Source organism: Triplophysa rosa, linkage group LG16, assembly GCF_024868665.1.
Source record: "Triplophysa rosa linkage group LG16, Trosa_1v2, whole genome shotgun sequence".
Taxonomy (NCBI): domain Eukaryota; kingdom Metazoa; phylum Chordata; class Actinopteri; order Cypriniformes; family Nemacheilidae; genus Triplophysa; species Triplophysa rosa.
Window position 1 is genome coordinate 14,831,128 of NC_079905.1, and position 123,111 is coordinate 14,954,238.

General features: G+C 38.7%; 7 protein-coding genes across 9 annotated transcripts; 3 read left to right on the forward strand and 4 right to left on the reverse strand.

The window, feature by feature from the left end:
• Positions 1-10,778: 10,778 nt before the first annotated feature.
• Positions 10,779-22,618, reverse strand: meox2b (mesenchyme homeobox 2b). Its single transcript, XM_057355210.1, has 3 exons — positions 21,785-22,618; positions 18,667-18,839; positions 10,779-11,924 (listed from the first exon to the last, which is right to left on the reverse strand). Exons 1-3 carry the CDS (start codon positions 22,488-22,490, stop codon positions 11,703-11,705), a joined length of 1,101 nt encoding a protein of 366 aa, XP_057211193.1. The 5' UTR covers positions 22,491-22,618; the 3' UTR covers positions 10,779-11,702.
• Positions 22,619-46,539: 23,921 nt separating this feature from the next.
• On the reverse strand, positions 46,540-48,034 carry sostdc1b (sclerostin domain containing 1b). Its single transcript, XM_057355223.1, has 2 exons — positions 47,780-48,034; positions 46,540-47,351 (listed from the first exon to the last, which is right to left on the reverse strand). The coding sequence occupies exons 1-2, from the start codon at positions 47,973-47,975 to the stop codon at positions 46,945-46,947; spliced, it is 603 nt and encodes a 200-aa protein (XP_057211206.1). The 5' UTR covers positions 47,976-48,034; the 3' UTR covers positions 46,540-46,944.
• Positions 48,035-52,894: 4,860 nt separating this feature from the next.
• On the reverse strand, positions 52,895-63,243 carry LOC130567128 (ankyrin repeat and MYND domain-containing protein 2-like). Its single transcript, XM_057355050.1, has 10 exons — positions 63,089-63,243; positions 62,614-62,678; positions 61,594-61,732; positions 57,359-57,457; positions 57,109-57,269; positions 56,302-56,516; positions 56,081-56,216; positions 55,849-55,977; positions 55,136-55,256; positions 52,895-54,871 (listed from the first exon to the last, which is right to left on the reverse strand). The coding sequence occupies exons 1-10, from the start codon at positions 63,186-63,188 to the stop codon at positions 54,756-54,758; spliced, it is 1,281 nt and encodes a 426-aa protein (XP_057211033.1). The 5' UTR covers positions 63,189-63,243; the 3' UTR covers positions 52,895-54,755.
• A 324-nt stretch (positions 63,244-63,567) lies between these two features.
• LOC130566940 (eIF5-mimic protein 1-like) lies at positions 63,568-74,386 on the forward strand. The gene is made up of 4 exons (XM_057354768.1): positions 63,568-63,642; positions 67,706-67,776; positions 70,190-70,366; positions 74,253-74,386. Exons 2-4 carry the CDS (start codon positions 67,713-67,715, stop codon positions 74,384-74,386), a joined length of 375 nt encoding a protein of 124 aa, XP_057210751.1. The 5' UTR covers positions 63,568-63,642; positions 67,706-67,712.
• A 335-nt stretch (positions 74,387-74,721) lies between these two features.
• bzw2 (basic leucine zipper and W2 domains 2) lies at positions 74,722-100,943 on the forward strand. Of its 2 annotated transcripts, none has more exons than XM_057354938.1 (12): positions 74,722-74,796; positions 78,860-78,930; positions 81,344-81,520; positions 87,532-87,635; positions 88,381-88,446; positions 88,649-88,784; positions 89,975-90,084; positions 90,696-90,866; positions 91,578-91,724; positions 98,752-98,890; positions 98,986-99,108; positions 99,286-100,943. In XM_057354938.1, the coding sequence occupies exons 2-12, from the start codon at positions 78,867-78,869 to the stop codon at positions 99,312-99,314; spliced, it is 1,266 nt and encodes a 421-aa protein (XP_057210921.1). In that variant the 5' UTR covers positions 74,722-74,796; positions 78,860-78,866; the 3' UTR covers positions 99,315-100,943. The 2 variants fall into 2 exon arrangements, with proteins under 2 accessions (XP_057210921.1, XP_057210920.1); XM_057354937.1 differs by lacking the exon at positions 74,722-74,796 and adding an exon at positions 78,555-78,692.
• A 360-nt stretch (positions 100,944-101,303) lies between these two features.
• Positions 101,304-104,709, forward strand: rbbp4 (retinoblastoma binding protein 4). 2 transcript variants are annotated; one of them, XM_057355515.1, is made up of 12 exons: positions 101,304-101,480; positions 102,130-102,277; positions 102,543-102,688; positions 102,765-102,938; positions 103,089-103,204; positions 103,360-103,520; positions 103,613-103,739; positions 103,852-103,929; positions 104,018-104,094; positions 104,175-104,232; positions 104,354-104,464; positions 104,607-104,709. In XM_057355515.1, the coding sequence occupies exons 1-12, from the start codon at positions 101,465-101,467 to the stop codon at positions 104,667-104,669; spliced, it is 1,275 nt and encodes a 424-aa protein (XP_057211498.1). In that variant the 5' UTR covers positions 101,304-101,464; the 3' UTR covers positions 104,670-104,709. The 2 variants fall into 2 exon arrangements, with proteins under 2 accessions (XP_057211498.1, XP_057211499.1); XM_057355516.1 differs by having other exon boundaries at positions 101,305-101,480; positions 102,543-102,685.
• Positions 104,710-105,643: 934 nt separating this feature from the next.
• sync (syncoilin, intermediate filament protein) lies at positions 105,644-110,256 on the reverse strand. Its single transcript, XM_057355514.1, has 5 exons — positions 110,126-110,256; positions 108,514-109,277; positions 106,946-107,368; positions 106,741-106,865; positions 105,644-106,376 (listed from the first exon to the last, which is right to left on the reverse strand). The coding sequence occupies exons 2-5, from the start codon at positions 109,264-109,266 to the stop codon at positions 106,319-106,321; spliced, it is 1,359 nt and encodes a 452-aa protein (XP_057211497.1). The 5' UTR covers positions 109,267-109,277; positions 110,126-110,256; the 3' UTR covers positions 105,644-106,318.
• Between the last annotated feature and the right edge of the window lie 12,855 nt (positions 110,257-123,111).

Below are 123,111 nucleotides of genomic sequence, written 5' to 3' on the forward strand. Positions count from 1 at the left end.
ATGTTATTTCATGGCCCCTCGGGCTTGACCGCAGTGTAGACTCTCTGCATGCTGAGTGCTCGGCTACTTTTGTCCTTCCTCCAACCTGAACAGCTAGGGACCTCCATTCAGGGCTTCAGATTTATGAGGTCTCTCTCTACTGGGGACTCACCCCAATGCACCCGCAACAGGCATGTTCTTTAAACAATAACATCCAACTGCGCGGGAAGGCGCGCTCACTTTCCCTTTCTCTCTCTGCCTTCACTTTTTCTTTCGCATTCACATTATGTCGCACATTTATGATAAAAGCGTAGTGACCCGTTTCATCCTAAAGGAAGAGTTTAGCCAAAAATACTGATATCTTTAAATACGGTGTCATTTAGACAAAAGCCACTACAAAGGTCCACAAAAGTCACCATGAACGTAATTAATAACTGCATATATCCTTTTTGAAGGCATGACTGACAGTGATACCTAAAATAAACCTATTAAGACACCCAGTCATTTTGTATGTAATAAAATTAGACATCCCGGCCCCTTAAATATTCATCACACATCTGTCAGATCTTATTATGACAGAGAGCGAGGTGACTTCAGTTAGATTTGATCCAATCCGTTTTTATGAACGCAGCGACTAACGCTGGTTTTCTTCTTTCTCACTCGGACTCTCGTCCCACCTCCCACTCTTCCTGGCCTGTGGTTATTCTCTTTCTCCCACTTTCTCTCTCTCATGTTCCGGACAGTTTAACGCATGCCAGACCTCGGCAGAAACGTGCGGGGGACGCGGGGGTGATGAAAGACCAGTCAAAACGTGTGTGAGGAACTGCCATTAGCACATGTGGCTTTCTCGTGAATCTAATAACACGAGCGGACTCCAGCCTTCGCATCTTTGAGGGCAATAAAGGTGGATGAGTTGTATTCACGGGTGTGATTATTTACTAGGAAATAGATCAACGCTTAAAGGGGACCCAGGTGTGAGGGCCCGGGTCCCCACATGGCTTGTGAACTGAAAGCGGCAGAGGTTTTGACGGTATGATTTGTTTCCACAAACTTGGGGTTAAGGGTCACTTGTCCTTTCTTATGGGAAGAGATGTTACAGGATTATTACAAGAGTGAATGAGAGCATTGGATGAGACTGTTTGACCCTACGCTTAAGGGGCCAAATCACTCTCTTGTTTTCTTTATCGCCGCTTTTCAGGGACAAAGTGCCAAGTGTTCTCATCAGAGGAGAGATGTGAATCGCCTTTGTGTGAACTTTGTAGAGGGCAATTGCTTTGGTTTGATTAGTCTGAACAGGTCATTTGTTTCTCAAAACAATTTATTAAACAAAACACCAAAAAAAGATAAATAGTTCATTGTTTGTTTATATATGCGAATGTCAAGATCTTCTAGTCTCCTGCTGTCTTTCTCTCTGGTGGGCAATTCTGATGTGCAGGTGAGAGAGCCTGAGGAAAAAGCTGGCCACTCAAGTTATATCTGCCATGGACTTTGTTTAAAGCTGCTGTTTATTTTGATGTTCGAGACTTTAATCAATGGCAACTCAACGGGATGTCTCAGTGGGCAAAAAAGGACATTTAGTGTTGAGGGCTGAACTATCAATCAGCATTTTTTTGTTATTCTGTAATTAACATAAACCATGTAGACTTTGTGTGGTATGTAGTTTACGTGAAATTTTATACCACTGTATACTGTAAGTTATTATATATCATGGTAGCAGTATTATTCATCATAGTTAGTTTTCCTGGAAATTCAATCCAAAAATGTTTTATAAACAGTATTACATAACAGTAATGCCAATAATATTTTTTTCAGTTTATATTATTTTTGATTTCATTTTTCACGATAAGTCTGTCAACAGTGCAAAACCATTGTTTGCACATCATTATCCACGCTTTATGTAATGGTGCATTCATTTCTTTGGGTTTGCTAAAGAGTCCGTTTACATAAGTCGTGCCACTAGGCGGACGTGTTTGCAACACCTCTGGGCAGCTTTCAGTCATAGAAAGACCATAGTCCTATCTAGTTGAATAGGGGAAGACAGATATTTCCAAAAATTTACAACCAACAATAAAAACTTACATCAACTGTCATTACCTGTCATGGTCCTGCCTCATTGTCCTTGATTTCCATGTCGAGTGGCAGGATCTTGACAGATCCCTTATGTTTAGTGTGAGAAAGTCATGGTTTGTTTACCATTGACATGCCATGTGCTTTCTCGTGTCTCGTCATTGGCCCCGCCCCTCTCGTTTCCCGTATTGCTTTCCTGCTGTGTCTCATGTTCCTCACCTGCCCCTCGTTATCTTCCTTTGTCTGTCTCCTTATTTAATGCCCGTGTGTTTGCTGTCTTGTGCGGATTCGTTGTTATATGTGACGGCCTGAGAGTCTTGTTCTAGTTTACGGCCTGAGTTTTATGTACTACGTGTACGTCCCAAGTTTCATGTGCCACGTGAGTTTGTTGTGTCTAGTGTGCTTCGTGTGCTCCCCTTGCCTTGTCTGTTTATTTGGTTTACCTTACCCTGCCCTGGACGTTGTGTCGTGTTTTGTTTAGTTCATTTTTGCCCCATCGCGGGAAGTGTTTTATTTTAAGTGTTTTGTATTTTAGTTCGTTCCTGTCTGACACCCCCTCGTGGGTATTTCCTTTGTTATTTGTAATAAAGTCCTTGTGTTTAACCCCTTATCCCGCCTGCCTGCACTTGGGTTCTTCCGCCACGCCAGACGTGACATTACCATAACTTTTGTTTTCTTAGCTTAAAATGTGATATAAAAATCTTTTCGAGGTTGCGCATGTGCACAGGTTGGCAAGCACCTCACAAGACTGTTTGTAAAGCCCCACCCCAGAGCATCATTAATCTTTATCGCTTGATTGAGGTAGAAAATTTTGCATTCAGCATTTTTTAATCATTGAATCTGAAGAGGAGCACATTTTCTCCCCATCACACATAAACACTGCACTAAGTGTGCAAAAATACTGTCTATTTAGTAATGCAGTGTTCACACCAAACGTGAACAATCCATTCCTCGCTCTTTATTACTCATGGGAAGAGTTTACGTGAGTGACGCAAAAAACATCATGAGACGGAATGTCTCTTCACGCGTCCAGACCCGTCAAACAGTAGGTGTCAATGAGCTCTTCACGTGAATTGTTCACTCGAGTTGAAAAATTTCGCCAATTCGCATCATTCGCATCGCCTGGCGCAAGTTTGCGTCTATTCGCGTCTTTGGATTGACTTTGTATGTAATTTACTTAGCTAAATCGCTTAATTCGTTTTTGGTGTGAACACAGCATAAGAATTGTGTAAACATCCCTAATGTACATATAATTTAATGTGCATGATGTGAATAAAGTTTTTTAATTGTGGAAATGGCTTTTCAGAGATTTTCTTTTGCTCGCTCGCTCATTCAGTTACTCACTCACTCATTTACAATAAAATAAAGTTAAACTGGAAGGAAAAACAAAGACTGTCAAATAGAAAAATAACCCGAAAAGTCCATAATTTGATCCGTTGAACTCAAATGCAGTGTTTTCAAATACCATTTGACATTTATATAAAATAAAAACTTAAGTAATGGAATATATCTCATGATACCTAATAGAAGTCAGTGTTTGGTCTCACAATGTAAGGACACTTTCTAGGCTATCTAAACAACGTTACAAACATATTTCTTTATTCAATCATCCTTGGTCCTCCCATACTGTGGCGGTGCTGAGAACTTCATTAAAGGACACAAGCTGTCCACACGGCGTATAAATAAGCTGTCACATTAGGTCATTTATATTTTACTTTAAATTCCACTGTAACACAGTAGAGATGATGCATGGCCCAAAATCTCTGATCTGGAAGATTCAATTTATCCTTAAAGTGGAGCATTTCTGACCCACACTACAATAGATCAAAGAGGATATACTGTATGTCTGTCTCTCTTGCTGTTACTGCCAGATGCTTGTAAGGATAGAGGGAAATGGATCTTACACGAAAGCCTTATTAAGGAGCACATCACAGCACTGCTCTCTCTCCAAACCTCAGATGTTATCTCCCTATTTTCTACTGCAGGTGTTCTGCTCGGCACCGAGCCCAGGACCGAAGCACGTACCTACTGATCCTTCCGGACACAGAGCTTTATGGGACAGCATTGTTCTTACAGCATTTCTGTGACGTTTCTTGATTCATATCCATTGTAATATCTGGCCACTCCCATAACCCTTGGACCTAGAAGGAGTTTTATTGCCTAGTTGATTTCCAATTTGGAAAATTTGCAACCGTGGGTCTTATTACCGCATCGGTCCAGCCAGCGTGTGGATGTTTTTGTCTTTTGGGAAATGGGGGAGTGTTTTGGATTGATGACCGTCCACGCACAACTTAAACCAAATCTTCCCTATCCTCACAAATTTCCTCGCCTGCCGAGCGTTGGGAGTCGGGCCTGTTGTTTTTTCTCATTGCATGGTAACTTATCTTTGCTGTAGTGTTCACAGTAGCCACAGCTGTTTGACTTGGACCCGGACGGCAGGTTAAATGAGCGTGGTCTAAGAAGCAAAGATGTATCAGGTTCCCCAGCGCCGGTCTGATGCGAGAAAATGTGGGGCGGACCGACCCATCATCCCTGTTCATAGGATCGTCTCACTGTAACTAAGATCCAAATTCTGAATACTGACCTTAGGTATAACCTTTCATTAGATCATGAATAAAACACATATTAACTGAGAACTGTTAAAAGGTGTAAACATTTTATTTTATTTAGATACAGTGAAGGATCTTAGAGACCTTGGCTCTTAGAGTTGGAGGTAAACAGATAATTTTTCCATCATGACTGTGTAACCATTTACATTGACAAATCTCACGGACTACTCCAAGCAAGTGTCACCAAAGTCAACTGGAAATAATAATGACCAAAATTAGACTTCCCGAACATTGCAATCTGACTGGCTCAGATACTAAACAAACATTGAGAATAGCTTTTTTTAAAGCGTAACAAGTCTCTGTTCTCTCTTTTTTCCTAAGTAGGAACAGTATGAAGTATTTAATCATGAAAAAAATGACCTTCAATGTATGCAGAAAATGTCAGAAAAATCTGTCAGAAACTGCAGGCCCAATAAATCCCAACATTAGCTTATACTGTAGATCTTTTCCAGAAATAACGTCTCAGTTGCAAATGTGCCGGTATTCTGTAATAATACACTGTAAAAAATCAACTTGAAAAGTTTAGTTCATATGCTGCTTAACTCCCGTTTCACACCGCACGCGTAAGCAGTGCGTAGGCGGAGCAGGAGCAGCATGTAGGGAAAGTAGATGAATGCTCTCATCTGTTAAAATGTGCGCCAAAAAAATACCCGCTGCTAACACACTGCTTACGCGTGCGGTGTGAAACGGTAGTTACATTTTTAATTTAAATCAAACTGGTTTAAGTCACTTAAATGTTATGGTATATCAAATAAAGTTGAAATTGGTCAGATAAGAAATTAGATTAGAAATTATTTAGATTAGATTTTCCAAGTTATAAGAAATTTTACTCGATTTTTTGAAGTCAGTTTAACATCATTTAAATTATTGAAGTTACGTTTTTAAGTTTGAAATAGGTGTTTTTTATAATGGATGCTGTGATAATGAACATGCACAATACTTAGTGTATATTGTGGACACCTCAAAATACTGTGAATAGTAAGAATGACATTATTTGTTTGTTGAAACGGAGGTAACATGCTACTTCATGCATTCTGACTTCTTTGCACTGTTAAACGTGCTTGCTTCTCATGCTTCACAAGGTCAACTTGTCATAAAATGAGTTGAACGTATGACATAGTATTTCTGTGCTCGATTCAATCCGCCAGGGTTCGTACAGGTTTCGTAAAGTTTTTTTCGAACATGGATTCCCGTCTCATAACAAAGGTTCTTAGTCCCTTATTGGACAATTCTCCCGGAAAAGCGCGCCCACGTGTCAACCAGCCAGCGTGAGAAATAGCACGCCCATCAATGCAACTTTAATCGGCTGACGGAAGTTTAGCGGTGTTTTTTTGTTCACTGCATTTCGGTGATGAATGTTATGTAAACGGGGGATGTAACGCTGGATTTGAAGATCACTTGAAACTGATAGATGGAACGGTCCCAGCGCTAGAAGATGCCAGACATGAACCGCACGTGGTAAGTCAAACTAAGTCATATCTTTGTGTTTTGTCGGCAATCGGCATGTACGTGCATAATGTAAACCACAGGAACTTATAGTGCATCAATGCGATGACGTATTGTGTGCCGTTCTGTAGTTCCACCCAGGGGTTAAATTGGGTTGGGGCTTTCGGATCTATGTGCAACCCATTAAATAATTACACAAAGTACTTTTTTTACAATCATATCTCGGATATTGTGGGCCTTTGTGTCTATTCATTTTGTTGACAGATTTCTTTAAGACAATCCCCCATTCTCTCTTACCAGCAGTAAGAGTAACAAAAGTAACAGAAGAATGAAATACGGAACAAGTGGTGAATGCTTTAAAGCCAGAAATTTTACATCCAATCACATGAATGATGTTAACACGTAAATCACACCGGTCTTGAAATAAAATCCTGAGTCTGAGACCAAGACAAGACCGAGACCAAAGACAGTCGAGACTGAGACAAGACCAAGACCATCAAAAAATGGTCTTGAGACCGGTCTCGAGACCAAGACCGATCTCGAGTACTACAACCTCACCTTACCCTAAACCTTAACTTTATGAATAAAAATACTTAAAATTGTACTCAGTGTAAATAGACACTCCGATAAAAAAGCAAACATGGCATAATGTAAATAAATTGTCACAGAATAAGAATATGTGAGTAACATATAATCTAAGGCGACAAATTAACATTCCACAATTAGCTATATAAAATATTCAAAGTAAAACAGAGGTCGAATATTATGTATTTTTATCTAAGAGAAATAATGGTTGCAAATGTTGTTATTTATTATTATTGTTCTTTACAGTTGTGTTCTTTTGTATTTACAATATCTTTGAAACATTATTTATCTCCTTTGTTTGGTTTTTATTACAAACAATGTACATTACAACAGTGAAGTTTAAGTACAGATGTTTATATTATAATATTGAGCCTCACCTTAAACTTAGTTTTATATACAACAAAAATAAAACAAAAGGCCTGTTTGCCATACTATAATACCTCAATCATTAACCCACATTTTCGTAGAAAAATCCAGACAACCACAGCTGCTATTAACTGTGAATTTAACAGCATTTTTACAGTGTGCTATCTATGCTATGCATGAGTCACCTGTTTTTACAAAGCCAAGAAAGTCCTCTAATGAAATGAGTTGCAGATAAGCTGCAGAGTTTGGAGTAGTGCAGGTGGTCCTCCATTGGAGGCAGGGAGTGTTTGGGAATGACAGGAATGCCATGGCGTGTGTATACAGGTGGGCTGGGATACAAAGCAATAGTTGATCGGACAGCTAATTGGGAAACCGGGTCACCGACAGTAAACCAACAGCTGTAGTTTGCATTCCTTCATGAAACCTCAATCACTGAGAACAGGCAGTGGAAGAGGTTCTGGAAATAATCTTCCCGGATCTGTGTATCGCAATCATTTGAACAAGCTTGATAACAATCATTTACCCTGTTCAGCGTTGTACTGCGAACCTGCTGCCAAGAAACATTTCTGGAGGTTGCTTTGTCTACTTCAAAAGATTAATGAGCATGCTTCACCACAAACACATACTGTAGTTCTCTCAAGATAAATCAATGAGATTATGATAAGCCATTGCCTTGAATTGCAAACGTTAAACACTCGGCTGGTGCCAGATGGTTAAAACTAATGTGCTTCTCACTTGCATGGACACTGACAGCATTTGTGGTGCAGATGTGTGTTTTCAATCAAATGGACATTTCTGGAAAGAGCTGTGAGACGTGCTGTTATGAGAAATATAAAAATAAGATTTAGATCAGATAAGATAAATAAGATTATTTTTGTAAAATGCATTTGTTTTCATTTCAATCACTGGAGCCTCATGTCATTGTTTACAAGTTTACTAATTAAATTTGTATGGATTTTTATATATTTATTTTATTGGCCAAAACATCTTAAATGGTTATCAGAAAGTGTACTGTGAATATTTTGAAGAAATTGAAGATCAATATTTTTGGTTCATGTTTAAGTGGTGGTTCATTAGACGTTAACCTATATTTGCTTCGCCACTCATGCGTGCCGTTTCGTCAGCATTTTACATTTGCGTATAGTCTGTGTTACAGCTGTTAATAAAAGGGGAAAATAAAATATATCTAATTGGAGTTCTTCTGCTGTCCTGTGGCTTAGGCTTATTTTCGTGACTTGTGGTTTTAATGCTCCAGGTGTGAAGTCACATTTTGTGCTCGTAGTTTCAGTCCCTGGCCCGGGTCTTCTGTAGTAAAAGTGACTGTTATGCCAATAAATGCGATTCTAAATGGCTAAAACAGCTGTCAGTCATGGTCCCCCGCCAGTTTATTGGAGGGTTTGTGGTTTCCTGCATTTCGTCATCCAGTATCATCCGGCCATAATCTTAAAAATCGGAACAGTTTCCTAAACCCTGTAGCTGAATACTGAATATGTGATATTATGATGAAACCACATCCTTGGATTCGTCCGAGCTGGCGTTATTAAATCTGTCTTGCTGCATAATACTCTATGCATAATTCAAAACTACACGCAGTGGAATGTGTCGAACTGGAATATACAAATATCAAAGCAACCTTGAATATACAGACTGAATTTGAAAGTGTGCAATCTGAATAGATTGTCTTGAAGATTATGTAAACCGAATACAATGGGCCTTTATGCAACCTTAGTGTAGTTTAGTTACTTATAAAACAAGTAACAGTTGTAGATTTTTTAAAGGTGGCATTTTTTTAAAGGTGCTGTGTGTCATTATTTGGACGATCTGTTGACAGAATTGCAATATATAATATACATAACTATGTGTTCAGAGGTGTATATCAGAGGTGTATAAAGACCTTACATAGTGAGCTATTTCTATCTACATACACCGCGGGTCCCCTCACATGGAATCACCATGTTGTTTCTACAGTAGCCCTAAATGGACAAGCTGCTCTACAGAGTGCGTTTTGTAAATACGTTATCTCCTTCAGCAAAGAAGGGAAAACGTGATGACATCTTTGTGCTGTGTCAGCCACCGTAGTGCTTCGAAAGGGAGGGGTGGAGTGAGCCGTTTGTTTGTAGTTCGCAATATGACCCTAGCAATGACCTATTTACAGAAATGGACAACTTCAGTGCAGGCATATCCGTAGTCATTTTATTCCCTAGACATGTTTTATCTGACACGTAGAGTCTTTATAAAAGCGACAAGATCTCAGTGACAGAAAAAAAGATCTCCTAAACGTCAGCGCTCACACACAAATTTGCTCGGGCACACTCAGCCATCATAAGGAAAAAAATAACAGTCGCATGGTATGTGGGGTATTGTACCTCAGTGAACATCATCCATCAACACCTACAGTTGCAGCGAAAATTATCCTAAATCATTTTTTGGAAGGAGGCTGAACAGACGCTCGGGCCCTATGTGGAAAACCGCTTCAGTTGGCTGTGTTGTTTTTGGCATGGCAAAGAGAAATGACAACATAACCCTTCCTGCTAAAGGAAAGTTGTTCCCTGTGGGGTCAAGGTAGAAGGTTCACTCTGGATCAAAAAGTAACACGGGCCAGAGGTATTCCAAAACAACTCCGTTTTTGCGTCGCACGCAATGGCTAAATTCAGAGAAGTTACTAGATGCTTGGGAGAACAATATAAAGCTGTACAATTGCTTGAAATAAGAAAAAATGGGATTATCTTGCACTGCATGCCAATAAAACTCATGCATAAAGCTTATTGCTTCTAGACGAATGCTCTGGGTAACATTTTCAAGAAGAGTGAAATTTTTGTGCATTCACATTCACCTTGTTGTAATATTTCAGAAACAAAACAAAAAAACTCATGCCCAACACCAAATCAACACACAACTGCTTGGAGCTTTCAATATGAGAAACAAAAGGCAAACATTATGGATGTTTACTTGTTTGTATGTGTGCTCATCTTTGTTACTGCTCTGCGGTGTATTTTTCATGCCTAAGTCATGTTTGCTTTGATTTGTGTTTATTCGCTTGTGTTTTTATTGATTTGTCTGTTTGAGGCTGCTTCTGACCGGCCATATTCATCATGCTTTGTTTTGACGTGGCTATGATCAGTGCAGCTGGGCGCTTGGCAGACTTGGAGGGGTCATAAATACATTTCGCATTTGTTTCTCGAAGCCACGAATTGTTTCCCCAAGGGGATCGCTCCTCGTCTCACTTTGATCACAGTATATCATACACAAACATCTAAATCGGAGGGCTAATCAAAAACGTCTTCCACGCAGGGAAAATCCATGGTTGGCTTTGACCACAAATGAAAACAAATCCACTTAACCGGGTCTCGCCTGTGTGTCGGGGGGAACGGCGAAGCCACAAATCAAATGAGTCCAAACTTCTGCAGCTATCGAATCACCAGCTGCTCTCCAATGAGCAGAGACGTTTGAGAAGTTGGCTCACTCTATGAAGTGCCACTCCAGAAATGAGAATGCTCACATGAGCTACACTGAAACCAAAACATAATGTTCATTTTTACCATAAGTTTCCATAATATTTACATGACATTATCCTCTTCAGTGTTTGATAACAGTTTTGTTAAAAGAAGCTTTTAAATGAGTTGTGAAATGTAATCTTTCAGTGAAATGTATTAAGCAAGTTTGTCATGAACAAGTTAGAACTGCAATATTGTTTGTTTATTTACAAGGTAAATAAAGGATATGAACCACACTATAAACTGAACTTGAAAGATCAGAAATGTCATAATGCCGTTTGGTGTTTTGCACTCATAAATAGGCCATTCATTTGTAGTTACAATGGTATTACATTGTTATACATGAGTAATTACATATAAATAGCCAAATAGATGCTATTACTACTGTAATCCCCTCATTGATCATTCAGCAATTATTTGCAGTCCTTGGGTACACTAGAGAACACAAAAAACAATGACATCAAAATTATATTGTCTCCCCCACAATTAAAACGTGTATCAAAAGTCTATTTTTAACCTCTTTGAGTAACTACCAGAAAGTATCTGTTCAAGCAGATTATCCTGATAAATGTACAAAAAGGATGTTTGTCACTATCTATCTACACATAACTAAAAATTGAGTAAAACAAGTGTGCTAGAAATTTGTCCTTAATGGGGTTTTCTTTTAAATAAATGAAAAATATACATATTCTGTGCTATCACAGATTCAGTTCAGTGTTCAGTGAAATTGTTTTCAAAATCTGTATAAATACAGTAGCAATCAGTTCTGGCAAAAATAAAACAGTGCAAAAATCCTCTTCAAGGCACTCATGTGGAATGTTTACAACATTCTTACTTACATTTATTTACACGTTTCAAAATTAAAGTCACACATGAGCGAAATGCATACTGTAGTTTTCTTTCTCCAGTTTTTTTACAAATTGTCAAGTGCGTTCACCTTTAACTCACTTCTGTTAGGTGCCGATAAGGGCTGAGCTCTGGTTTGTAACCCCTTCGAGAATCTGTTACACAGACCAGGAACAAACCCCAAGCACTCCGAATGAAATAACAAAATAACAATACATGGCCGGTTTAGAAGTTGTTAATGGCGTTTAGAGTACCAACGTTGTTGATTCCTGAGGAATTTGGCAGGCAGTGACTGGGTGGGCCCCGGGCATCATAAATGCGTATGCTCAGAGCTCTGGTCACTTTCGTGGCTGTCTTCCTCGTTGCTTGGAGAGCCGATTGGATGGTGAAGCCCCACTAAAGGGGAAAACTCTGAGGGTGAGAGAGTTCCTTTCTTTACGTTCACGAGTTCTTTCTCTCGCGCGGCGGCCCCCTGCTGCCCACCCTTTACCCGTTTCCACTTCATTCTTCTGTTCTGGAACCACACTTTTACCTGTATAAGACAAATACTGTTAATAGGGAGTCACGTAAGTTAGGAATATGTACATTAAGGTGGCCATTATTGCAAAACAAATCCAGACATGATGGAATCACAGGATAGAAGTTCATTAAATTTAGGTAGAATAGGTTTTACATTATACAGCTTAAAAAATTGTCACTCTTGATAACATTGTAACAATATTGTGTTGTGTCACAATACTTTGTGATGCAAAATGTTACAATATTTATTATAATGCAATGGCTTTTTATTTAATGACACTGTCTGTTTAATTCTATTAGTTGAGCTGCAACATGGGACCTGCATCAACATAACGTGTAAGTTTTATTTTTTTGTGCTTTAGCGGCTTTATAAAGTTCTCCCTTAAGGTATAGTGTTTACTTTTTATTTTAATTGTTAAAATGAATTCTATAAAATTCTACAAAATGCTTTTGGATATAAATCGGTTGTTTTGTAAAAAATTTACTGATACTATCGTATCGTGATTTCAGTACTGTGTTGCATTGAATTGTTTAGTCAAGTTTATTTTTATAGCGCTTTTACCATTTTCATTGTATCAAATAAGCTGTACAGGAAGAAAGAACACATTAAACAAAGATAGAATAAACAAAGGTATAGCCATGAAAAGTAATATGGGTAACGCTTTAGATTACGACCCGCAATGTACTGCATAGTTAAACAGAATTTACAGTGTAACTAATTGTAACAATAATGTACGTCTACAGTACATATCTGTAGGTAAAGGGGAACAATATGCAAAGTTTGGGGAAGAAGTCAGAAAATTCAAAAAAACTTTTATACTTTAAGTATTTTAAAACTAAGGGGTAACTATTTTAATATTACATGGTATGCATGACCTGCAGTTTGCTATACATCAATCTTAGCGTGAACACACACTACATTTTTGTAATCGCAATGTACCCATAAATAAGCTACTTTGGATATTAATTAAGTACGAGGTTCTTATTTTATTATTATAGCAAACACGAAATAAGGGAAAATTATGTGTTCAGTTTTTGTGCAAGCAAAACAGCAAGAATGAAGCACGCTGTCTGTCAACTGTAAATTTGACTTTTGAGTTTTGACTTTAGGATTAATTTGAATTTGATTGATTTTAGGACTGTTGGTCACAAATCATTTCTTTTAATTATGAGTTATTATGAGTTATTTTAATGAGTTTTAATGTGTAACGTACAAAATCTATTTTGATATTTTAAGTTAATATGGCATGCAGTTCCCTCATAAATATTTTTTTAATTTTCCCAACTCTTACCCTTTTATTCTCCAAATTTTACATATTGTTCCCCTTTATCTACAGATATGTACTGTAGAGGTACATTATTGTTACAATTACTTACGCTGTAAATCCTGTTTAATTATGTGGTACATTGCGGGCCGTAATCTAAAGCGTTACCGTAATATGAAATAGAGAAAAAAAAGAAACTTAAATCTAAACATATACAGACACATACTGTACATACAGCCGCGGAAAAAATTAAGAGACCATTTCAGAGACCGTTTTTCGGATTTTAAAATGTACTTTTCATAGGTATGTGTTTAGGTAAAATTATAATTTTTCTTTTATTCTGTGAACTACTAACAATATTTCTACCAAATTTCAAATAAACATTTTGTTTCTATTTGCATTTATTTGCAGAAAATTAAACTGGCGAAACAGATCAAAATAACAGAAAAAAATGCTGTTTATTTCTTTAGACCTCAAATACTGCAAAGAAAACAAGTTCATATTTACTCTTAAGCAATACAGCAGTAATATTTGTACATGTATTACACATACAGCCTTTTACATTGCTGTTGGGTGACTTTATGTCACTCCAGAGATTTGGTTTTGTTGAAATTCAACAGACACTGGACAGGAATGGCCATAATACATCTAGAAATGCTGATTTGAAATAAAAATTTGGAATGGTCTCTTCATTTTTTCCACGGCTCCACATATGTACATAAATAGAGGCACTATATTTTATGTTAAATATTACAAAGCACTGGTATTATTGCAAAAAGACGAGATTGAGATGCCTTTGGATACATTATCAACATTACCAAGTCAATAGAGAGTTTGCAATAATATCATGGATTTTGTGATTTGTGAGTGTTTTGTTACACTACTTGATTGTTTTGACAGTTAAGGATCTTAAAATGTATTTTTTCTAAAGTTTTGTATTGTGTGCAATGGATGTCCTTGGTCATCAGTTGTCTGGATGACTGTGGATGCAGTGTGCATCAGAAGGCCATCCACGACCATCTAATGATAAATAAGTAAACAAATAATACAATTTTGATTCATGGTAAAAATGATAATTATCTGAAAAGAAAGAGAATGTGCAGTGATATGAGAGACTTAAAAGCAGAATGGAAGGGACATCTATACGGTTTAAAGTCATGATCAAAAATTTCTGCCCACATTATATAATGCAATTGAATCATGTAAAATATGATTCAAATATAAAATATAATATTGTCATATTAAGTATAATTTTAAACTCTTATCGTACCAATAAAAATACAAATAAATGATGTTGCAAATATCATTCAAAGTAAATGTGTAAAGAGTTGTTTGCTCATTAAGAGATTACATTTTGGCAAAGCTATAAATAGCATACAGTAGCCAACTACGCACAATGTTTATGGCACTTTTTTGGTCTCTTAGCAACACAGACGTCCAAGATCTGCATCAGGGAAACTCAACACCACTTTGTGGGAATGTGTGTTAGGGTGTGTGTTATGGCACTCTCCAGAAAGAGTTGTTCTGGCACGTACATGTAGACCCCCACTCTGAATCCGCCATTGCGCCTTCTGTATCCGAACAAACTCTCTATCAGATTGGATGAGTTTTCCATAACAGACCTCGTCCAGCACAGCACTCAGTCTGACATACAGTATGCACACCACATTCGCAAACCAAGCAAAACACCTCATGTGCACTGCAGGTAAGAGGGCTTGAAGGGTCGTATCTTTAAATTATCTTTAAACTTCCTGAAAGTCACAGCGGATGTGTGCACTTGTGTCCAGGATTTGTGTGTTTTTCATGTGGAGCGTGGGAAGTTTGGTGGAATGATTGGCTCTAGGGGCTCTCTAGGCTATTTCCACCTGGTCGGTAATGTGCTGATTCAAAACTCCTGGCTGCCCGTTGGCCCACGGTCACACCTCCGATCCCTGACTCAACATATTTGCGTCTCTACTGTGTTGTGCCTAAAACGGGGTCGATCAGATCTGGACCGTGTGTCGGCAGCCTACCCCCTTACCCATAACTGATAGGGACACTGTCTCAAATAGTTATTTTGGGAAGTTCAACGCAGGTATTGCAGATTACATTACGTGACAAAAAATTGGCAGATGAAGTGTGTGAACTGGGAACTTTCCTGCATGTTTTTGAAGTAAAAATGCAATAAGGGTTTTATGAAAACGTCTTTTCTTAATGTTCAATTCTTTTTTTTATAATATTGTTATGATATTTTACATTAACATTTATTAATTTAGCACATTGTTATCTTAAGCCACTTACAAAAAAGAGCATATATACATGTATCTATAGTTTTCTTTTCAAATCTCAATGATGTTTAGTAATTTTTTTTAATAAAAAGGGTCATAAAATATTTTTTAGCATTAGGCCCTTTTTTGTTAGTAAATATCGTGACGCGGAGCATAGGCGGAGGCAGAACGATTCCCATGGCCGCATGTTTTGTTAGCTTGCTTTTTGACAATGACTGGAGAAAATTCAATTTAATTTGAATGTGTAAAGTCAGTAACTGCCTAGGACTGTGACTGACGGAAGGAACCATTGGCCCACCTGTACACGCTCACACAATAGATGGACATACTGTCAGGATTAATTTACCTCGAGTTAAGTTAAGTGGTCTGACATTAACACATACCAGATAAAGAAACGAAGCGTGAATAGTCAAGAGAAACTGAGAGCGTATACATCTCTAGATGCTTATATGAAGCAGTGGCAAACGGTGGCAAATGCTACTACTTAAAGGGATAGTTCACCCAGATGTCAGTAACCGAGCAGATCCCCCCATTGACTCCCATAGTATTTATTTTCCCTACTATGACAGTAAATGGGGGGCGAGATCTGCTTGGTTACTGACATTCTTCCAAATATCTTCCTCTGTGTTCAGCAGAACAAAGACATTTATACAGGTTTGGAACAATCTGAGGGGGAGTAAATGATGACAGAATTTTCATTTTTCGGTGAACTATCACTTTAACACACCTAAAACATAGCATGAACCATCTCACTCTTTTCTCTCCCCATTTCTACTACTGCACTTATGAAAACTGTGGAAACAGCAATGGCAACAGTAACAGTTTCCTTTATGTTTAGTCTCCGGTCGTTGGCTAACTGCTAGCAAAGTTAGCTTATATATGCGCTAATATGTCAAAAATAATTTGACTTGGGTTGTGATTACGTGGGCAAACATGAGGGGGTGGTTTCCCGGACAGGGATTATTTTAAACCAGGACTAGGACCAATAATTAATTAGTTAAATTAGAATATTTAAGTTGTTTTTAAAAACTTACGTTACAAAAAAACATGACTGGTGGGCATCTTGAGACAAACAATCACACTGATATATTTTAAGATATGTCAGTGCAAGTTGTTTTCGATGAAGTCACCTCTAACATTTAAGTTAGTCTAGGCTTAAACCCTGTCCGGGAAACCGACCCGAGAAATTTTTACACACATACCCAAGCCGTAATCCATACCAACAAAAGACAGAAGTTTATTTCACTTGAAGTGATGTAGTGTATGCATTTTTTAAGATCATTTCTACTGGTCCGCTAGTTTTATTGTGTTTAAGGCAAGAACCTTTTCTCACAGGTTCCCCATTGTGGTTGATAAGCGCAATTGTCTGTTACCAGTGTTGTAAATAATGTCGATGTATAAGCTTCCCCGTGGGCACCGCAATACACGTGAATTTGTTTATTAAGCTGATGGAATAATAACGCACTCTTCCGCATGCAGGGGATGGGCTGGGCTGTGTGTACACAAAATTGAAAAAATTGAATTGAAAATTGAAAAAAAAACCACAAAATTTACAGAGTCTGGTTAGCCTCTATGAAGCAGCTCAACTGTGGCAGTAGAATTCTTCCGGTTAAGATTTGTCCAATCATTGAAACAATTTTTGAGACATTATTTTAAGGTCGAAAAACTACAAAGTCTACAACTGTCGTCGTTTTTTCTGGCAATTTCAGCAGGTATGTGTTAAAATATCAGATTAGAGCCTGTAATCTGTCGATTCTGGCACTCAACAACACAGCAAGATGATATGTTAAATTAATTTTGAAGCCGACTCTGTCCTGGTTTGTATTGGCCGCCTCCAGTTTTCCCCTTGTTTTGCCTCCTGCTAATGCTGTGATGTAATCGTGACGTTTGCCCAAAAGGGGTCTATACACTATACACAGCAAAATCGGCAGTGTTAAAAAAGGTCAAATTAACTCCCACAGTGTATATATAATCCACACTTCGATAGTGCGGGTTATATATACGTTTTGAGTGTTAATTTGTCCTTTTTTAACACTTGCGATTTTGCTGTGTAGATATTATGTGCACATGACAAAACACTAATTGAAATTGCTATCCTGTTATCCTGATCAAAAATGTACATACAGTACCATTGGTTCTTTTCGTTTTGTGAACAGTGACTAATTTTTCATGATTGTTCAACATTTGATGGATGTCTCATATCTCCATATTTCGTGATTGTTTTTCCATAATTCGTTATTATTAGTCGTCCTTTATGTTTGTCACTGGGTTTTGCAAATATCTAACCAATAAAAAGTATTAAACAGCGAATTTGGACATACAAGGTTTCGGAAGGACAGTGCCGGTATATATAAATGCGAAAAATATAAATAATATGCGTCTTGCAAATTTTGAATTAAGAAGAAACTTTTTAGCACCACTGCATGTGGCATGTATGTGGATTCTCCTAAACACTATATGTGGGATAATTACAAACAGCTTTAGAGAAACAATGTGCAGATGTTCAGAATTTGCTGTTTAAGATCCGAGATCAACCCACGTCCACAGATTTATTGGATCTGCGCTGACAGTCATTAGAAAGCAATTGTGAGTAGGAAGGGAAAAGCGATTCAAACAGAACGATTCAATTCCTAGGTGAGTTACTGAGGGATTCATTTCAGGTCAAGACACTGACACTGGAATGATCCCATGAATGGGTGTGAGATGAGCTGGCCATTTTAAATAAAGTATTACAATCAGTGGCTAGATTTCTACCGAAATAGACAGGCAGAACTGACTTAAAGGGCATATTCTTTTTCAACTTCAACAGGGCATAGAAATATCATTGAAAGTCATTGAAATTATTTTGTTTTGTCATTGTAAGCAATTAAAACATACGAGACATCTATAATAAATCTACAGTAAGTGTAAAGCATGAAAAGAGTAAAAAAATGAATTGCAGCATGGCAGCAAAGACCCTCGAACCTTTAATCCATCATTTTGGCATAGCTTTTGCTCAAAGTCTTAAGTCAAAAAAAGTATTTTTGCTTATAGTCCCTAAGAATAGGCTATAGGCTACCATAAAGAAGCTCAGTTCACCTTTGTATGACTTTATCTTTTTGGCGTAGTCAGCTTTCATGCAAAAGTTCTTTCTACCCATCAAAATGAATGTTTTCAAAACCAATAAACATGTCAATGTTAGGTTTCCCAGAAACATGTAAAAACAGACTGAGCGTCAACATACTTGTCTCTCTGTAAGGTCAAGGTTGACAGCGATTTCGTAGCGTCTGAGCCGTGTCAGATAGTTGTGGTGAGCGAACTCCGATTCCAGTTCTCGAATCTGCTCCTTGGTGAACGCCGTGCGCTCCTTCCTGGGTTTACTGCTCACGTCTGACTTATAGCTCCCATCCTGCGAATCTGAAATGAAAAACAGATCACTCTCCAGCCGCTGCGTATGCACAGAAAAAAGAATGTGAGGAAAAAAAGGGTGAAATAATAAGATGGTGTGATAAACTGCAGGACTCGGAAATAAAATAAACGAACAAAAATAAAAATGAAAGCAGAACAATTTGGACTGCCAATCACCGTTTATTATGACGATATGGCCCTGGTGTTTTGAGCAGGCGGAGACGGGCCAGGGAAAGAAGTGTGTGCACTTAAATCTGGCCTGAATCAACAGGCTTTCTTTCCCACTGTCCAACAATCAGATCAATTTTCTTTTCATTTTCCACATGTTGCTCCGTTCACAGAATATATAAAGCTAAAAAAACGTTTTATTTAATTCAACCAGAAGTGTGCTGTTTACACTGCAAGGATCTAGTAATATACTTCAAAGTTATAACGTTATATTTTTTACTATTGAGGCCAAATTGATGTGTAAAAAAACTCAAAATGCAAAATAGAAAAATCAACCAAATGTGCTACATATTTTTTTCTTTTTTTGTTGTTTAAAAGCACCAATTGAAGAAATAACTGGATTAAAAAGTGAGCAATGAAAAGCAAAGAATAAAATGGATTTTATTTACAATAAGGTTAAATTACAATTACAAAGAAAGAAAGAAAGAAAGAAAGAAAGAAAGAAAGAAAGAAAGAAAGAAAGAAAGAAAGAAAGAAAGAAAGAAAAATAATGTTTTCAATGAATTTCTTTCGGCTTGCCATTCAGTTACGGGTGTGATTTAGATGTTGAATTTTTGGCTCCTTTGAAAGCAGCATAGAAATACAACTGCTCTAGAAATCTGTTTTTTACAATACACAAGATTATAAGCCTTGAAGCTCATATTTTATCTCCAACATCACTTTTCTGAATAATCTATAATCTGAAGCCCCTGTCATTGCAACATCTCGACGCATGACGTGGCTCTAAATGGAAACCACACAGCCTTTAATAACTGCCAACAGAGTGAAGAACAAAATTAGATTTGGTATAAAGGCACGCTGAGTGCCAACAGGACCCTTCTGGAAATGTGCACCAGCTTTGGGTATTTCCATCAATCTGCTATCATGCCATATATTACAGGCACCTGGATGAACAGCTTCAACATATAGGCTCCATGTATGAGATCGCTAAATTGACAAAAGCAGCCGAACTACTGTAAAGTTGAGTCAAGCTTGTTATTTTAACAATAATAAAACCTTTCTAGAGTATGAACGCAAATTCATTTTAAGCACAACCTGAACAACAACCAGTTCAATCTTTTGCCTATAATAATGATTTATAAGATCGTAGGTCAATGTCACACTACTTAATTTACCAGGTGTGATATTTCTATTGTTCTTGAAATTTGAGGACCAGGTTTGGTATAAAAAGTCCCCATCTGCAACTGTTTTCCCCAGCCATAAATAGCACGCCTGTGTTTGGGGGGTATCAAACGCACAGCTGTGGGCAGTGGGAGCGTTTAACGGCAGGCTTCACCTGTGGGCTATTAAAGACCTGAGGGTAAGTGCCACAGTGACTTACACCAGTGAGAATGATGAGAGAAAGACACACGGCAGCCGCACCGCACCACACCCGCCTTCATCATTACACTCTAAATGCTCTGTGCTGATCAGTCATGATGTGCTTTAAATTTCATTTTTATTGAATTAACCCAACATTCATTCGCATTTAGAAAAGAACTGAAATAAAGGAATTACTATTTTCTTTGAACTTAGTCTAGGACTTGAGTTTGAACTTGAGTCTCAGTCTGTGGGGATCTTGAATTGATTAACGCCAAGTGTGTGTGTGTGTGTGTGTGTGTGTGTGTGTGTGTGTGTGTGTGTGTGTGCGTGTGTGTGCGTGCGTGTGTGTGTGTGTGTGTGTGTGCGTGCGTGCGTGCGTGCGTGTGTGCGTGTGTGTGTGTGTGTGCATGTAAATCTGAATGTCAACTGTCTTAAAACAATTATAAATCACACAAATCCTAATGTATTAATTTCATTGTTTATATGTCCATCGTAACGTCAGGTATAATGATGGACATTAATATTATAATGTGGATACAAATTTACTATACACAAGATATTTTTATTTCTGAATATGAATTTAGATTGAATAAACTCTCAAACAATAATGTTGTATTTCTGCTTAGTATTTCATTTAAAAAAAATTATTGAATCAAAGCGAATATAAACAAATAAATTCAATCTAAATATTGAAAAAATATCAGATTGTCACAATTTACTAAACATATGATTTAACTTAAGAAAGTAATTTCCCGTCATATTTATCAGACTAAATTAATTAATTAATTCAATTAAATAATTTCTTTGACACAAACTTTGACTAACAACTAAAAATAAAATGACACTTTTATTTCTAAGGCCAGATTGGGCAAAGATTGCACAAACAAAAAACACAAAAAAGTCAATTTTGATTACAAACAGATCTATGCTTACAATTCTGTATTACTGACATAATAATATATTTAATTAAATAATGTTTATGATATAATCTGTTCTGAAAAAGAAAAATAGTAAGAAACAAGTAACTTTCAGGGAACCAGTTCAAATGAATTTTATTTTCCCATCTTTAGTATGATGCGCTGTAAAATTTGTTGTTTTTTGTTGGTTCAACTTTTAAGAATTTCAAAAATAACCTAGTTGCATTAAAATTTTGACAATATTCGACTTAAAAATATTAGTTTACTCAATTAATTTCTTTAATATTTTTAAGTTGAATTAACTAAAACTTTTAAGGCAAGCAGGGTTTTTTTTACTTATTTTTTCAAGTTGAACCAACTATTTTTTACTGTGTGGAATTATTTGTATTTAACTATATGAATTTTAACATACTTGAACTATTCAAGATTGTTCAATTGTTCAATTAAAAGTGATACAATTACAGATCACAAATTCACAGACCGAACGCGAAAAACAGGTGAACGTACCTGAACTGTCGTTCTTTCCTTTGCTATTCCGTCGCTCAGGTTCAACACTAGTCATGGTCTGTCTCCCAAATTCTCCTGACACACATGACACCCTAGAGGGGTCACTACCAGCAAGCGTTGGGTTACCAGTGCACAGGCCCTGAGAACCTGCTCCCCCTGAGTTGCACAGTTCTGCTGCAGCAGCTTCGGGGTGCGGCAGGCAGAGGCCATGACGGTCACCACCGATCGCGGGCATCTGCGGAACGTGCCAGGCGGGGTGATGCTGTGAGTGATGTGGATGCTGCGGAGTAGGGTGAACTCTGTGATGAGGTCCTCCGAAGCTGGCCTCGTCCCCCGCGTAGCTGCAGGGCAGCGAGGGTCCCGGCAGGTCGGGGTAGGAGATGTGGTCGGAGCGTCCGTGCAAAGTCAGCGAGGACTGCGTGAACGCCGGGTGGAGGGCTTGGGCCGGGGCATGCGGGCTCCGCAGACATCCGAACAGAGAGTGATCCATTTCCACTTTGTTTCTACAGATCCACACAACTGGTCTCCTCGGTGTGCACGCAGGGAGCACACGTGAGTTGGAAACGGGGGAAGACAGGACCCCCAAAATCACTAGGCTCTTCCTCAAGCGCCTCGCACCCGTGGCTACCGTAGTCCAGGAGTCAGCAGCGAGAGGAAGAGGGAGCGGGTGGCGATGAAAGAAAAGGCCTCTGGTAATCCTGAGCATGCAGCCCTGTTGCCAGGTGGAGAAAGAGGGTAAACACACACAGCCTGCAAGAGGAAGCTCGGGTGACAGACGGGAGAGAGAGAGAGGACAGGGAGAGAGAAAGACAGAGCGCTCTGGGCCCGACTGGATACTGTGCTTGTGAAGAAATGTGGTTGGAGAGAGGGAAGGAGGGAGGGAGGGGGGCAAACGGAGGTAGTGGAGAAATGGATGTTATATATAGGGCGTAACATGAGAGGGAGGTTGGGTCGCAGGCTCCTCGCTACTGACCACATGCATGCGATATTCCTCCAGAAAACCGAGGTACAATAAATCTGAGGCCGGCCAAGTAGTTGCGGGCTCACGAAAACAGGGGGATGATATTTTGGACCTGGGCAATCTGACCCCACTGAGTGTTTTGCTAAGAATTGAATTGCGTAAGCAGGAGAAGTGTCAGCGTGGAGTGTGGGTGTCTTAAGGGGTGGGGCAAAGGTTGGGGTGCAGGGTTTTGGGGCGACGGCAGCTCAAATTGCTAAGTGTGCCTATCTGTCTGTGTGTTTACTGAAGTGCATGAACTAAGGTGGCCTAAAATTATCTACGTTTTCAGCATCCTCTTTTTAAATTGGAATTAACTTCGAATTTGATTTTGAATTGTAACATTATCCAACCAAATGTATTCAATACTGTAAGAAAATACAGTAAAAAAAACTGCAACATGGCTTTACCAGAAAAATATGTAAAATATTTTTTGCAAAGTACAGTAGAATTATATGTTTACAAAATAAATGTTTTTCATGCTATTTTACACCCAACTTGTAACTTTTGCAGTGTATTTCTGTCATTTTACATTTTGTTACCGTATTTCAAAAATACATTAAAAAATTGTGTAAAAATACAGATTTCGTAAAATCACAGTTTTTTTACAATGCATATAGACGGCTTTAGCGGTATCAACATAAGCAAACATTATGTGGCCCGAACTTAATTTCAGGTAGACCTCTGCAAAGTATCAATAACTGTTGAGTAGGTTTAATTTAATTTAACACAATTCATATACAATAAAATATTGATACAAATTAAACTAAATTAAATAGAAAATAAGACCAGACTGATAAACAAACTTAACTTCTGTTCAGTGTAGACTCTATACAAAAGAATATAACTGTGTTTGGAAATTATCTGCATGAGACAGATCAACATACATAGCATTACTAAAAAATTTGCTTGTATTTTGGATAAAATCTATTAAAATGACCAAAACAGAAAAGATGGTTGTTGAAAGCATTTGATATCTTTGTTGTTCGTTGTATTTTAACAAAAAAAATGCATTTAAAAAAAACTCACAAAAGTTTGATACTGACAGCTATTAAAGTCCCTCTATACCCTGCAATAACTCAGAATGTGTCTGACAAAATCTAGAACTAATCCAAATGACATACTGGACCGTCTGTTGCAAGCATAAAGTGACATGCAGATTTCTATAAATCTGTCTAACTTTAGATACACTGGAGTGTAATTCATAGCTTGAGCAGTTGCATGAAAATAGTTTTGAGGAGACACATGCTGTTCATTCTCGTGCATATTTTTCAGAAGGAAAATCATATTTCTCTTCCAGAAAGCTCAATGAAACAGAAAACATTTGGAAGGGCCTTTTTGATTGTCACAAAATAAGGTCCTGACCGTGGCATGAAAACTCATTTAATGATCTAAGTGCACAGCTCTGAGGGAAAAGTATATATTTGATTAAATATGTTACTGACACCAAAAACAATTTTATTGACATTTGCTCGGTTTTCATACTGCAGTATGAAGCAATTCAAAGGTTGGGGTAGAAATCCATTTAGTTCTGCATTTTACTTTATAGTTTTTTGGCAACCACAAGGAATTAATCACTCTGTGCAATGCAGAAAATAAAAATGATCTCTTTTTTATTGTGGCAAAACTGTTGCTCATGAAAAGACTACCGTACATTATATTCCAAAACGCTTCAAATCCTGTTTCAGTGTTTGGTAAGTTAAAGTTTAAATTAAAAGTTTATTGTTTTTCAAAACATTTTACAACTCTCTAAAATTGTTTTTCATTTAATTCAGAAAGAAATACATTGAAATTTAGCTCAGGATAAAAATGACTGGTAAAAAACACTGCATTTGTTTTTCCATTAGTTTATTTCCAAAGCTACCCTGTTTAACACTCACAATTCTTCTGCACAAAACTTTGTCGCAAAGAGCTCGGCAATATTCCTGACCACTGTCAAATAATTCTTGCACACTGTCCTTCACATTCACAACAACCTCTCCATATAGATGACTGTGGCGAGCCAAACACGCACATAAGCTTTAACCCGGAGAGGAAATTAGGTTCATTCGAAAAGGAAATGACTTTAGCAGACCACCAAAATCCGATGTGGGTGTTACAATTTTCTGCCTCCGTTTAGACCGACTGCTATGTCCAGCAGTTCTGTATTAAGCTTCATAAGAAAATATAGTGTTTATTTAACAAATTAGGCCAATTAGTCGTTATGTAAAGTAATCTCTGAGCGAGGCCCCTGGGTGCGTATTAATGTTCATATGGTTTCAGTTTTAAACTCAGAGCCTGAGTCATGTCATTGCCCCAGGCCTCCGAGCGGTTACGTGAGCCTCCAGTTCTTTCCTCTTTTGACCTCTTTCCTCTCTCGTCTCGGTGGGTCCGAAGACCTAAGCCTCTGTAATAGCTGACTGCTAATTTGACAGATCCCCGGGAAGAAGAGATTTTCTGCAGGTGAGTCCTCTTACCTGGTGGCCAGTGATTTAATGTGTGTGTGACACACGGTGACGCTTGTCTAACACGATATGCTTATTAGATTTTGTTGGATTTGAGGGGGTCTCTCTCACTCGTGTCAATCAGATTCACAGGAGCCTAAAACCAGGCAGATGAATATTAAAATGTGAGAATGGTGTTTTATCATTTGTTTCCTTTTATAATTTACTTTTTTTAGGGTACTTGGGCATTTCGAATAGTCACCTTTAGTGATTTTTGTGTAGATGCGTGTGTTTCACGTGTGTATTTATAATTTTTTAAATGTAGCAAATTTTTTACATTGTGCAGTCACCTTTTTTTTACGGCTGAGTGAAAAGAAGCATAGATTGTTATTAAACCACTAAGTCTGTTAACTGTTAATGTCAGATCTCAGGGACATATTTCTAATTGGTAGGATGCTTAAGTTTATTGTAATTTGGGATGCTTTGTAATGAAAGAGTGAAAGAAAGGAGAGAAGGAGAGAGCATAATGCATTTTATATAAACAGACACAGCCTGAGAAAATACAGGGCTTTCAGAAATCTCTGTTACGGTTGAGTCACTTTACTAGGTAGCTGTGTAACTCTGTGCGGGAACTATATAAAGCTATTAAACATCAAAAACAACGTCCATTCTTAAACACTCTGATATTCGTTCAATAAGCCTCAATAAAAGTACACTTTTAAAAAAGGAGAGATTGAGAAAATTCAAAAGTTTGGCGCAACAAACTTCAGGACATTCTTAAGTTTGCTCAACTTTTGGGCCAAAAAGGACCACGTAACTTTACACGTAGTTTACTGAGTAATGTCACGTGTCTCTTAGCTTCACTAAGCAAAACAATCAGTTGAACCGATGTAAAATAAATAGACAACTTAATACAAGTATTTCTGTGTTTACTCAACTAAGGACATAAAGGTCACCCAGCTCATAAAAAATGAAAAGTTAATTATTTTTATTATACTTAAGAGAAACCAAAACATTGGTTTAGTAAATGAAACAGATTGTGTTGAATGCATTTTGACTACAGTATATAGAAGAAACATGGCATCATATATTCAGACCTCAACACTAAACACACAAACCTCAATTATGGTTACAATTAACAAACATCATTCATTAGAAAAACAACAACTCTGCACACAACAGACAACTAACAGTGACCACAACAGCAGCACAAATAAAGCCTGATGCAAACACTCAAACAGTAAGCACTTTTAATACTACTGACCACATAATTGTACGTGCTGCAATGCATGCTGGGAACTTTCAAACATAAAATTGTTTGGACAAACATGTAAATAAGTCCAGTCAACAGAATAATCTTTATTAGCAACATGAGGACTAATCTTATTCACACAAAATAATATTTTTTTGTTCATCCTAAAAAAATCTTTGTTCAAGTTACTTTATTACCATTGTTTGTTTATGTGCGCAAGTCTGAAAGCGCATTAGTAAAAGTCCCAAACGGAAGTAATAGTAAATAACGCGTAAAAGTCCGCTCTCGAGTCATGCAGTTGATGTAGAAACGTCAAAATGAAAAACTATTGTTGGATATGCAGGTACTGCGGACATGAGAAGAGATATAAAGATACAGCTTCTGGCCGTTTTCCTGCTGCATTTTTAATTACTAAACAGACTATCGACGGTGACGTCACTGCACGCGAGAAAAAGTCTCAAACTTACATGTAAACGCGGTTTTATGCGTAGCCGGTTTATTACTTTGCATGTAAACACATGAAAACAGGTTTCTTGTATAAGCTGATTTTTGATAGATATCCGTTTATTTTGTGCATGTAAACGCACTCAATGTCTGGGAAGCTAGGAAATGTACAAGTAGCCTAATCTGAACAATGTAGCCAGATGTCTTTGACTTGTATGATGCAGTATGTTCAACATTGTTTTAAATTTGTATCATAACCAAAATTGCTTTGTTTTTATCTTAAACTTTCTAATTAGTTTAAAGTTTAAAAAGATTTTGCATTCCAGTTTTAAAACGGACCTCCCTTTATATACTGTTTTTATATTATTGAAAGTGTAATTATTCTATAAAAACGCAACAAAGAAAAACAAGAAAAGAAAAGAAAAGCAATACTTAAAAAAAGTCTTTACAATTCTTTTTTACTTTTTTTTTTTTTTGCATGACTTCGAATCTGATGAATGTCACATTTGTTGTTTTAATTTATATCTGTTCAGTTAAACAGAAGTCTGTGTTTTGCATTGGTCATTGTTCTGCCATAATTCAATGATAATCTGAAATTAAAATGAAGCATGAAGACCTCTGTGTATCGAAGAAAATTTCCAGTCAAAGTTGATGTGACACTCGTGTTCTGAAGAGCCTGAAAAAGTACAGAGGCTATATACTTGAGCCAAGCTTTCTGATTGAGTTTACAGTTACAGAGTCAATCCGTTTGCTCTCATCTCATGACATGAGCTGAGACTAATGCGTTCCATGCCATGCCTACACTGTGTCAATGCCTTTTACTGTAAAACTGAATTTACTTCTAGTAGCCACAAAAAAAAAACGAAAATGAAGACAGTTTCCTATACCTTTCCAACTTCACTTTACCTTCACATATTTTAATGTTTGAAATAAGTTGTTCATGCAATGGGCAAGATGATAAAGCAGGCTATATTTTATTTAGGATTATTATTGGTTTTATTTGACTAATTTCTTTCTTTTTTCATTTCCAAACTTTTTTTGCCACAGAACTAAGGCTTCTGATTTTCATACGCACGGTTTTAGCAGATACACACTCGCTGAATATTCCTTACCGGGTATGTGCCGCATGTCACGCTGCCACAGCATCAATAAAAAGTTCATGTGCCTTGATCATTTGTGTTCATTATTGAAACACACAGACCATGTAGTCATAGCCACCAGAACTCACACTGCAAACAACGGAGGACACGTGACCTCATTGCTCTTCACTGTTCTTCTAAAGGAAGAAGGGTGGGAGTATTCCTTAGAGATTTACAGATCTACAGACTGAGGGGAGATGTCATGATTTGGTTGAGATTATGCAAATGAAAGCAGGATCATTCTGTGTATGCTAATATTGCTTGTTATTAATAGTGCATGTTCCCGTAGCTCAGTTTAGTGCATTATCAATAGTACATTAAGTTAGCGGCACAAATTTAGTCAATTCCGATGGAATACTTATTAAAATGTATATGTTTTAAGGCTTATTCACAGTGATCCGCACTGTTGTCAATAAGAATTTAGAAAGTTGTTGTTTGTATTTAAAATGCCCGTTTAAATATAAAATCTAAATTCTTTTTTAAATTCAGGTGTTTACACCTGCAAATCAGGCCTCTTTAAACAGCCTACCAACACAGTCTAAACGCCTCATTCGTCCAGCTAATGACTGCTTACGTTTTATATCTCCTTCAGCTTTTGTTGTTCTGTAATCAGGACGTAATTGACTATAGCTCTCTGCGCACTAATTCTATTTGAGGATGAAGTGTAAACATCATGTGCGGCTGGCACCATCCTGCTGTACCAATGCCGGGCTCTTACACAAAAACCACAATCACGTTGCGCTGAACACACCATTTTCTTTATTAATGAGCCGTGTCGCACCACCATGCCGTGTTTACGTGGAAAACGGTTCACCTCTCGTGGGCTCTGATTAATCTGGATGAGGAAAAGGGGAAAGAGCAAACCACATGCGTAACACACACCATCTCTCTCTGTCTTGTTTAAGCTGTATACAAACAGTCTCCTTCTGCCAGCATCTTCTCTCTGCAAGCAGAATCAGTTACACACATACATACACAGAGGATAAAACTGGATAAAGCTGATGATGTGTTTATATGGCATAAAGCTGAATCGTTTAGTAAGAGATAATCTTCTGCTTTGGGCTCAATGTGCTTTAAATCATTATTATGACTGTAATTCATTCAAACAGAGAGTTATGAATACTAGAAGAAGCTCTGTGATGCATAAAGCTATCTGTGAGCATTTATATTCATGGCAGTTGCTCGGAAAGCACAGTGCATGTTTTGAAATCTGTCATTTTTGCTAATGGTATAGCCACTTTTATGAGCTGCGACATCACACATTATTGATATATACTTACTAAACCGTATATACTTCCATGAAATTTTTCACGGACAAAACATCTATTGCTATAATAAAATACTTAAAATGTATGTTTTGATTGCAAAAAAAAAGCATCCCAGGCACAACCAGTTAGAATGTATCAAAAGCATTAAACGGAGCAATGTGGAGATTTTAGCGGCATCTAGTGGTGAGGTTGCAAAGTGCAACCAACGGCTCACTCCACCTCTCCCTTTCAAAGCACTACGGCAGCTCTCACAGGACAAAGATGTTGTCACTTTTTCTTTGCTGAAGGAGATAACATATTTACAAATTGCGCTCTGTAGAGCAGTTTGTCCATTTAGGGCTACTGTAGAAACAACATGGTGAATTCTATGTAAGCTGACCCATGGTGTATGTAGATAGAAATAGCTCATTCTAAGGTAATAACGCTTTATTATGTACGTTCTTTATACACCGCATTATATTGCATTTCTGTCAGTAGATCCTCCAGAAATTACACACAGCACCTTTAAACAGACCAGTTGGCTTTCATGATGTTGGTGATGTCATGATTTTTTTGCACAGTGAAAAAGAAAACAGCCATGAACATCTTAAAGGAACATTTGTAATACATAAACGAATATCGCAATGATCCAAAAACCTCCATCGGGCCCCTGCATGTCAAAGCATGTTTTTCATGCAGAGACTAAGGGCTAGATTTTATTACACATTTAATGAGACATTTGATTCATATATGATGAGCAAAGTACAGTTGTTTTTTACTGAAAAGCTGTTTATAATTATGAATGAGATGTCATTTAATATTATAATCCAAAAAAACATAAAGTTCACTCTACTTCTAAAATTCTACCCACACTCTACGCCACGGCCAAACCCTTTCATCTACCTCAAGAGCAGGTAAGTGAATGTATTAAATTCATGAATGACATGATGTCTGATCTAGTCTGTCCCAGCCACGATACAACCATGTGTTTACCACGTATTACCATCTGACACGACAATAGTATAAGGTAAACAAAACAGCAACATGCAACCACGTGTTTATATATTGGCAAACCTTCCAGTTTTGATTTTGACAGTCAGGGCAGTATTTGTTGAGCAGTAACTTTATGAACGTTTAAATGCAGGACCAACATATAATTTGTTGAGTAAATACTATTCGACTCCAGAGAGATATAATCAAAGCCATGAGGATGGAAAACACTCAAACAATTCTGGGATTTGAATAAATTCTAAACAAGCAGCCCTGACATTAACAGCTGGAGCAGATACTGAAAAAAAACAAGAATTTATGACAAAATCTAGCCCCTAAATGTGATAATTCCCCGGCTGAATTCATCTACTTCAGTCCTTTATTCACATTTTTAGCAACAATGAAAATCTTCTGTCTGTGTAAAACAAGACTTACATAAGCAATAGCCCAAAAACTCTGACAGAAGAAAGTAGTGGCTGGACTTACTTTGTTATTTGTCCCAGTAACAACTTTCTATTTGATTTCACCAATTAAACAAACAATCAGTCAATTTTTGCACTAGATATTTTAAGCATTCAGATTTGATGCTATTTAATCCTTTGGCTTCATCAGAATGCAGCATATACATATTCACACATAGACATGCGCACACATGATACACTGTCTTTCCGCAAGCACTTCCTAAATTTCCTCAACGTTTCCACTCTTAGATTCTCTCTCTCTCTCTCTCTCTCTATTTGTCACTTGCATATGGGAGACCTTGCTAGAAGCTTTTGCTGCTTGATGTCCCTCAACGGGCCTCTTTACCGAGTCTGTAATTAGAACTGGCCATATACGCACAAAAAACACAGCCAACTTCATATATCCAAATGTACCTCAAACCAGGATATGACATCAGTGTTGGTCAGAAAAAATGCTCCTACCAAACAAAGCCATAGGCTGGTGTTTCTGTAATGTAGGCAAGAACTAATTTTGAGCGTATATATTTATTTCACGCTTTCCATCACAGTCATCTGTGGTGAAACACAGAAGCTTGACCCATTGCCCACGGGCACCACAAGGTCAGTTTGCTATTAGTCAACACTGCGGAACGGCAGTTAGACATCCATTATCAGTAATGTGGATTATAATCTATCAGATTATAGTCAAGGTCATGTTAGCGGGTATAATTAGAGGTATGATTAACTGTGAAATGGTTAGGAAAGTTGAGACTGGTAAATGTGATTATATAACATTAAAAAAGGTGTTTTGGAATAGATGCATGTAAATTATAATGTACAATGACAGTAAAATATCCCAATGTAATGTGCTTTTGGAATGCCATTTATTTCTATTATTTTCAGAGCCATGATTTTGTAAATACATTTTTGAAGTTACTACTGTATGTGGGCTTACAATATATATGCGTCTGATGCACGTTGTCTATGTTCTTTAGTTACTTTTTATTAACAAATAAATGAACTTATATAAACCTAAAAACACTGTTGCACTATTTGACAAATAAACGTGTCTGCCAGATGCTAATATGACCGATATTTATAAAAACTACGATGACCCGGATTCCTGCAGTCTGAAAAATCAATTGTGTGTGTTTAGATTGCCACCTGCTGTTGGAATAGAGCACTGCAGCTGATTAAAACAAGTTGCTGTAACTAAGTAAACACGCTAGGTGTCGTCGTTATGACATGGATTAATACACATTGTGGCCAACAGGACAAAACTGTTCAATTATATAAATGATATAGGCTACAAAAATAAATAAACATTCAAATATTGGTTCATATTATCACATGTACTTATAAAAGAATAGAGATGCATGCAAAAACAAAAAGAGCCAGTAAGTAAAAGGTTAAATTGCCTCATAACAAGCTGTCTTTTCATTTGATGCGGCAACAACATAAACAAACGTTATGTGGACCAAACTTAACTTCAGGGAAACCTCCACAAAGAATCAATAGCTGTTGAGCTGTTTTAATTTAATACTGTTAATATACAATAAAATATTAATATAAAGTTATATTAATATAAATGAAATTTATAACCAAACACAGACCGGACGTTAACTTGGGGTCACTTTCCATCAAACTATGGAAAGTTTCTGAAGTACCAATTTCTCCAGAGCAGTTATGTTCCGGCCTGGGAAAGCCCAACACATTTAATTACTGATGTAAGAATGATTTAAAATAATATTTTTGATAGTTATGATCAAGTTCTAATTATTTGCGAGATGTAAACTGGTCCAGAAGCACTTCCGTTTTTACTACATATATATATGTTCGAACAAAATACAACCAAAACATTTAGAACTCAGTCGAAATGTAAAGCGAACAAGACTGAATCAGTTCTGACCTGTTTAAATCCACAAATCTTTTTATCAATGTATCTCATTGTGCAACACATCACTGCACTGGTTGATTTATGTAAATGACAAATGAAGCCAAGTTCACCTGCATCTTATAATCACCTGTCCTGTAGATGTTTCGTTTTTAAATCCTTTGATGTTCACTAATGAATTGCAGTGCGCTATTTACTTGTCCTTAGATCATCACTTGTACGGCTCATTATACAAACCCATACTGATATAGTTCCAGGGAATTAAAACGGCTCTGGTTAGCAGTAGAAACACCCAAGTCGCTCACCTGTCACTGCTCGCACCAGTGGAATTATTCCAGATGTTTGTGCAAAATGGTTTTTAGTTGCTAGGAGACATGTATTCCTAATGACGTTAATTGCATAGCAACACAATCTTTCCACAGTTCTGCTTTGATATGAGTGATGGTGCATGTGAAAATATCACTACAGAACAGAGCTATCAAACATATCACTTGTAGGGCAATTAGGTTTCGGGATCAGTTTTATGTGCAAATTTCCTTTTGATGGTTTGTCTTGTTTGAAAAGATAATATTTCATGTAATTATTTGCTAATTGAATTGGAGAAATTATTTCTTTTGATCCTTCTTTAGAACTTTCGAGATCAAATCAGTTTAAAGTCATATTTAGTAATATTGTGACCATATGGAGACAGATCAGTCTCAATACGACCACTATTGCTAATAACAAGAATTGTAATATTGGCCCAAAAAATGTAAAATAATATTGTTGTTGATATGTGTTGCTTCAAATTGTTAAGAGATGCATCAAAACACACATAATGTGAATTTTTCATGGGAAGCAATGGAAACTATCATTTAAACATTTGTTAACATACAGGAGGAGTAAAATACAAGTACATCCTCATCTCATCTGCGGGGATAGTTAGGACCGCTCAACACATTTATGCTCCTGGAAACGTGATGAATTCCTTATTAAATATCTTCTGCACGCTTGAGGTGTTGATAGTCTCCATGATGATGTAAAAAACAAAACAAACAGTCTGAAAATGACAACCCTGCTCTATTCGGATTTGGAAGTGGATGGATGATGGAGGAACAAACAAAACAGGACAAACAAATAGATGTCATTTACTTTGCTGGAACATTTTATCAGTTTATTTTGTATGCATTTCTGTTTATTAAAACAATGGAAAAACAACCAACAAAAACCAGATGATTGACTTGCGTAAACAGAATAATCCTTAAATAAAATACTCCACGTTATGAAAACGGAAATATTTGCAAGGGACCTCACAAAAAAGCATCTCTGGCCAAATCGAGATTAACAAACAACACAGATCAGTTTTATCCCGGCAGCAGTGTTGAGAAATGCTCAGAAAGAAACCTCTCCTAGAGGAAATGACTTTGAACTTTAAAAAACATTTTGAAGATCTAAGAGATGGATAATTATCACATGCATCATGCCTTGAGAGGTTTTTAATGTCAAAGACTTATATCTTTTCCACTAACTATAGCTGAAAAAACACAGACATGTTTTTTACTACACACACAGTGAGGTTTTATTGAAGTCAATTTGATTGGTTGCTCTGAGCAAAAAACATGAATTGCATTTGAAAGATTGATTTGAGTTTAAAGAGCTACACCAATTATTGTCTTAAATATCAGTCAGTATATTAGATAAATAGCTATGAAAAAACTATTAGACGTGAAAAAACACTGTCTGTGCTCCTTTCGTTCGAGTTGTCTCAGTGAACAGTATTGCTTCCACATGGTTGCCAAACTTCATTATGCGCTTCTAGGATAAATTCTCTCTGACGTGAACATTTGAAAATGATCAATATGATTTACATGTCTTTTGGTGCGAAGTGATTTAATGTTCTCAAAGAGACAAAAGTCATCAATGAGATCATTGACACGTCGAAAAGAGAAATGAAAAACGATCGGCCAAAGTGTCCTCACCTCAAACTCTTCTCATCTCTTTCCAGGAGAGCGGTGGACCAAGACTTGGAAACCCTATCCGTGACCTCTGTGGGTGGCCGCGGCACTCGACAAGCCGAGATACACCCAGGTGATATCAGAGCGGTCAGAGAGTGTATTGCAAACACGCACACATAAACACAATCCCCATGAAACCTCATAGATATTTCAGTCAAAGGTTTGTTTGTTTTGTAAATGATTTTAAACGCTTTCTCATGATTTCCCAATTGTAAAGCAAATGATTCACCTCTCGGTCCATGATAAGTGTATCAGGAAGAGATTGAAAAGCACAATTTAGCTTAAAGAGTTCACCCTAAAATGAACATTCTATCATTCACTCATCCTATTGTCATTTCTTGTGCAGAACACAAAAGAAGATATTTTGAAGAAAATGTTGGACCTTTGGTCCCCATTCACTTCTATTGTATGGACACAAAAACCAATACAAGTCAATGGGGACCAATGGTTTTCTGTTACCAACATTCTCTCAACTCAACTCTCAACTCAAGTTTTTTAGTCAACTCAAAAGTTTATATTGCGCTTTTTACGATTTTCATTGTTACACATGAAACATAATGTCATGCAAAACATTACATTTATAAAAGGAAGGATTGTATCTTCAAGAAAGAAAGACATACCGGTTTAAATCTACATGAGGGTGAGTAAAAGATGACAGAAGTTTTATTTTGGGCCGAACTATTACGCACCCTCATGCTGTTCCAAACAAGATATTTTGATGAATGTGGGAAACCAAACATTTCTGGGTCACCATTGACTATTATAGTAGTAGCTTTATCCTACTATGGTAGTCAATAGTGCCCCAGAACTGTTTGGTTACAAACATTCTTCCAAATATCTTTAGAATTTATACGGGTTTGGAACAACTGGAGCGTGAGTAAATGATGACAGATTTTTTATTTTTGGGTGAACTATCCCTTTATAAATACATTTAAAAAAGTAAGTAAGGCTCCTATGAGTCCATATAGATACAATTGCAGGAAAATGTGGATTGGATTTCTTCACAAATTGGTCATAAAATTTGATCTGATCCTCATCTAAGCCGCAACAATAGACAAACACGGTGTGCTTAAATAACACACAAACAATGAAAGGTTTTTGTGTAAATATTCATAGTGAGGGGTAGAACAAGTATGTGAATCTCTCGAAAAGCAGCAGTTAGAAGTCAGCTGGCCTGAACCTGAAAAACATATTTACCAATATCCAATCTTATTATTTTCTTTTTTTAATACACTTTTTTCTATTGTTGTCACAAATATATCCAAGTAAAGGTTTACAAGTTTACAGTATATGAATTCATATCGCTGCTGTCCGTCTGAAACCTTGTATCTCCATATTTTGTGTTTTTGTTTTTTGCCATAAATCATTATTATTAGTCACCCTTTATGTTTGTCACTGGGTTGTGCAAATATCTAATTAATGAAACGTATTAAAAAAGTATTTGCAACTTTGACCACACAGTGTGTAATCGTTAAAAAGTACAGTGTTTTTCCCATTTCCTGAAAATTTGGACATACAAGGTTTCAGAAGGACAACGAAGATATACATTTACTCACTGTGAATCTGTGAATACACTCTCAACAGGGTTCACTGTTATGTAAACTTTCGCAAATGACAGCCAGCAGGTCACTGAGGGCAGCTTTAGTCTAGTGGCCTGGCTGAGTGAGATGACCTCTGATCTGTTTGTAACCAGAGACTCTTCTAACGGCTCAGGTTTAAGGTGCTTTATCTCAAGCTGTTTGACCAGATGGAAGTGTCGGGCATGTAAACATCACAGCTTTTCACTCTATGGTTCAACAAGTTTCAATAAACCTTCTAAAAGAGACCGAATGCCTGCCAAAATCCACGAACGGGCCGTGCCAGGTGTCACTTCCTGTCGTTATGACAACCATAAGGTGTTTCTAGCCTTTAGAGTAAATGTATTTACACAACAACAATGCACAAAAATGGAAGAGGCTTTTCTTCCTGCGTTTTAAAATCTTTGGCATATATGATGACGTTTTTAAAACAGTCTGCATTTGATGTAATGATGTCAGATTTTCACTACAGTTATTGTAACCTAAACTGTATACAACATCACTGTATCTATTGAAATGTCTTAAATTTTGTAATTATTTTGGCCAAATTTTAAACTAATTTACCGTGGTTTTATTTATTATTATTTTATCGCTGTTAATATCAACAGCTGTATATTGTGACAATATAGGCAAATGACTAAACATGTAATACATGTGCATGACGTCATCATTTTCACAAATTTGTGTTTTTGTATGGCCTACACACAAGTTTGCTTGTTTACAGTTTGGAAGTCTTTTATAACGAATTAAAAGCATCAAACATGTTTCATTGTTGTTTAAAAAATGACCCCTGAGGAGCAGGCTTCTCATCACATAACAAAATGTACCCTTATTTTCTAGATTCAATCCCTCCATGAGAATTTTTTCGTAGAAACCATTGCAGTCAATTACAGAGATGTTCGGGGTCATGTTTTACTTACTCTTGAATATACTCTGTTGCATGAAGGTAAGTACGGGCTACAGATGATATGTGCATCCCCGATCACAACTGTCAAGCTACGGGGTGTCTTCACGGGCATAAGTGTAAACACAAAAGTTTTCCCACATCTCTATACAGCGAGAGTGACAAAACATTTTATGCACATATACCCTTAAAAAAAGAGAAAAGAATCCATTGTGGTTTGATCCCATTCAGGCAGGTTTCAGAGTGTGATGCAATACAGATAACCGGAGAAAGGCATCGCTCCAAACATGAGGTCACAGGGAGAGGAACAGTGGTATCATGTGCTTCCATACACACAGCGGTGACACATGATATGTGACGAGGAACAAATAGTGCTGTTTTGTTAACTGCATTTCCTCTCTTGCCAGATCAAATGTCTCCACCAACAAAAACAGTCTCGTGTATGGGATACGCAGTCGCCGTGATGAGCGGTCTCATCATTACTCGGGACACAGAGGAGCGGGGGGTTCGCAACACTTGAAAGCTGCCTATAGACTCGAGCCATGACCGTGGGGCACTGTGAATATGGGAACTGAGTATTTTTCAAACATATGTGCTACGTAATGCTTATATTTGAGCTTTCCTTTGTGATCTGTGAGTCTTACTAAACGAGTATCCTTATAGCTTCAATAGTATTGATCACTGTCTCTGTGTGATGATAGACGCAGGATTTAAGGTTTGGAGATTTTGACCAGTCAGCGTTGCCAAGTTTGAGAGAAAATCATCAGAATATGATGTTACAATCTCAAACAAACTATAATTCCATCTAGTCACAGGTTCTCAGTCATGATTGGTACATTTAGAGTTTGACTTAGAGGAAATCTCATAGTGTGTGATGCATGAAGATTTTATGAATGAAATGTATGGAATTATTTCGAAATGTGATCAGAAATCTTTTTTTCAGACCTCAAATACTGCAAAGAAAAAGTTCATATTTGGAAAAGTTACCAAAAAAGCTAATGTGATAACCTTGATTTTTTTTACAGTTTTCATGTGTTTTGTCATGCTGTCAGTCTTACACATTGCTGTTGGTTGACTTTATGTCACTCATGAGGTTTGATTTTGTTAAAATTCAACAAAGACTGGACTGAAATGGCCACAATGGACCTAGAAATAATGATTTGAAATGAAAATTTGGAACAGTCTCTTCATTTTTGTTCCGTGGCTGTATTTTTAAAGATGATGTAAAAAATGTTGTACTCCAGTTGCGTGCATGTACTTGTAGTATAAACTGAGGCTTATAGCTTTGAGAAGAATTTAATGAGGATTGACAAAAAATGACACCTAACATATGTACAAAGCTTACTCAAAATATTATTACAAGAGAGGATCAAGAAAATCTTACAGTAATAACAGATAAACTTGTGGGCATTGTATGCTTTATTTTCAGTGAGCTTTTTTGTTTTTCTATGCATTATTTTGTAAAAAATCATTTTGTTGAATACTTAAAAAGTTGAGTGTTTTGTTCCTTTTGTAGAACATTTTGTTGGTTCAACTTCATCAGTGCATTTTATTATAAAAGCATGCTCAGAAGGGACCATCATTTATTCACCCGCATGTAATTTTAAACCTGTGTGACTTTCTTACTTCGGCTGAACACAAAAGAAGATATTTTGAAGAACGTTGGTAACCGAACAGTGGCGGTTCCCATTCACTTCTATAATATGGACACAAAGACAATGCAAGTGAATAGGTAATGGCGTTGTTTGTAGTTTTTGCCTAATTGAAGAACAGAACAAACCTTAAAATGTAAGTTTGCAGATCAAGATCGTTCATTAAAGAACGAAATGAAACAAGACAAAATAAGGTAGGAGAAAGCGAGATATGAGAGTGAATAGCACAGAAAGAAGAAAAAGTCCTGGAAGCTCTCTGCCTGCAGATGTTGGCCTATAGTCCAGCCCACCCACGTTGGCCCCAGTGATCTCTGATGGCGATGAATGATGATGTCACAATAGCTTAGGCCAGAAGACAAGAGGAAAAAACGTATCATCACTGATGCAAGAAATCGTAAATGGCGTGCACACAGACACACAAACTGTATATCTCCGGTTGTATATGCAAATGCACACATATGCAGTTGCTGCATATTAAGGAGGGTTGCCTTTTGATCTGTAATATCCAGTCATCTGAACTATAAATTAGATCTAAAGCAGTGCAGGTTAAGTATTTCAATAAATTTATATTTTTATTTACATTTTTATTTATCTGCATGGCATTATTGCGCGCAAATCCTTTGTTTGTAATCTATGCTGATTTTTAAATGTTTTTTTTTTGTTGTTTTGTTAAATGTGTAGCATATAGATAGTTAAGTGCAGTACAAATATGAAAGAAATCGCTGACACTTGCTAAATATCTGATTTGAAAACACTTGGGTTCGAGGGGATGAGTGCTCTAGGAGGATGAGGCGACTTGCTGTTGCTTGTTCAATTGCTTTATTATCAGAATAATTCCCCGGGCTGTTTTCAATATTAACATGGGTGGTCCAGTTTATTTATCCCTTTTAATCCATTCTAGTAAAAAAAACATCTGGATTTCCTCTATTCTCGTTCTATTGCAGATTTTTTGATATACAAAATATAGCAACTATTTTAATTCTGCTCTCTGGTGGAAATTACTGGTGGAATGATGAAAGCATCCCAGTTATGCAAACAAATGTGGCACAAATATTGTAAATGAGTTTACCTCGTTGAAAGATCTCACTTTGTTTAGATCTACTCTCATGTTGAATATTTTTGGACAAACAAACATATTCTTCCCCGTCAAGGTTTACTTGTTGAAGGAAGAAGTCCATTCAATAATATACTGACCTATGATGCAGGGTTATTATGTTCAATAAATTCTGTGACCGCAGCAAAGTTTCGTGTTCAGCTGTTAACGGCTTCGGGCAGTTTATAAATTCAGTCCTTGTGCCTTACTTGGATCTCCATGAAGATTCCAAGGACAGCGCTTTCACTGCCAGTTGAAAGATATACGCAGCAACTCAAAATACTCTCAAAGGAAACCAATATATTAATATGACAGTTTCTTTTTTCCCTAAATACCACTGCCAACTGCCATACAGCCCTGCATGCGGTAATTCCTTCAATACTCCAGCCAGCTGCCAACTTGTATTTTCAAATGAAGTGACAGACGCAACACGTCTTCTAACGATGGAAAATACATTGTGCCAGAAGACCCTAAATCTATGTATCTGAGGAACTGATCATCACCTGCTGCATTAATAACAAGGAGTAAGCGTGTCAGCAGTCTGCATAAAATGCATTTGGTAAGACGGTAATTGTAGTGCCCAGTGGTACCTTCATTATAACCTTCATTTACAGGTTCAGAAATTATGGAGAACTTCCCTCATGGTACAGACAAAAAACTAGGAGAATATTTTATTTTGAGCCGAAAACTCTCTTATTTAAAAGACTTCCATGCACTGTTGAATTCAGGACTCAATTCAAAATTTCACAGTGATTCTTGCCCATGTTTGTGCTGTTTTCGGACCAAAATTGATGTATCTTCCTGGAGGGTAGAACCTGGCTTTAAAGATATTACCATTAAACCAATATTTCCAAAACAATTAAAGACATTTCAAATACCGTACTTTTGATAAATTGACAATTGACAAAGAAAAACAACTTATAGGACTTACTTAATTTTTAGTGTTAGTAAACTTTGCTTTAAAATCCGTGTGCAAAAACTTGACACTAAAAAATTAAGTTACATTTATTTTTAAAAACAGTATGCAAAAACTTGACCAAAATTTTTAAAGTAAAATTTACTTTAAAAAACTTGCTCAAAGTAACACAAAAAATAAGTAAATCTTATTAGTTGTTTTTTGTCAAAAGCTGAAAAAAACAGAGTTTATTATTATTTAATATTTTATTATTATTTAATATTTTATCATTTTTTAACACCATGTTAAATAACATTGATCTAAAAAATATTTTTATATGCAGTATCTAAAGACATGATGATTCTTTTAGCACATCACATTAAGTATATGATCCAGAATTAAACAGAGTTACAGTAGATGTAGAACTAATGACGCATGACTGCATATACTGCAGAAAATGATCAAAAGGTCCAGCATTTTTCTTAAAGTAATATGAAATACCGTTACACTCTATGAAGTAATCTTCCTGTCTTACTGGTAGTACCTACATTAAAGAGACCATTTTGATGAGGAATCATTTACTTCAAGAGACAACAGAGGTAAAATGACTAAACTGTAGTTTTGTCTTAATACTGTAAAAGAAGCTGTATTACACCAGTCACCTATTCTCTAAAGACAATTTCTGTTTCATTTTTACAGCCTAATACCCTGAGGGACTGAAACATTACATAAACACCCCTAGTTGGATTAGGGAATATGGTACTGGTAATTTAAGGCAGTTATGCAATCTGTTTATTTTATGGCTTAAATGTCATCATAGACATGGATCAAGTGCATTTGTGAAGATAAACTACATGTTACAGACATTAATGCTTAACATGTCTCTACCTATCCTCTACAACACAGTTGTGACACGTCTATGAAAATATAAACATATTAATGTCAATAACATGATCAAGAAGACAGGAAAAACACTAGTGGAATGTGTGGCACTGTTCCATGCCATTGTAAATACAGTATAAAACCAACGTACACTCAACAAAATATTTCTCCATGATTCTAAACACAAGATTTCCTTGTCATATACACATTATACAAAACAACACATAGTTTTCCAGTCACTTGACAATGCTTCTGCACTAACATTCCATGTTTTATTTGACTTCATTTTGTTTCCGCCTCTGTGAGGTCCAAACTGAAGTAACAGTAAGTTTCATAATTGGATGTATTAAAGTAGAAACCAGGGGCCCCTGAAACACTGAGGGTCTTTGTTTTTGCACAAGATGGACTTTAGCTTGAGGATGAAGCCATCTCTCAAGAGCATCTTTGTCGAATGAGAAACAGGTGTGGCTGCATTCAGACCCATTTCTGTCATGTTGGAGGAGTTGAGCTGCATCAGCCAGATGCCTTCAACACCCATCTAAAGGCCTTTTCACATGACTCCAGTCAGGACCTCAATGCACCATTCAATGTTAGGAAAACACTGGTGGTAGCATCATGTCACGGACGGCGTGGAAGAACCCAAATGCAGGCAGGCGTGAAGGGGTTAACACAACAGTCTATAATATAAAGGGCGATACAAAGAAAAAACCCACGAGGGGGGACAAACACAATAACCAAAGACTTTACAAAGGACAAAAGAAAAACTTCCCGCAATGGGGCAAAACAGAACTAAGGTAAAACTAAACTCACTTTAGGGGAACAGACATCAAGACGAGGACGCAAACACGAGGCTATACAAAACACAGGCACATAAGCACAAGGTACAGGTACATACACAGACAAGAACCATATACAATACACGAGCACAGGACAAAGAAACATGAGGACATTTATAGGAGAAACAAACGAGGGATAATTACACAGGGCAGGTGGTAAACATTAGACACGGCAGGGAAGCAATACATGAAACGAGAGGGGCGGGGCCAATGACAAGACACTAGAAAGCACATGAGATGTCAAAACATAAACAACTCATGGCTTTCTCACATAAAACCTTAGGGCTCCGTCCCGATCCTGCCACACGACTAGAAATACAGAACCAAGAAGGCAGGACCGTGACACATCACCGCACAGTGATTTACAATGTTGGTATAGTGGCAACAAGGCTTGAAGTGTAACTCATTTAACTTGTTAAACTCTGAAATCCAATCCTTCATATGCGTTTGGTGACAGGACTGGTAGGTTTATCATGCTTTTGGCCTATACTTCACACTGCATGAGTCAAAATAATAGAACAGTTGGTTTGGAACAGATAAAAAATAATGTGTTTTGTTTTTATTTTGTTTTTATTGTTATAGTCCCATTGAGATGTAAATCTCTTCTTCCTGGGAGTCCTGGCCAAAATGGCAGCACAAAAAGTGACACATAAAACAACCTCAGACTCAAACAATTAGTGCATACAAGAGATCAAAGAAGTTAATTAAAACATTAACGTTTCCTTTAACTTAGTCCATAAAATATATATTTTAATATTCAGCGAAGGGAGTTGTTCCATCCAACATTAAGATGCTCTGCCGTTCCTACCACAAAAAAAGGTGCATTACAAGAAAAGGCAGTTTTACCAAACTCTATAAATACTCTTGGGATTTTTAAAAACAATTTAGTAGCAGATAGTCATATAATTACAAGTGTGATAAGATAAAAGACTTCAGATATAATTATGTGATTTTCCTAACAGCACCTTGGCAACATGTGTATTTTTCTCCATTGAGACAAGGAGGACCAGCCCACTAATTCATACAAGGAACAGTGATGAGTGCGAAAAGAAGCACCAGTCACAAATCATAGGGCAGCATGGTATACACAGTCCAGTAGAGCATATATACTTGCATGCATATATTGCACATCCCCATAATCGAAGACTGAAAGGATTCAACTTTGTATAACTCGTTTTCTTGCTTCATAAGGAAGACAACTCTTGATTCGATATAGAAAACCCAATTTAGGTCTAAGCTTTTTCAGAAGATTTTCAATATTTACATGAAAGTCCAGCTTTTCATCCAGCCACAAGCCCAAGTATTTATAACAATTTTCTCTTTCTATACATATACTCTCCTTGTAATGTTAAAATAGGGTAGTCTGATTTGAAACTATACGAGAAAAAATCATATATTTCGAATTTTTTTTGCTTAAACCATTTTTAAGTTTATCAATGACAATTGCAATGACTGAAAAGATTCCTGCAAAAGCTCTAAGTCTTGGTTTAAAAGAGTGCGCTACTGTAAAAATTACAGTGTCATTGGCATAGAGATGAATTTCAGCTGGGGTAATCCCACGGCCTAAATCATTAATATAAATTGAAAATAAAATCGGTCCTAAAATAGATCCTTGAGGGACTCCATTTGTCATTTTTTGCTCTATAGAAATATAATTCTCAACTGAGACACACTGAACTCTATCTGATAAATAGTTATGAAACCAACTTATAGCCATTTCATTAAAACCAGCATACTTTAGCCTCTGCAACAAACGTTTATGATCCACAGAGTCAAACGCTTTACAGATATCTACAAATAGTGCTGCACAGTGTTGTTTTCTATTCAGACAATTTATAACATCATTAGTGACCAACATTGCTGCTGTGGTAGTATTATGACCTGATCTGAAACCTGATTGAGATTCGTTAAAATGTCATTTTTTATTAAAACTGTTTAACTTGATCATTCACAAGAGATTCAAGCACGTTTGCCATTACCGATAACCTTGAAATTGAGGTTTGAAGTTAAGCTTAAGTTAAAAATAGAGGTAATAGGCTCTGTTATCAGAGCTGCAGCAATTAAACAAAAAATAAGGCTCTGTTTTATCAGTACCTGCTTATTTATCACAAAAATACAAAAATTTAGCAGAGCTTCATAAACCTGTGCCTCTAAAACTCAAGTAAAAGAAAATGGATGAGTAAAACAACATGAAGCAGCTTCCACAACCTTCTATGTTATTTTCCTTAACTAATATAACTAAAATGACTATTAAAAGCTTTTTTTTAATAATTGCTTGTTTTATTCAATTTGTTTGGCAGATCCATAATTGCACGTCCCATAAATAAACATAGTGTTGGAACTCTTGTCTAAGGCTTAGGGAGCTTGTTAAAGGAAATTTTGGTGCTGTAGCTGAATTTTCCCTCTTTTAGATCCGTCTGGCTCTTTGCCTGACCTTCTATAACCTATATATAGACCTAGACCTTCTATAAGTATACTGTATCATGATTAATTTTGCATCACTGTGTGAATTGTTACCACATGCATAGACCCAAACCCACCATTTGCACAGTTACAGTTACAGTTACAGCCCTATACAAAAATATATGACAGGGATGCTTTGCTGTTTTTTATAGCTTAGATATTAAAAGTGATACTTGAGGCCAGCTTAGTGAAACTATTCATTGATATAACTAATCTTCTGACAAAACTGCAGGCACATTTTCTGCTTCTGCTTAGTTTGAAATTAATTGTACTGCATTGATTTGTATATTGCTCACTGCGAGAATGAGCTGGTTATAAGTTACTAAAGTTTGTTGAGAGCTGATCATTGTTGTGAAATGATGCCTCGTGTTGTGAGAAGAAAAATTGAAATGTCAACGGTGTGCCAAACTGGTTGTTCCATCTCAAATGTAATGGTTGTGCAGCCCAACTTACTGTAAATATTTTCAACCTGATCCCAAGATGACAATTTTGTATGAATCTGTATGATGTGAATCGTACAAAATACTATTAGTAAACTAGTAAAATGCAAGAATGCTCTAAACCAAACCACCACTGGACCAAAACAGATCCTACTTAAATGTACAAAACAGATTCATAAAAAACTTGTGTTTATACTTCTGCACAGTTCAATGTCATTCTGTTTTTAAAAAAGAGTTTCTGAATGATGCCTTTGTGAAATGAAAAATGTCAGACACATATACAATTATAGAGTTATGGCCTGCATTAAACCATTAAACATAGGAAATGTTTGGGTTATGCCGGTTTATTTCTCTGTGTTTTTCAGTCTGGAAAGTCCGAAATAGATCAAGTAAATAAACAAACCATTACCAAGCAAGAACCTGTGTCTAAAATGCAGATCTCTTTAGGGTATGTATTCAGTAATCAAGCTTATAAATAACAGCAGGTGGTCTTTGCGTATCAAGCTCTCTGGGGGCAAATCTGTCGTCAGGGATAATTAAAAAGAATCAGACTGCACTCAATGTGACAAAAGCTTCCATGATCGTACCTATCAACACACCATAGACACTAAACATTCTTTAAAGACCGCTGACTCATGATCTTACCTGCCTCCTTCTGTAAGTCTTATTTACACTCCTTTAGTCAGCCTGAATATGACCTCAGGAGGTAAAGGTGCATGATACAAAAGGCATGCAATTGCTCTTTTTATCACTTTGGTTTCCAAATTCTGTTTCTACAGGATCCACATGTGATCTTAAAAAGCAGCAGCAGTGTAACCTCTGCAGTGTCATCTGGATCCCAGGATTCATAACGTGAGGAATCTGACTCATAACCTGGAAATATAACCCGAGGCACAGCGACATGACTTTCAGAATGGCAGAATGAAAAGATACGGGATACAATAAAGTAGCTTTAACATGTCGCCGCCAAAAAGTGCCTGCAGGTGAGCGCAGCCTTTCACAACAATGCAGCATTGAGTTACGCACGCAGTCCGAAAGGATTCGCCTCTTCAACTAATTCCTCATTTGTTACATGGTTACCCTCTGTCCAGGTTATTCTACAATTACTGTACATGGACACAATTACATGCCTTTAACATCTGTGGTCTCCACCTTATAAACATTGATCTCAACCAGCATGTAAACATGTTGATTTATTGTACTCTATACATGCAATAAATTTGAACTCAAAAATATTCATTATAGCTATTGTATAAAAATATATAAAACTAGTAAATATGAAATGTATATATAGCTGTAGTAATGCTTCTATTTCCAAACCAGTTCCCAAATTTTGCTGATGTAATTGTTTTACATAATTTGGTTATGTTTGTACAAATATTAATCATCCTATAAAGCACACACATATAAACATAAAAACATACAACACAGGGATGATAAAGAGTCTATGTGGAAAAAAGTGAAAACAGCTCTTGTTGCAATCCAAGTCAGTGTAATTGTAGTTCAGATTCGGTTTCCTTCAAGGATCAGGGATGCGCTTGTAAAGTCTACAACAGTATCAGTTCATTGTGACGTTATGCACGCTACACGTGTGAGGTTCATTTAAGGTTAGGCTTTGCGTTTTTATTTCTGCTCTTTTTCTTCTTTGGATTCTGCAGAGGATGATCCTTCAATGGACTTTTAGATGCATGAGAGGAGTCGTTTAGCTGGCGCGAGTATCTCTTGCACGTGCAGGATGTGACAGCGGTGATCTTGTAGGTGCGCGTGCTGCCGTCCTGGCACTGCAGTTTGATGCGCTGGGTGCGCGTGCGGTCAGTGACGCAACGCCACTCTTGTGCGTCCCGTCGGTTCCAGTAGTGACCGCCACCAATCCAGTTGGGCAGAAGGTGTGTGGGGAGACACTCCCCGGCACATACTAACTCTTTCACGGGGTTCACACTGGTACATTGGCCGTCAGATATGTATTTAGTGGATCTTAGCTCCCTGCAACCGACCTGGTGCTGTTCTGCAAAGGAAAGAAAACGAGCAAAATTTAAAACAAAGATGAGTGATTACAGCAAGAGCGCTTATGCATGAATTATTAACTATAATAACAGTTTTACTACGTTAGTAAAACCATAACCACCGCTTTAGCAGAAACTTCAGTTTAACCATAATATTTGTAGCAAAACTATACTATGCAATGGAAATATCATTGTTACTATTTTACTATAATACAATCATGGTTCATTTTCATAAGGTTGTCTAAGACATTCCTAAGTCATATAGTAACGCAACAGTTGAGTAATAGCCTAATTACAGCTTCACAATATAATTTACACACATTCACACACAGTTATGTAAAAAGATGAGCATTAATAGCAACTATATGTTTTTGAAAAGCAACACCCGCAAGCATATGGAAACTTGAAACATAACAAGTAAAATACCCACCGGTTTGGTCTCTAGGGTCCGCGCGTCTCCCTCCGTTGCGTGCTCGATTTAAAGAGGCATTATTTGGAGTCTCGTGGGAGTCTGAAAGCACGCGCCCGTGAAACGCTTCAGTGGCGTCGTTTTTGAAAGCATGACAGCTTTTCATCAGAAAGCAGAGCAGAAACAGCAGCTGATATTCGCATGTGTTCAGGGGCATTGCAGTGGTGTTTGGGTCACAGTCTCTTTGAAAGTTTAGGGAATAATAATATATTACCTGTTACTCATGTATGTTTATATACCCGCCCACTCTTTTAACATCAGCAGCTCGCGGGATGGATATGGGCGCGTCCTCGCCCTTCACCACGCCCACCTAACATTATTCTGCACGTGAGGTAATCTTTCTGTAAATATGATTTTTTTTTCTGTAAAAGCGATTTATTTGCGATTTAGTCAGATTAAATAAATATTGTAACTTGACAAAGATGATTCGTTTTATGTTTTATATTTATTGTTATTATGAAGCACATATTTAAAGCAAATTTGCATTACTTCCACTCATAAAACAAATAGTTTACAGGGATCATTTGCAACCAAATATAGTTAAGTTGAATCAGTCTAATTGAATAATTAATTAATAAGTAGAATACGTTTTTATACTTAAAAAATGTTGGTTCAACTTTAAAAAATAGTTACCTGGTTGCCTTAATATTTTGAGTTAATTCAACTTAAAAATATAAGTCAATTCAACTAGAAATTCATTGAGTTAACTAATATTTTTATTTTAAAGCAACCATTTAAAGTTGAACCAACAAAAAACAGCAATAAATATTTTTTACAGTGACAAACCCTTTTTACATTAAGCAATTCACTCCACAAAAACCAACATAGACTGCCATTTTTCTAAATAAATACCATTTCTATATAATAATTCTGGGGAAATCTTATATTTTTATTTCTTGATTTACATTTCTTGGCAGGTCATTCTATTTCACTCTTTTGTTGAGTTTCTACAATCATCAGATGTTATCAAGTTATTAACAAGTTATTTCTGCAATTTTATATACTGTAGATGCTTTTAGATGCTTTTGAAGTGCAAATTATCTTTGACATTTGTGTTATAGTGCAAGTCTTGAAAAACATCATTTTTTGTCTTTCATGCAAATGAGTGCAAACTTAACAGAACACCTTTCACAGAATAAAGATGCTTCAGTCTTCAAAGAAGAATCGTGAATGACTTTCTGTGCAGAATAAGGAGTTTTCAAGGACATTAAGATCCACTAAAAGTGTGCGTTATGCATGCAGCTCCAGTCAGTGCTGTAAAGTACAGGCATGCATGACAAAACCCATGAAACGGGATAGCCCTGGATTATTTTACCCCAAAATTATCCAAACAGGTGCCTCAGATGAGCTCACCAAATGAATGTGCATAACACAAATGACACGGAGGAAAACACAAAAGCCCAATGCTCACTTTCTTCCACCGAAAATGTGCGGCTCCCCCAAAAGTGTCCAGTTTCAAGCTCTCCTCGGGCATTTACGATTAATTCATTGCGCTTGTCCACAGGTACACTCAAAAAAATGATTTTACGATACTGTTCACTTTATTTAAACAATTAATTTTGTTTTAACACCATTGTATTAGGTTTTATGTTCAAACACAATTGCATTGTGTTAAACGGATTAAAAACAGTAATGCTTTGGCTTAACTAAATGTTTACATTTTAAATTAACATGTTTCAATCAAGTAGGTCAAAATCATATTTGATGCTTGTTCAATTTACTAAAATAAATCAAGTTAACACAACATAAATTAATTTAGTTGTATTAAAGTAGCGTTGCTAACTAGGAACAGGATTTCCACTTCCCATCATGCTTTGCACGGGGCTGAATAGGGAGAGCAAAAGTTGCAATAAAATGTTATTTTATACATATTTTATCAAAATGATGAAACAGGGATATTTGTTCGTGTTTAATACTCTTTTATGTTTGTATTTAAAAGAGTTTCTGGTATGTTAATGTTTTGGGGGGGTTACCATTGTGGTAAAGTGTAGAGCATGTGCTTGGGTTGAGGACCTGCTAAACATATTTAAAATTGCTTTAATAATAAAAGCAGGTACTTGGAGTATGCCGAAAGTTTAACAAAACCTACTTCTGGGTAACTCCGAAAAATATAGTGATGGGAAATATGATTCATTTGAGTGATTCGTTCACCAGAAAGATTCGTTCAGATTCATTCACTGATTCGTTCAGTGACCATTTCTATAATACGCCAGCAGGTGGCGAAAAAGAGTTGCGTTATGTCAACGAACAAACGTATTACTGAACGTATAAACTGATTACAGGCTTTATTAAAATGTGTGTCTCTAATCTACTCATTAACTAAATAAAATATGTGGTTCAGATGACCAACGTTCATTTCGTTAATGAACGACATGTACCAGTTCGTTCAATTCGTTCACGAACGAGATCTCTCTCGTTCAGACTCGACAGCGACCAGGGGCATATTCAAGCTCAAACCGGTGCGCACCGTTTTGCTACGGTTTCCGGGTTAAATGACACGTTTCCTGGAAACGGTTTGCAACGTTTTGTGGGGGCTGAACGCAGCCCAGCCCCGACAAAACGTTGCAAAACGTTTTTTAAACGGAAACGGTGGTGCGGTTGAACACCCTGTTGTGATGAGGCAAGAGTTGAACTATGGCAGCTGAGAAGGCCATTCTTTGTGTTCTTTTTGAAGAATTTTTGGAGCCTGGTGAAATCGGAATAAATACGTGTTTAATACTGCAAAATACATCTCTTCTAATATCTTCAATTGTTGCGTATACTGAGCTGCAGCGAACACATTGAAACGACTTTACTTGGACCCATTGTGCGAGCTGTCTCTTTAATACCGCCTATATACATGTTGCTGCTGATTGGGCCGACATTCTTGACACGCCCACCAAACAAGAGAAAACGCATCTCAAACCCTGTTGCACACCGTTGCAAACCGTTTCCAGGAAACGTGTCGTTCAACCCGGAAACCGTAGTAAAACGGTGCGCACCGGTTTGAGCTTGAACATGGCCTTGTCCCAAATGGCGCACTTGCGGTCTCGTGGACTAAAATCGCGCGTTCTCTGTAGAGTGTCCCATTTGTCTTTTTAGCGCTTAGAAGTCTGCTCGCGAGCGCCTCCTTTGTGCCCTCGATGCGGTCTTCGGCAAAGCCCGCATTGATGCAGACTCCACTGAAGTCCCCTACCCAGGAATCCTTGCGAACGCCCAATCACAGAACAGATGGGAGGAGTGTCGTGGATGTCAGACATATACGTAAACATGACGGATACATTTCTAAATGTATGTTTTGATAAAATTCTAAATTAATTTATTAATTAGTTACTTATTCATATTATTGCTTATTTATTTTCTATTAAGCCAGTTATTCAAGAATAAAAACTTTTAATGCAGTGCACTTTCTTACTTAAGGTAATAAGCCATGTTTCGTTGTAGATCTACGTATATATAGTTGTCTCTGGGCTCTGTAAAGCTGAACAACACAGCTTGTGTATTATAGAGAAATATTAAATAACAACATATATGCATATTAAGAACACATTATGCGCATTAAGTAGGCTATAGTGTAAACAAATTAATAAATATACATTCATGACGTCATGACAAATGAATGCATTACAAACATAAGTATCTATTGCATAATGCTCGGGTGGCATATCAACATATGAAATACAGAACAATAAAAACCGGCAGCTCCAGTCCCAAATAACAACAATGGGACAACAAGTGGTCGACTTCACGCGGCGCTGCGCAGACTGATCAGCGAATGACAACTAAGTACCGCGAGAGTAATTAGAAAGCACCGCATGCTCTTTCCGGCGCGATGTCCTCAAGTCTGTCCCAAAAAGCACTCCTATGTACCCTTATGGACTCGTGCCTAGTGCCCTATAGGTCTGCACTTCCTGACGTCACCAAGTGTGGACTCGGAGGAGGTCCACAAGACCGGAGTGCGCCATTTGGGGCAGGGCCCATGCCCCTGGTCAGTGTGGGCGTGTTCGTTCAGTGGAAGATTCAACCAATTACATGTCCCTTCACAGCCGGAACTAGAATGCTATTTGCTGACGTGACGCGAATGAGAGCTAACCAATACTGTCACTTTTTTTTTGTTGTTTTACAGTTTTTAGAGAAGTGCATGACATGAATTAAACGTAATGAAGTCGTTTTTATTTGAAAGAAGAAAAATATTCAAACATAAAGCACCAACAACAATAATTAAAATAAATGATACAAAATGCACACAAAACACATGTGCTTGCAGTACAATAACTGAGTAAACAGTAGAATAAGTATTTGTACTGTACGGTATTGTGTTGAAAGTCAAGTAAATTTTTCATAGTGCAAAATATACAACAAAACACAGTGGTGCAAAAATACAAAATAAGGGCAATATTTAAAGAATAGGCTATAAAATAGAAGAGAAACAGGTAAAGAATAATGTTAAAACAAGTAACAGTCAAGCAAAGAATGTATAACGTATACACAAATACAATAAAAGTAAGACTAAAACACAGTGGTGTAAAAAAATTAAACAAGGCAAAGTTCAAATGAGTAAAGAATAAAATGCAAAGGAGAAGCAGGTAAACAGTAGTACGGATATGAAAAGTAAACAGTATATAAAGTGCAAAAAATGTCGTTCACGAATGAGAAGTAACAGCTCGTTCACGAGTGAGAATCAGCGGGTGCTTTGACTCCTTTCGTTCGTCTCGTTCAGTGAAGGGCGTATTCGTTCAGTACATTCAACCAATCATATGCTCTGTTAAAGCTCACACTCGAACGCCATTGGCTCGTGCTTAGACACTCTATTAAGCCAAGACGCTTTGTGCTCGAGGGAGAGATGAACGAGAAATATGAGTCATTGCCTTTCGTGAACGATTCGTTCACTTAAAAGATTCGTTCAAAAAGAACGATTCGTTCACGAACGTAACATCACTAGAACAATAAGAGCTTTATTTAGCTTATTTAGTGTGTTAAAAATAACAGCTAATATCTTACCTTAAACTAACTTAATTCAATTTTGGACAGTGGTTCCACATAATGGAAACATGTTATCTCTACTTAAATACTTTTAGTAGGATGAACTTATTTGATTCAAGTTATTTGGACATTATTTGGACATGGTTGTTTAAGATTACTCAGTTCAGTTTAGTTCATCATACATTAAGTATTTGAGTATAACATATTTCTATTGTGTGGAACCACTGTCAATAATTTAATTATGTTCGTTTAAAGTATAATTTTTTTCAGTGTACATTTTTCCTTTGATTCGGTCAAAAAAACCTGTTTAATATTGTGCAGGACTTGCTGTATTGTCAAAGACTGCGTGTAAAATGTTTCAAAAGCCACTGCTGTCAAAATGATCTCTCATTACCTATAAAGCACTGTAAGTCATATCATTTGGGGGGGAGTTTATTGGGGATAGCTGAATATGCAACCTCAGGGCCTGAAAGAGGAATATCAAAGTCATGCGATACGATGCGGCATTCGCTAATTTCTGCATCTGAAAACCGGATATTTGAGATAGTCCTTTCATGCAGCCGTAATTGTGACATGGTCTTAGATGGAGACAGGAGAGGGATGGATCTCAGGGGAAACAGAGAGGCTACAGCACTGACTTATGGGTATATTGACATTCGACGTGACAAGTGTGTGCTAAATAGACCCTGGTTTGGCCTACAGGGTGAGATAGTCCCTTGGGATGAGGGGATGTGGAGACTGGGAACAAAGCACTCAGGTACAGATAGAGCCTTCTATAGAATCGTGAGTGAGTGCCTTAGGATGTGTTCAACAGGATGAAGTGTGGGAAAGTCTAAAGAGGTGATCCCTGCTCTTACAAAACTCACTGTATCGATAACTTGCTGCCTGCTGTTTAAATGGATATTTCTTTGAGATAACAGTCATGAAAACATGTTTCTAAATATTGCTTGATGATGCATCAAAATTTTACAAATCTATGTATTCTAGTCACCTATTTGAACAGGTAATACGGTTATGTTTGTGAACACTGAAATCTGTTGGGTTAAGTATGCATTCTTAAAAAATAAACATTGTACCGTATACAATCTGCTGGCGGCGAATTGGCGATCAGAGAGGACGGATGTTGCCCTCTAGTGGTAAAACTGCGTCATATCTCTGCAGAGCATGAACGTAATCCATCCATGTGTTTATTTGACCGACGTTCAGACAAAAGGAAGCAACTGTATCAAAAGTTTATGGACTATTCTTAAGGTCAAATCTTTACTAGTAAACCATCATAAATAATGCAAGGATAAATTCAACAATAAAAAGTTTTGGATAATAGAAGAGAAAAAGCAAGCTTGAGCAAGTCTTTTCCTTTTTAATCCCCAAGCACCCAATGTAAAGCCACATAAGAGAAACATTCTCCCAGAATTCCTGTCACACAGGTGCCAGAATCCCGAATAAGACCCTGTACAACAGCTCTGTGTCCCAAGAGTACCAACCATACGCGTGTCAAACAAAAGTTCTCTCAGTCACACATACACACATAATGGAGCCACATATAGGCCTACACTACCATTCAAAAGTTTAAGGTCACTTAACTAAAACTCATTCTATTAAAAATGTTTTGATCTGAATATGCTTAAATGTTTAAAATTAGTTTTATGGACAAAAATATATTACTGTGCAAACATTTACAATAAACTGTTTTATTAAAATAATGTTGAAATAAATGACAAAATCAAGCAGTCACTAAGAGCTCATAAGAGATGGAATGTTTTTCAATACTGTTTTAAAAGCATCCCAGTGTGAGAGCTCAAAAAGCTGGTTAATAAAATGCCAAGAGCACATTTTTTCCAATATAAAACTAAATATAAAGTGCCTACACTGAAGATGATCAAGTATAACACTTCTGATTTATTTTGTAATTTTAGAAAAATTACAGAATGAGTAAGTGACCCTAAACTTTTGAATGGTAGTGTATTTGTGTGTCTCAGTCCTGTTCAGCAGGGAGATCATCTGCAGGGGTGTCATCAAAAGCACAGTGTGAAAAGTCCAGACACAGAGCCAACATTGAGCTGGTGGCCTCCGCTACATCCCTGTCATGGGCTGCAAGGAAACAAATGTTGCATGTGTCAACAAAAGAGCAAAACATCCCCAGTTCCATCTGTTACCTCAAACATAAACATTTCATATCTCATATTGTTTCATAATTAAGCGAGACATGTTCATCAGGTCTTTAATACCGTGATCAAAAGCACCATTAAGAAGATTCAAGATCAAACTTCTCAAACAAATCAAGCATTTTTATCCTTTTTAGCCACTGAGGTCATAAGAAACATGATGGCTGTGGCTAACATTGTTGAGCTTTACCGCTGCTGGAGAGATCTCTCAAAGGTCTGGCTGGGCTGTTTCGTTGGACGTATTGCGCTCTGCACTGCCTCTTATGGGTGAACCAGTGTAACCTCTGACACGCCTGCCCACAGTAGACCACCTGCGGAGAGATCAGAGGGATTATGGGAAATCAGCGCTATGTGCTCAAGATGTTACAAACTCTAACAGATCATACAGAGAAATGAAAATAAACAAACTTATTGAATCTAAAATAATGTATAAATATTGCATAATTTAAGGTAGAAGTTGAGTTTTGTTTCATTTCTAACTTCAATGGTAACCAAATGGTCTAATGGTGTCATCTGGGGTGAAAATGCAAAGCATTCAGGTTTTATTTTACATTTCACGAAGCATCAGGATCGGTTTGCCTTTCAGGAAACTATGCTTATCTGCCATCAACAGAATATAATACCAATTTATTTAAAGAATAATTACACTGGGAAAAAAGCTAAAAAAAAACAGCAATGTACTATTAATATGTCAAAATTTCTGTATAGATTTTTTTAAATTTTGGACCACGTTGGATTGTGTTAGAGGGGTAACAGAAATGCCTGGAGAATTAATGGATAACATCCTAGCAGAAAATTGCCAATACAATTTGCATTTTTTTGTTAAGCGTAGAAGTTGTAGTATAGCTCTTTTAATTGAAATAGCTGTTGATCATGATTACTTAAAGTACAAACACGCGATACCATTTTACAGTACGAGCACTTCTTGTCTGCATCCTTCTCCCCACAAGTAGCACAGTACTCAGTGTCTTTAAGAACCATCTGCCCCGTCAGTGCCTGGGTCAGAACCGAGAAAGCTGTAGGGTCGCCCCCCTGGAAACGAGAGTGAGGATGTAACATACATACATATACTGTCAAATTTTGACATTTCAAATAAAACATAATTGCATATATTTTCTCATAAAAGGACACTGACTATTTCCACGGGTGCTATGCAATGGACCAGCTGCTGGAGCAGAGTTGCCTCACAATATGGGAATTTCCGGATGCAATCTCGGATGAACTTCTCCTGATACCGAGGGAAGCCGTCGCCATCCCGTCCTTTTAGAAGACTTGTGGAAAGGAATCACAACAAATGATTGCTGTGCGTCCGCAGCATCACACAATACTATCCGAGGACCCTGACAATGATATCACCTCTTTAGGAGAGCGTCCAGCGTGTGGTCGCGCTCCTGCAGGAAGGCCAGGCACTTCTGCAGCACGCAGCTGATGTAGTGCATCTTCATGGCCAGAACCTCATTCATGTCCGGCTGTTTCACACACTGCTCACAGAGCAGATCCATCACGCGGTAGCACTTCTCCAGAGCGACCACGTCCACCAGTAAAGGATTCTCTTTCACCAGCATCACCATCTGAAAAGATGAAAAAAAGACCTTCAAAATGGGACAGAAGCTCTACTCACAATGCGTGTTTCATGAAGGAAACTTGTTCTCACGCTACACGATTCTGTCAACTGAACCCTGCTGAGTGTGGAGTTCAGACACCTTACTCGTCAGAAATCTGGGTATGTGAGACAGCTGTGATAGCGTGTATGAATGTACACGCATGTACCAGATCCGATTTCTTTCCTCACTGATCCACATTCAGCTTTTATCTCTGTATTTAGGTCCAAGTGTGTCATTTTTTTGAGGACCTATTGAGAGAAATGCACTGTCCTGTCAATAGCATTGAATAAAAGCTCTGGCCAATGAGTAAATGTACAGAAATATGCAAAAGACACTGAAATAGATGCCACGCATACTGTATGCTCTGTTCTGCGATATCAGAATGATATATTTAGACAGAATAAAAACACCAGGGGTGTTGGTTAGTGCAAACTGATGCTTTCCACAGTCATGTGACCTTGCACGGGATTCTTACGGGTCAGTGTTCTAGAAAGCATACAGTAGATGTGTTCCAGCAACCTCGTCTGGTTCAAAACACGTTTGAACATGAACTTCTTACCTTCACTGGGTTTAGGTTGGTAGTCATGATGATTTTGTGTAATGGACCTGCTAGTTTGGGGGGTAGCTTGGGCTCTCTTTCTGAGCCCTGGGGTCTGGTGTAGTATTCCAGCCTCGCGCGAGAAAAGAAATTGTTAATCACTGTCACACAGTCATGCTGACCTGCACGGATGGGGAAGAAAGGACAAAAAGAGATTAGGTGTTCGCAGGTTTATTTATTAGCAGATCGTATGTGTATGCGTATTCCTCACCCACAAAGGCAGCCATCTGAGCAGCAGTCCGCCCTACGGAGTTGACAAGGTCTGTCTCTGCTCCAGCATCTAATATCATTTCTGTGGTTTCAGCATTACCTGTGGGATTATTTAGTACCGTAAACGTATAAAAGAAGAAGGAATATGTATGCTCAAACTATGCACAATTTTTTTATACTGTGTACTGTGTATATGTTGCCATAATTTCCCCCAAATTTTGCTTTTCATACTACTTCATACTACTGACTGTAATACTAACCTGTACAGTACCACACTGTAAAAGTAAAAACAGTGCAGTTGGTAATGTATAGTTGTCTACCTATTACTGATGCCTAATTTTCTGTTGGTTTGACCTAGTGATGGAATTATGATTCATTTGAGTGATTCGTTCTTTTTCAGTTCGTTCACCAATATGATTCGTTCACATTCGTTCACTGATTCGTTCAGTGACCATTTCTATAATGCGCCAGCAGGTGACGAAAAAGAGTTGTGTTATGTCCACGAACAAACGTATTTATGGACGTATAAACTGATTACAGGCTTTATTAAAATATGCGTCTCTAACTTATTAAATACATAAAATAAGTCTAAATAAGTGGTTCAGATGACCAACGCACAAGATTTTTCTGCATAATTAACAAGTTAATTGTTTTGGTGGGTCCCTCAGATATTTTTATTTGAGTAAAAATGATAATGACAAATGTGATTAAATTCATGCAATGGATATGGTCAATTTCGTGAATTAATTATTTACAATCATTTATATTAAGTTTGTTTATGGGCTAGTTGTCATGTCGCTTTAAATTTGAAACGCCCCGCCCCACGTCTAAAGACCGCTAAGCGCAGGACATCGCTTACATGACTGCTTGATTGGCGCCACTCCGGTGAAGCTAACTTCAGCTAAAAGATGCAGAATAATAAACCTCCACTCGCAGTCGGGAAGAGGAAGCTTGTACTTTTTTGAGGGGTAATTTTCTAGTGATGGCGAAGTGAAGCTTTCTGAACCACTGAAGCTTTCAACAAAATTGTATCGGTAAAGGGTTCATTACTCGAAGCTTTTTGAATCAGAGCACGAATGCATGGGTAGACTAGTAAATTAATAAATCAGTAGGCCTATATTAAGTACAGGACAACAATCTGTTTCGCATACTTGGTAACTCAAAACAATAAACATAGCATTTTGTATTGTGGATGTGGACTTTTTCCTGTTTGTAAACAAGTCAAATTCATGAATAGAGGAAGTAAATAAATGCAGGTGCATGCACACAAAAATACACATGCACTTTCATACGATTATAGTAAATCTGTATCTGTAGAAACCCATGAGGGCGTGGCCTGTGTCGCGAATTTTCAAACCTTTTTTTAATCAAAGTACGAAGCAGTCATGGGTGTGTGTGAAACGAAGCTTCGGACGTCATTGGTCGCGTGGTTTTGATAGAACGAATCAAGCATCGATACTAAGCTTCACTGAAAATCGCTTCATTTTTTGACACAAGCATCGGAGCTTTGGTGTCACAGCTAACATCACTATAATTTTCTCTCTCTCTATATATTTCCACTATATTTATCAACTCCATGTCGGGGCTTTTGTATGTCTTGCGTAAATTATTATTAGGCCTGGTTCTGGGGTGCTAGAGATATCGATGAAGATGAGTGACAGCTTTTTAGTAATTATAAAGGGAGTGCTCGTTGTGCGGTTTCTGTGCTAACGTTATATATAATCCCTTCAGAATTGTATAAAACTTGTTTTTCATGCTGCTCAGACCACATACACGCTGCAAAGTTTTGGGAATTACATCGGCATATTAATGCGGGATTCACTCTTGAAATAGCTATGATTTACATGTTGATAGCGCTAGTTAGTTCCTGAATAAAGCAGACTTTTGGACTGAAATGGTTGAATAGTCTGCTGACTGACAGACTCACTCATAAAAGTCCCTTGCCGCCACCTGCTGGACGTAACTATGTAAACTGCACTGAAATCATTGAAAAATCTCCACAACACTAACACACAGACTGACAGCCGGTCTTGTCACAATTTATATTTTTAATATCTAATAAACTGGTTTCTTGCATTTAAACAAGTCTTTTGGAACAAACCTTATTATCACAAAGTGTCAATCATCCAGTTATTTTTAGGGAAAATAGTAAATACTACATTGGTAAATAAGGCTAGAAAAAAATCTTATGGTGGGACAGTGTGGGCGCGTGGAAGATCCAACCAATTACATGTCCCTTCACAGCCGGAACTAGAACGCTATTTGCTGACGTGACGAGAAAGAGAGCTAAATACTGTCACTTTTTTTTGTTGTTTTACAGTTTTTAGAGAAGTGCATGACATGAATTAAACGTAATGAAGTCGTTTTTATTTGAAAGAAGAAAAATATTCAAACATAAAGCACCAACAACAATAATTAAAATAAATGATACAAAATGCACACAAAACACATGTGCTTGCAGTACAATAACTGAGTAAACAGTAGAATAAGTATTTGTATTGTACGGTATTGTGTTGAAAGTCAAGTAAATTTTTCATAGTGCAAAATATACAACAAAACACAGTGGTGCAAAAATACAAAATAAGGGCAATATTTAAAGAATAGGCTATAAAATATAAGAGAAACAGGTAAAGAATAATGTTAAAACAAGTAACAGTCAAGCAAAGAATGTATAACGTATACACAAATACAATAAAAGTAAGACTAAAACACAGTGGTGTAAAAAAATTAAACAAGGCAAAGTTCAAATGAGTAAAGAATAATATGCAAAGGAGAAGCAGGTAAACAGTAGTACGGATATGAAAAGTAAACAGTATATAAAGTGCAAAAAATGTCGTTCACGATTGAGAAGTAACAGCTCGTTCACGAGTGAGAATCAGCGGGTGCTTTGACTCCTTTCGTTCGTCTCGTTCAGTGAAGGGCGTATTCGTTCAGTACATTCAACCAATCATATGCTCTGTTAAAGCTCACACTCGAACGCCATTGGCTCGTGCTTTAGACACTCTATTAAGCCAAGACGCTTTGTGCTCGAGGGAGAGATGAACGAGAAATATGAGTCATTGCCTTTCGTGAACGATTCGTTCACTTAAAAGATTCGTTCAAAAAGAACGTTTCGTTCACGAACGTAACATCACTGATGTTGGTTTACCCATCAAATGTGATGTGTGGTGGACAGCCACTTCAGGTTAGTTTAAACCATCAAAATATGTATAGAACAAAATTAAAAACTTTAAGGTATTTATTATCCAAATTATTTGGCACAAAGGCAAACCACAGTGTATCAGGGTATACGTGTGTGCGCGCGTGCGCATCCGTGTGTCTGCGCGTCCGTGTGTGTGTCTATGTACGTGTGCATATTGTGTGTGTGTAGTGTTTTGTATGTGGGTGTGTCTGTCTTCTGTGTTTTCACCTTTTTCTTGTTTTTACATGTATAACTTTAATTGTTTTGCTTATAGCCAATATGTCTCATGTACAGCTGCTTTGTAACAATGAAAATTGTAAAAAGCGCTATATAAATAAAGTTGAGCTGAGATATGTGGGAATATGTATATTTCTTCTAATATACAAAAAACAGACATTGACCACAGTTTTATTTGTTTTTAATATTTGTTGATCCTCTCTTGTGGTAATAATTTGTAGTCATTGTTCTGGGCTATGTCTTCATTAACCTTTTTGCAAAGCCTCCTTAAATTCTTCTTAAAGGGATATCTTCTTAAGAAGATATTTTGAAGAAAGTTGGTAACTAAACGGTGCCGGCACCCATTCACTTCTACTGAATGGGTACCACTGCTGGTCAGTTACCAACACTCTTCAAAATGTCTTCTTTTGTGTTCTGCAGAAGAAAGAAACTCGTACAGGTTTGAAAAGAGGGTGCGTAAATGATGACATAATTTTCATTACTGGGTGAACTATCCCTTTAAAGCTTCCGTTTATACTCCAAACAATCCAATGCAACATGACTACAGTTTTTAATAAAAAATAAAATATTGAATATAATATAAATATAAACAAATAAAATAAAATATTTAATAAAATATTTTAATAAAGACTAAAGATGGACATCACCTTTGGCCAGTATTGTATGTCTATTTTTTATAAATAAAACCAATTAGTTTAGATGATACTGCATGAAGCAAGTTGTTATATTAGCTTTTTTGAAAAAAAAAAGTTTGCCCTAACAACCTAAAGTGGTTTAATAAAGGGTTAAATAAGAGTGATCTGCGAGAGTAAGTTCACCTGAGAGTCCAGCAAACATGAGGGCGGTGTACCCATACTCATGCTCATTGCTGTTGACGTCGGCTCCGTGCTGCAGCAGCAGTCTGCACATGTCGGCTTTGCCCTTATAGGACGCGTGCATGAGAGGGGTCATGCCATACTGACGAAACAGAGAAAAGCTGCTTTCAAAAAGATATTTTCAACTGCATGACTCAAAAGCAAATGACATTACTTCGTGTTCAACCGTCTCTCACAAATGAATATCCAGGAAATGTGTCTGCAGTATGTCAATTTTGACAAAAATGCTGGCAATTGTTGAGGGTGACATGAGCTGGATGAGTCATAATCTTTGTTGCTCCTTGGCTGAAGTTAAAAGTCTGCGTTGGTGGCTCGGCACATCTGATTTTGACAGAGTGGAAACACTTAAACTGCTGTCTCTAACCATTTTGCCCTCAAAGCACCTCAAGTAGCCTGTGGGTTACATTTAGTGGCATGTCTCTATTATCACACCTCTTTAAGTACCACATCCTCCACTCCAGGAGTCTCTGCCATATGCTTGAATAACAATGTAGAACATATGCTGTCACCTCACCGGCCAACCAGCTACCGCACTTGTTTACATAAGGGCTGATCATACACATAAACTAATAATAATGAATGATATAATATGACTGTGGTAACACTTTACTTAAAGCCTTTGTGTATAATGCATTCTAAAGGTTTGTGATGCGTTATAATTGTTGTGTTGTATACATTAAATTAAATTAAGTTTGATAAGTTTGAATTGATAAGTGTTATAATGTATTAACTGTAGTTACAATTATTCATGAGACATTACAATGCATTATAAAGTACATTGCAAGGCATAATTAATACTTTAAACTAGTGTAAGAACTGTGTATATACATTAACTGAAGGTAGATTAAAATAAGTATGAATAGCAATAACATTAGTTGGTTTTTCCAGTCATCTATTATGTTTTTTATGTTTTGTACCATTGGTGAACATGGTGCTAAAGTATACTCAACTTTATGTGCTTACCTCATCCAGACAGTTAACTCGTACATTTGAATTGCTGAGGAGCTGGATGGCCTCCTTCACGTCCCCTGAGATCACAAATAAAGAGTTTAAAATAAAACATGAAATAAAAAATCATGCATATGATCTATCTGATTCCATAAAGCTATTTTCGTGTGCTATTTTCATTTTCATAGCAGCACATTGGAAAGTAAAACAGTGCTTGAAAGAGGATGTATTCAAATTCACTTCCCATGCCCTTCAATTACATACAATCTAGTTTTCATGTTATGTGAGGATTTTGTAAAAGACAGCCGTAAGACCATTGTAAAAGTTAAAATACACTAAATGGATAGTTTATATAAAGTTAATTATGTGACTGCGACAGAGTATGTCAATCCCACATTACATAATTCTCTCTATCTCTCTCATATCTAACTTCTGTCTATTTCACATAAAACAAGCACTGTTTCAAGATTGTCGAAAAAAAATTAAATACCTGCTGCAGCCACTTGTATCATTTCTTTCTCTTCACCTGTCAGATCACCTTTCTTTGGAGGGTTTATGTTTTCATGTGTCGTCATTTTAGCAACAATCATTTATTGATTAATTGATTAATATTATTATATAAGATAAATTATACACTACTGGGAAACTTGCTTCTTCAGTACACACGTATTACATGCAATTCCACGAAAAGCTGTGCAATTTATAATAGAGCGCTCAAGAGTTAAAAAGAGAAGGCGTCCTTGGTTCATACCACTTTTAAAACAAAAGGGTGACAAACATAAGACTGAGGCGAAATTATACATTTCACTTCGAGTTGATACTTTTATATATATATATATACATTTTCTATACGTATATACATGTATTTTAGATCAAATATTTTAAGACTTATTTAAATAAAATATAATCATTAGTAGAATGTGCACAGACCACACCTCGTGAGAGTAGATCGGTCCGGCTGTACTTAACTGACCTGCTCAAATACTCGCGTGAGATACTGCGTGCAGCGGTGTTCGGGCTCGTCACAGAGAGCATCACACACAGGTAAATACAATCACATCACGACATGACATGACATGACACAAATATCTCACAATGAATCGATTCGTGTTTCATCTCTTTTGCATCTCTGTGTGACACTGACGTCTGGTCTGTGTGAAGAATACATTTCTCTTGAAACACAAGGATAGTTCGCAAAGCTACATTTTAAATGGTGGTAGAGAGAAACGTCAGGTTGTTAGTTTATGAAACAGGAACGTAATAACGATTACGTTGTTTAATCATTATGATTCTATACACAATATTTCTATGGGATGCAATAGGTCTAATTATAGACAACAGTGAAACAGATGCATGCGCTGAGCAACCTTTTTCTCTGTTCGTACTTAATGTCGTTAACTTAAACTTCTCGTGAGAGCATACTGTATTTGAAAGATTGTAATAAAAAAGTACATGCATGCTAAAGCTAAAAGTCTTGTAAATGTTAAAATACATTATTCAAATTTCATAAAATGCATACCTAATTGTTAATTGAGTTATCCAAACCTTAATTTTGTCAATAATTATAACGTAGGCCTACATGATACAATAGTGTTTGTTAATAGTATTAATAAAATTACATACTGTTGCCACTGCATATAATGGACTTTAAATTAGGGATGCATGATAAATTATCGGCCATATCAATATCGGCCGATAAATGGTCATTTTCAATGTTATCGGTATCAGCCGATAATACAATGTAGGTCGATATATTATAGCCGATAAATCATAAATCATTTCCTCTGGTTAAACTTCTTCAGCTGCACACTGCTCACAGTTAAAATACAGTACAGTACTGTCTTTCTGTTATGATCATTCATCATTGTTGATGTATGTAGATACAGTATTTATGAATGTGTAAATTATAGGAACAAAAGCATATTGTTTGAATCAGACTGCTGTATAAATGCGTTCTGTCTTGAGACCTGTTAGACACGTGGCTATTAAGAACACTTTTCAGGGTTGCTCTGGAAGAACATCTACTGTATAATTTGTTTATTAAATAAAAATATACCAAAAAAAGTTTGAAGGTTAAATAATCGTTAACTAGTGTAAAGTAGGTTTGGTACATGATTTTCAGGGGAAAAAGAGAACTAATGGTTACCTTGTTTTCTGCAGTGAATGTTTTCAAATAAAAGCAGTCGTCCACTTTTTGCCTTTTGTTTCAGTCTTAGGGTATTTTATATTAATATTTAGATGCTGTATATCGGCCAATTTATCGGCGTCCAATGTTAAAGAATTATCGGTTATCGTTATCTGCCACAATTTGTATATCGGTGCATCCCTACTTTAAATGGATGGACCTGCCGATTTGATGTAATATTTATATTCGTATTTGAAATATTTTCATATGTCATTCTAACATTTATATGCTGTCAAAGCTTTCTGTTCTTTGCAGTGTCCCTAACACATCACTTTAACTTTGAAACCAGGTTGCATTCTCTTCCAGGAATGCCATAGAAAGCGTGTTATTATTGGTGCTGAAGCACTTATAAATTGAGACCGGCGACACACTAGATGAAGTGTATAATGGGACATACTGTAAACATTCAACTTTGCAACAACATAGTCCAACCTGAAACATTTTTCCTGAAACAACGTTTTTGCTCACCAGTGATTGTCCAATGGTTTTTGTCTGTAATTTAATTCGACCTGCTAACGGCGCTTGCACTTTGACAGCCAAAAAAAATATTAAAATTATGTGACAGTGAGTCGTGTCAGATCAGCAGCAGTGTGATGCGTTAATTGCAGAGTGATTCTGAGTGTGAGAGAAGTGATTCTGGTCATGTGGAAGCCTCAGTCACACCACAGGGACTCCTGTCTGTTGTAATTAAAAACCAACTTCTTTCTAACATTAGCCACACACTCTCTCTCTGTGTTTTTAATTTTCCATGACACTGGTGCCAACTGGTTTTGTCAGGTTGTGCTCTGGATCATGTAAGGACAGTTTACTTCTTTGGTGAAATGGTTGGGTGACAATCAGCAAAATCATCTCCTTTGCGGGCTCTTCCCTGGTGAACGTGATTGTTGATACAATTCACAACTCACATGGGACTTACACATGAGTACATGATATTGTTCAGAGGAAAAGGACTTGCGTTAGACAAAATAACATGAGGCCTTTTGCTTTGTAAATGATTTTAGTCAAGTAAACCATGGATGTTTTTAAACTTAAATTTAAGATTTTTTTGACAGTGAGGAATGCAGAGAGGAATATAATCGCACTCAGTCTAGTTTGGGAAAATCTTTTATATCCACAAAATGAATCCAGTACCTCAGAGATGACGCAATTTTGTAGGCTAGCCCGGAAGTAAGCGCCGCGCTGGTTACTTTTGGAAGATCGCAAAAAATAAGCTCTAACAAAGGTTTATGATGTTGACACGTTTTGTCTATCAAGATAATCTTTGCAAATTAACACCACATTTGTTACTTTTGATGCCGAAATACAATAGGTAAAAGTAAAAAGCTAACACGATGCTATAAACAGACTACATTTAAGGTCGCTCGATATCAACGTCACCACCACCAAGCCTCCGACAACTCTTTCAAACTTTATTAAAAATGTGAACGCCAAGTAAGTAATTACTCTGTGAATGAATCCGCATCAACGTTTTAAGAGACCTGTGCCAATGTTGCATTATTTGTGAGCTTTATATCTGCGATGACGTCTAACGTCCCCGCCAAAGGAAGTAGTCGCTTTTAGCAACTTGTTAGCAACCGCCGTTTTTAAGACACAATAAGGCTTTAAAAAATCACAAGCGGGTTATAATTGGTGTGTTTTATGTCATATAATAAAACGTGAAAATATTTAGAGGTTTTGTTTACCACAGTCCTTATTTCGGGCGATTTACCAAAACCCATTAAAAAAAAACCATAGACTTTGGAGCGATTGAACCTGAAGTCCTAAAATGCTCACTCGCTTCTGGGTTTTGCATACAAAAATACGTCATGAGCCTCCCTATCTGAAGCCAGGTTCTGGTGTTCTAGGTATCGATAGACCAATTAAAAAAGTTATGTCTGTATTTGCTAGATATGCAAGTTTTCTAATGTTTATGAAAACAGATGGATCAGTACATTGGTAGTAAATATGTTCTCTGAGAATTTGTATTTCAAGTTTTGGCTGCAAATGTCACATCTATAACACTCAAATTTGAAGTTTCTCTGGTTCGTGTTCTGTTGTGCTCTACATGTTACACCATTCTAACGGATGCTTGTAAAACTATCACAAATAAACAAACAAACCTTGGTGATATTAAAGGTGCAGTACTAAGCATTTTCATTTAAAAATAATATTAAAATCATTCAGTTGCAATTTGCGCATTGCAAAATGCACATTTGCAGGTTATTTCAATAACTTTGAAATATTGATCTGTGATCATCTGGCCTGTCACTCACATCGACTCCTTACAGTTAAGTCCCTATACTGTTGGTCAGTAATGGACAGTAAGTGGTGTTTATATATATATATATATATGTTGCCTTCGTTTACCCCGTATTGTTTTGTAGATTCTTGTTATTAGTTTACAAAACCTGTGCCCACATAACATCATTTCTAAGTGTCAGTAAGTAGCTGATGGCAGCAGTGATTTATGTTTGTGTATGTGTTTCCATGTGTGTATGCTTGCTTTGTGTTTGCTTGAATACACACAGACACAGAGGGCTGTAAACTGTGATCAGACATGCCCTTGCTGTAATACGACACGTGTCCCAGGACTACATGACTGAAGTTTACTCTGTCGGGGATGAGCCCCTCTATATTTAGCACAGGGCAGCGAAAGGCTTGCCGGAGCGCTCGCTTTCGCTTGAGCTCTCACTCCGCTCTGGACAGCACCTCTCAGCTCATGAGCTTTTAGACCACCTGCATTTTTCTCCTAGTACGGTGCGCTATTGTAAACAAGGTGTGTGCTTGGTGGATATTTCGTTTTTGGTAAAGCACAGATTACCGGGACAGGAGTTGTTTTGTGTCAATACATGGGTTATTGTGGTTGGTGTGAATGTATTGTGTGTGTGAGTGAGCGCTCATGTTAAGGTAACTTTTTTCTGCTTTGTTTCTTTGCATGTAAAGGACTTTTATGAATACCGGTAAGCAACAGAAGCCAGTGCTTACAGGCCAGAGGTTTAAGACCAGGAAAAGGGGTGAGTCCATTCACATACACATTTTCTTAATACAGATTGCTTAGTTTAAATTGTGTTTGTGGTTTAAAGTTGCAATTTGGTAAAAAAAATCTTAACAGTGTTCAAAACTTTTTACTCACCACGATTCACGGTATATTTACATTTACATTTAGTCATTATATAATAATTATAATATAAATCGATTGTTGATCTGTTGGGTGTGATTTTACGGAAATTTTATTTTGACATTTGACTAAAGCTCATGTAAAGATAAGTATGTGAAGTAACCAACAAATGTTTTTCAAACTGCGACATAGAGGCACAAGTTACGAATTGCTGCTTTAACTTGCATAAGTTCATTGTGGGCATTTCATTTGAGATGGAAATACTGTAGTAGGTGAATCTTTAAACAAAGTCAAACAATGTCATGCACTGTTTTTGGCTATTTAGAAAACTATTCAACCAAATGGCTGCATTCCTTTTTCATGTTCGCGATTGCTTACATCAGATTGGATGACATATATTTTGGAGAGGGGTTTTGGAGAGATGGGCATTGGTGATAAGAGAGATGGGTGGTTTAATTTGAGTCTGGTAGAAGTTTGTGAGTGGTTAAAAATTGCAACGTTGGACAAATGGTTAACTTGGGGCATGTTTTGGGTAAATTAGCCCTTTAAAGGCCACCAAATGTAGCCCTTTTACAACATGTAGTATAAATCTTAGGAGTCCACAGAATGTGTCTATGAAGTTTCAGCTCAAAATACACCACAGATCTTGTATTATACTGTGCCCTACATGTCCATTTTTGCCAGCGAGGAAAAACAGGCTGTTTTAGTGTGTGTCTCTTTAAATGCAAATGAGCTGCTGGTCTCCGCCCCCTTTCCAGCAGAAAGCAACAGGGCTGTGTGAGCCATTGCTTCCAACAACAAAACTGAAGAGAATGGCCATTAAGCGAATGAGAAACACTGTATCATCTTTAAAAACCAAACACATTGTTTTGTATAAGTGAGAGAACATGACAAACGCGTTATTTGTTTAAAAACTGAGGACGCTGTTTTCGGAGTGAATGCATTATGTCTTTACAACGTGCACATTGTTTTTATACGTGACAATACATGGGACAAACGCATCATATGTTTAAAAACTGAAAACATGACCAATTATGAATCCAGCATTTTACTAACATTCGTTTGTGACGCATCCCAGTGTAAAGTGACTTCACCTGATGTCTTCTGCACATTCCGTTGAGAAATAAAACTAATCCACAGTATCTTCAGAGGCTCGATGTCGGGAGTAAATGAAGACTTATGTTCAGTCTTGCATCCAACAAAAAAAACACCTTTTTGTTTACAAAGCATTCTTATAGCTCACTGTAAGTAGTCCAGCGTGAAAACAATGACGGACGGTGTACAACTGGATGAGGGCGGAGACAGCAGAGTCCATTAGCAGTCATAGGGAGGGCTCAATCAATGTGACGTCAAGTTACTGAGAGAATGCCAACAGCTCATTCAAGAGGACTGTTGAGGTTTATTGGGGATTTAAAAAATATGAATGGGTGGATTTTTATCATTCTAGGGTGGTTCGGTACACACACTCCTGACACACAGATATGTTAAAACAACCTTTAAAAGTGCATTTTCTGGATTAGGGGGGCTTTAATACAGGTTCCAAAGCACACATACCTTTGGCACCTAAACACATGCCACAGGCACTCAATCAGCAATGCAGCGGCAAGGGCTCATCGTTCCATTAATAGCCTGTTTGTGTTCTACTGTGTACTTTATGTATTACACAATACTGAGACCGCTGAGACTTTTTCCTAGCGGTCCATAGATGCCAAGTCAAATTTAAGAGAGAACCCGAAAAGCTGTTGTCTTAGCTGCAGAAACGTTTTAAAAACTTGTTTTATTTTTGCAATTTCAAACTGTACAGTATGTGTCATACAGATTTTAATTTGATCTTCCATGCAGGTATTATGGGTAAAAGTATAACACTTTTAGACACCGCTGACAGCTTAGGAATGTTACTTAATAGTAGCTTTTGACTGTGACGAATGTGAGGGCGTTTTTCAACAGCGCATTAGCTTTCTGCTTGCGTGGTAGGTGCGACTGGCTCTTCAAATGTGAAATCTCACAGGAAGACACTCCACATGCTCTCGAGTGTATGCTAAAATCCGAATTTCTAGCCAGCAGCTATAGGCGAGGGAACATCATTTTAGGTATGATAGTGACTGTATTGGATTATGCTGCGTAATCGCCTGCTCCAGGATACAGATTAAACATGAACTCAAAGCAGTATCTTTCTGTTGCATTGCCAACAACAACAACAAACATGACATCCAGTAGTGTCTAATATGAATCAAAATAGTGCAAATTCTGATGGTTGAAAGAAATGTGACCCTGACAGCGTTGTGCTTCTATTGTTTTTGTTCCTGCAGATGAAAAGGAGAAGTTTGAGCCTACGGTTTTCCGAGACACGATCGTTCAAGGCCTCAACGAAGCAGGTGGTGATCTTGATGCTGTAGCCAAGTTCCTGGATGTCACTGGGTCGAGACTAGACTACCGTCGCTATGCCGACACCCTGTTTGACATCCTCATCGCTGGGAGCATGCTTGGTAAGAACTCGATAGCACATGCATAACATCCCAGTACTATCCCAGTATTGGACTTTTATGTAGATTATGTTTAGATTTAAGTCTTTGTCCAGGCTGTGCACAAGTCGATTTGGTTTTTAAAGTCCTAGGAGAGAAAGTCCACGAACAAAAGCATCAGATGCAACATCAGTTGGTATAGAAATGATGTAAGCATCATTACAATGTCAAGAGACGTCCATATAAATTCATGCGATGTATTTCTATGCATGCAACATGTTGAAAATCTTATTCCGAGGTCAGCACGTGTTAGCCTGTTGTTCACCATATGAGTAGAAATGGAGTTTAGCATAAAATGCCACTCATGTTATTGTCCAACCTGTTATGTTGCGTCCACCCTGTTTCTCCTCTGTCCACCATGTTCATCGTGTAGTTTTTTATAAGTAAAATCGACATTATACATATGTTATATATTATACATACATACAGTATAGTATATATTATGTATTATACATGTTTTGCTGGTTACTTGCAAGGAATGAATTAGCAAAATGAGGTCACTTAACATTGGGACTAAATTGCAGTCCCAAGTCCCTATTTATACTATTACTAAATGAAATGCATTAAAAATTACAATGTGTCAAAAACATAGCATGGCTTTTTTAAGATAATACAAATTTAGTAATACTTGTAATATGTATTATATAATGTAAATATTACATTAACTATTAATTCTCAACCCTTAAATAAGAGATGAGAATGTCCTGTAACAGGCGGGACATTTGGCCTGTCACATGGTAAAAAAAAATATTTTTTTATAAACCACTTTAAGTGCTTGGATGTTTAATGCTTGGAAAAATGCTTGATTTAACTGTTGCTTGGACAAGAAGCACTCCATTTCACTTCACTTGTTTACATACCTCCTCTCACACATTATACACATGGTGTTTTATCTGGGATTAGTTCAGTCTCAGGCACTGGCAGAGATGTTTTCAGAATGTTGACGTCTCTGTCAACCCAATTGCAGCTAAAAGGTTTACTCGGAGACTTTGCTATAATCAAAGGCAGCACACGAGAGAGGAAGGAGAGCGGTTTATAGGGCTGGGTATCGATTCAGATGTCCCGATTCGATTCTCAAGCTCTCGATTCGATTCTCGATTCAGTTCAATACATGCATAAAAATCATATAGATATTTCTTAATAAAGAACTGTAAACATCAGATTACGATGGTGAATTACTCAAAAGAAATGAAAAGCAACAAACTTGCAGCTAGGACTTTGTGGAACCGTGGCGTTTGGTGATGTCACAAACTAATAAACATATTCGTGACGTCATCGTCATTCCTAGTTTTTGAGTTGCAATTTCAGACTCGTTTCGCTTCTACTCTCTGGACATTCTGTATTTTAATACAGCTTCCCAGCTAACACAGTACGTTCTGACAACGTCGCCAGTTCGTCTTCATTTGGTCACTGTGACATTACTTTGTGGCCACGTTCTGAGGACATCTTGGCAACGTTCCATTTCTTATCATTTTTGCTTACGTTCCAGAAACGTCCTAGCCACGTCCTCAAATAACGTTGTGAATTAATCCCGTGGAGAACGTTGTAGCGACGTGATGTACTGGTCTTCAGATAACCTGGACACTGGTCATTTTTGCTTACGTTACAGAAACGTCTGAGCCACGTCCTCAAATATCGTTGTGAATTGATCCCGTTAAGAACGTTGTAGCGACATGATGTACTCGTCTTCAGATGACCTGGACACTGGTCATTTGATTAATGAATCTGGTCATTTCTGTTTATTATATTATTGTATGGAAAATGTATGATCAGAGTAAAATCTGTTATAATGTCAGAGAGGGATTGATTGCATTAGCCCTTCACCATTTCTGTCGACGGGGAGTGGGGGGGTGAATGAATTTAATCCTCCATGTGAGGGATGATAATTGTTTAAATTAAATAAAAAGATTTTAACAACGTGACTATTTGGTCGTTAGGACGTGCTCATCACGTCCCAGAAACCTTATTTGGTACGTCGCTGCGATGAATATGGTACGTTCCAGGTATGTCTTCAGGAGGTAATCACCATGTCCCAACAAGTCCAATGTTACGTCGTCATGACGAATATAGGAATCACAAAGTTACGTCGCTGGAACGTTATTATGGTACGTCGTGTTAACGAATATGGTCCGGTCCAGATACGTCGTCACAGCGTAACTGTGTTAGTTGGGTTGTTGCCCAAAAAAGCCGTTCTCATTTACATATTTTCTGTTTCTGTTGTCAGTCTGATTCTGTTTCTGTCATCGTCTGACAAAATCACCACACACACATGTCAAAGAGCAGTGATATTGGCTACAACACAGCGCGTAGCCTCTATCTATCATGTGCTAACTTACAGATGAATTGTGTTCATGTATATCCAAACAGTGGACATGACATAACAGTGACAGATGTTTGGAACGCCGTTTTGTATTCTTTTATTCGCGAACCGGCCGCCGTATGGTGCTGCTTCTCCCTGCATAGAGTCTCGCTGCGATAGAGACAAGCCCTGTGCCCGGGAAAGTGAGACCTCGTGCCCACGCCTCGCGGGCCAGTACTGCCGTCATTTTCCCACTGAATGAAAGTAAAGGTGTCACGACTGGAGCGTGGAGAGAAGAACCCAAGCGCAGGCAGGCAGTGAAGGGGTTAACAGATCTTTATTTTAAACAAAACAGAAAACAGAACAAAAACACCCACAATGGGGGGAAAAACAGAACTAAGAAATATATATGTATAAACAAAAGACTTCCCACGAGGGGGACAAAATGAAAACATGAACAATAAACTAAACTAAAGGACACGACCAGACATCTTAAATAATACAAGGCACAAAACAGGACCACGGATGATAACACGAGCATGAACACAAACACCACGCAGTACACTCACATACATAGTACAATCCACGAGCACAAGACAAAGAAACAAGAGGGTATTTAAAGGGAAGACAAACGAGGGATAACGACACGGGGCAGGTGTGGGTAATCAAACACTTAGGGAAGGATAACGAGGAAACAAGATGGATGGGGCCAATGACAAGACACTGGAGAGAACGTATATTATTGTCAAACGGACAATAATATGTTTCTCTCCACACATAACCAAAGACTTTGTCATGACTCTGCTACAGTACCAAGAAAAACATGACTAAGGAAGCAGAGCCATGACAAAAGGTTTATCCAAAAAGGCGCACGGTATGTCATTATGCGCTTCGTCTGAACAAAACATGACATAATTGCATCCGCCATGTTAATTAAGCAAGGAATGAAGGATAGGCTCGCTGTTGTAACATCCCCGTTGTAAAAACAAAAGTGACATCTAGTGGAGAAGACTAGTAGTAACAATAAGATTCACGTTAATGATCTCTTACAGTATGTTTAATGCTTGTGGAAAATGAAAGAAAAAAATCGATTCATGACGTTTGAATTCGATATTGAATCGACTGCATTTAAAAAAAACAATTAATCGAAAAAAATTGGCTCAGCCCTAGCGGTTTAGTCAAGCGTCTAGTCAGCAATCAGATTACTCCATCAGCATGCTGCGATGTGCAAGAGACTCCCTTTAACTGTGTTTTAAGAGTTAAGAGATTAACTCCAAATCCTTTGTTGTGCATCACAGGACTTCCTGTAGGTGATCTTTACCATTATAAGCCTCTCAACATAGTGACAGTGGAATGGGTTTTGCATTTAGCTGAAGCTTTGTTAAATGCACGTTTTGTTGTCATTATCATAGCTGTATTATCTTCTGCACATCACGATTATGAGTGTACAACACACAGAGGCATTTCCTATAAGCAGGGGTTAACTGTGACAGGACTGAACATGCTGAAGATTTTGCGCTTTAACTCGCAACCTCACTTTCCCTCTCTCAGCTCCCGGGGGAACACGTATCGACGACGGGGACAAGACCAAGGTGACAGAACATTGTGTCTTCAAGGCCGAAGAAAACCACACTGCTGTTCGCAGCTATGCTCAGGTGAATACCCCACTTCACTGTGTTCAATGAGCTTGTGCTTTCCGTTGTTATACTGTATATGAAAAACAAGCAGTTGGAGCGAGCGGGGATCCTGTTTCAAAATTGCATTAGAAGTACTTAGGATCCAAATCCCTCGAGTAGAGTTTGTATGTTACTCATACAGTGGCATTTCAAAATAATCTCTCAATAACTTGTCATTGTGAATAGAAGTGTGTTGGTTTCCAAAATTGAATTGACCTTTTTTGAGAACGTAACCTTAAAGGGCAAGTTCATCCAAAAATGAAAGTTCTGTCATCATTTACTCACCCNGTAGAATGTGCACAGACCACACCTCGTGAGAGTAGATCGGTCCGGCTGTACTTAACTGACCTGCTCAAATACTCGCGTGAGATACTGCGTGCAGCGGTGTTCGGGCTCGTCACAGAGAGCATCACACACAGGTAAATACAATCACATCACGACATGACATGACATGACACAAATATCTCACAATGAATCGATTCGTGTTTCATCTCTTTTGCATCTCTGTGTGACACTGACGTCTGGTCTGTGTGAAGAATACATTTCTCTTGAAACACAAGGATAGTTCGCAAAGCTACATTTTAAATGGTGGTAGAGAGAAACGTCAGGTTGTTAGTTTATGAAACAGGAACGTAATAACGATTACGTTGTTTAATCATTATGATTCTATACACAATATTTCTATGGGATGCAATAGGTCTAATTATAGACAACAGTGAAACAGATGCATGCGCTGAGCAACCTTTTTCTCTGTTCGTACTTAATGTCGTTAACTTAAACTTCTCGTGAGAGCATACTGTATTTGAAAGATTGTAATAAAAAAGTACATGCATGCTAAAGCTAAAAGTCTTGTAAATGTTAAAATACATTATTCAAATTTCATAAAATGCATACCTAATTGTTAATTGAGTTATCCAAACCTTAATTTTGTCAATAATTATAACGTAGGCCTACATGATACAATAGTGTTTGTTAATAGTATTAATAAAATTACATACTGTTGCCACTGCATATAATGGACTTTAAATTAGGGATGCATGATAAATTATCGGCCATATCAATATCGGCCGATAAATGGTCATTTTCAATGTTATCGGTATCAGCCGATAATACAATGTAGGTCGATATATTATAGCCGATAAATCATAAATCATTTCCTCTGGTTAAACTTCTTCAGCTGCACACTGCTCACAGTTAAAATACAGTACAGTACTGTCTTTCTGTTATGATCATTCATCATTGTTGATGTATGTAGATACAGTATTTATGAATGTGTAAATTATAGGAACAAAAGCATATTGTTTGAATCAGACTGCTGTATAAATGCGTTCTGTCTTGAGACCTGTTAGACACGTGGCTATTAAGAACACTTTTCAGGGTTGCTCTGGAAGAACATCTACTGTATAATTTGTTTATTAAATAAAAATATACCAAAAAAAGTTTGAAGGTTAAATAATCGTTAACTAGTGTAAAGTAGGTTTGGTACATGATTTTCAGGGGAAAAAGAGAACTAATGGTTACCTTGTTTTCTGCAGTGAATGTTTTCAAATAAAAGCAGTCGTCCACTTTTTGCCTTTTGTTTCAGTCTTAGGGTATTTTATATTAATATTTAGATGCTGTATATCGGCCAATTTATCGGCGTCCAATGTTAAAGAATTATCGGTTATCGTTATCTGCCACAATTTGTATATCGGTGCATCCCTACTTTAAATGGATGGACCTGCCGATTTGATGTAATATTTATATTCGTATTTGAAATATTTTCATATGTCATTCTAACATTTATATGCTGTCAAAGCTTTCTGTTCTTTGCAGTGTCCCTAACACATCACTTTAACTTTGAAACCAGGTTGCATTCTCTTCCAGGAATGCCATAGAAAGCGTGTTATTATTGGTGCTGAAGCACTTATAAATTGAGACCGGCGACACACTAGATGAAGTGTATAATGGGACATACTGTAAACATTCAACTTTGCAACAACATAGTCCAACCTGAAACATTTTTCCTGAAACAACGTTTTTGCTCACCAGTGATTGTCCAATGGTTTTTGTCTGTAATTTAATTCGACCTGCTAACGGCGCTTGCACTTTGACAGCCAAAAAAAATATTAAAATTATGTGACAGTGAGTCGTGTCAGATCAGCAGCAGTGTGATGCGTTAATTGCAGAGTGATTCTGAGTGTGAGAGAAGTGATTCTGGTCATGTGGAAGCCTCAGTCACACCACAGGGACTCCTGTCTGTTGTAATTAAAAACCAACTTCTTTCTAACATTAGCCACACACTCTCTCTCTGTGTTTTTAATTTTCCATGACACTGGTGCCAACTGGTTTTGTCAGGTTGTGCTCTGGATCATGTAAGGACAGTTTACTTCTTTGGTGAAATGGTTGGGTGACAATCAGCAAAATCATCTCCTTTGCGGGCTCTTCCCTGGTGAACGTGATTGTTGATACAATTCACAACTCACATGGGACTTACACATGAGTACATGATATTGTTCAGAGGAAAAGGACTTGCGTTAGACAAAATAACATGAGGCCTTTTGCTTTGTAAATGATTTTAGTCAAGTAAACCATGGATGTTTTTAAACTTAAATTTAAGATTTTTTTGACAGTGAGGAATGCAGAGAGGAATATAATCGCACTCAGTCTAGTTTGGGAAAATCTTTTATATCCACAAAATGAATCCAGTACCTCAGAGATGACGCAATTTTGTAGGCTAGCCCGGAAGTAAGCGCCGCGCTGGTTACTTTTGGAAGATCGCAAAAAATAAGCTCTAACAAAGGTTTATGATGTTGACACGTTTTGTCTATCAAGATAATCTTTGCAAATTAACACCACATTTGTTACTTTTGATGCCGAAATACAATAGGTAAAAGTAAAAAGCTAACACGATGCTATAAACAGACTACATTTAAGGTCGCTCGATATCAACGTCACCACCACCAAGCCTCCGACAACTCTTTCAAACTTTATTAAAAATGTGAACGCCAAGTAAGTAATTACTCTGTGAATGAATCCGCATCAACGTTTTAAGAGACCTGTGCCAATGTTGCATTATTTGTGAGCTTTATATCTGCGATGACGTCTAACGTCCCCGCCAAAGGAAGTAGTCGCTTTTAGCAACTTGTTAGCAACCGCCGTTTTTAAGACACAATAAGGCTTTAAAAAATCACAAGCGGGTTATAATTGGTGTGTTTTATGTCATATAATAAAACGTGAAAATATTTAGAGGTTTTGTTTACCACAGTCCTTATTTCGGGCGATTTACCAAAACCCATTAAAAAAAAACCATAGACTTTGGAGCGATTGAACCTGAAGTCCTAAAATGCTCACTCGCTTCTGGGTTTTGCATACAAAAATACGTCATGAGCCTCCCTATCTGAAGCCAGGTTCTGGTGTTCTAGGTATCGATAGACCAATTAAAAAAGTTATGTCTGTATTTGCTAGATATGCAAGTTTTCTAATGTTTATGAAAACAGATGGATCAGTACATTGGTAGTAAATATGTTCTCTGAGAATTTGTATTTCAAGTTTTGGCTGCAAATGTCACATCTATAACACTCAAATTTGAAGTTTCTCTGGTTCGTGTTCTGTTGTGCTCTACATGTTACACCATTCTAACGGATGCTTGTAAAACTATCACAAATAAACAAACAAACCTTGGTGATATTAAAGGTGCAGTACTAAGCATTTTCATTTAAAAATAATATTAAAATCATTCAGTTGCAATTTGCGCATTGCAAAATGCACATTTGCAGGTTATTTCAATAACTTTGAAATATTGATCTGTGATCATCTGGCCTGTCACTCACATCGACTCCTTACAGTTAAGTCCCTATACTGTTGGTCAGTAATGGACAGTAAGTGGTGTTTATATATATATATATATATGTTGCCTTCGTTTACCCCGTATTGTTTTGTAGATTCTTGTTATTAGTTTACAAAACCTGTGCCCACATAACATCATTTCTAAGTGTCAGTAAGTAGCTGATGGCAGCAGTGATTTATGTTTGTGTATGTGTTTCCATGTGTGTATGCTTGCTTTGTGTTTGCTTGAATACACACAGACACAGAGGGCTGTAAACTGTGATCAGACATGCCCTTGCTGTAATACGACACGTGTCCCAGGACTACATGACTGAAGTTTACTCTGTCGGGGATGAGCCCCTCTATATTTAGCACAGGGCAGCGAAAGGCTTGCCGGAGCGCTCGCTTTCGCTTGAGCTCTCACTCCGCTCTGGACAGCACCTCTCAGCTCATGAGCTTTTAGACCACCTGCATTTTTCTCCTAGTACGGTGCGCTATTGTAAACAAGGTGTGTGCTTGGTGGATATTTCGTTTTTGGTAAAGCACAGATTACCGGGACAGGAGTTGTTTTGTGTCAATACATGGGTTATTGTGGTTGGTGTGAATGTATTGTGTGTGTGAGTGAGCGCTCATGTTAAGGTAACTTTTTTCTGCTTTGTTTCTTTGCATGTAAAGGACTTTTATGAATACCGGTAAGCAACAGAAGCCAGTGCTTACAGGCCAGAGGTTTAAGACCAGGAAAAGGGGTGAGTCCATTCACATACACATTTTCTTAATACAGATTGCTTAGTTTAAATTGTGTTTGTGGTTTAAAGTTGCAATTTGGTAAAAAAAATCTTAACAGTGTTCAAAACTTTTTACTCACCACGATTCACGGTATATTTACATTTACATTTAGTCATTATATAATAATTATAATATAAATCGATTGTTGATCTGTTGGGTGTGATTTTACGGAAATTTTATTTTGACATTTGACTAAAGCTCATGTAAAGATAAGTATGTGAAGTAACCAACAAATGTTTTTCAAACTGCGACATAGAGGCACAAGTTACGAATTGCTGCTTTAACTTGCATAAGTTCATTGTGGGCATTTCATTTGAGATGGAAATACTGTAGTAGGTGAATCTTTAAACAAAGTCAAACAATGTCATGCACTGTTTTTGGCTATTTAGAAAACTATTCAACCAAATGGCTGCATTCCTTTTTCATGTTCGCGATTGCTTACATCAGATTGGATGACATATATTTTGGAGAGGGGTTTTGGAGAGATGGGCATTGGTGATAAGAGAGATGGGTGGTTTAATTTGAGTCTGGTAGAAGTTTGTGAGTGGTTAAAAATTGCAACGTTGGACAAATGGTTAACTTGGGGCATGTTTTGGGTAAATTAGCCCTTTAAAGGCCACCAAATGTAGCCCTTTTACAACATGTAGTATAAATCTTAGGAGTCCACAGAATGTGTCTATGAAGTTTCAGCTCAAAATACACCACAGATCTTGTATTATACTGTGCCCTACATGTCCATTTTTGCCAGCGAGGAAAAACAGGCTGTTTTAGTGTGTGTCTCTTTAAATGCAAATGAGCTGCTGGTCTCCGCCCCCTTTCCAGCAGAAAGCAACAGGGCTGTGTGAGCCATTGCTTCCAACAACAAAACTGAAGAGAATGGCCATTAAGCGAATGAGAAACACTGTATCATCTTTAAAAACCAAACACATTGTTTTGTATAAGTGAGAGAACATGACAAACGCGTTATTTGTTTAAAAACTGAGGACGCTGTTTTCGGAGTGAATGCATTATGTCTTTACAACGTGCACATTGTTTTTATACGTGACAATACATGGGACAAACGCATCATATGTTTAAAAACTGAAAACATGACCAATTATGAATCCAGCATTTTACTAACATTCGTTTGTGACGCATCCCAGTGTAAAGTGACTTCACCTGATGTCTTCTGCACATTCCGTTGAGAAATAAAACTAATCCACAGTATCTTCAGAGGCTCGATGTCGGGAGTAAATGAAGACTTATGTTCAGTCTTGCATCCAACAAAAAAAACACCTTTTTGTTTACAAAGCATTCTTATAGCTCACTGTAAGTAGTCCAGCGTGAAAACAATGACGGACGGTGTACAACTGGATGAGGGCGGAGACAGCAGAGTCCATTAGCAGTCATAGGGAGGGCTCAATCAATGTGACGTCAAGTTACTGAGAGAATGCCAACAGCTCATTCAAGAGGACTGTTGAGGTTTATTGGGGATTTAAAAAATATGAATGGGTGGATTTTTATCATTCTAGGGTGGTTCGGTACACACACTCCTGACACACAGATATGTTAAAACAACCTTTAAAAGTGCATTTTCTGGATTAGGGGGGCTTTAATACAGGTTCCAAAGCACACATACCTTTGGCACCTAAACACATGCCACAGGCACTCAATCAGCAATGCAGCGGCAAGGGCTCATCGTTCCATTAATAGCCTGTTTGTGTTCTACTGTGTACTTTATGTATTACACAATACTGAGACCGCTGAGACTTTTTCCTAGCGGTCCATAGATGCCAAGTCAAATTTAAGAGAGAACCCGAAAAGCTGTTGTCTTAGCTGCAGAAACGTTTTAAAAACTTGTTTTATTTTTGCAATTTCAAACTGTACAGTATGTGTCATACAGATTTTAATTTGATCTTCCATGCAGGTATTATGGGTAAAAGTATAACACTTTTAGACACCGCTGACAGCTTAGGAATGTTACTTAATAGTAGCTTTTGACTGTGACGAATGTGAGGGCGTTTTTCAACAGCGCATTAGCTTTCTGCTTGCGTGGTAGGTGCGACTGGCTCTTCAAATGTGAAATCTCACAGGAAGACACTCCACATGCTCTCGAGTGTATGCTAAAATCCGAATTTCTAGCCAGCAGCTATAGGCGAGGGAACATCATTTTAGGTATGATAGTGACTGTATTGGATTATGCTGCGTAATCGCCTGCTCCAGGATACAGATTAAACATGAACTCAAAGCAGTATCTTTCTGTTGCATTGCCAACAACAACAACAAACATGACATCCAGTAGTGTCTAATATGAATCAAAATAGTGCAAATTCTGATGGTTGAAAGAAATGTGACCCTGACAGCGTTGTGCTTCTATTGTTTTTGTTCCTGCAGATGAAAAGGAGAAGTTTGAGCCTACGGTTTTCCGAGACACGATCGTTCAAGGCCTCAACGAAGCAGGTGGTGATCTTGATGCTGTAGCCAAGTTCCTGGATGTCACTGGGTCGAGACTAGACTACCGTCGCTATGCCGACACCCTGTTTGACATCCTCATCGCTGGGAGCATGCTTGGTAAGAACTCGATAGCACATGCATAACATCCCAGTACTATCCCAGTATTGGACTTTTATGTAGATTATGTTTAGATTTAAGTCTTTGTCCAGGCTGTGCACAAGTCGATTTGGTTTTTAAAGTCCTAGGAGAGAAAGTCCACGAACAAAAGCATCAGATGCAACATCAGTTGGTATAGAAATGATGTAAGCATCATTACAATGTCAAGAGACGTCCATATAAATTCATGCGATGTATTTCTATGCATGCAACATGTTGAAAATCTTATTCCGAGGTCAGCACGTGTTAGCCTGTTGTTCACCATATGAGTAGAAATGGAGTTTAGCATAAAATGCCACTCATGTTATTGTCCAACCTGTTATGTTGCGTCCACCCTGTTTCTCCTCTGTCCACCATGTTCATCGTGTAGTTTTTTATAAGTAAAATCGACATTATACATATGTTATATATTATACATACATACAGTATAGTATATATTATGTATTATACATGTTTTGCTGGTTACTTGCAAGGAATGAATTAGCAAAATGAGGTCACTTAACATTGGGACTAAATTGCAGTCCCAAGTCCCTATTTATACTATTACTAAATGAAATGCATTAAAAATTACAATGTGTCAAAAACATAGCATGGCTTTTTTAAGATAATACAAATTTAGTAATACTTGTAATATGTATTATATAATGTAAATATTACATTAACTATTAATTCTCAACCCTTAAATAAGAGATGAGAATGTCCTGTAACAGGCGGGACATTTGGCCTGTCACATGGTAAAAAAAAATATTTTTTTATAAACCACTTTAAGTGCTTGGATGTTTAATGCTTGGAAAAATGCTTGATTTAACTGTTGCTTGGACAAGAAGCACTCCATTTCACTTCACTTGTTTACATACCTCCTCTCACACATTATACACATGGTGTTTTATCTGGGATTAGTTCAGTCTCAGGCACTGGCAGAGATGTTTTCAGAATGTTGACGTCTCTGTCAACCCAATTGCAGCTAAAAGGTTTACTCGGAGACTTTGCTATAATCAAAGGCAGCACACGAGAGAGGAAGGAGAGCGGTTTATAGGGCTGGGTATCGATTCAGATGTCCCGATTCGATTCTCAAGCTCTCGATTCGATTCTCGATTCAGTTCAATACATGCATAAAAATCATATAGATATTTCTTAATAAAGAACTGTAAACATCAGATTACGATGGTGAATTACTCAAAAGAAATGAAAAGCAACAAACTTGCAGCTAGGACTTTGTGGAACCGTGGCGTTTGGTGATGTCACAAACTAATAAACATATTCGTGACGTCATCGTCATTCCTAGTTTTTGAGTTGCAATTTCAGACTCGTTTCGCTTCTACTCTCTGGACATTCTGTATTTTAATACAGCTTCCCAGCTAACACAGTACGTTCTGACAACGTCGCCAGTTCGTCTTCATTTGGTCACTGTGACATTACTTTGTGGCCACGTTCTGAGGACATCTTGGCAACGTTCCATTTCTTATCATTTTTGCTTACGTTCCAGAAACGTCCTAGCCACGTCCTCAAATAACGTTGTGAATTAATCCCGTGGAGAACGTTGTAGCGACGTGATGTACTGGTCTTCAGATAACCTGGACACTGGTCATTTTTGCTTACGTTACAGAAACGTCTGAGCCACGTCCTCAAATATCGTTGTGAATTGATCCCGTTAAGAACGTTGTAGCGACATGATGTACTCGTCTTCAGATGACCTGGACACTGGTCATTTGATTAATGAATCTGGTCATTTCTGTTTATTATATTATTGTATGGAAAATGTATGATCAGAGTAAAATCTGTTATAATGTCAGAGAGGGATTGATTGCATTAGCCCTTCACCATTTCTGTCGACGGGGAGTGGGGGGGTGAATGAATTTAATCCTCCATGTGAGGGATGATAATTGTTTAAATTAAATAAAAAGATTTTAACAACGTGACTATTTGGTCGTTAGGACGTGCTCATCACGTCCCAGAAACCTTATTTGGTACGTCGCTGCGATGAATATGGTACGTTCCAGGTATGTCTTCAGGAGGTAATCACCATGTCCCAACAAGTCCAATGTTACGTCGTCATGACGAATATAGGAATCACAAAGTTACGTCGCTGGAACGTTATTATGGTACGTCGTGTTAACGAATATGGTCCGGTCCAGATACGTCGTCACAGCGTAACTGTGTTAGTTGGGTTGTTGCCCAAAAAAGCCGTTCTCATTTACATATTTTCTGTTTCTGTTGTCAGTCTGATTCTGTTTCTGTCATCGTCTGACAAAATCACCACACACACATGTCAAAGAGCAGTGATATTGGCTACAACACAGCGCGTAGCCTCTATCTATCATGTGCTAACTTACAGATGAATTGTGTTCATGTATATCCAAACAGTGGACATGACATAACAGTGACAGATGTTTGGAACGCCGTTTTGTATTCTTTTATTCGCGAACCGGCCGCCGTATGGTGCTGCTTCTCCCTGCATAGAGTCTCGCTGCGATAGAGACAAGCCCTGTGCCCGGGAAAGTGAGACCTCGTGCCCACGCCTCGCGGGCCAGTACTGCCGTCATTTTCCCACTGAATGAAAGTAAAGGTGTCACGACTGGAGCGTGGAGAGAAGAACCCAAGCGCAGGCAGGCAGTGAAGGGGTTAACAGATCTTTATTTTAAACAAAACAGAAAACAGAACAAAAACACCCACAATGGGGGGAAAAACAGAACTAAGAAATATATATGTATAAACAAAAGACTTCCCACGAGGGGGACAAAATGAAAACATGAACAATAAACTAAACTAAAGGACACGACCAGACATCTTAAATAATACAAGGCACAAAACAGGACCACGGATGATAACACGAGCATGAACACAAACACCACGCAGTACACTCACATACATAGTACAATCCACGAGCACAAGACAAAGAAACAAGAGGGTATTTAAAGGGAAGACAAACGAGGGATAACGACACGGGGCAGGTGTGGGTAATCAAACACTTAGGGAAGGATAACGAGGAAACAAGATGGATGGGGCCAATGACAAGACACTGGAGAGAACGTATATTATTGTCAAACGGACAATAATATGTTTCTCTCCACACATAACCAAAGACTTTGTCATGACTCTGCTACAGTACCAAGAAAAACATGACTAAGGAAGCAGAGCCATGACAGAAGCCCCCCTTTAATGAGCACCTCCAGGTGCTCACCAAGGGGTAGACGGACAAGACAAGGCAGCCCGAGACAAAGACAAAAACCAGACAAACATGGTGAACATGACAAGGGGTAGACAGGACAACAAGACTACAGGACTGGGGTGGGATAACAAGAACAACAAACATGGGAGGGGGGGTGGGCAAAACAAGAGTACGGGGAACCAAAAGGGTTGGGGGAAACAGTCCCAGTCCCCGGCTGCGCTCGAGGGCGCTGAGTCCTGGGGGACTTAGGAGGAGTCCCGGGGGAACAGTCTTTGGCCCTGGGAGTCTCCCAGGGACCGGCTGGACAGGGCTTGACGCCGGCTGGAAGGCCGGCTGGAAGGCCGGCTGGACAGGGCTTGACGCCGGCTGGAAGGCCGGCTGGACATGGGCTTGACGCCGGCTGGAAGGCCGGCTGGACAGGGCTTGACGCCGGCTGGAAGGCCGGCTGGACAGGGCTTGACGCCGGCTGGAAGGCCGGCTGGACAGGGCTTGACGCCGGCTGGAAGGCCGGCTGGACAGGGCTTGACGCCGGCTGGATCACCGGCTGGGCGCCGGCTGGACAACCGGACTGGACGCCGGCTGGACAACCGGACTGGACGCCGCTGGATCACCGGACTGGACGCCGGCTGGACACCGGACTGGACGCCGGCTGGACACCGGACTGGACGCCGGCTGGATCACCGGACTGGACGCCGGCTGGATCACCGGACTGGACGCCGGCTGGATCACCGGACTGGACGCATGACTGGACCAAGACTGACGCAGGCTGGATCACCGGACTGGACCGGTGGACACGACTGGACCGGCTGGATAGACTAGACCGCTGGACACGGACTGACCGGACTGGACACGGACTTGCACACGGACTGGACGCCGGCTGCACCGGACTGGACCCCGGCTGCACCGGAGCTGGACGCCGGCTGCTGCACTCGGCTGGGATGGAGCTGCCGCCGACTGCGCCGCCGCTGCCTCTTTTTCTTCACCGCCACCTCGTTCTGGGGTCGGCGTGAAGGAATAAGAGGTGGCAGAGGCTGGCTGGCTCCCGGCTAGGGACTCCTCGGATGGTCCGGACTCCCTCTAGGACTCTCGTCCCCGCTGCACCAAGGCTGACTGGTGGGAGGCTGCAGGGGGTGAGGAGAGCGGTGTGGCGATGCCCACGACTCCGAGCTGCAGGGTCTGGCCCTCCGGGATCGTCGCCAGCCCCGTAGAAGACCCCGCCACGGACAGTCCCCTGGACTCCTCGCGATCCATCGCGATCTGGAGCTGGTCTACGAAGCCCAGGGGCCTCAACCTGCGCATCTCCGCAGGCTCAAAGGGTTCGTCGAGGCAGCTGTTGAAGATAACCTTCAACTCCGCCTCGTCGAACCCTGAGTGGCGCGCAGTGGAGAGGAAGTCCATGGCGAAGGTCTTCACGGGGATGCCTTTCTGGCGAAATCCGAACAAGGTGTGAGCCTGGCGGCTCCTAAACGCCTCGTCCGTCTCCTCCATGCTGCCCGCTGGGTTCGGTGTTGGCTCGTGGATTCTGTCACGACTGGAGCGTGGAGAGAAGAACCCAAGCGCAGGCAGGCAGTGAAGGGGTTAACAGATCTTTATTTTAAACAAAACTGAAAACAGAACAAAAACACCCACAATGGGGGGAAAAACAGAACTAAGAAATATATATGTATAAACAAAAGACTTCCCACGAGGGGGACAAAATGAAAACATGAACAATAAACTAAACTAAAGGACACGACCAGACATCTTAAATTATACAAGGCACAAAACAGGACCACGGATGATAACACGAGCATGAACACAAACACCACGCAGTACACTCACATACATAGTACAATCCATGAGCACAAGACAAAGAAACAAGAGGGTATTTAAAGGGAAGACAAACGAGGGATAACGACACGGGGCAGGTGTGGGTAATCAAACACTTAGGGAAGGATAACGAGGAAACAAGATGGATGGGGCCAATGACAAGACACTGGAGAGAACGTATATTATTGTCAAACGGACAATAATATGTTTCTCTCCACACATAACCAAAGACTTTGTCATGACTCTGCTACAGTACCAAGAAAAACATGACTAAGGAAGCAGAGCCATGACAAAAGGTTTATCCAAAAAGGCGCACGGTATGTCATTATGCGCTTCGTCTGAACAAAACATGACATAATTGCATCCGCCATGTTAATTAAGCAAGGAATGAAGGATAGGCTCGCTGTTGTAACATCCCCGTTGTAAAAACAAAAGTGACATCTAGTGGAGAAGACTAGTAGTAACAATAAGATTCACGTTAATGATCTCTTACAGTATGTTTAATGCTTGTGGAAAATGAAAGAAAAAAATCGATTCATGACGTTTGAATTCGATATTGAATCGACTGCATTTAAAAAAAACAATTAATCGAAAAAAATTGGCTCAGCCCTAGCGGTTTAGTCAAGCGTCTAGTCAGCAATCAGATTACTCCATCAGCATGCTGCGATGTGCAAGAGACTCCCTTTAACTGTGTTTTAAGAGTTAAGAGATTAACTCCAAATCCTTTGTTGTGCATCACAGGACTTCCTGTAGGTGATCTTTACCATTATAAGCCTCTCAACATAGTGACAGTGGAATGGGTTTTGCATTTAGCTGAAGCTTTGTTAAATGCACGTTTTGTTGTCATTATCATAGCTGTATTATCTTCTGCACATCACGATTATGAGTGTACAACACACAGAGGCATTTCCTATAAGCAGGGGTTAACTGTGACAGGACTGAACATGCTGAAGATTTTGCGCTTTAACTCGCAACCTCACTTTCCCTCTCTCAGCTCCCGGGGGAACACGTATCGACGACGGGGACAAGACCAAGGTGACAGAACATTGTGTCTTCAAGGCCGAAGAAAACCACACTGCTGTTCGCAGCTATGCTCAGGTGAATACCCCACTTCACTGTGTTCAATGAGCTTGTGCTTTCCGTTGTTATACTGTATATGAAAAACAAGCAGTTGGAGCGAGCGGGGATCCTGTTTCAAAATTGCATTAGAAGTACTTAGGATCCAAATCCCTCGAGTAGAGTTTGTATGTTACTCATACAGTGGCATTTCAAAATAATCTCTCAATAACTTGTCATTGTGAATAGAAGTGTGTTGGTTTCCAAAATTGAATTGACCTTTTTTGAGAACGTAACCTTAAAGGGCAAGTTCATCCAAAAATGAAAGTTCTGTCATCATTTACTCACCCTCTTGTCATTTCAAACCTGTATGACTTTCTTTCTTCCGCAGAACATAAAAGAAGATACTTTGAAGAGTGTTTTTAACTAATCAGCGCCGGCACCCATTCACTTCTATTGTATGGGCACAAAACCAATGCAAGTGAATGGGTGCCAGTTAACAACATTCTTCAAAATATCATCGTTTGTGTTTTGTCATACACAAAAATTAAGTCATACAGGTTTGAAATGACACGATGAGAGTAAATGATGAAAGAATTTTCACTTTTGGGTGAACTATGCCTTTAAGAACTTCAAAATGTTTTTGCCTGGCGGGTTTTTAAAAGAAACTTTAAAAACATAAAATATATAAATCAGTTATTTTAAATTAATAAATAATATAATATCCAAATGTATGATATTGCCCCTTTAAAAGCATTGACTAATGGATAAATATGTCTACATGCAGATGTTCAATAAGCTCATCAGAAGGTACAAATATCTGGAGAAGGCCTTTGAAGAGGAAATCAAAAAGGTAATCTGCTCACATCATGTTGCCTCTACTAATCGAATCACATCAGTAGGTGATGATGCGTGTCAGCATGGAGGATGTGTTCTCTCACCCACGTGTAACACACTGCAGAACAAACAAACTCATGGCATCACGCTGTTTACTCGAATGGTAAGCAGTGATGGTGCAGGCCAAATAAACAGATGTGTTTTCTGTCCTTGTGCAGCTTCTTCTCTTCCTGAAGGCCTTTAGTGAGTCTGAGCAGATCAAACTGGCCATGCTAACAGGAATGCTGTTGGCCAATGGCATGCTGCTGCCGCCCATCCTCACCAGCCTCTTTAGCGATAATGTTGTCAAAGAAGGTTTGTGTGTGCTGTGGTGCGATTCTTTTGAGTACATGCTGCTGCTACGGTTTCTGTTGAACCAGGTCATTTAAACCATTCGAAAGAGACACATAATATTTTTAATTTGTTTTTTTCAGACCGTATATGCAAATAAACAGGATCAGTGGGTGTTTTGACACTCCAATAGACTCTGTGCACAATCGCTTCTGCGTTTTGTCTCAGCCCACTCCGTTGCATCCATAGGGAACAATGACATTTTTCACTCGGTCTCTCCCAGATTACAGTCAACGACGTGCATCAAATTATCCAAACACTACATCATACATCCACAACCAAAAAGGGGAAATGCTTCAAGCTATTCGTTTCAAGCTACATCCACAAAAATGAGAAGGGCTTGATCACAGAGGCACTCAACAATGCTCAGCCGTAGCATAATAATAAACATATTATTATCGCTTGGTAACACATTACCCCAGCGGTATGAGAGCGGAAGTGTCTTAGCTGGCTGAGATTTTAGCGGAAGTGCATCATCACCCTGCGTGCATATGGTCTATTCAAAGTGAAAAATGAAAATTCTGTCATTATTTACTCACCCTCTTGTAATTTCAAACCTGTATGACTTTCTTTCACAGAACACAAAAGAAGATATTTTGAAGAATGTTAGTAACCAAACAATGATCATTCCTCATATCGGTTTTGTTTCCGTACAATAGAAGTGAATAGGTGCTGGCGCTGTTTGGTTACCAACATTCTTGTTCTGTGGAACAAAGAAAGCCATACAGGTTTGTAATGACAAGAGGGTGAGTAAACGACAGAATTTTCTTTTTTTTTGGTTAACTATCCCTTTAAGAGCAAGTGGATTTTATGTTTCCACTGTCTGTTGCATGTTGAAAATATTTTCAATTTTTTTAATATCCACATTTCATATTTTCAACATTTTACAGCTTCCCTTATGAAGCAAAAATAAATGGGAATATACTAGGAAATAAAATGCAATATATTAAATAATACATATCCATATATTGGAACCAAGTGCTTATATTTTTCAAAGCGGCAATTCCTTATGTATTATTCAATCTATTGTAATATATTAACAATGTATCACATTATATATAAAAATATATTACATGATTTAGTATATTGTCAGTTAATATAAAGGAAAATATATGTTCTTTGTCTAAGGGTTTCCCCCACTATCTGGTTTTTAGGCATTTCTGCTGCTTTCGCAGTGAAGATGTTTAAAGTTTGGATAGCAGAGAAGGATGCTAATGCGGTGACATCGGCCCTTAGAAAAGCCAATCTGGATAAGAAGCTCCTGGTATGGTATTTGCTCATCTGTGTTACGTGGAAGCCTGCAGCGTGTATTCATTTTGATGCTGAATGTATTAACCTCTGAGCATTATGAGTGGATTATGAGCTGTCACGCTGATGAGTTATGTTTCCATGGAGACATTTATCACCTGCCGTGTGCTCTAACACCTCTAAACTCATGACCTTGAAGCACAATAGAGCCCATGCAGATTTCTGTAAAAAGCAAGTATGCAAATGCATGTCATATCTAAATGCATGACATTTTGAAGTATTCTTATATTTAATACAAAGTCTTGTTTTGGCTTTGAATATATTGAGGATTAGATTGTTTGAACACTTGAGAATGATTAAAGGCTGCACTACAAGACTTAAAATCTGAACAGATTTTTTAAAAACTAGACATTCATACAATTGCAGACTTTTTGAACGTTTGCATAGAAAACAATACATGATAAAATCTGCAGACTAGCGCAGACTTTCTGCAACAACTCCAGACGGAAAATCTGGGCAAAAATCTGAGCAAAAGTCTTGTGTATTCAGGCGATTAGTCTTAAGTGAGTTGATTCTGCAGAGTTCCTGTTGTAAATAATCTAATTGTTTAATCTGATCTAATTTCAGGAACTGTTTCCTGCCAGTAAACAGAATGTGGAGCACTTCTCAAAGTACTTCACAGATGCAGGACTGAAAGAGCTGTCTGACTTCCTGCGCGTGCAACAGTCTCTGGGCACACGCAAGGAACTTCAGAAAGAGCTGCAGGAGCGTCTGTCCCAGCAGTGTCCTATTAGAGAGGTGAATCCAGTTCACATTAAACATCACAGATCAGTGGGTCTCAAGTGTTGTAGCTTCAGAACCCAGAGGCAGTGCCGTCCCAAGGGCTGTGCGAAGTGTGCGACTGCACAGGTCCTCGCGTCTGACCGGTAGTGATGGGTCTGATGAGCTGGCTCCTTTAAGAACCAACTTCAATTTTCTTTTTTTAAATTAACGCAAGAAAGAATAAAGGTAAATAACATGAGAATAGAAGATATTTTCACCACAAAATGTGCCTACGTCCTTAATAAATTCTCCCGATGCTCCCAGGGTGCGCGCACATACACGCAACAGTTAGTGCATGGAGTGCGCTTTTTACATTTCTGGTCAGAAAACAAGATGAGTAAGACTCACAAACGAAATGCGTTTTAATAACAAACAGCATAATTATTCTTAATGTCTGCTAGATAGAATTTTTATTTATATAAAGATAACCATTTACATTTGTTATATAGATATGTTCGTTTGGAACAACTTGCGTTTTGGATAATAAAAGCAAGTTCAACACAGTTGTAGCTTTTTGCTGAAATATCCAAAACATAAACAATAAAGAGTGCGTTTTATCTTCATAAATCATCATAAAATCTATGCCAAAGGGCCTCGCACCCCCCTTGCGACGGCCCTGCCCAGAGGAAATCAGTTTGATAGAAAAGCAGATTCTCTGTCTAATCTTGAAAATGGCATTGTGTTTAGATTGTGGTATATGTGAAGGAAGAGATGAAGAAGAATGATCTGCAGGAGCAGGCTGTGGTTGGTTTACTGTGGTCCTGCCTCATGAATGCTGTGGAATGGAACAAAAAGGAAGAGCTGGTCACTGAGCAGGCCCTCAAACATCTGAAGGCATAGTATTAATTTATTTTACCGTTGCTGAGGTAGAACAACCCTTACAAAAAAAGTAGACTTCAAGTTCATATTATTAAGTATACTTAAGTAAAGTTCAAGTTAAGTATACCAAGTACTAATAATCAGTGTACTAGTACTATACTTGTAAGTGTACCGCACTTGGGATTAAATTGACCCACTTTGTAGTTTTTAAAATGATATTTTAATGTATTCATTAAGCTACTGTTAAACTACTGAGTACACTAGATTACAACTATGTGTTCGGTTTGTAGTTCAAATCTATTACAAGTAAATTTAGAGGTATTGTCACGGAATGCTGTATATACAATGCACACACGAAGACGAAGGTAATCCACAACAAGAGTCTATTCACAAAGTCCACAACAAAGGAAACAGCAACACAAACGAAAACCGGCAAAGGAATGAACAGAACAGGGGTATAAATAACAAGACTGAGTAACCGAATGAACACCGGTGAACCTAATGACTAATCAACAGAACGTGGAAAACTAGGTAAAACAAGACAGGGCAAACAGAACCAACAAAGAGTCCATACTGCTACAGGTGTACTGATAGTTTACTAGTTTAATACTTTTGACATTTATGCATTTGGCAGATGCTTTTATCCAAAGCGGCTTACATTGCATTATACTATACATTTGTTTCTGTCATGGTCGAGACCCAAAGAGAGACCCAAGTGCAGGATGAACACGATATTTATTGAGTGAATTCGACACAGTCCAAAACAGACACAACAGTAATCCAGTCCGCGGCGGGAACAAAGCATCTGCCAAAACGACAGCATCCGAGAACAACGTCCCACTACCTCCGCAGAAAAGGGAGAGCGTGGAGGGTAGACAGCGGGAGGGTCCTCACGCCCCGCAAGGCACGAAGAGAGAGGGTCTGTAAGTGAGCGGAGCCACCCAAAGTCCACGTGCGGTGTGTCTGCAAGGGTAGGTGAGAGCAGTCCGGGACGCCGGAGGGAACTGGAGAGGAGTAGCAAAACAGAGGTAACGAGACAAGGAAACGAGGACCACACGGAGAGACAAGTCTCTGACTAAGACAAGGCAACTAGGGAAAACATGGTTTAGGCAAAATCAATAGGCTAGACACACTAGACCTAGGGCAGTCTGCACAGGCAATATACATGCAACGGTCAGACATCAGACGAGGAACACTGAGGGAATATAAAGGGAACCATAACGAGGAGAGAATGGCTGGCAGGTGTGGGGTAATTACGGGAATGAACACTTAATGAGTGAAGTGTGAACAGGAGTGTAGGTGCGGGATGGAAATTCACCAGTGCAGGGGAAAGCCTATGGAGAAACGAGGGCGGGGCGAGTGACGCAGACACCGAGCACGCGGTCAGCCGGCTACTTCCCACGTGCTCGACAAAACAAAACAACCCATGTGCAGATAATGCCCCGTGGGACCGTGACAGTACCCCCCCACCAGCGCCCCTGGGCGCTTAGGAGGGGGCTCACCTCGTCTCCGGTGGAAGTCCATGATCAACGACCGGTCCAACACATCCCGCGAGGGAATCCACGACCTCTCTTCTGCGCCATAACCCTCCCAGTCCACCAAGTACTGGAAGCCCCTGCCGCGACGGCAGACGTCCAGCAACTTCCTGACGGTGTATGCCGGAATGCCGTCCACCAGCCGAGGGGGAGGGGGGTGGGCCGAGAACTGGCTGGGTTGAGATGGGAGGTAACTACGGGTTTAACCCTGGATACGTGGAATACAGGGTGAACTCGACCAAGAGTCGGAGGAAGCTTGAGCCGCACAGCCACTGGATCAACCACTTTGGCGATCCGGAATGGCCCAATGAACCTGGGCGCCAGCTTGCGAGAAGGCGCCCGGAGAGGCAGGTCCTTGGTGGAGAGCCATACCCGTTGACCACACACATAGGCGGGAGGAGAAATCCGGTGGCGGTCGGTCGGTCTTGGTCCTCAGAGTGGTTCGGGCCAAAACCTCTCTGGCCCTCGTCCAGGTCCGGTGGCACTGCCGGACGAACGCCAGAGCTGAGGGAACCGCCGCATCGAGTTCCTGGGAGGGAAACAGAGGTGGTTGATAACCAAGAGAACATTCAAATGGCGACATACCTTGGCTGAGGCGGGTAGGGAGTTGTGAGCGTATTCCACCCACGAGAGCTGTTGGCTCCAGGAACTGGGATTGCTGGATGTCAGACAGCGGAGTCTCTGACAGAGTTCCTGGTTGGCTCGCTCACACTGCCCATTGGTCTGAGGATGAAAACTTGACGACAAACTCGCTGAGGCCCCGATCTGTCGGCAGAACTCTTTCCAAAACCGGGAGGTGAACTGAGGACCCCTATCGGACACGACGTCGACCGGAAGGCCGTGTAGGCGGAAGACGTGGTCCACCATCAGTTGAGACATCTCCCGGGCGGAGGGAAGCTTGGGAAGAGGGATGAAGTGGGCCCCCTTGGAAAATCGGTCCACCACCGTAAGGATTACAATGCACCCTCTAGACAGGGGAAGGCCAGTGACGAAGTCCAGGGCAATGTGTGACCAGGGCCGGGAGGGAACGGGGAGGGGACGGAGCAGACCTGTGGGTGAGTGCCGGGCGGTCTTGCTTTGCGCGCAGACCGGGCAAGCCAACACGAACTGTCTGACATCGATGGAGACCGACGGCCACCAAAACCGCTGGCGCACAGATGTCAGGGTTACCTGGATTCCTGGATGGCCAACCAGCTTGGAAGAATGAAACCACTGGAGGACCTCTGGACGTAACGGTACGGGAACGAACAGCCGACCCGCCGGGCACCCCCCTGGCACCTGCACCCCGCGACCGGCCTCCTCCACCCGCCGTTCGACCTCCCAGACAAGAGCCCCAACGACCCTCTCCCGGGGAAGGATGGGATTCATGGGACTCTCTCCGCCTGGGCCCTCGAACAAGAGCATCCGGCTTGACATTCTTGGAGCCGGGCCGGTACGACAGGGTGAAGTGGAATCTGCCAAAGAACAGCGGCCAGCGGGCCTGCCGCGAGTTCAACCTCTTGGCTGAACGGACGTATTCCAGATTCTTATGGTCCGTCCAGACCAAGAAGGGCTGAGTCGCTCCCTCCAACCAATGACACCACTCTCCCAAGGCTAGCCGAACCGCCAGCAGCTCTCTGTTACCGATATCGTAGTTACGTTCAGCGGGGCTGAGGCGATGGGAGAAGGCGCAAGGGTGCACCTTCTCATCATGACTGGCACGCTGTGACAAGACTGCGCCTACTCCGACATCGGAGGCATCGACCTCGACAATAAACTGGCGATCAGGGTCTGGAAAACAGAGCACAGGGGCAGAGATAAATCGGGACTTGAGTTTATCAAAGGCTACCTGCGCGAGGGAATTCCAGGCGAACGGGATCTTGGTGGAGGTCAATGCGGTGAGCGGTGCGGCCACTTGGCCGAAACCCCGGATGAAACGCCTATAGAAGTTGGCGAACCCCAGGAACCGCTGCAGAGCCTTGCGGGAGTCGGGAACTGGCCATGTGGCGACAGCCTTGACTTTAGCCTCGTCCGGTCCAATGCCTCGGGGTGAGATCACATGGCCGAGGAACGAAACCATATCGGAGTGGAATTCGCACTTCTCCGCCTTGACAAATAATTGGTTTTCGAGAAGGCGCCGGAAAACCTCTCTGACGTGACGGGTGTGCTCCTGGAGAGAGGGGGAAAAATAAGAATATCACCCAGGTACACGAAGACAAAGCAGTTAATCATGTCACCCAGCACGTCATTGATGAGGCCCTGGAAGATGGCAGGAGCATTGGTCAGCCCAAACGGAAGACCCAAATACTCGTAGTGTCCCGCTGGTGTATTAAATGCCGTCTTCCACTCGTCCCCCTCGCGGATACGAACCAGGTGATAGGCGTTGCGGAGGTCTAGCTTGGTAAAGACCCGAGCTCCCTGTAAGAGTTCAAAGGCAGACGACATTAAAGGTAAGGGGTACTTATTATTTACCGTAACCTCGTTCAAACCTCGATAATCAATACATGGAGGAGGAGGGGCGGATGAGTCCGTTATTCAATGAGTCGAGAATATACTTCTCCATGGCCTCTCTTTCAGGAGCTGAAAGGGAAAATAACCGTCCCTTGGGCGGAGAAGTGCCTGGGAGTAGGTCGATGACGCAGTCGTAAGGTCGATGCGGCGGAAGAGACGTGGCACGGGACTTGCAGAACACAGTTCGCAGATCATGGTGTTCCTCCGGGACCCCAGTCAAGTCGGCAACATCCACCTGCAACACAGGAGACACAGAGACAGGAGAGGGAGCAGGACCAAGACAAGACACATGACAAGCAGGACGCTAAAATAGAAGTGTTCACCCAATCGATGTGAGGATTATGCTGTGACAACCACGGATGCCCTAATACCAGCGGGGTCGTGGGGGAATCGAGGATGTACAGCCTAATCTTCTCACAATGATTACCCGACAAAAAAAGGCTTATGTGAGGAGTGATGTGGGTGACGGTGAAAAGTGGCAGTCCCGCCAGCGTCACGGCCGAGATAGGTGGATGTAGGGGAAGTGCAGGGATACCCCACTCTCGGGCAGTGGCCGCGTCCAAAAAATTCCCCTCAGCCCCAGAGTCAATTAAAGCTTTCCCTGTGTGGGTAGTGAGACCGAGGGTAAGGCGGAACGGCAGCATGGTGCGTGGTTCTGGAGAGGTTTCTGTAATGGCGCCCAACCGGACTCTCCGCTCTACGGATGGGCGTTGGCTTTTGCCGGGCAGTGTGACACAACGTGCCCCGCTTTCCCGCAATAGAAGCAAAGACCGTCCACGAGCCATTGTTGCTTCTGAGCGGAAGTGAGATGAGAATGCCCGATCTGCATGGGCTCCGGATCCGATTGAGGGCGGTGGGTGGGGTTGATTTCCCAGCTCGGTTCCCGGTCGGTGTCCCGGCTAACTTCTCGGCGTCGCCAGGAAGGTGGAGAGGTGTGTCGCCGACGGCATGCGTTTATGCGGCTTTCGACTCGGAGACAGAGGCCGATAAGCTCCTCCAAGTCCCAGGATGGGTCGAGCGCGGCGATCTCGTCAGCGATGCTGGGATAAAGGCCATCGAGAAAGCGCGCGCGTAGCGCCCCTGCGTTCCAATCACACGCCGCGGCTAGGGTCTTAAAACGGATGGCATAATCCGTAATGGTGCCTCTCCCCTGAGAAATCCGGGAAAGCTGAGCAGCCGCCTCGTCACCCCGGGCTGATCTATCAAACAGACTGGTCATCTCTTCGCAGAATTCACGGAAGGAGCGGCAGCAAGGATCCTGGGACTCCAACACCGCGACTCCCCATTGGCGTGCGCGTCCCGTAAGTAAGGTCAAAATGAAGGCAATCCTGGTGTCCTCCGTCGCGTACCGGCGTGGCTGAAGGGCAAAAACTAGGGAGCACTGCGACAGGAATGCCCGACATGAGTTGGGATCCCCGTTGTACAACGGGGGGCTGTTGGCGTGTGGTTCTGGCTCACTCGCGGCTTCGCGGGGTGGAGAGTGCTGCGATCCTCAAGCGTGGTTGGCTCCTTGGAGTAGCTCGGTGACCTGGAGCTGTAATGCCGCCACTTGCCGATGAAGAGCCTCCATTTCCTGGGCTGCGATGGTGAGCCGAGATGCTTGCTGTCCCAATAGGACCCCCTGCTGCTGGAACGCCGAAAGCAGTGGATCTGGTCCCGCTGGGTCATGTACGTGGTCTGACCATTCTGTCATGGTCGAGACACAAAGAGAGACCAAAGTGCAGGATGAACAAGATATTTATTGAGTGAATTCGACACAGTCCAAAACAGACACAACAGTAATCCAGTCCACGGCGGGAACAAAGCGTCCGCCAAAACGACAGCGTCCGAGAACAATGTCCCACTACCTCCGCAGAAAAGGGAGAGCGTGGAGGGTAGACAGCGGGAGGGTCCTCACGCCCCGCAAGGCACGAAGAGAGAGGGTCTGTAAGTGAGCGGAGCCGTCCAAAGTCCGCGTGCGGTGTGTCTGCAAGGGTAGGCGAGAGCAGTCCGGGACGCCGGAGGGAACTGGAGAGGAGTAGCAAAACAGAGGTAACGAGACAAGGAAACGAGGACCACACGGAGACACAAGTCTCTGACTAAGACAAGGCAACCAGGGAAAACAAGGTTTAGGCAAAATCAATAGGCTAGACACACTAGACCTAGGGCAGTCTGCACAGGCAATATACATGCAATGGTCAGACATCAGACGAGGAACACTGAGGGAATATAAAGGGAAACATAACGAGGAGAGAATGGCTGGCAGGTGTGGGGTAATTACGGGAATGAACACTTAATGAGTGAAGTGTGAACAGGAGTGTAGGTGCGGGATGGAAAATCACCAGTGCAGGGGAAAGCCTATGGAGACACGAGGGCGAGTGACGCAGACACTGAGCACGCGGTCAGCCGGCGACTTCCCACGTGCTCGACAAAACAAAACAACCCATGTGCAGATAATGCCACAACCAGACCAGGACCGTGACAGTTTCTAAATATGTGCAATCCCCTGGGATCGAACCCACAACACTGCCGTTGCTAGCGCCATGCTCTAACCACTGAGCTACAGGAAAGCTGTTTAATACTTATAGTACATTTTTAGTAGGGATGCACCAATATGTACATTTTGACCGAAAACAATAACTGATAATTCTTTAACATTGGAAGCCGATAAACGATATACTGACCGATATACAGTAACTAAATATTAATATATTTTTCTGAGCCTGAAAGAAAAGACAAAAAGTGGACAACTGCTTTTATTTTAAAACATTGTAAAATCATGAAAATTTTATCTGTGAACAACGTGCACCTGAAGTGGTTCAAGCAGAGGAAATGATTGGTAATAGATTAGATGCACTAGAAATAAGTCCTACCAACAAGAGCATTCCAGGACAAATACCTCACTTGAGATTAAACATCTGAACAACGTGGTAAGCATGGTATGAGAGGAATAATTGACTCCGGTCCATTGAATTCTAAGAAAATAATGCATAAAGAAACAATGCTTCTGGAATTGTAATCATCATTTTCTTTTGTAGCACTATGCACCTCTCCTGGCTGTGTTCAGTACTCAGGGCCAATCGGAGCTGGTCTTACTGCTCAAGATTCAGGAATACTGTTATGACAACATCCACTTTATGAAATCCTTCTCCAAAATAGTGATGCTCTTCTACAAAGGTTTCTATAGACCACATGTCCTACCTGTTCAGTATTTTTAGTGATATATTGTAGACGTACAGATAAGATGTGTGGTGACTGACGTGTTCCCACAGCGGATGTCCTTAGTGAAGAAGCTATTTTGAAATGGTACAAAGATGCCCATGCTGCCAAAGGAAAAAGTGTATTTCTGGAGCAAATGAAGAAATTTGTGGAGTGGCTTCAGAATGCGGAGGAAGGTGAGGAATTTTGCAGCTGATAGCCTGCAGCTTCAATACCCATGACAACTGTAGTTAGCAGAACTTAAATTTGCTCTGATTATCTGATTTAGATCTCATTATAGCGCTGACACAAAGAACAGTCTCTGCCATTCAAAATGTAAATCTCATTACCTTTATTTTAATTCTCTCCTACAGAGTCTGAGTCAGAGGGGGAAGAAGACTAAAAATCTTGTGGATTCTGAAGATTTTAGTGGTTTTACACTGTCAAGTGTCTGTTGCAAGCTTTTAGTGCATATACTGTATACTGTGCTGTAGGCTCCATGTCGTTTTATTTGTGTCCAGAGAGACATTACAGACACTGAGGCAAAATCCAGGGAAAAGCTTCTGAGCTCTATGATATGAGTGCAGGGGGCTAAATATAGTCAGACTTTAATAAGAAACACTTTAACATGAATTTTATACTAATGATGATCAGGCACTGTGATGACACTTCAGATTCCTGCAGATTTTCATTCGTTCAAACTCATGTGTGTCGTATGGGACTGCTTTTAATCTTTTTATGAATAAAAGGTGTTTTCTATGTATTCTATTGCAATAACATGCCTGTTTAATGTCTGACAAACCTTTTACACACACTCAATTGAGTATTAACACACACTTATTTTGTATTCAGCTGTCACTTGATACCATTCACTGTATGTTATTAAGACAGCTGCGGAAAAAACATGAGACCAGCACTCCAACTTTTTATTACAAATCAGCATTTCTAAATGTATTGTGGCCATTCTAATCCAGTGTCTGTTACATTTTAACAAAATCAAACCTCAGGAGTGAGATAAAGTCATTCAACAGCAATGTGAAAAAGACTGACAGCACGACAAGACACATGAAAACTAATAAGAATCCAGGTTATCACATCAAAAAATATTATTTTAACTTTTCCTAAATACATGTAGAAATATTACTGTCATGTTCCTTAAAAGTGAATACGAACATGTTTTCTTTGCAGTATTTGAGGTCTGAAAAAATACAGAGCATCTTTTCTGTTATTTTGACTTATTTCTCCAGTTTTCATTTTATGCAAATAAAAAACAACCTTTTTATTTGAAATTTGGTAAAAATATAGCAGTTCACAGAATAAAACAAACGATCAATTTACTTTAACACATATCTCTAAAATCGTCTCTTAATTATTTCTGCGGCTGTATATTAAAACTTTATAGTTATGAAAAGTGTGGTAAAATTGTTAAGTATGCCATAGTAGAGTTTCAATTTCCTGTTTAACTGAAAAATTGGTAGATCTGTAATAAGTCATAACTCCCAAAACATTAATGTGATCACAATATCCAAGTGTTTAAAGTTCCTGAATTCGTCTAACAATTCTAAATTAATAGTTCACCATATACCAAATACGATTTGTAAGATCTTTAACTTTGTTACATTGTTTTCATGATGTTAAGCACAATGTTTAACTCTCACATTCTCGTTACTCTAAAGTATGTGGATGTTTAACTTGTGAGTACATTTTCAGACCAAACAAAGAAAACATCTTTTTGGGGGGTCAATGGATTATTGTCATTTTCATTGTACTTTTACTAAATTGTGACACAAAATGATCATTTAAACAAATTAAAACCTATTTTTGCAATTTTTTGTCTTGCTATTTGCGCTGTGCCGTTAGCACGGGTGTGTGGAACTGTTATACGCGGCATTGTATGGTCTAAAAATTGTATTGTGAAGCATTACACAGTCCGTTATTTCCCATTATCCTCACATCTTTTTTCTCTTTTCAAATCATTCCTTTGAATTTCTCACAACTGTAACAATGTATTAAAACTATTAAAATATTGTTTAAACATTGACGTCTTTAATTATAGGCAGTATGACAAACACGTCCACGATGGGACTTTTAGGGCATAACAACAGTGAGAATTATTATAAATACAATAATATTTATACAGTGACACTGACACAAAGAAATACAATAACGCTACGGTAATGGTCATAAAATAAAATTTTGCATTTGTAATAAAATGAAGTCTATGTTAGTAAATGTTTTTCATTTATGTATAAAGTGAGTGATGTCTACTACTATCATAACAGGTGAAACATTTACCTACAGTGTAGACGTGTTCTTCTTGTCAGTAGAGGGCAGTACAGTATTGTTAGTGTGACGCATACCGTCGCGCAGAAGAAGCCGCTCTTCCCCTCCTCGCTTTCCATTGGCGGCGCGTGCTCTGCTACTCTGTCGGAGTTGGCGCGAACGTGCACGCTGGCGCGAGACAAAGAGCATCTCGCACCCCCGTGGAAACTACACCGGCGGTAAATTGTTTATCGGTTCAGTCTACGCGTGGTAGCTGTTCTTCGTGCGGTTATGGCTGATAAAGAAGGTAAGTAATGTTTTAACGGCATCAGTTTTGCTGCGGAATCCAACTAAATATAGCCGGTAGCGGTTGCTGAGGTGTTTGTTAGCTTGTTGTAGTGTCTGTTCATTCAGCGCAGGCCGAATCCCGCCATAACGACACAACATTGCTACACTAATAGTTTTATTTTTCAGCATTTTGTTGACTTTTTAGAAGTTGCCAAATAATTACAATGCGACTAAAATTGCAACTTATAGTTATGCGAACTTGCTAGGAAATAATTAGGCTGTTTAGTTGAATTGGCGGAGAATTAACGTTAGCTGCGGCTAGTTTGTTTGGCTTTTAAGTTGGAGGTGTGTATGAATTCAGTGATGTATCGGCATATCCAATGTAATGTTTGTTATTGTGTTAGATCTGTTTGTACATGTTACTAATACTAAATGGATGTGTAACATTTATGTCTTAACTATACGTACTCATGTTCCTGATAGTTCAGATAACATTGGGCACCGATGAATACATCATCTTCCTGTTATAATGCATGTGCACTAATAAATGGTGATTTCAAATAATCTCACAACAACAGGATTAAACGGGACTGCTGTAGTAGATAGATAAACTTTGTTGTAGACGATTTGACAGATGACCTCATGTTCTCCGCCCCCATGTGTTACAGCTGCATTTGATGACGCGGTGGAGGAGAGGGTGATAAATGAAGAATATAAAATATGGAAGAAAAACACTCCGTTTCTGTACGATCTGGTGATGACCCATGCCCTGGAGTGGCCCAGTCTAACTGCCCAGTGGTTGCCAGATGTCACCAGGTACGCTATTCACATCTGCTGTGCTGACTTTATCCTCTTGTTTTTATTATTTATTTAGTGTATTTTTTCTTATCTATGTGAGATGTGTTATAAGCATATTTCAACCCTTATTTATGATTTGCAGCTTATTCTCGTTTTTACCATTTCTGGAAAAGAAATTATGCTTTTTTTGTCACTGTTCTATATTTATGAAGCTGATGATCCCTCGTCCATACGTTGGTGCCCATTGTAGATAACCGATACACATTTGTCATCCATTTTACAGACCCGAAGGCAAGGAGTTTAGCGTGCACCGTCTTGTTCTTGGCACACATACCTCCGATGAACAGAACCACCTGGTTATTGCCAGCGTTCAGCTGCCCAACGATGATGCCCAGTTTGATGCCTCGCATTATGACAGTGAAAAAGGTGGTGAGTAGTTCCTAAAACGTCTCCTTATGTATACATTGGAGCATATACATGATGTTTATGAATGCCTCTTTTTCAGAATTTGGTGGTTTTGGCTCAGTGAGTGGCAAGATAGAGATCGAGATTAAGATTAATCATGAGGGAGAGGTGAACAGGGCTCGCTACATGCCACAGAATCCCTGCATCATTGCCACCAAGACCCCCACTAGTGATGTGCTGGTCTTTGACTACACCAAGCACCCCTCCAAACCTGGTACGTGCAAATGTTTTATTCTTATTTTGTTCCTCTTTACAACATATATCTGTTGGGTAAAAGTGGTTATGGGGGAATTTACAAAGCCCCTCCAAGCTTCTCGTCAAATGATGCTTTTAAGAAGTATTAACAACCCCTTTTCCCCTGTAGACCCCTCTGGAGAATGCACTCCTGACCTGCGTCTGAGGGGGCATCAAAAAGAAGGTTATGGTCTGTCCTGGAACCCCAACCTGAGTGGCTGTCTGCTGAGTGCATCTGATGATCATGTGAGACATTTCATTTTTTGTTGATTTGGTTTTATAAGTCCATTTAAGATGAAGTGCCAAGCCCTTATGCAATTCAGTGTTTCATTTATGGGTTTTACTTGAAATGTAGATCATTTTATCTTTTGTTTTTATTTGTTGCTCTTTATGTTCTGCAGACAATCTGTCTATGGGACATCAGCACGGTACCAAAAGAGGGAAAGATAGTGGACGCTAAGACGATTTTCACTGGTCACACTGCTGTAGTAGAGGACGTTTCTTGGCATCTGCTTCACGAGTCACTGTTTGGCTCAGTGGCTGATGATCAGAAGCTCATGATGTGAGTACTAATTCTTCATTCTATATCCCCTTCCTCATGTCATGATATTCACACGTGAGCAGTTATTAAATCTACATTGTCTGTTTCTTTAGCTGGGACACACGGTCCAATAACACATCCAAACCCAGTCACGCAGTGGATGCACACACTGCAGAGGTCAACTGCTTGTCCTTCAACCCTTACAGCGAGTTCATCCTGGCCACTGGTTCTGCTGACAAAGTAAGAACTAAATTTAAACATGGGTTTATTTTTGCACCTATGAGCATTTGTTAAATATGGTTGTCTATTTACAACGTTTGGCTCAAGAGTTGTCCTTCTACTTCTGTCACAGACTGTTGCATTGTGGGACCTGCGAAACCTCAAGCTGAAACTTCACTCTTTTGAGTCGCACAAAGATGAAATCTTCCAGGTATTGACTTGCCGCTTGTCATTATTAAAAAACAATTGTTGAACCTGCAATTTTAAGACTTGATGAAATTCTCTGAATGCGCCAACAGGTTCAGTGGTCACCCCATAATGAGACCATCCTGGCCTCTAGCGGAACAGACAGACGGCTCAATGTCTGGGACCTCAGGTGGGTCATATAATTTTGATTTTTACTCCGTTTGTGCAATTATAAAAGTTGTAAGTTAAAAAGCATTCATTTTTTAACAGTAAAATTGGTGAGGAACAGTCACCAGAAGACGCAGAGGATGGTCCTCCGGAGCTATTGGTTAGTATTGATCAGTTTATCATTTTTTGTGCATAGTCATAGCGCACAGTGGGTAACCATTATTTAGACTTGTTGAATGTATTCTGAATTTATCTAAATGCAATTATACTTTATTCTTTAGTTTATCCATGGGGGCCATACAGCTAAGATTTCAGACTTCTCTTGGAATCCAAATGAACCATGGGTGATTTGCTCGGTGTCGGAAGACAATATCATGCAAGTCTGGCAAATGGTGAGGACTTATATTAGCAATGACTTGACATTGGCTCAGCCATCTTTAATCCTCTTTGATAAAGTGTTTGCCATGTGTTAATGTGGATTTAGTTATGTCAAAAGTCCAAGTGGTTGTTAAATTTTGTTTGCATTTTGTCTAGGCTGAGAACATTTACAATGATGAAGATCCAGAGGGGGCAGCAGACACTGAAGTCCAGGGATAAAAACAAAACCACACACTTCATACGAGCACTCAGCATAAAACAGAACTCTTCTCAAAAGTGGAGAACTTAGGTGCTCTACCCCACGTAACGGAATATTTGACTATATCCCCATCAAACATTTTCTACTATGTTAATAGAGTATTTTTCTAAGAAATCTCTCATCGGCATTGACCAGAATGTGAGACGCCATTACCTTTCTCATCTTACTTGACCAGTGTCTCATTATGATGTCATTGCCGTTTAAGTATACTGAAAGTATTACTTAAAAATATTAAAAGGGGATACTGATGTCTAGTATATTGTTGTGACCTGAGTGCAGTGGTACATTTGATGTTCGGTAGTTTTTTCAAACTTGTTCTGCAAGTGCAATGTCCCCCCCATTACACATTCATTTATTTACGTGGCTAGATACATCGATAACTTAAGCTCTTCTGTAATTTTACTTTGTGCTCACATAATGGTCAGGTGATATGTTTAATGTCTTTTTAATATTGTGATTTTCAATGTCTTTCTCCTGTATGTCCATACTGTTGTACAGATGAATAAACTGTTTTGTTGATAAACATTCAAGTCCTATTTATTTCTTAATGAAATGTATTCATATCCACGTCTTGGGATTTTGTTAGGAAATTTATTACGTTTTTTGTCGCTACAGTGGCATAAAATCCTTTTAAATTCCATGTACGGATGTTGCGTGGACGCACTCAGAGTTCACAACAACTCTTGAAAGGTCGCATGTTTTTGTATTTTACTGAAAGAAAACTAAAAGGTTATTGTAAAAAAGTTTAGTAATGGTACAGAAATATTATTTAAATGTAGATCAGATATAAACAGGTAAATTCTCTTTAAAACTGTTTTCTGACATGTTTTGACTTGAGGGTTAGGCAGGCCAACAGAAGTTTAGTCTACATACACAATTTTTTTCCTCAAAACTGTATGAAGCCAAAACACACAACATGAACTGTATTGTTGTATAGTTGTTTATTTATATAGTTGTTGTCTTTTGCTACAGCAGCAAAATTCATAAAATTATTCTTGCCACTCTTCAAAGCTTGTTTAAAAAATAACCCAGAATACTTGTCACTTGGACTGAGTTTGTATCTGCAATCAGGTTCAGGTCACGTAAACAAAATGTCTAATTCATACATGTTTATATCAGAACTTATTAACCAAACGTATAAATCCAACAAAGTGCTTAATCCATCTTTCAATAGTCTTATACCCTTTCCCTCCAGTCATCACCTCATCAGTATGTTTAAAGAGCTCTCTAACAGTGCCCAAATATGTCCTTGTTTTTGCCCACCTCGCTTACTCATAAGAGAAAGCATTCGGTTCACAGGCACCACTGGATATAAAAGCTTTATTTTTTCATTTTCATTGGCTGACACGCTTTACAACAACACGGCCATTATAAGAACACGAGTTGTGTAACTTCAGATAAAGATCTCTCTGCCATGCTTGGTCCTGGTATTCTTAGTGCTGTAGGCCTGTTTTGATTTTATTTTCTGCTTTGATGTTTGTTGACATACATACATGTCAGTTGTTTGTGGTTAATTTTAGGTGAAGGTTATTGGTGAAGCTTGTATTTAACTAGAAAACAAGATACCAGAAGCATTTAATGTAATAAATATGAATGCAGCATATGTCATTTAGGTATTTTCCACCCTCACAGTGTTCTCATTCTTGCAGACGCCCTCTATGCTCTCTCTGTAAAATAGCAAACATAAAAATGAGAAATATCAGTAGTTGACAAATAAGCCGTACGTGTGTCCGATAGCAGATAGTGGAACAGCAAAAAATAAGAAATTAACTAACTGTTAATAATATATTTTTATATTATTTCTAATATAAAATAGCATAAGAGAGCTTTATCGTCATTGTTAGTTTTATTTTTCTATTTTTTCCTGTCACACTATAGGACGTGCAGTTTATTTGTCAACTGCCCGTATGCAACATACCAAATTTCCATTGACAGCCATTGAAATAGTGTGATACACTCGCATATTTAGTGTTTAATATACAGTTATCAATATAGATAAGCAAAAAACTATTGAAAAACTTCTATACTTGCCTGTAGAAGAGCATTTGTTTGGCCATGCTGTTCTTCAGCATCTCCAATTCTTCTGTCTTCTTCATCTGGATTTGAAGCTCAGTTTTTAGCTCTCTGCTATTTTCCTCGAGGTGGTCAATTGTCTCCTGAATACAGAACTCCAAACCTTCAATGCAACGTATTCTAAAATTACATTTGTCTGAACAAAATTAATTCTGGTACGCACCCGATATTGTTCAACGTTTTCTTTCCTTTGGCTCTCCATTAATCTGAGTCTTTCTTCCAGGCATGTCTTCTGAAGTCTCAGCGTCTGTTCCTCATCTTTCAGTGGCCCTAGCTTGGACCTCAGCTCCTGGCATTGCTCTTTAGCCTTTCTGAGGCCTTCTGTGGTGGCCTCTCGTCTCTTCAGTTGTGACACCAACCGGGGCTCGTAAAACTCCTCCAGCGCTTTTATCCCTCCTTGCAGGTACTGCTGTAAGTCACATGATGCTCGTCGTCCTTGTGTCACATAGGAGCATGTCTTCTTTTTGCTGGATTCTTGAGTGAGGTTGTTCTGCTGCTGTTGCAGTGCCTGCAAGTGACTTTGATGATCTGAATTGAGCTTAGCGATCTCTTCAGTGAGATTTACAAGATGGGCCTTCAGCTCCTCCTGAGTCAGAGATTTGAGGGGTATAATTGAGGTGGATTGTACATATATTTACAGGGGTTAAAGTAACACTTATTTATTTTTAACTTAAATATTTTATGCAGGGTATAGTCCTAAAATATTTAAGACTAATAAACGGAAAGATCTAAAATATATTATGGTGTATTTGAATAGAAGAAACATACATAGAATAGAAGCAAAATCTTCCATCTTTCCTGAAAAAGTTTCATTAAAGGGATCCTCCACCCAAAAAAAGAAAATTCTGTCATGAATTACTCAACCTCAAGTTGTTCCAAATCTGTATAAATTTCTTTGTTCTGTTCAACACAAAGATATTTGGAAGAATGATAACAACTGAGATTTCAGGGGTAGTCAAAAAATGGCAGTCAAACGTGCCCCAGAACGGTTCTGTTTCTCTTTTGTGTTTAACAGTGTGTATATATACACAATCTTTTTTCTACTTTGGTAGTCAATCTCAGTTGCTAACATTTTTCCAAATATATTTCTCTGTGTATAACCAAACAAAGAAATGTATACAGGTTTGGAACAATTTGAGGATGAGTAATTTATGACAAATTTTTCATTTTGGGGTGGACTATCCCTTTACAAGTGTGGTATACAAAACAAAAAATAAGAGAGCACTCCGGTTTTGCGTTTCTACATGTATTGTGGCAACTTCATTCCAGTGTCTGTTGACTTTCAACAAAATCAAACCTCAGGAATGACAAAGTCACCCACCCGCTATGTGAAAGACTGAGAGAATGCAAAGACACATGAAAGTCTTATTCCATTATTTTTGAACTATTCCAATATACATGTAAAACATTAGTATTTGGTTGTTTAAACATGAATATGAGCTTGTTTTATTAGTATTTAAGATTTCTGAACATTGCATCTTTTGGTCATTTTGACCAGTTAAATTTTCTGCTAATAAGTTCAATTAAAAAGGGTGGAGTGAGCTGCTGGTTGCAATTCGCAACCTCACCACTAGATGCTGCTAAAACTCCATATTGCGCCTTTAAACACATACCTATAAATAGTAAATTCAGAAAAACCAAAAATTATTTTGGAGTGGTCTCTTCATTTTTTCTTTGGCTGTATGTAATAAAATGTGGACCATCCAATACCACCTGATGGTTCAACACTACCTGAGCTTGGTTAAGCTGTTCCACTTCTCTCTGTTGTACTGCAAGTTCTATTTGTCTCTGTGCACAGTCTCGAGCCGCTATGAACAGGCGTCTCTTAGTCATTAGAGTCTCCTCCTGAAGCCTGTGTTTCTCCAGTTTGACTTTGGACAGAAGGCCTTGCTCCTCCTCAAGATCTTTCCTCAGAGTCTGTAACTCTATCGCCATGGACTCCTCCAGCTCCAGGAGCTCCTGAACCAACTCGTCCCTTTTGCGCTCCAACTGTCCCACCTCCTCTATACAGCTCTCAAAAGCTTCTCTCAGCTTTTTTATTTCCATGGTGGTTGACAACTCGGGTCCCGCCTCAATACAAAATCCCAAAGCATCATCTTTGACCACAGACACAGCTTTCTCTTCTTCTGGAATGAACGACTCTCCAAAAATGATTGTGTTTGTGGATCCATTCCTGTCGGTTTTATGATCTGGTTCTGAAAATAAATCCAGCGATGTTGATGCGGTTTGATGTGTTGTCTCGAAATGATCCAACTGTGCCAACATCTGTTGCATAAGTCCATTAAACTCAGCTTGCAAGGCTTCTCTGCATTTTTGTGAATAAGTCATGGACACTCCGGGCATAGTTCGGGCTGCTTCGGTCTCTTCCAAACAATCTTCAAAGTAGTCTTCATCTTCCTCCTCAATAAAAAAAGGTTCACACTTTCTCTCCGCCTCTGATAGAGACCCATATGGTTCCTCAAAGTTCATTTCATCATCCGCCATTTTATGTTGACCTACCAAAGCCAGGGATGAAATGGGGTAAATATTACTTGCCAGTTGGATCTGAATTTGAATAAAAAGGCATGGAAAGGGTTTTTGCATTTCTTGAATTGTACAAATATTAGACTCGCCTGGGTCTAGATGCATTGGTCAAAATTGAAACGATCTGGTGGTTGACCCGAAAATTCATTTTAAGTGTACATACAATAGTTGTGAACTGTGATTACTGAGCGATGAGGCAATTTTAAGCCAATGCGTCATGCAGGGACAGCTGCAAACTTGTCAGACAGCTGACAGATAATGAAACCCATAGATTTCATACAAAGAGCTTAGATTGAAATCTGCAAACCTAATCCGTGGTAGAGAACATATATAGACGTCTATACACTGCAGGATTTTGACAACAACATGCAGAATAATATTTACTTTTCATCAATCAATCTATGATCTTGAGTGCCCATCCACTGTCTTCTTGCTAGACAGGACTGGTAGGGCACACAGAGCAGCTGTCACAGAAACTGGCATCCCAGACATAGATACCATTAGTGCCATGGACTCAAAGACCACATCTTGAACAACTGTTCATTCCTTGATCATGTTTACACGTGCATCATATGTGAAATGCTAACATTTTCTTTCCCATCACTATGATTTTTCAAAGAACAGAACATGTAAAGTTGACATGAAGTTGGAATTCTAGTGAAACTTTATGAATAAAACCCCACAGCTTTCTGAAATCATCTCCAGGAATAGAAACATAAGTGTTAAAGAACACCTCTGGATATTAAGTTAGAATAATTGACAATCTAAGTACACTAAAACTCAAAGTTTCAGTAGAAATCTGTAATAAATGCAAACTCACCTCAACTCAGATACAGAGCTTCCAGGACAATGACCACGGAGTCAACCCCAACTGAAGAGCTGGTAGCCAACCGTACGAGAAAATAGGACAGGGGCAGTCTGGCCTCTCTCTCTGTCTGAGCCTAAACATATGGCACAGGTCTCCCAGGCAACTTTTAATCTGTTTACATTTATTAATAAACACAGAGGAAAAGAAATACGAGCTGTACAGCATGCGCTGAACCTCGATGTCATCAGCAAACATGCGACCCCCTGGGAGGTGACCTACTCAAGGGAACCAATAGAACACTAGATCATTTTAAAAGATCATTTTATGCAAATAAATGTGTTCACTGTCCAATGGGTGGCAACTGCAGGGTCCTCACATGGAAATTAAGAGGTGTGGTTATGCAAGAATGACAGGCTGCAGTCACCAATAGTGACAAAGGGTGAAAAGTTGGTTTCTCAGATGGCAGTGACCCACATTCAGAAATGACTTGAAGATCTGACTATCATCAAACATGCGGAGGACTGAAATCGCAAGGGAACAGAAAATAACAGCAGAGTTAATTTAGACAAACAGGGAGATATCAAAGGGTGTTTGTTTAGAAGGGCTGCTGTTGCCTAATTCACGTCATTCATATCCCAACAGCTTAAAATAGATATTACACATCTAAATAGGTGTTTGCTTATTTGGAACAAAACAGATATTTTACATTTACGTTTATTAATTTGGGAGACGCTTTTATCCAAAGCGACTTACGAGTAGGAGAGCATATAAACATTTTGTCAACACGCTAAACAGTACCGTTGGTTTACAAGCCCATGCTACTAGGACGCTTAAAGCTGGAGTAAGCCAAGGAAAGAATGAACAAATGTTTTTTTGATTTTTTTTTGACAGACAGACATATAAATATAGAATTATTGGTTAGTCAAATAAATGCGGAACAGGTATGTTTTGAGCTGTTTTTTTTTAACTTGTGAAGGATGCTGCAGTTCGGATGGAGGCTGGTATATTTAGGCAGCTTTAACACAGAATTAATGACTCATGAAAATACAATTTAGCAGATAAAAGTTTTAAGTCTTGAAGTTGCGACCTTTTTTACTTGCATCTTCTGACGACTTTGAGTAAAATGCTATTTCGAATGCGAAAAATAGTGGGCGTGGCTTACGTCTTCCACTGCAATTTGATTGGATGTATAAAAACAGCCATTGCATTTTGAAATGGAACTGGCAGCAGACTGAGAGTTGAAGGGGAGGAGTTAACAGATGCTCCGCCCAAGCTGTCTAACTTACGTCATTTGAGATGGATAGTCACTAGTGGGCGGAAAGTGCATTTTCAGATTTTAACTGAAGATTATGAGGGCGCATACATTTAAAAAAAAGAATGAGCCACATTGATAAGCTATTTACAATAAACGCTGCAATATTTAATAAAAAATAGGAATTCAATTTTTTTATTTCACTGGGACTTTACAGGATAGGTCAACCACAAATAACATTTTCTCAACATTTACTCACCTTCATATCATTCCGGACCTGTATGACTTAAACAAAAGAAGATATTTTGAAGAATGTTGGTAACCCAACAACATCGGCCCCCATTGACTTCCATTGTAGACACAAAACCACTGTGTCATTTCTCAAAATTGTATTCAATCAGAGAAACCTTCAAAAGTTTTTGTTTTATAGTGAAATACTGTAATACTTTTTGATAAGATACTTTCCGCGCTTGAAACCATTATCCCAGTGCTATATTGAACTTGTAACTTGTTGGATTTTTTACACTTTACACAAAAAATGCTTGTCGTTCTGTAAATTATACATTCTTAACCTTTGAACTTCAGACGCTAATAATGACATTTAACTAAAACTTACTTGATAATGAAATTTAATGATGATTTTTAGTTTCTGATTGGTGTTTTTGATATACCGTATAATACCGCTGCACTGTTTCACATCGTGCCACTCCAATCCAGTTAACCCAGGGTTTAAAGTGGTGTTAAGACCTTTTAGAACATTCAGAGAACATTCAGCCTCACAGTATGAAATGCAGTTATTGTGGGTCAACATTTGTACGGGCTTTCCTGTAATTCTACTCTTACCATTTTTCCTGACTATGCCTCTCAAAACCACTTGGAGGTGCTGTACAACCTCTATTTCTAAGACATGACAACAAACAAACTGGTCAGATTATATGAATTAATACACTTTCATTCTTAAATAGAGAAAAACTTTGGAAAGAAAGGAAAACAGAGCCAAAAAGACCTCAAGAATTAATGTCATGCTACAGTAAACCCCACATTTAAACCTCCGAAGTCATTGATGGCAAACTTGGAACAAACTTGATATTATGCATCTTTCTCTGTGTTTTCCACAGAGTCATCCAGACCTAATCTCAATTCTCCTTTGAGACACTTACAATTTTTATGTAGTCTTGTCTGAAATGTGCACCCCATTTGATATGATTTATATGGCTGAATGAGAAGGTGACTGTACAGTATAGTGTATACTGTACACACACACACACACATATATATATATATATATATATATATATAGGAACCGTGAAGAGGATAACTGTGCCCGTCATGAGTCCAAGTAAAGTCTCTTTCTGTCTTTCTTAAATGAAGACAGGATTATAGCCCTCTCTGTGGAATGCAATGATAGAGCTTGATAATAAACCAGTGCTGAGTGATGGCTATGTTTACTGACCCAAGTGACTTGTAGCTGAACCTGAAGGCTAACAGCTTTATTTAGCCTGATTAGATCTGCTTGTTAAGTTTATTTTAAAAAATGCTACTTCTGCTCCCCCAACAATTTCTTAGTCTAGAGAGATATAATGCTTTAAAAGTGAATACTATAACTATAAGCAGAGACAATTAGATTTTTTTCTGTTGTAAAGAGATTGTTGCATGCTAATGTGTCATGAATGGTTGCCAGGGTGTTTCCTTGTGGTTGCTAAGGTATCTGATTGTTTTATGCAGTTGGTTGCAAGGTGTTTGATGGTTGATCTGTTCCTATATATCTAGAGACCCCTCCAAAATAATGTTCAGTTTTTCTGAATTTACTCATTTATTTGTATAAAAGGGACAAACTGGTCAACATAACAAAAAAGATCCAATGTTTGCAGATCTTGAATACTGCAAAGAAAGCAATTTCATAAGTATGTTTAAACAACACAATACTAATATTTTGTATATAATGCAGATCACTTTAATATTTTTATATATTATGTTATTTCATTTATAGTTTTAACTTGTATGTATAATTATTTACATAGATAGATTGTGCATGCGTGTGTGTGTGTGTGTGTGTGTGTGTGTTTTGTAGGGCACTACATGTCCGGAGCATGTCTGTTTAATACCTAAAGAGCAAAACCCTAATCCAAAGAATGAACAATAATAATAGTAATGCAAGCATCAATAATAATTCTGAATAAACATTGCCCTGTGTGGCCTTGAATTACATGTTTGCTCAATATACTGTAGACAAGTGGCCTCATCATTACCACTGAGGTTACTATGGTTACTAAAAGAGACGTTCAGACATTTTGTAGTGTATACTGAGTATGAAAAACAGTGCAAGATGCAGACTCCTACAGTATTAGAGTCCATAAAACTCTACATATGCTTTACATTGTATTGTGTAGAAGACTTTGTGAGGAAGTCCTCACCTGTTTTCCAACAATAATTTCCATCCATCCTTCTGTTTCTCTCTGACTGGAAAGCAGAGTCATAAGCCTTGTGTCTGCGGGTGCTTTGGGAAGTTAAACATTTTTGTAGACTGTTCTGTGTTCGGTGTTTGACTGAAAGGTCACCACTGTAACGGGCTGGGCTGTATGAGTGGTAGGTAATTATGTGCCTTGTGGACTTTAGAACATAAATTCTCTTTATGAGAATTTTCATCGTCAGTGGTTTGTTGGATATCTGTGATTTGTTCTCTTTTTTTTTGTATCAAGTTGTATTCTCAAGACTGTCTTTGGGGAACTACAACTCTTAAAAACAGTTCTTCCTATAGGTGCACTAGCATTTAGATTGTTTATTTATCACTGACTGTCAGTTTTTCTTACAACATAACAATAACAATTCATACTAAGAAAAGCCTCTCACTTCAAATAACATTTTAATACTGATGACGTATTTTCTCATTTGTGTGGTTGAAGACTAAAATCCTTTCATAAACAGATAAACAATATTTATAGGCATATGTAACATGACTGGAATGATGGCAGTAAAAAGTACTGAAAATAAAAATCTGAAACACCATTACGTCATTCTCATCAGATAACATCAGATAGCTGTAGCTGTTTTTGAAGGATACTGTATGCATGAAGCATGGACTTTGTGAAACAAATCAACCTGTCCAATAAGTGGCACTTCCTCATGTAAAATGTTGTCTTTCATGGTTCTCTTAACATTTTCAACGTGAAATCAAAAACACACAATTCCAACAACATACACCTGTAAAACACTGAGTTGTGGGGATAAGTGAGCCCACTAAACATGTCTTTACACTGTTAAGTGTCTGATTTTAGTGATAGATACAGAAATAAAAGCTGAAAAACTTAACATAAGTTTACCATAAATGGGTATGAACTCAAAGAATGTTGAAGATGAGCGAATCACTCAGATCTGGAATGAGTCATGTTATATCTCTACTTTCAACTGGTGTCCTGATGTTATTTCAATGAATGCAGATGGGGTGAACACTCCTCACGGCAGACTAGCATGATCAAAAGGTATCTGGTGGAATTTTAGTGGAGCTCTTTTCATTGCTGTAATAAACTTATTATGACAGCTCATAAATATTTGCCATGTGTAGGTGACTGTGTAAGAGAATTGTCCACTTTAGCATTTATGTTATATGTTATGTTGATTTTATATTTATATTGTTTTGATTGACAAGCATTGACATATTTACCTCTTGGAGAGTGTTCTTCACTTGTCTGGATGTTGTGAAGGTGTTTCTCTTTATCATGGAGAGGATAATGTCATCATCCACCACTTTTATCTCATATTGACCCCCAGGATTTTTTTGTTGCTGAGCTCAGCGGTGTGTTGTTTTTTTCTCAGAGTGTACCAAATTGTTGATCTTTTTGATAGATTTCTTGTGTTTTTGAAATCTAACTATGGTCTGTTTCACTTGCATGGAGGTCTCCCTGAACCCCATGATGTGGGTTCACAGCAACAGCTTCCAAATGCAAACACCACATGTAGAATCAACTCCAGACCTTTAACATGCTTCATTTATGAAGAAATTATTTTTAAGGAAAAGCCCATACATGTGAATAAAACAGCTTTTGATTCAACTGTCCAATTACTTTTGGTCCCCTGAAAAAGGGGGGAGCTTCATATGAAAGAGCTGTTATTCCCAGAATCGTACAAAAGCATTATAATTGTTTGAAAACAGCAACAATGAAGCCAGTGAGATTGTTGTCTATATGTCTAGGGCAAAAGCAGAGCTGCTAAAATATATAAATAAAATTGTATAAATTCATATGATTACCATGAGATGTGTTGAGCAGTCCATTTGCCGGGACATACATAGACACACATCACTGGCTCTACCTACATCTAAGGTTAAACAAACATTACCCCTTACTGTGATGGCAATCAACTAAACAAATAAATAGCCACTGGCTGGTCAGACCCTTGTTCATGTATTGAAAACTTTCCACAACCCGTGATGCTAAAGTTCAGAAAGACAACGGTGACTATAAAAGGTCATGACTTCACATCAGTGATAGCTGCTCATCTGTGCTGCATGGCAAATGTGGAAAATTCAATTTTGGTTTCTAAAATGAGTCATCTGTTCTCCAGAATAACACAGCTATGCTGTACTCTGTACAGACATTTCATTATACATTTAAACAGTTTTGAAGTTTTAAAATATGCCCACCGCTCCCTTGGTCATCTTAAAGCCTGCCCAGTTTTAATTATATCAAAGTTCTTCAGGTTGGGGCACTAAATTATTTTGACCATGATATTTAGAATCGTATAATGAGAAAGACACATATCAGTTATAGGACACAATAGCATAGAATAGAATAGGAATTAGAATAAGAATAAGAATAAGAATAGAATAAGAATAAGAATAAGAATTAGAATTAGAATAGAATAGAATAGAATAGAATAGAATAGAATAGAATAGAACCAGAACCATAACAAGAACAGAACAGAACAGAACAGAACAGAACAGAACAGAACAGAATAAGAATAGAATAGAATAGAATAGAACAGAACAGAACCAGAACCATAACAAGAACAGAACAGAACAGAACAGAACAGAACAGAACAGAACAGAATAAGAATAGAATAGAATAGAATAGAACAGAACAGAACCAGAACCATAACAAGAACAGAACAGAACAGAACAGAATAGAACAAGAACCATAACAAGAACAGAACAGAACAGAACAGAACAGAATAGAATAGAACCAGAACCATAATAAGAACAGAACAGAACAGAACAGAACAGAACAGAACAGAACAGAACAGAACCAGAACCATAACAAGAACAGAACAGAACAGAACAGAACAGAACCAGAACCATAACAAGAACAGAACAGAACAGAACAGAACAGAACAGAACAAGAACAGAACAGAACAGAACAGAACAGAACAAGAACAGAACAGAACAGAACCAGAACCATAACAAGAACAGAACAGAACAGAACAGAACAAGAACAGAACAGAACAGAACAGAACAGAACAGAACAGAATAGAACAGAATAGAACAGAACAGAACAAGAACAGAACAGAATAGAACAGAATAGAACAGATGACTCTTATTGTTATTGTACAGCGGTACAACCACATTTTCAAAGACCTTTTTCAGTTTTTTGAATTTACTATTTATAGGTATTTGTTTAGGTAAAATTATAATTTTTGTTTCATTCTGTGAACTACTAACAATATTTCTCCCAAATGTCACTATTGTGACTATTTGCATTTATTTGCAGAGAATGAAAACTGGAGAAACAGGTCAAAATAACAGAAAAGATGCTCTGTGTTTTTTCAGACCTCAAATACTGCAAAGAAAACAAGTTAATATTCACTTTTAATATTAGTAATAATTAGTATAATAAATATTTATAAATATTTATAATATTAGTATAAAACAAATAGTAATATTTGTACATGTATGCCGGAAAAGTTCAAAATTCTTATTTTATCTGACAACCTTGATTTTTATGACAGTTTTCATGTGTCTTGTCGTGCTGTCAGTCTTTCACACTGCTGTTGGATGACTTTACGTCACTCCTGAGGTTTGATTTTGTTGAAATTCAACGGACTGGAATGGCCACAAATTTACAACAGGAAATGTTGCTTAACTGAACATTTGGAATAGCCTCTACATTTTTTCAGCAGATGTATACTGTACACATTGAAGGACACAGAGATTGTTTATATAGTTGAATATTGTTATATTATAAGCTGTGTTCTGTGTGATGATGATGTTGGGTATGGTTTACTGTAATAATGATTATGAACTATATTCAGATTGAGCCTTTGAAGGGGCAGTGCATTTTAATTTAATTTTAAGGAACGTACTTATTTAAGCTGAACTATAAAGCATGCTGAGGGATGTCCTCTGACTAACAAGAGAAATGTGGAGACAGGACAATACCAGATGCAGCAGTAGATTGCAAACTTCTGCAAACAAACCCAAGCAGAGACCATAGTCATACTCAGAGACCAGGACTCCATCCTGAACATAACAAACGGTCATGTTTTGAAGTCTACCCACCAGACTCCTGACCTCTGAATGGACATGAGCCTACGTGTAACTCTCTAAGATTAGGAAACAGCCCTGCAAATCAGTTCTCAGGTCAGAGAACAGCACATGTAAGACCAAACGTTAGCCAGCTGATAGTCTTTTGGTCTTCATAATCTCTGTCCTCCATATCTAGAGTTTTTAGATCCAAAAAACTGCATGTTCTATTAATGTTAAATCTCCTGCCCTGTTCCCAACACAAATCCTGGGAAGACGAGGGGACCAACATCAAAGTATGGATCCAGTAAGTCTTCAGTACATAACAGAATGGAAAAAGCTGCAAGCAAAACAATGTCTGTGTTTATTGATGCTCAACCACACAATGCCCAAAGGCGCTACACTTACAATTCAAAGTCTGAGAATATTCTGACTTTTATCCAGGTTTTTTAGATCTGGACAATACTGTATATTTTACATAAAGATCTCCAATGAAAGCTTTATAGACCTCTGGTGTCTTAAAGAGCCCGTTGAGTGTTTTAGATTCTTTAGTGAAACCCGTAATTAAACCTTCCATAAACACAACCCCAGACATTTCAACTTTCAAATTCTCTGTACACTTTCCAGGCTCTTTATTTTTATTCACATGAAGTAAAACCGGAAAAACCAAAACAATGATATTTATCTTTTCCTGGCCTGTGTGTGTTGCAAATGGAGCGAGGAACTTCAGAACATTTCCTAGCGGGTCTTTTAAATAGCCTCTCTCTATAAAAAAAGAGACCAAACATCATGCCTGGACCTGTGCCTGTGTGCGACCGGGAGACAGGGATAATAAACTAGCCCGCTTATCTTTCTGACCTCTTCCAAAGACTGTAAACTCAGCAAAATGACGACAGGCAAAAAGGGAAAGAAAGAGAGAACAAAGATTTATTGACAATGAACTCTCTGTCATGTTGTCCCTCCGGGACAGCATGGAAAAATACTGTATGAGCATACCTCTACGAACTCTTTCTACTAAGTAAACTATGATTTCAGCCACTTTAGCTTCATTGTCTGTCTACAGCAGATGTTATGAATCGAGAGGGGTGATGCTGTTCTCTTTTTATGTCCTGCCTTCTAGCATTGCTTTCTCGTCAGAGCCACATTTCTGTGAGTCATTGCTTTGGCTCCGCAGGCTTCAGAGCATCCAGCCAGATGTGATGCTCTAACCTGGAAGTGGCTGGATAGGTCAAACTTTTGTTCACGCAATACATTAAAATAATAATAATGGATCATGCAGTTAGAAAACGGATGTTTAGGAAACATCAGAGCGCCATCAAAGTCAAAACTCAAGGTGTTTTCAGCTGACCTGACTAGCCACTGGAAGACTTCAATGAATTAATTGTCTAGTAGTATTAAAGTGTTAAATCTGTGATGCTTTGGGATCTTGGCACATCAGTGCCTTATTAAAGACAGAGGCATGAAGACACGGAAGCCTTTATATCAAAGTGTCTCTTCACAGGCCAGATTCTCTAATTGAAACTCTCCATGCGTTTCATTTTGGAGTTCTGGCTTGATGAAAGAGATTTAAAAAATGGGGACGCTTGCCAAGATGTACTTTCTCCATGATTCTTGTGACAGAGTAATGAGTTTGCACTGAAACTATGTGAGTCTCATTAGGACTTGGTACCAGGGCACCCATTCGGTGCCTGCTGGGACTTGACTGGACTGTGTATGTACAGTGTAACAACACATCATAATGTATTAGCTTTTGAGTGTAAGTGTCTGTTTTGTCGTAAAGTGACAGTTCACACAGAAATGAAAAATAATTCTGTCAATATTCAATCTGCCTTCTTATTGATACCATTTTGTTCTAGGCTATGCTTTTGTTGTACAAAAAAGTACATTTATGTCCCTTAAAAGAACACTAAAAAGTGCTGGGTTGTTTTTGACCCATGCTGAGTATGTATTGGACAGAACACACTGCTGGGTTAAAAATGACCGAATGCTGGGTTATTTTAACCCATTGTGTTCTGTCCAATATATACTCAGCATGGGTCAAAAACAACCCAGCACTTTTTAGATCAAATTGGTGTTAAAATGATGACAAAATGAAAATATTTGGTCAAACTATTTCTTTAATGCTAATGAAAAGCTTAAATCCACAGTGAGTGATTGTGTATGTAATATCCTTTTTGCATTTGCAATTGTGTCATTGGCTGGGCAGCTCGGTGGTATAGAGGGAACTCCAGTCTGCAGAAGACAAAGAGAGCGCGCGGGCTGTTAAACAGTACTAAGAGAAGAGGCTTAACCCTGTCGACCAGTGGGATTTCCTGACTGTTGCCTCAGCGTTCAAAACTATGAGCACTGGGAGATTTACTCAAAGCACTTGTATACAGGGGCTTGTTGTTGAGTGTGAGTTCTAATTAATTATTTTATTAAATGAGTCCATTAATGGCTTAAATAGTAGACGCATACTAAGCTTGGAGGATAAAAACTATTTACAGTTAGCTAAATTCTCATTTTTTAAAACTAATTTGCTCATATTTTACTTTGCCTAAAGAGTAGCTGAAAAAGATATTACAATAAAACCTTTTTTTAAAGCTGGGAAAGAATAAAATGTATTTACATCTGACAGACAATATTATCCAAAGCAACTTGTAGTGCATTCAGTCTGTACGTTTATTTGTTTTCAACCCTATAACCTTTGTGTTGCTATCACAGTGTGTTGCTCTACCAGTTGAACTACAGAAACACTACTGAAAAGGACATTTCAGTCATCACAACTATACATTTTAGCATGTAGTGGTCATGACATGTCGATGCTGCTGTTGCACAATACACACTGCTAATACACACATGCTGCAGTAAACAGACCCCCGTAAACACTTCTAGACAAGTGGAGCTGGGGCAGGAGGTGGGTGATAGTTAAAGCTCTGCGCCATATCGCTTACAGAGTATGAAGTGAAGGGCCATTTAAAAGTAGAGGTTAATACGATATAAATGTACCGGTAGAAAGGGACAAATGTCATTAGCTGTGAATTATCTGAAAAGCCAATCAGTTCAATTTACACTAATGTGAAATGTAAATGGCTGACGGATCGCAACTATCAGTCTGCATCTGAACTAGATCATTATTCTTGAAAAAGAAATACAGAATTACAGTTATACTGTCCAAATAGTGCCACAGTTTATGATTCAGAATGTTTTCAGGTATTTGTGGCGCTGTACATTTACCCTACAGGCATCATCAGGGAATTAAGTTACATGAAATACGAAGTGAAACACTGAAGGGGTTATTTCTGTCGTGCTAAACAGAATCTGTTGCATTCCTTCAAAAACCATTACAAAATAGCATTTGAAACCTTTAGCAGCAGTTGTTTTCAATATTTCTTTAAAGCTCTGAATCCATATAAAACCGCCCTTGAGGTTTGTACAAAACCTTTTATTAACTTTGATTGGTTTTTCTTCTCTCTCTCTCACTCTGATTGGCTTAGAGAGATAATGTTATACAGACATTAGTTAACCATTTTAAGACTGTTTTATAGCTTTAAAACATAATCAAACTGAAGCCACTACACAGCCCTACGAAACACCAAAGGAGATAAATAGTAATCCATGGCAACCAGGAATGCATGCTTGCTGCAAATTCCTATAAGACTATTCACACAGAAATTGTTATAGTTCTAACCTTGAGCCAGGCTCGATTTGCCTTCGTGCAGCTGAGGAAATGTTGCATTTACTCTACGCAACCCAACGAAGATAAAAGATTCTGGCAGGGTTCAGTTTGTTCTGGTGGATAATGATTGTGTGTGGTACCGCTTGAAATACACCCAGTGCTTCATGCATTCACAACAAAACACTGAGGCTTTTGTGAAGGCAAGGGAATAACTGTTTTCTCCATCGTTGCCATAGCAACATTTAAACATTTCAATCTGTTCGGACTGAATTTAAGTCTGACTCACAGTAACCCCACCCAATCCCCCACAACTCTTCTCTCTCCCCCAGTCTCTCTTTCTATCTCTCTCTTTCTGCGAGATGCTATTCAAAACAACATGCAGCGTTTAAATCACATGCACTGTTTCTGAAACGGATAATGATGTCTGATCGTTATCTCTGCATTTCTTGAATCAAAGATGTGTGGATGTATCTTCACCCTGTGTCCTTAGAAAAAGAGCTCCAGACTGTGATCCCCAGATAGCGTTGATTTGCTGGACCACATTCGGTCCAACCTGGTGTGGGGAGAAGAGGCCATGGGATCGAGGATCTCCATCTGTGCTTTTCAAAGCAGAAAGGAAGTCAAACAAGCTCAGAGAATAAGCAGTCTCCTGTTTACAGAGCATATCGAGTCATTCACGGTACACATCCTGACACGGCTGCCTTATCTTTGTTTACATTTCGAGTGACTAAATTTCTGATGTTAAATGATAAATCGATGCATTGATCAACACTTCATAAGAGGGTTGCACTGGACAACAAGGCTTTCTGTCTTTAGGATGTACTAATATTGTTGTTTTATTGCCACAGATAGTATTGTCTCTCTGTAGGCTTTGCATGAGAGGAATTTGAAAATCAATGTTTTGTTTGTTGTAGAGCAAACATTGACATAAAAAAACGAGCAGGTATTATAGTGACAAAGCTGTAATTTTGTTTAGGGAAATTTTACAATCAATGCACCATGCCATGTTTACACTTACACTGGGACATATTACTGATCACTTGTTCTTGTTTAGAAAAGTTTTTCAATAACCATTTGTTGTTTAGCTTTTGTTTCACTGTAACTGTACAATTCTTAATGTTAACAGTAAGTCACATTGACATACACTGTATGGTGCAAATCCAATGAAATGGCATTGTCTCTTTTAGAATGTAACCGCACTTTGGGAAGCCTTTTTGGTGAGTGCACATTAAGAGTTACGAATCCGAGAGTGGTGCTTTGTGATTTCTCATGTGATAAGTAACGTTTTTGTTTCATTTTACAACAGACTGTGCATAATACACAAGAAATGACAGAAGCATTGTTTGTGTAGTTTGGATACATTTGATCTTTGGACACACTTCAAAGAATGAGTCAACAAACTTGCCCTACGACCAGAATGGTGCACAGTGACAGTTTGCACTGAATTAGATGAACCAACTTATCGACTGTTAAATCGTTATGGTCTATATGGTATCTGTGGGAGCAGTATGCATACATTCCAGACATACGTCTACCATGTTTTTATTGTCATGTGACCTGTGTGTCCTTTGGCAGATTAAGTTGCAAAAACAATATACCCAAGTGTTGTTAAACAAGTGCAATATAACCACGAG

What these genes read in the sequence shown, in the direction of transcription:
- meox2b (XM_057355210.1), bottom strand. Translation starts at nt 22,490, where the DNA reads ATGCTCAGGATTACCAGAGGCCTTTTCTTTCATCGCCACCCGCTCCCT. An exon ending in AGGAAAGAACGACAGTTCAG is followed by an intron (nt 18,840 to 21,784) that starts GTACGTTCACCT and finishes TTTTCATTTCAG; the next exon opens with ATTCGCAGGATGGGAGCTAT. An exon ending in TTGACCTTACAGAGAGACAA is followed by an intron (nt 11,925 to 18,666) that starts GTATGTTGACGC and finishes TGTCTTATACAG; the next exon opens with GTAAAAGTGTGGTTCCAGAA.
- sostdc1b (XM_057355223.1), bottom strand. Translation starts at nt 47,975, where the DNA reads ATGCCCCTGAACACATGCGAATATCAGCTGCTGTTTCTGCTCTGCTTT. An exon ending in GGACCCTAGAGACCAAACCG is followed by an intron (nt 47,352 to 47,779) that starts GTGGGTATTTTA and finishes TTTCCTTTGCAG; the next exon opens with AACAGCACCAGGTCGGTTGC.
- LOC130567128 (XM_057355050.1), bottom strand. Translation starts at nt 63,188, where the DNA reads ATGATTGTTGCTAAAATGACGACACATGAAAACATAAACCCTCCAAAG. An exon ending in CATGTTTGCTGGACTCTCAG is followed by an intron (nt 57,458 to 61,593) that starts GTGAACTTACTC and finishes ATAATCCCACAG; the next exon opens with GTAATGCTGAAACCACAGAA. An exon ending in GCATAGCACCCGTGGAAATA is followed by an intron (nt 55,978 to 56,080) that starts GTCAGTGTCCTT and finishes TCTCGTTTCCAG; the next exon opens with GGGGGCGACCCTACAGCTTT.
- LOC130566940 (XM_057354768.1), top strand. Translation starts at nt 67,713, where the DNA reads ATGAATACCGGTAAGCAACAGAAGCCAGTGCTTACAGGCCAGAGGTTT. An exon ending in GTTTAAGACCAGGAAAAGGG is followed by an intron (nt 67,777 to 70,189) that starts GTGAGTCCATTC and finishes TTGTTCCTGCAG; the next exon opens with ATGAAAAGGAGAAGTTTGAG. An exon ending in CATCGCTGGGAGCATGCTTG is followed by an intron (nt 70,367 to 74,252) that starts GTAAGAACTCGA and finishes TCCCTCTCTCAG; the next exon opens with CTCCCGGGGGAACACGTATC.
- bzw2 (XM_057354938.1), top strand. Translation starts at nt 78,867, where the DNA reads ATGAATACCGGTAAGCAACAGAAGCCAGTGCTTACAGGCCAGAGGTTT. An exon ending in TTGAAGAGGAAATCAAAAAG is followed by an intron (nt 88,447 to 88,648) that starts GTAATCTGCTCA and finishes GTCCTTGTGCAG; the next exon opens with CTTCTTCTCTTCCTGAAGGC. An exon ending in ATCTGGATAAGAAGCTCCTG is followed by an intron (nt 90,085 to 90,695) that starts GTATGGTATTTG and finishes ATCTAATTTCAG; the next exon opens with GAACTGTTTCCTGCCAGTAA.
- rbbp4 (XM_057355515.1), top strand. An exon ending in GATGATCAGAAGCTCATGAT is followed by an intron (nt 103,521 to 103,612) that starts GTGAGTACTAAT and finishes CTGTTTCTTTAG; the next exon opens with CTGGGACACACGGTCCAATA. An exon ending in ACAAAGATGAAATCTTCCAG is followed by an intron (nt 103,930 to 104,017) that starts GTATTGACTTGC and finishes ATGCGCCAACAG; the next exon opens with GTTCAGTGGTCACCCCATAA.
- sync (XM_057355514.1), bottom strand. Translation starts at nt 109,266, where the DNA reads ATGGCGGATGATGAAATGAACTTTGAGGAACCATATGGGTCTCTATCA. An exon ending in AAAACGTTGAACAATATCGG is followed by an intron (nt 106,866 to 106,945) that starts GTGCGTACCAGA and finishes TTCTGTATTCAG; the next exon opens with GAGACAATTGACCACCTCGA. An exon ending in AAACAAATGCTCTTCTACAG is followed by an intron (nt 106,377 to 106,740) that starts GCAAGTATAGAA and finishes GCTATTTTACAG; the next exon opens with AGAGAGCATAGAGGGCGTCT.